The 132,295-nt window shown below is 41.1% G+C and overlaps 8 protein-coding genes, 2 long non-coding RNA genes and 2 other non-coding genes across 14 annotated transcripts; 5 read left to right on the top strand and 7 right to left on the bottom strand.

Annotated features, from left to right (window-relative positions):
* The first annotated feature begins 10,388 nt into the window (after nucleotides 1-10,388).
* Nucleotides 10,389-11,354, top strand: LOC118117594. The gene is made up of 4 exons (XR_004697814.2): nucleotides 10,389-10,675; nucleotides 10,847-10,876; nucleotides 11,102-11,155; nucleotides 11,253-11,354. It is a non-coding gene; the product is annotated as an uncharacterized LOC118117594 (long non-coding RNA).
* Nucleotides 10,712-10,778, top strand: LOC118118441. Its single transcript, XR_004697923.1, has one exon. It is a non-coding gene; the product is annotated as a small nucleolar RNA SNORD78 (small nucleolar RNA).
* Nucleotides 10,960-11,032, top strand: LOC118118437. The gene has a single exon (XR_004697919.1). It is a non-coding gene; the product is annotated as a small nucleolar RNA SNORD47 (small nucleolar RNA).
* An 11,733-nt stretch (nucleotides 11,355-23,087) lies between the features above and the next one.
* On the bottom strand, nucleotides 23,088-24,040 carry LOC118117592. Its single transcript, XR_007034703.1, has 3 exons — nucleotides 23,836-24,040; nucleotides 23,451-23,519; nucleotides 23,088-23,301 (listed from the first exon to the last, which is right to left on the bottom strand). It is a non-coding gene; the product is annotated as an uncharacterized LOC118117592 (long non-coding RNA).
* A 5,698-nt stretch (nucleotides 24,041-29,738) lies between these two features.
* On the top strand, nucleotides 29,739-54,187 carry myripa (myosin VIIA and Rab interacting protein a). Of its 2 annotated transcripts, XM_035171252.2 has the most exons (17): nucleotides 29,739-29,921; nucleotides 31,319-31,491; nucleotides 37,671-37,892; nucleotides 40,892-41,028; nucleotides 44,378-44,458; nucleotides 45,323-45,420; nucleotides 46,973-47,053; nucleotides 47,361-47,507; nucleotides 47,897-48,032; nucleotides 48,428-49,002; nucleotides 49,315-51,237; nucleotides 51,406-51,462; nucleotides 52,160-52,339; nucleotides 52,518-52,679; nucleotides 53,413-53,511; nucleotides 53,607-53,667; nucleotides 53,763-54,187. In XM_035171252.2, exons 2-17 carry the CDS (start codon nucleotides 31,382-31,384, stop codon nucleotides 53,777-53,779), a joined length of 4,086 nt encoding a protein of 1,361 aa, XP_035027143.2. In that variant the 5' UTR covers nucleotides 29,739-29,921; nucleotides 31,319-31,381; the 3' UTR covers nucleotides 53,780-54,187. The 2 variants fall into 2 exon arrangements, with proteins under 2 accessions (XP_035027143.2, XP_035027144.2); XM_035171253.2 differs by lacking the exon at nucleotides 51,406-51,462.
* Nucleotides 54,188-54,902: 715 nt separating this feature from the next.
* Nucleotides 54,903-63,434, bottom strand: plxdc2a (plexin domain containing 2a). Its single transcript, XM_047342006.1, has 14 exons — nucleotides 63,044-63,434; nucleotides 60,520-60,740; nucleotides 59,909-60,052; nucleotides 59,556-59,625; nucleotides 59,079-59,201; nucleotides 58,852-58,967; nucleotides 58,675-58,774; nucleotides 58,474-58,569; nucleotides 58,164-58,245; nucleotides 57,524-57,584; nucleotides 57,188-57,419; nucleotides 56,434-56,469; nucleotides 55,715-55,872; nucleotides 54,903-55,118 (listed from the first exon to the last, which is right to left on the bottom strand). Exons 1-14 carry the CDS (start codon nucleotides 63,138-63,140, stop codon nucleotides 54,903-54,905), a joined length of 1,752 nt encoding a protein of 583 aa, XP_047197962.1. The 5' UTR covers nucleotides 63,141-63,434.
* A 594-nt stretch (nucleotides 63,435-64,028) lies between these two features.
* LOC118118147 (peptidyl-prolyl cis-trans isomerase FKBP1A) lies at nucleotides 64,029-67,290 on the bottom strand. The gene is made up of 4 exons (XM_035171068.2): nucleotides 67,133-67,290; nucleotides 66,995-67,042; nucleotides 65,636-65,748; nucleotides 64,029-65,030 (listed from the first exon to the last, which is right to left on the bottom strand). The coding sequence occupies exons 1-4, from the start codon at nucleotides 67,167-67,169 to the stop codon at nucleotides 64,899-64,901; spliced, it is 330 nt and encodes a 109-aa protein (XP_035026959.1). The 5' UTR covers nucleotides 67,170-67,290; the 3' UTR covers nucleotides 64,029-64,898.
* A 906-nt stretch (nucleotides 67,291-68,196) lies between these two features.
* si:ch211-106h4.4 (MAM and LDL-receptor class A domain-containing protein 1) lies at nucleotides 68,197-84,524 on the bottom strand. Its single transcript, XM_035169588.2, has 40 exons — nucleotides 84,347-84,524; nucleotides 83,904-84,035; nucleotides 83,277-83,410; nucleotides 82,990-83,161; nucleotides 82,296-82,415; nucleotides 81,962-82,116; nucleotides 81,766-81,861; nucleotides 81,256-81,346; nucleotides 81,049-81,168; nucleotides 80,279-80,381; nucleotides 80,031-80,181; nucleotides 79,700-79,919; nucleotides 79,060-79,180; nucleotides 78,472-78,601; nucleotides 78,305-78,383; nucleotides 78,051-78,206; nucleotides 77,793-77,918; nucleotides 77,452-77,667; nucleotides 77,246-77,365; nucleotides 76,817-76,978; nucleotides 76,599-76,690; nucleotides 75,940-76,107; nucleotides 75,473-75,637; nucleotides 75,243-75,351; nucleotides 74,419-74,541; nucleotides 74,155-74,254; nucleotides 73,840-73,999; nucleotides 73,192-73,306; nucleotides 72,906-73,049; nucleotides 72,578-72,765; nucleotides 72,118-72,283; nucleotides 71,362-71,580; nucleotides 70,976-71,154; nucleotides 70,001-70,238; nucleotides 69,663-69,822; nucleotides 69,464-69,578; nucleotides 69,111-69,231; nucleotides 68,632-68,728; nucleotides 68,521-68,563; nucleotides 68,197-68,442 (listed from the first exon to the last, which is right to left on the bottom strand). Exons 1-40 carry the CDS (start codon nucleotides 84,522-84,524, stop codon nucleotides 68,341-68,343), a joined length of 5,586 nt encoding a protein of 1,861 aa, XP_035025479.2. The 3' UTR covers nucleotides 68,197-68,340.
* A 20-nt stretch (nucleotides 84,525-84,544) lies between these two features.
* On the bottom strand, nucleotides 84,545-87,800 carry LOC124854442 (MAM and LDL-receptor class A domain-containing protein 1-like). Its single transcript, XM_047341866.1, has 7 exons — nucleotides 87,693-87,800; nucleotides 87,144-87,357; nucleotides 86,730-86,858; nucleotides 86,429-86,553; nucleotides 85,770-85,998; nucleotides 85,057-85,325; nucleotides 84,545-84,677 (listed from the first exon to the last, which is right to left on the bottom strand). The coding sequence occupies exons 1-7, from the start codon at nucleotides 87,798-87,800 to the stop codon at nucleotides 84,582-84,584; spliced, it is 1,170 nt and encodes a 389-aa protein (XP_047197822.1). The 3' UTR covers nucleotides 84,545-84,581.
* Nucleotides 87,801-87,931: 131 nt separating this feature from the next.
* LOC118118146 (MAM and LDL-receptor class A domain-containing protein 1-like) lies at nucleotides 87,932-89,406 on the bottom strand. The gene is made up of 4 exons (XM_035171067.2): nucleotides 89,163-89,406; nucleotides 88,830-88,958; nucleotides 88,192-88,311; nucleotides 87,932-88,042 (listed from the first exon to the last, which is right to left on the bottom strand). The coding sequence occupies exons 1-4, from the start codon at nucleotides 89,317-89,319 to the stop codon at nucleotides 87,951-87,953; spliced, it is 498 nt and encodes a 165-aa protein (XP_035026958.2). The 5' UTR covers nucleotides 89,320-89,406; the 3' UTR covers nucleotides 87,932-87,950.
* Nucleotides 89,407-91,264: 1,858 nt separating this feature from the next.
* Nucleotides 91,265-103,575, top strand: mrc1b (mannose receptor, C type 1b). Its single transcript, XM_035170774.2, has 31 exons — nucleotides 91,265-91,440; nucleotides 91,809-92,165; nucleotides 92,537-92,707; nucleotides 92,943-93,098; nucleotides 93,572-93,682; nucleotides 94,022-94,159; nucleotides 94,283-94,459; nucleotides 94,613-94,767; nucleotides 95,176-95,289; nucleotides 95,577-95,692; nucleotides 95,803-95,951; nucleotides 96,044-96,243; nucleotides 96,370-96,485; nucleotides 97,037-97,109; nucleotides 97,235-97,388; nucleotides 98,033-98,071; nucleotides 98,462-98,625; nucleotides 98,732-98,793; nucleotides 98,998-99,098; nucleotides 99,249-99,391; nucleotides 99,514-99,616; nucleotides 99,937-100,064; nucleotides 100,363-100,407; nucleotides 100,496-100,598; nucleotides 100,841-101,073; nucleotides 101,353-101,518; nucleotides 101,810-101,971; nucleotides 102,080-102,196; nucleotides 102,457-102,612; nucleotides 102,807-102,836; nucleotides 102,941-103,575. Exons 1-31 carry the CDS (start codon nucleotides 91,338-91,340, stop codon nucleotides 103,186-103,188), a joined length of 4,290 nt encoding a protein of 1,429 aa, XP_035026665.1. The 5' UTR covers nucleotides 91,265-91,337; the 3' UTR covers nucleotides 103,189-103,575.
* A 962-nt stretch (nucleotides 103,576-104,537) lies between these two features.
* Nucleotides 104,538-124,318, bottom strand: cacnb2b (calcium channel, voltage-dependent, beta 2b). 2 transcript variants are annotated; one of them, XM_035169214.2, is made up of 14 exons: nucleotides 123,750-124,313; nucleotides 114,375-114,440; nucleotides 112,984-113,106; nucleotides 112,720-112,859; nucleotides 112,168-112,229; nucleotides 112,043-112,068; nucleotides 111,823-111,903; nucleotides 111,603-111,661; nucleotides 111,391-111,500; nucleotides 109,868-109,876; nucleotides 108,719-108,870; nucleotides 108,434-108,529; nucleotides 107,731-107,904; nucleotides 104,538-106,574 (listed from the first exon to the last, which is right to left on the bottom strand). In XM_035169214.2, the coding sequence occupies exons 1-14, from the start codon at nucleotides 123,765-123,767 to the stop codon at nucleotides 105,807-105,809; spliced, it is 1,884 nt and encodes a 627-aa protein (XP_035025105.1). In that variant the 5' UTR covers nucleotides 123,768-124,313; the 3' UTR covers nucleotides 104,538-105,806. The 2 variants fall into 2 exon arrangements, with proteins under 2 accessions (XP_035025105.1, XP_035025106.1); XM_035169215.2 differs by lacking the exon at nucleotides 109,868-109,876 and having other exon boundaries at nucleotides 123,750-124,318.
* Between the last annotated feature and the right edge of the window lie 7,977 nt (nucleotides 124,319-132,295).

Raw genomic sequence — 132,295 nt, 5'->3', positions numbered from 1 at the left:
AACAAAGACAAAGTTGGCAAAGATTTTTTCATCATGGCGCTCGAAACTTACTCCATTAATAATGTTGTTCGAAATCCTTGAAAAGTGACACAGATATTTCACCACATGTCAAGTTTCCAAGTTTAAAGGCAAAGTTGGCTTCTTTATCATTAAGCGTCAAAACTTGTTATATTCATTTTGTTTTTTTTAATTCTGAGTGGAAATCTTCTGAAACTTGACATGCAGACAGTGGAAGTCACCACAAAGAATGACATGAAATATATTTAGTAAATATGAACGTTTTAAATTATATTTAATGTAAAGATTAGTTATAGCTTTCATTTTATTACACTACTATTTGTACGCAGTGTCTGCCAATGCTTTTACTTATACATCTGAATTATGAAGTATTTTCAAATACACCTGATTAAAAAGTAAAACAAGCCTTGAAAGTATATAAATGAAGAAACATTAGGTGTTCTCTATGTTAAATCACAGTGTTCGTACAAGCAGGTATTTGAAGAGTTGGTGGGCGTAAGGAATCAAAAGCAGAGTTTAAAGCGAAGCTGAAACCAGCTGCAGGAAAGATGAAGCGAGCATGCATTGTCTGATTGATACTCACTGTGTTTCATTCCCTCTAGTCTGTGTCGACCGATGCTATGAATAAATACTTTGTTATGTGTCGACATTAGTTCTGGGCAGCAAATCGTCTGGTGTGAATCAGCTGAGTGGGTGGGAAATTGAGAAAACTGGCTTTATGCTTTGTCTGCCACAGTGGAAACACTGATTAATGCGATCAATACTTCATCAAGTACTTCACAGTTTTGAGGTCTAACATTCTAATTTAATATTTTCACTTTATGCCATTTATTACTTAATTTCAGAGAAATATTGTACTTTTTACTCACTTTATTTCATATCAATGAATAAAACCACATATAAAAATACATTCATTTCATATAAATATATAAAATAAAGCTATATCAAAGCTGTGTCTCCATCTTGTGGTCACATTTTTGCCAAGCTTGTGGAGAAACATTTATCTCTGAAGACTAAAATGTTTTGTTTTAATTAGATGATATCAAACTGTTTTAATTATTGATATCGAAACAAGTCAGACAGGAATAGAAAAAGTTCCCTACGTGTCATTTGTGTGTATAGTGTGAAATTTAGGATGTAGTTCAGTATTCTGGGACAGCTCCCTCTGTTGGTCTAAGTCTCCACTTAGAAAACACTTGTTGAAGAAGCTGAGAAATTCTTTTAACCTCAAATGAGTGTGTGTCAAACAGAAAACCACACATGTCAATATCTGATTCATTTATTTTTATTTTGCATTAATAGAAAAAAGTATTTGTTCTGTGAGACAGACGATTAGTAATATAGATTTTATATCATGGCGGTGCACTGCAAAGCTTGTTTGATGGACAGCTCAAGCGGTACTTCTGGTTCCATCACACTGATGTAAGTTTCTCTACCAGGGCGTGAGATCGTTTTAAGCTTCTCTTTTTAAGATTGCGATTGCTAAACAGCAGGAGAGAAAGAGATGCACAATTATTTATCAAACAACAAACCACTGCGTCAGTTATTATTAATCTTCTCATCAAAATTGCTTTCTGAATATATTGCTCAAAACACCAGGAGACGGAAAAACACAAACATATAACAAGTTTACCCTTGGTAAAATGCCCATCCTCCTGGATAGTCCCGACAATCTCTAGCTCTTCTCTGTAACAAAAGAAAATGACGAGCATTATTATTCTAGAAAATCATCTCCTAGACTGAGCTACATTTTTCATAACAAACATAGCAAGTTGCTTGGCTTTGGGAAGAGTTGTGTTCTGCTGAGTGACGTTTAAAAAAACTAAATCACAAGAATTTCAAACAGGATAGAAAAGTTTGCTCTCTCTCTCTCTCTCTCTCTCTCTCTCTCTCTCTCTCTCTCTCTCTCTCTCTCTGCACTCTAACAGTCTGATGAGAAAACGCCATATGAATCACTGGACCTTCTTACAAAACTAGAAGCTCTCGTCCATCATCTTACCTGATAAGGAGGCTGTCTGCGGTATGTGTCTCAGAGCGCTGCATCAAGTGAAGGTGGTGATGAGCAGGAAAACCTGCAGACACAACACGGCCAGCAGTAACTTTTTGACCATGACTGATAAACTGAAGGCGTCTGATGCAGCTGGGGAATGCACACACTCTTTATGATCTCCCACTTTGTCTTTGACTTTCATGTAGACAAAGAGCAATAGCAATGGGAATAACACAACATGATGTCATCAAGCAAGATTTCACAATTTATCAAATAAAGACTTTCCCTCAATCATATTAAAAAATATGTTAAATTAAAATATCTAAAACCACGGAAATGCAACACTTTGGTAATGACATTTAACCACATTAGTAGCACATTTAATGGTGATTAATTATATCCAGTAATTGATTTAACCCTTGTCGTTGTCTCTTCCCACCCCGGCTTTTGGCCCCCTCATAGCCCACCACATATTAGCACGCACACATAGGGCAATAGACAAGTGAGCAGCCCTTGCAGATGTATTTGTTCCACCGCGGCACGGTGTGAGTTTCTGATCCTTTTTCCATAGGCTCTTCCTCTTACTCACCGGCGGGGCCTGAGTGAGGGCCGGGCGCTCGGGTTGAGCGTCGCCGTCGTGGTCAAGATCGCTCCGTGCAGCGTGGTGGCTTTACAGCTTTCACAACCGCGGCGGATGCTTCTGTGCGAGATCACGCTCCTCGTGCGTGTCGAGCCTTTCCCAGCTGTTCGAGAACACCTCGCTTGTTCAGCTTTTTGACATCAATCGGGGGTTGATCTCTCTCCATATGCGAGCGTTGTAGAAAGGCGTCGATTATGTTGTGGAAGACAACCAGGGCCCAGCGCGCGGTCATCCTCCTGCAGCTGTGCGTTCGATCACCTTGTCTAGGTTGTCCGCCTCCTTTGTTGCGGTTGTAGTCCAGGACATTGGCCCGGTTTCCCGTCCTGTGATGCATGGTGCGGCCTCCGCGTGCCGCGTGCTCAGGAGCACCACGTTCCTGTTTTTCTTTGGGATGTAGGACACCCAGGTGGCGGTGGGCGTGGTCGGGCTTGGATGAGAACACCTCTCTTCCCTTGACCTTGAGCAGCTCGGGCTTGTTCTTCGAACCGTGCCGACCCGGTGATCTTCCTCTCCAGGAGCTGCGGCGGTTGGTGAGGTGGCCATGGCACCATGATGTTACGGCAGTGCAGTCCCTCAATTACATCGAGCGCTGCCGCAGCCCTGGTTCCGTTCTGGGCGTCCGCCGTTCGGCTTTCCGGTGTACGCCATCTTCCAGTAGCTGGTTTTGCATCGCAGGCCACCACGACTTGATCCGTATTTCGCCGGCTTGCTGGGCATGTACTGTCGGGAAAAGGACACGGCCTAGGGAGGAAGAAGAGATGAGAGGAGAGGAGATGAGGGCGAGGACTAGCAACCACTATCTAGCTATAATTACATAACATAATAACATAACATAATAATAACATTAAAAAAACGAAAAAAAAAGGAGCCCTAACCTCAGAGCGGAACCAGTTGCTCGTCCACGGTCGCCGGACCCGGGCTGTAGAGGCAGCGGCGCCACCCACCCCCGTCCCAGACCTCTCCACGGCAGCCAATTTGTCGTGGCTCATCTTGTGCGTCTCGTCACGGTCGTCGAAGCGCAGCGGTCTGGAGTACATGTGGAAGAGTTTTAGGGGCATCGTGGCACGAAATATCGCCCGGCCGCTCTCGGCGTCCCACAGGCTGACGCCGGCCTCGTCGAGGCTAGGTCACCGGCGCGGGACGTCGCATGCATCGTGGGGCCCGGGGGGACCCCGATGGGTGTAGCGGCTGCGCTTTGAGCCGCAGCAGAGGAGGAGGAGGAGGAGGAGGAGGAGGAGCAGCGGCCCTCCTCTCGGCCATACGCCCTCGAGGACCATGTTACTTCCCCGTTTCTTGACGGGAAGGTCTCTCTGTCCACGAGTCCGGTGGTGGTGGTGGTGGTGGTGCCGTGGTTTTGTCCTTCTTCTTCTTCTTCCAAGGATGACGAATCTGCAGCAGCCCACTGGGTCTTCGTCTTTGTCGTCTTTGTCGTCTTTGTCGTCTTTGTCTTTGTCTTTGTCTTCGTCTTCGTCTTCGTCTTCTCTGTCTTCTTCTCCATCTGCTTGTCCGTCCGCTTCTTGGTCTGGCTCTTTCGCGTCCTCTTCGGGTTCAGAGGATTGTGCTGGGAGAATAGCTGTTGGAGAACTTGTTCTCTGGTGAAACGCGCCTGACGTGACATTGTGACATGGTCAGGGAGGGTGGCATGGAGAATGGCACACTGCTTCTCTGTGGGTCCTGCCCACCGAGAAGTTACAATTTGGAATCAGGTGTGGGTCTAAATGACCCCCAGGAGAATCGAGAATGACAATCCTTTGGTCTCAATAGCCCCAGGAGGTGGATAATGACAAGTCCTTGAGTCACCTAACCTAACCTGACCGGCCAGGGCTTGTGGATATCACACGCCTTGCCTTGCATACGCACACACACACACACACACACACACACAGACACACACACACTCTGGGGTCAATCAGACCCAGGAACAACACGAGTTAAAAAATATTTTTAATTGTTCAACATTTTGTATAAATGGTTAAAATGCTAATATAATTATAAATATTGAATAGATCTCCTTTAGGGGATGAACATTGGAAATTAATAGATGCCACAAATTCAGTGATGCATTGCATCAGATAATTGCTGTGCAATTCTCTGTATTTTATTCGTTCCTATATTAAAATAGGTATATGAAAGAATACACATCATCTGTGAGCGTCAGTGTGTGGTGTTCAACAGAAGCACGTTATAGTGAAATTTATATCGAGATGTGAAATAATGAGTTTCTTAGACTGCAGAAGTCTGGCATCACTTGCCACAAAAAAGAATAGATCAAACCCGGGAACAGTTGCCCCCAGATAAAGGTCAAGAGGAAGTGAAATTACCAAGTAGACATGAACTTTAGGATGCATCCTCCAAGTGCACAGAAAATAGTCAAAACAGTAGTAAGACATTGATCAGTGGAATTTTCCATTACACCCCCACTTTTGATTATACAAGAATCCTGAGAAAATAGTCAAAAGAAACACCATAATAAACATCAAATCATAGAAAAATATTGAAGAGTCTTCAACCATGCCTTTACGTACGTAGAGGGTCAACATCCACCATGGAGAGGTTCTAGGAACATACGATGCATGGCGATGAGGACACAATAGGTAACCGCTGTTGTTTTTGTGCAAAGAAAAAAGTACTTTCCATAATTGGGCAAGCATATAAAGAAAAATGGAAGGTGTAGTAGGAAATCAGGTTACACAACATCATCATTATCACACAAGTCTGTGGACAGAATTGGAGAGGACGGAGGATCCATACCAGCTGTGGGGAGGGAGTTGCAAAGAGAATCTCTCATAAGGTGAAAAGGTGGAGCCTGGTTCGTTTCACTCATCCTCATGGACATCAGCACCAGAGGCAGGACCTTTGTCATGTGAGACCTGTGTCTTCAGAGCACTTTGGAAGCTTAGTTTTGAGTGTGCCGTTCTCTGTTCCACAACTCCACCACTGGCTGGATGATATGCACAGTGTGTTCCACATCCATGCCTAGATGAAAACCGAGTTGTTTGACAGCTTCGTTTACGAAGTGTCTGCCGTTGTCACTGGAAATTCTGCTAGGAATTCCCCATCGTGGAATAATGTCTCTTAACAATGCTTTGGTGACCACACTTTTGGTTTGTTTTGAGGCAGAAAGGCTTCAACAGATTTTGACCACATGTCGAAGCCATCACTAAGCAGTAAATTTACCTTCTGATGGTGATGGCTCTATGAAGTCCATCATCAGATGTTCAAAAAGGATGAGTTGGTGGTGGGTGTATGCCTGGCTGGTTACAGCCACTGGCCTGCTGACATTGTGTGTGAAGCAGACTACGAATGCCTGACATATTAGATGTGTGATCTTTGCAGTGAGCTAACTTAGCGTAATGAGGAAGAAATGTTTGAGCAAACATGGTTTGTTGTCAGGACCGCACCACACCAGTTCGAACATAGCACTAGAGGTCTTTCATAGGGAGATCTCAGGAGGAGTGACAGTGGACTGTACTGCAGAGAGAGGACATATCAGAAGTGATAAATACTGTCTGTGTATGAAAAGAGGATGTGACATGTCAGATGTGAGGTGACAGCTTGTGTGTTTGAAAGAGGAAGTGGTGGCGAGCACTTGGCTTTGCAGCAGCATCCTTTGTGTTCCCTGAGACACCACATCCGTGGCATGTGATATATGCTGTACATTTGCATACAGCAAAAGTCTTTGGGAGCAAAATGGCAGACAGAAAGTCTGTGATGAGACTGTGATGTACTTTATCATTGCCAGAAGATGTGAGGAAGTTTCTGTTTTGCCAAATGGTAGCGAAAATCATGAGTTACACGAATGCATATCTGGAGTCAGTGTAGACTGTAGAGTGTTTTACCAGTAGCCAATTTGCATGCTTCCGTGAGTGCAATAAGCTCTGCTGCACAGGCTGAGAGGTGATGAGGGAAGGGAACTCGAGAGGAGAACGTTGTTATCTGAACAAACAGAGAAACCAACACCAGTTAGTAAAAGAGACAGAAAGTCACGTGAGGCGGACCCATCTACATACATAGTCAAGTCAGAGTTAGAAGAGGTTCGTCAGAAAGGTCAAGTCGTAGAACACTGGACTTGAAGTTCAGAAACTGATTGCGTTCTTCCCCATCGTCAAAAATGACATTGGATAAGTCTACAGCAGCACGCTCGTCAGGCGGAATTTGGGAAAGCAGCGTGTATGTGTTGCGAACAATATCCGATAAGAAGCCGATTACAGCGTCATTCACAGCCTTCAAACCTGCACAAATCACCACTCAGTAGGTTGACCTTTGTCTTTGATTTTCTTAACTGAAACATTGGGTCGGACAGGCGAATTAGGGCAGAGCAGTGCACCAACCTGCAAAGGATTAAAAAACGAAATATCCTCACAGCTTCCTGTCTGATGGATATTATTGTTTTACATGGTGATAATCCAGATTTTGGACTGATTTTGACTGGGTCACAATTTCTGATGGCCCACATCGTGTTGTCTTTTGCCCACAGTGTTTCAGGTCGATCTGAAACTACAGGAGAAAACATCAGAGGGGCTGGACAACATGGCATAGAATGAAGGTTGGAGAAACTTTTAGATCAAATGCACACACACTGGTTGAATACATTACGTCAGGCGTAGTTGTGGGGATTTTTGCCATTCAGCAGCAGCCTGGCATGATCTAGCACAAATGGGCCTAAGTCGTGCCACTGGTCATCATGGGACTTGAAGCGAAATGAGGGCTGGAATTCGAGACGCGAAACTGTGCCAACTGCTGGTCGGTGGGTGAGACGGCAGCTGCACTTCTGGAACAAGTCCAAAACATATTGGACATTCAGAGAATCCTCAGGAAAAGGCAAAAACAGAGATTCATGAACGTGAGTCTGGTGTCTGTCACATGAGGGTGTAGTGCAATGAATCAGTGTGCATAAAATCTGAGGGTGACAGGGAAAAACAGCGCAGGCAGATCAGTTGAGGTATTTATAGGAAAATGCCACTGATACACAAACAGCTGCTCATGTGGGGTTTGTGACATGAGGAAGGAGGTGAAGAGGACTCAGCAAGCAGTCATCCATCCAGGAGGATACCAAATTGAGAAAACGCATTCATCAAATCTCTTCTAATAGATTAATTGGGCAACAGGAGACAACGAAATCATGTTCAAACCTTATGGGATGTTTTGTGAGGAAATTTTCCTTTCGTTTGCTGTTGGTGAGAGAGAAAATAAAGCGACCACTCATTTCAGGAGATATTGTAAATCAGACATCCTAACACAGAATAACACCATGAGATTGACCATGAAGTTGTGTTGCTGACCATTAACACACAGTTCGAGTTGAGCATTTTCTTGAGCATCATTATTGTATTTAACATTATGTGTGTGTGTGGTTAGTACAGCAAGCTGTTCTTCATTGCATGGCGCGTGTGTGTGTGTTTCACTTCCCTTTTCTGCTCCTCTGTGGGTAGGCAGAGTCATCTTCTCTCCGCCTGCTCCCCTCTTCCTGTATTTCAGTCAGCAGTGAAAGTTCTTGTCTCCCCCCCGTCCCCGTCCCTCTTGCCGCTGGGCGAGTCCCTTGCCAATGTCCTTTCTGTCTGCAGATGAAACACTCATCTCTGCCCAGTGGGAGAGCGTCGGGAAGCCTCATCCTGACACGGCCATAGCCATGGCCATGTCCGCGACCCTCTCTTCCTGGTACAGTGAAGTTGGCTCTGCTATCGCCTTCATCTTGCCTACGGGCCCCACCAGTGCTGACACAGCCTGCATCTTGATTTAGCTGTGCTTTCTGGAGCTGTTGATTTTTCTGTGGGTTTCAACCTGTTAATGCAACAAACTTCCTAATTATTGAATACTTTAAATTGTCTTGTTTGAGCGCTCTGGATTTGCCTTTTTATTGAAATAAATCTGTCCTGCCTTTACTAAAGTGACCGGACACTTTTCATCAACAACGTATATAAATTAAAGAAACAGTCGGTGTTCTCTATGTTAAATCACAGTGTTCGTACAAGCAGGTATTTGAAGAGTTGGTGGAGCATCAGGAATCAAAAGCAGAGTTTAAAACGAAGCTGAAACCAAACTGCAGGAAAGATGAAGCAGCACGTATTGTCTGATTATTCTCACTGTGTTTCATTCCCTCTCAGTCCTGTGTGTCGACCCGATACGCCAGACTAAATATACTTTGTTATGTGTCGACATTAGTTCTGTGCAGCAGAGGCTGCGTCTGGTGTGAATCAGCTGAGTGGGCGGGAGAATTGAGGAGAAACTGGCTTTATGCTTTTGTCTGCCACAGTGGAAACACTGATTAATGCCACGATCAACACTTCATCAAGTACTTCACAGTTTTGAGGGTCTAACATTCTACTTTAATGTTTTCACTTTATTCCGTTTATTACTTAATTTCAGAGGGAAATATTGTACTTTTTACTCCACTTTATTTCATATCAATAAATAAAACAACCTATAAAAATACGTTATTTTCATATAAATATATAAAGCTCCTGTAATTTATTAGGATGCATAACAAAGCACAACGTGTATTACTGCTGTTAAATAAGTATATCAAAGCTGTGCCTCCATCTTGTGGTCACTTTATGCCAAACATGGAGAATCAAATAATGAGATTCTTTTCATGAACTACAGCAGTAGCTGTATCTCTGAAGACTAAAATGTTTAGTTTTAATTAGATGATATCAAACTGTTTTAATTATTGATATAGAAACAAGTCAGACAGGAATAGAAAAAAGTTCCCTACGTGTCATTTACATGTGTATAGTGTGAAATTTAGGATGTAGTTCAGTATTCTACAGGACAGCTCCCTCTGTTGGTTAATGTTTAATTAGGGCCCGAGCACCTCCGGTGGGAGGCCCTATTGTATTTCGAAGGATTTGTATTTCCCTTTTGGGGCTTTTTCAGGGCCTAGACATGCTCAAATTGTTACCAAAATTTGCAGGGAATTCAAAACCCCAAAAAGTAATTGTATTCTGGAGTAATTTGAAATGGCCGTGGAAAAATGGCTCAACAGCGCCATCTAAGGAAAAGCCCCTCAGTTAGCTTTCACCGATCTTCACAAAAATCGTAGCCCAGGTGTATCATGACCAGACAAACAAAAAAGGTCAGAGGTGCAATTTGAAAAAAGCAACAGGAAGCCCGCCATTTTGACTTTAGTGGCCATTTTCCACATTTTCCACATTTTTACTTTGAAGTACTTGTCGTAGGGCTTTCATCAGATCAACTTCAAATTGAGATGAGTGTCATCTAAACAAGATGGAGATAAAAACTAACTCAAAGATCGATTTTTCGTCACACGGTGTGACCGTGGCATGGCGTCAAACCGTGTAAACATTGAGGTGTGGCGAAGGATCATCCTTCGCCAAAGGAGACGATGTTGTCATAACTACAGTGTGCATTGTCCTATCACTGCCAAACTTCTGTCTCATGATCAGAGATCAAGCCTGAACAGCTCTATGTGTCAATATTTCCTCAGTGTCATAGCGCCACCTACTGATTCACCATGAAACAGGAATTACTTTGTGAATCCACTCTGCATTATCCTACCGGACCCCAAATGCTGACCTATAATCACAATCCAGACCTGCACAGCTCCACATTTTTTCACTTTATATCAAATAAAAGGTATGTAGTTAGGCTAGAACTGCAGGATTTAATTGGGATACCTATTCATAATGTAAACTTATGTTGAGTGGAAATAAAAGTCAAATTGGAAAATGCATGAATTGGAGTAAATTCATTTACAACTGACACCAGCTCCATTTGCTGGTTGAACTCCACCTCATCTGGGTCTGAGCAAGCAGCTCTGGTTCATTAGTTGGGAACTTGGTTGGTTTTAGTGAACCTCATGATCCCTGTAGTCTGACCTTGTGATGACTAGATGACGACTGACTTGAAACCATGGAGTCTTGTTATATTAGCTCTATCTGATTTGGTCAACGTAGAAAGCTTCACCCCATGTATGTTGTGCATACTCATCTTATGCTGTTCTGTCGTCTGCAGGTTCTGATCGCTCTCTGAGATCCGACTGAACGGCCAAGACGAGGTTGACTGAGGTGAGAATTCAGAGAATTGCAAAATGGCTTTTGCTGGTTCAGTGATGTCTTTAACAAATGTCTGACCTGAACTTGTAATGTGGACAACATTGTTGCTGAGTAACCTGCAAACTTGAAGCTTAATAGACCAATCACTGACTTGTAATAAGGGTATTTCTGTCTCTTCTCCAGGAAAAGGCTGCATCTCTTGGGCTGACCTTGGTAAGTATTTCAAAGTCTATGACAAAGTGCCAATGTTGGTTTGATAGAAAATATTGACATGAAAATCTGCTTAAATGGACCACTACCTGTGATGACAAGATTCTGCCAAATGATATCTCTTGATTATACCTTACCGTTCCATATTTCTCTGAGGTTGTGGTCTAAAACAAATGTTTTGTTACTTGATACCTGGTTTTATTTTAAAAGACTTGTTTCTTTCCACAGAAAGCAGATGTAATGTCCTCTGGCCCTCAGACAGCCTGATGTTTTACTCTAAAGGTAAGTACAAGCTTGCCAGAGTACAATATCTGAGTCGTGATGATATCAAATAGACTTTATTGTTCTGGATATTAAAACAAAGCTGCCTCTTTTTCAGATTCTGTGGTATTATGGCGACCGGAGTTTGACCTGCAGACAATTTAATATCTCTTGGCAAATGTGTTTTCAACATTGTTGCAATAAAATACTCAAAACGAAATATTGATGTTGTTTTTTTGGAAAAATATGGAAATTGTGTTTTAAAGTATAATTGACTCAACTACAAAGCTGGTCAGTGATTGGAAGTCTTCATTGTGCCAGAAATCAATGATAAAATGCAATGTGATTGCAAAAATGTAAACAAGACTCATTTTAACTTAAGTAGGTTACTTAAGTCAGTTTGTAGGGATTATGCAAAACCTCAACTGATAGCCATGAAATAGTGTGGGGTCAGGCATGTCTCAAAGAACCTGTTACATTTGTGTGGATCTGGGGTATTTGATGTAACGTTAGGAAGTTTTTTTGCCTCTTACTGATCTCAAAAGAATTTGGCTATGGGGTAATTTGTCTGATGTGTGGGAAATGAGATTATTTTTTTTATATTGAATGTGCTTAGTTTTTAATCAGTTACAACCTAAGCCTTAAGCTCATCTATTGAATGGGCCTTGTTTTTCTGTTTAATTTTCATGTGCACTTTCAGGTTCCAGCTTTCAATTATAAAAATTGACATGGCAAGAAATCAACAGCATGAACAAATGCGTGATTCTTAAACTCTTCAAGCTAACAGCTACTCATAATGAACCCAACAATAAATCAATGTCAAATAAAGACAGTAGGCAAACTGATCCCTTTTTTTTTATTGCGGAGAACATTTCTTGAGCACGTGCTCGTCTCTAGACTTCTGAGGACACGCATTGACATGATTCATTCTCTAACCTTTACCATTGCAACTAAATACCTAACCTGAATCTACTTATAGCCCAAATCTACCTCTAACTCTAAAATCAAGTCTTAACCCTCAAACAACCCATTGACTGTGAGGACCAGGCAAAACCGCCCCACAATGATGAATTGAACCAAGATGGGCCATTATAACTAGATAGACATGCACACACACACACACACACAGAGCTATGCTTCAGACTTTACCTTGACTTCCATTCATAATGGACAGCCTAACGTAATCCTTCTACCTTAACCTGACAACAATCCACATCTGATCTTTAACCTTAACCAGGAACACAGAAATGAAGTTTGGCCTCATCAGGACTGAGCTTTGGTCCCGTCAGGTCTACTGGTCCTGACAAGGTCAATGTTTATACTGGAAAAGACCTACAAATTTGTACACACACAAAATCACATATTGATTAACAGACATTTTCTGAGATAAGATTGTATGTGTGTGGGTGTATTAGCTTAAAAAATGTGTTCCAGTAAAAAACATACAGGAGTGAGAACTACCATTAAGGCAGTTTTAGTATTTCAGCCGGTGTTTATGTGTCATTTCGCTGAGCAGTGTTTCACTTCGCCCACCCTTGTGGTCTATTTGCGGGTGGCAACCGACATCAAGGTGCATTAGCGCCATCTACTGTTTAAATCACGATGGTTGACAAAGATTAAAATAAAAGAATTGTGACGAAAAGAAGAAAGAAAATTCACATAAAAGAAAATAAATCACTACAAAGGCATGAAGTTGATTGTGTGGTTTTATTCTAATTAGACATCAAAGCCGTGTGAGAGGTATATAGGCCGTGTGAAAGGTATATAGGCACACACAGCTTCATCACTTCAGTCACATTAACCTATTGTGAGGAGCACTTGGCTAAAATCTTTGCGTGATTACAGAGATTAACACTTTGTTTCTAAAGATTTTAACATTTTGCCGAAACGGACATCAGCTTCCCTGGATCAAACCTAAGTAAGTTGAATTTTTTCCAGCTGACACTTGTTGAATTAAGCAGATTAAGTATGTTATTACAATGTTGTTACAATTTGAGCTTGATGGGAGTAAAACGTTGAGAAAAGATATTTTCATGTGTCATTAGTAGTTTTATCTTCTATATATTTTACTTAGTGTACAATGTGGGCATGATTTTGAATCGTGAACAATAAATATGTAGACATAGTGTTAGGAGTATAGTAATAGAAGAGAGAAATATTTATCGGCCTGTAATGAATCTTTGATTGAAGCAGTACTTTTAGTATTGGCTGATTTTCAAGATTAAAACGACTGAGGTTGATGAACTGGCTGTAAACATTTCTGCTACATACATGGGAACTGTCTGTTTGTGTGAGAGCATACGTGGCTTTGTGTCTAACTTCCTTCTTTTCTATTCTCCTGACAAGTGTGAAAAATCAACAGGAGAACTATTCTGTCACCATGTCTCAAAACAGTGAGTTAGAAATCAGTGTAGGAGACCTGATCCCCTCCCCCACTACACAGTACCAGGCACAGACAATCCTGGGCAATGGCGTCTATGGAGTGGTCATCCAATGCAGGAATGTGACCACCGATGAAACGGTGGCTTTAAAAATGATCAAAAGCATGGAAAACATTGACTGCGCCAAGGAAGAGGAGGTCACCCTTCAAGCCATGAAGGCGCTCCACTCAGACAGGTTCAACATCGTCAGATTCAACGAGTCATTCACCTACAAGGGACATTACTGTCTTGTGTTTGAGCACCTGGATATGGATCTGCAGAAATTCAAGCAGATCAGCCCGGGTCAACACCTTCAGCTGAAGCAGATCCGCCCCATTCTACAGCAGGTTTGTTTTTTAAACTCAAGCTCTTACACTAACTGCTTTGTAGGGTGAAGGGTAAACTTGGTCGCTAAAATGTGTCTGTTATAGTTGTTGTTGAGGAAATAACTCTGTAGCTCATGATTATTATTATGTTTTTCACGATTTCAGCTGGCTACATCCTTGGAATTTCTGAACAGTGCAGGGATCATTCATGCAGATTTGAAGCCAGATAACATCATGTTGGTGGATCATGTCAGGAAGCCACTCAAAGTTAAAGTCATTGACTTTGGTTTAGCCTTCGATGATCCTGAGGAACAGATCGGTGATCTCCTCCAGCCTTTGTGGTACAGGTAGGTAACTGACAGCACATCTGTATACCTGGGACAGCTGTGTTTGCTGTAATTAATTAGACAAGACCTGTACGCTGGCATGTCAGGTTTATGTCTCAGAAAGGGACAGTAACATATTGACAGTAACAAGGAGTTTAGTACATTTTAAAACCTCAGTAATATGTTTGTGTTTCTTATCCTAAGATCTCCTGAGGTTCTGTATAAAGAGCCTTTCAGGCGGCACCATCGATGTATGGTCTCTCGGCTGTATTGCTGCTGAGCTGTCTACGGGCAGACCACTGTTCCCAGCCTCTAATGAGAATGAATTGGTCAGTATCTGCACTTAAATCACAACAAACACGTACAGTTCTGCCGTGATGTTTGTGTATTTTTAAATCCACACACTTGATTATTATAGTGAGAGGGTTTCCAGTAGAAGTTCACTGATTTCTACTATTTTACTAATGAGACAAATCAGAGACACTTCATCCATATGTCTCAGTAATAGAAGTGCACCTGATGTACATGATCAACAATGTAAACTTGAAGTTAACTAACTCTCACAATGTTGTGTTTTCTCCACAGATGAGGCAATTTGCGTTTGCAATTAGAGATCCAGAGCATGAAGGAAACTTCCTACCTCATGCGTTCTGGCCAAGACGCTGGATGGAAGCCAGATTTATGGTAAGAAAGTAGTTTACAACCACTTAGCTGGCTCCACTAGCTCACTAATTATGGTGTCTTTCCTTCAGTCTGTGTTTCTTTCCCCTGTGCCATCCACTGCAAACTATCTCAATGAAACAATTCTTCATTTCAGTCAATAGTTTCAATTCTCGTTTGTGATCAACAGCCTGGATGAATTTATAACAGCACAACGTTTTCATAATCCAAACACGAGGACATGTAACAATGTTGGTTTTCCTCATCTTGTTAAAGGGGACTCATCCGCTCTGGGTAGAAGACGTCCAAGCTGAACACTGTGACCTGCAGTGCTTTTTGGACCTAATGACTCAGATGCTGATGATGAGTCAGTTAAGAAGAATTACCCCCAGCAGAATTCTGCAGCATCCTTTCATCACGATGAGCCACCTTCAGGGTTCATACAGAAACAGCCTCTAGTAAGTTTGTGCTTAGATGGTCTGTGTAAGTCTGTGCTGATAGACATGGGTACAAAATATCAGAGATATAAGGTGATTAAGGTGTTTGGCTCAGCAGTTTCATTTGTCTTCCAGTGCGAAGTCATGTAAGGATCTGATGGACATCTGTCAGGATCCGAGCTCTGACGATGGAGGACATGGAGACCAGGTGATCCTTCAAATGTCCCTGAATGAGGACGCCTCCAGCAGCACTGCCAGCCCAGCCAAGGAGCGCAGCCCTGCTGGGATGACAGATGAGAAGCATTCAAAAATGAATGCAAAGCGTGGCAACAGGTGAGTGTTTGAAATATCTTCCTGTCTTGATCATTTTATATTGTAGAAGAACAGTTCAACATTTTGGTAAATATTCTTGTTTTTTGCTCAGAGTTTAATGGGAAGAATGATAAAACTCTCATTAACTATGGATCTGCAGCCAAGTGCAGTTTAGAATGTGCACTTTTAGAAATGTCAAATCACTGCTTTAAGATCAAGAATTAAATTATTTTCTTATCCACATCACAGACCAGAAGACTCCCAAGCAATGGTGAGAAGGAGTGAACGACTGGCAGCCATTCGAGGCACAAGTGGGCAAACGGGACCAATCAGGTGCCAGAGGAGGAGAAAAAGACACAATCCCACAGCCAATGGCAACCCCTCGACGAAGAAGACAAACGTGAGCCTCAGAAACGGACGGACCTTGTGAGAGGCCACAAAATGTCAGAAGCTGAGGGACGAAGAGGAGGTGCCAGTGTTGGACAAAACGTGACGGACACAGGAAGTGAAGCGTTTGTCCTTGGCGCAGTGCGCAAAACGCATGCAACGTGGAGACGTGCACTTGTTCAATGATCGCTCTCTCCACTAACCGCAACAGGCTTCAAACTGCCTGTGCTCGGGCCCGTTAGTGCTACAACGTAGCCCTAGTTTACTGTTGTTTTTAAAGTGAGTTTGGATTATTCAAAGTCTCCACTTAGAAAGCACTTGTTAGAAGAAGCAAAAATTCTTTTAACCTCAAATGAGTGTGTGACAAACAGAAAACCACACATGTCAATATCTGATTCATTTTTTTTATTTTGCATTAATACAAAAAAAAGTATTTGTTCTGTGAGACAGACGATTAGTAATATAGATTTCATATCATGGCAGTTACTGCAAAGCTTGTTTGATGGACAGCTCAAGTGGTACTTCTGGTTTCCATCACACTGATCACTGAAGTTTCTCTGCAGGACGTGGGATCTTTTCAAGCTTCTCTTTTAAGATTGCGGTGCTAAACAGCAGGAGAGAAAGAGATGCACAATTATTTTTCAAACAACAAACCACTGCTAAGTTATTATTAATCTTCTCATCAAAAGGTAGTTTCTGAATATATTGCACAAAACACAGGAGACGGAAAACACAAACATAAAACAAGTTTACCCTTCCCAAAAAGTCAAATCTTCCTGGATATCTTCTATCCGGACATCTTTCACATCCTCTAGCTCTTCTCTGTAACAAAAAGAGAAAAGCATTATTATTCACAGAAAATCATCTCCCTGAACTGAGCTACATTTTTGCATAACAAACATGTAGGATTGCTTGGCTTTGGAAGAGTTGTGTGCTGAGTGACGTTTAAAAAAAAACTAAATCACTAAAATTTCAAACAGGATCAAAAGTTTTGCTCTCTCTCTCTCTCTCTCTCTCTCTCTCTCTCTCTCTCTCTCTCTCTCTCTCTCTCTCTCTCTCTGCACTCTAACAGTCTGATGAGAAAACACCATATGAATCATGGACCTTCTTACAAATCTAGAGAAGCTCCGCGTCCATCATCTTACCTGATGAGGAAGCTGTCTGCGATCATCTGTCTCCAGAGTGGCTGCATCAGAGGAAGTGAAGGTGGTGATGAGCAGGAAAACCTGCAGACACAACACGGCCAGCAGTAACTTTTTGTCCATGACTGATAAACTGAAGCGTCTGATGCAGCTGGGAATCACACACACTCTTTATAGTCACTGCCCAACAACGACTTCCATGTGAAAAAAGAGGAACCAGCAACGGAATAACACAACATTATGTCATCAGCAAGATTTCACTATTTATTAAGCTGAACTTTCACAATCATATTATGCAAAAAAATATGTTAAATTAAAATGTCTAAAAGCACGGCAACTTAACTTAGAAGTGATGACATTTAACAGCTCACATTAAGCAGCAAATTTAATGAGTGATTAATTATATCCAGTAATTGATTTAAAAACCTTTTGTGTAAATGGTTTAAATACAAATGTAATTATAAATATTGAATAGATCTCCTTCCAGGGATGAACATTGGAAATTAATAGATGCCACAAATTCAGTGATGCATTGCATCAGATAATTGCTGTGCAATTCTCTATGTATTTTATTCGTCCCTATATTAAAATAGGTAAAATGAAAGAATACATATCATCTGTTTAAGATCAGTTAACCAGAAATTTGATTGTAATTCAAAAATAGATGTAGCAATCTGTCTTACTTCATCTGTCTTACTAAATGATAACATTACTGAAAAACTGGTCCCCTCTGCCCCTTCACTTGCAAAACATTATACATGGATGGATTACTACATACATCTTACATGCAATGATTGCATATTGGTATTTAGTATATTGTGGTATTTAGCGTTGGGTATCATATGTGCAGAGTGTTAGTATCTGTCGTGATAGAAAAGCATGAGCCTGATAGCTTCTTTTCATCTACTGAAGGAAAACTGACCAGTAGCATAACACTAAAAATGACAAAGAACGGCTACAAGAGACACACAAAATGACAAAGAGGAACAACCGAACCGATAGTATTTGTATTTGCGTGATGTGAAGTCAGTGTGTGGTCTTCAACAGAAACACGTTGTAGTGGAAATTTATCTTGAGATGTGAAATAATGAGTTTCTCAGACCGGAGTTGTCTTTGAGTTTTAATTATTATCTCTGCAGAGGGTTACACAGTCAGCAACAAGGCTTCAGAGTGCAACCATGAGTAGTTAAAAAGGAAGGTTTTTATACAATTTGATGAACAGGAAACAAGACAGAAAGAAGACAGGAAATGTCTGCTGTGTGGCATCACTTGCTACAGAAAATTAAAGATCAAACCCAGGAACAGTTTGAATAAAGGTCAGAGGTGAAAATTTAAACCAAAGACATGAACTTTGAGATGGCATCCTTCAAGTGCACAGAAAATAGTCAAAACAGTAGTAGACATTAGTCAGTGATTCCACCATTCACGCCCACTTTTGATCATACAATGATCACAGAAAATAACCAAGAAACACCATAAACATCCAAATCATGAAAAATATCAAAGAGTCTACAACCCTTTGCACTTTACACGTACGTGAGGTCAACATCCACCATGGAGGTTCTGGTATCATTTTGTATGGCGATGAGGACACAATAGGTAACCGCTGCTGTTTTTGTGCAAAGAAAAAGTACTTTCCCATAATTCAGCAAGCATATAAAAAAATGGAAGGTGTAGGAGGAAATCAGGTACACAACATCATCATTATCACACAAGTCTGTGGACCCAGAGGTGGAGAGGACGGAGGATCACACCAATAATGAGGGATGAGTGCAAGAAAGAATCTCATAGGTGAAAGATTAGACCTGGTTCGTTTCTCATCCTCATGGACATCAGCACCAGGCAGGACGCTTTGTCCATGTGAGACCTGTATTCAAGCGACACTTTAGCTAGTTTAGAGTGTGCCGTTCTCTGGTTTACAGCTCCCACCACTGGCTGGATGATATGCACAGGTGTGTTGCACATCCATACCTAGATGAAAACCGAGTTGTTTGACAGCTTCGTTTACAGTGTCTGCCATTATCTGGAAATTCTGCTAGGAATTCCCCATCGTGGAATAATGTCTGTTAACAACCAGCCTTCAAGTGACCACACTTGCAGTTTGTTTGAGGCAGGAAAACTTCTTGGCTGACCACATGTCGACCATCACTACAAGCAGTGAGATTTACCTTCAGTGGTGATAGCTCTGTATGAAGTCCATCATCAGATATTCCCAAAAGTTTAAGTTGGTGGTGGGTGTGGTGCCTGGCTGGTTGTCACCTGGCCTACTGACATTGTGTGTGGCGCAGACTACACATATACCTGACATTTAGATGATCTTTACGTGAGCTAACTTAGCGTAATGAGGGTAGAAATGTTTAGGCAAGCATGGTTTGTTGTCAGGACCATACCACACACCAGTTGAACATAGCACTAGAGGTCTTTTCATAGGGAAATCTCAGGAGGTGACAGTGGACTGTACTGCAGAGAGAGAGGACATATCAGAAGTGATAAATACTGTCTGTGTATGAAAAAGAGGATGTAGCGTATCAGATATAGCGTGACAGCTTGTGTGTTTGAAGGAAGTGGTAATGAAACATAAGCTTTGCAGCAACATCTGCTTTGTCATTTCCCTAAAAGATTTTACATCAAAGTGGCACGTGTATATGTAACCCACATTTACGCTGGCAAAAGTCTTTGAGGAGCAAAATGGCAACCAGAAGATCTGTGATAGGGCTTTAGCAGTATTACTATCTTTACCAGAAAGATGTGAGAAGTTTCCTGTTTTGCCAAATAGCGCGAAAATCATGAGGATTACACAGATATATCTGCAGTCAGTGTAGACTGTGAGTGTTTTACCATTAGCTAGTTGCGTAACTTCCACGTGAGTGCAATAAACTGCTGCCTGAGCTGAGAGGTGATGAGGAAGAGAACTACGAGAGGAAAACGTGCTGTCTGAACAAACAGAAGAACCAGCGTTGCCAAAAGAGACAGGGTCACTGGGGTGGACCATCTGTACATAGTCAAGTCAGAGTTAGAAAGGAAGGTTCGTCAGAAAGGTCAAGTCGTGGAGAACACTGGACTTGAAGTTCAGAAACACAGTTGCGTTCTTTCCCATCGTCAAAAATGACATTGGATAAGTCTGGCGAAAAGCTTTGTGCGCTCGTCAGGCGGAATTTTGGAAAACAGCGGTGTGTGGGTTCTGTGAGCTAATATCCGATGGGGCGATTACAGCGTCATTCACAGCCTTCAAACCTGCACCATCACCACTCAGTAGGTTGACCTTTGTCTTTAGTTTTGCCTTAAACATTGGAGTGCGGACAGGCAGGTGGAGCAGGGAGGCAATTACCAGCACCAAAAGGATTAAAAACAGAGGCATATCCCTCCACCGCCCTGTATCTGGGTGGATATTGTTGTTTACATGGTCGATAATCAGATTTTGGACTGATTTTGGCTGATCCATTTCTGATAGGCCCACATCGTATTGTCTTTTGCCCACAGTGTTTTCGGTCGATCTGAAACTACAGGAGAAACATCAGAGAGGGGCTGGACAGCATGGCATAGAGAATGAAGGTTGGAGAAAACTTTTGAGTCAAATCTTTACACTGGTTGAATACATTACGTCGAAAGTAGTTGTAGGTTGCCATTCAGCGGCAGCCTGTGATCAGCAAATGGGCCTAAGTAGTGCCACTGATGTCATGGGACTTGAAGCGAAATGTGAGCTGGAATTAGAGGCCATGGCTTGCCAACTGCTGGTCGGTGGAGTTCAAACTGGCAGCTGCACTTCTGGAACAAGTCCCAAACATATTGGACACATTCAGAGAATCTCGGGAAAGGCAAGCAGAGATTCATGAAACGTGATCCTGGTGTGTCTGTCACGGCATGAGGTGTAGTGCAATGAATCAGTGTGCATAAAATCTGAAAAAGAGGTGACAAGAGAAGCGTGACATGAAGTAGATCGGTTGAGAAGGTATTTTATAGGAAAAATGCCACTGATACCACAAGCAGCTGCTCATATTGGGGTTTTTGTGACATGAGAAAAAAGAGGTAGAGAAGGACCATGTGTGCATTAACTCCATCAGGAGGATACCAAATTGAGAAACTTATTCATCAAATCTCTTCCTAATAGATTAATTGGGGCAACAGAGAACAGAAAATCATGTTCAAACCTTATGGGATGTTTTGTGAAATTTTCCTTTCGTTTGCTGTTGAACCTTGAGAGAAAATAAACCCTCATTTCAGGGGAATGTGTGTAAATCAGACATCTAACAAGGTAACCTGCCAGAGTTGACCATGGTTGTGTTTTGTGACCATTAACACACAGTTCGAAATTGAGCATTTCTTAAAAGAAAACTGTCATTATTGTATTTAACATTATGTGTGTGTGTGGTTAGTACAGCAAGCTGTTTCTTCATTGCATAGCGTGTGTGTGTGTTTCACTTGCCGCCCACTGCCTCTCTCTCAGCAGGGTAGGCAAGTCATCTTCTCTCCGCCTGCTCCCCCTCACTTCCTGTATTTCCAGTCAGCAGTGAAAGTTCTTGTCACCCGTCCCCCGTCCGTCCTCTTTGCCCGCTGGTAAGTCCCTTGCCCAATGCTGCTGTCTGCAGATGAAACACTCATCTCTGCCCAGTGGAGGGCGTCGGGGAAGCCTCATCACGGCCGCGGCCATAGCCATGGCCATGTCCGTCCTCTCTTCCTGGTAGTGAAGTTAGCTCTGCTATGCCACCATCTTGCCTACAGACTACCAGTGCTGGCCCACAGCCTGCATCTTGGTTAGCTAGTGCTTTCTGGAATATTGATTTTTCTGTGGAGTTTCAACCTGTTTAATGCAACAAACTTCCTAATTATTGAATACTTTAAATTGTCTTGTTTGAGCCTTTCTGGATTTGCCTTTTATTGAAATAATCTGTCCTGCAGCTTTACTAAAGTGACGGACACTTTTCATCAACTTAAGCGATATATAGAATTAAAAAGGCAGTCGATTGTTCTCTATGTTAAATCACAGTGTTCGTACAAGCAGGTATTTGAAGAGAGTTGGTGGAGCATCAGGAATCCAAAGCAGAGTTTAAGCGAGCTGAAACCAAACTGCAGGGAAGGGTAGGCCTTGCGTGTCTGATTGATACTCACTGTGTTTCATTCCCTCTCAGATCCTGTGTGTCGACCGATGCACAACAGACTAAATACATTGTTATGTGTCGACGTAGTTCACAATACCGGCGAGCTGCGTCTGGTGTGAATCAGCTGGTGGGCGGGAGGTGAGGAAAACTGGCTTCATGCTTTGTCTGCCACGGTGGAAACGCACGATTAATGACGATCAACACTTCATCAAGTACTTCAGTTTTGAGGGGTCTAACATTCTGCTTTAATGTTTTCTACTTATACCGTTTATTACTTAATTTCAGGGAAATATTGTGCCTCACTTTATTTCATATCTATTAGACAAAACCACATATAAAAATACATTATTTTCATATAAAATATATAAAATAAAACTCTGTAATTTATTAGGATGCATAACAAAGCACAACGATATTATTACTGCTGTTAAAATAAATATATCAAAACTAATACTACTCCATCTTGTGAATACTTTATGCCAAACATGGAGAATCAAATAATGAGATTCTTTTCACTGAACTACAACGATAGCTGTATCTCTGAGAACTAAAATGTTTGTTTTAATTAGATGATATCAAACTGTTTAGTATTGATATAAACAGAGTCAGACAGGAATAGAAAAAGGATTTCTCGTGTCATTTTACATGTGTATAGTGTGAAATTTAGGATGTAGTTCAGTATTCTACAGGACAGCTCCCTCTGTTGGTTAATGTTTAATTTACTGTTGTTTTTAAAGTGAGTTTGGATTATTCAAAGTCTCCACTTAGAAAGCACTTGTTAGAAGAAGCAAAAATTCTTTTAACCTCAAATGAGTGTGTGACAAACAGAAAACCACACATGTCAATATCTGATTCATTTTTTTTATTTTGCATTAATACAAAAAAAAGTATTTGTTCTGTGAGACAGACGATTAGTAATATAGATTTCATATCATGGCAGTTACTGCAAAGCTTGTTTGATGGACAGCTCAAGTGGTACTTCTGGTTTCCATCACACTGATCACTGAAGTTTCTCTGCAGGACGTGGGATCTTTTCAAGCTTCTCTTTTAAGATTGCGGTGCTAAACAGCAGGAGAGAAAGAGATGCACAATTATTTTTCAAACAACAAACCACTGCTAAGTTATTATTAATCTTCTCATCAAAAGGTAGTTTCTGAATATATTGCACAAAACACAGGAGACGGAAAACACAAACATAAAACAAGTTTACCCTTCCCAAAAAGTCAAATCTTCCTGGATATCTTCTATCCGGACATCTTTCACATCCTCTAGCTCTTCTCTGTAACAAAAAGAGAAAAGCATTATTATTCACAGAAAATCATCTCCCTGAACTGAGCTACATTTTTGCATAACAAACATGTAGGATTGCTTGGCTTTGGAAGAGTTGTGTGCTGAGTGACGTTTAAAAAAAAACTAAATCACTAAAATTTCAAACAGGATCAAAAGTTTTGCTCTTGCAGCTCTCTCTCTCTCTCTCTCTCTCTCTCTCTCTCTCTCTCTCTCTCTCTCTGCACTCTAACAGTCTGATGAGAAAACGCCATATGAATCATGGACCTTCTTACAAATCTAGAGAAGCTCCGCGTCCATCATCTTACCTGATGAGGAAGCTGTCTGCGATCATCTGTCTCCAGAGTGGCTGCATCAGAGGAAGTGAAGGTGGTGATGAGCAGGAAAACCTGCAGACACAACACGGCCAGCAGTAACTTTTTGTCCATGACTGATAAACTGAAGCGTCTGATGCAGCTGGGAATCACACACACTCTTTATAGTCACTGCCCAACAACGACTTCCATGTGAACAAAGAGGAACCAGCAACGGAATAACACAACATTATGTCATCAGCAAGATTTCACTATTTATTAAGGTGAAATTTTACAATCATATTATGCAAAAAAATATGTTAAATTAAAATGTCTAAAAGCACGGCAACTTAACTTATAAGTGTTGACATTAAGCAGCAAATTTAATGAGTGATTAATTATATCCAGTAATTGATTTAAAAACCTTTTGTGTAAATGGTTTAAATACAAATGTAATTATAAATATTGAATAGATCTCCTTCCAGGGATGAACATTGGAAATTAATAGATGCCACAAATTCAGTGATGCATTGCATCAGATAATTGCTGTGCAATTCTCTATGTATTTTATTCGTCCCTATATTAAAATAGGTAAAATGAAAGAATACATATCATCTGTTTAAGATCAGTTAACCAGAAATTTGATTGTAATTCAAAAATAGATGTAGCAATCTGTCTTACTTCATCTGTCTTACTAAATGATAACATTACTGAAAAACTGGTCCCCTCTGCCCCTTCACTTGCAAAACATTATACATGGATGGATTACTACATACATCTTACATGCAATGATTGCATATTGGTATTTAGTATATTGTGGTATTTAGCGTTGGGTATCATATGTGCAGAGTGTTAGTATCTGTCGTGATAGAAAAGCATGAGCCTGATAGCTTCATTTCATCTACTGAAGGAAAAACTGACGGCCAGTAGCATAACACTAAAAATGACAAAGAACGGCTACAAGAGACACACAAAATGACAAAGAGGAACAACCGAACCGATAGTATTTGTATTTGCGTGATGTGAAGTCAGTGTGTGGTCTTCAACAGAAACACGTTGTAGTGGAAATTTATCTTGAGATGTGAAATAATGAGTTTCTCAGACCGGAGTTGTCTTTGAGTTTTAATTATTATCTCTGCAGAGGGTTACACAGTCAGCAACAAGGCTTCAGAGTGCAACCATGAGTAGTTAAAAAGGAAGGTTTTTATACAATTTGATGAACAGGAAACAAGACAGAAAGAAGACAGGAAATGTCTGCTGTGTGGCATCACTTGCTACAGAAAGAGTGAATCAAACCCAGGAACAGTTGCACAGATAAAGGTCAAGAGGAGGTGAAATTACCAAGTAAGGGCATGAACTTTGAGATGGCATCCTTCAAGTGCACAGAAAATAGTCAAAACAGTAGTAAGACATTGATCAGTGGAATTTTCCATTACACTCCCCACTTTTGATCATACAATGATCACAAGAAAATAGTCAAGAAACACCATAATAAACATCAAATCATAGAAAAATATCAAAGAGTTCCAACCCATGCACTTTACGCACGTAGAGGGTCAACATCCACCATGGAGAGGTTCTAGAACATACGCTGCATGGCGCATGAGGACACACAGGTAACCGCTGCTGTTTTTGTGCAAAAGAAAAAGTACTTTCCCATAATTCAGCAAGCATATAAAAAGAAAATGGAAGGTGTAGGAGGAAATCAGGTTACACAACATCATCATTATCACAAGTCTGTGGACGGAATTGGAGAGGACTGGAGGATCCACACCAATGTGGGGGATGAGGCAAAGAGAATCTCATACAAGGTGAAAGATTAGACCTTGTCTGTTTCTCATCCTCATGGACATCAGCACCAGAGGCAGGACCTTGTCCATGTGAGACCTGTGTCTTCAGAGCACTTGCATTTGGGTTTTGAGTGTGCCGCTCTTCGCTCCACAGCTCCACCACTGGCTGGATGATATGCACAGTGTGTTCGCACATCCATACCTAGATGAAAACCGAGTTGTTTGACAGCTTGCTTACGAAGTGTCTGCCGTTGTCACTGGAAATTCTGCTAGAATTTCCCCATCAGGAATAATGTCTGTTAACAATGCTTTGGTGACCACACTTGCAGTTTGTTTTGAGGCAGGAAAGGCTTCAACCCATTTGACCACATGTCTAATTAATTACTAAGCAGTGAGATTTACCTTCTGATGGTGATAGCTCTAAGAAGTCCATCATCAGATGTTCAAAAGGTTGAGTTGGTGGTGGGGTGTGGTGCCTGGCTGGTTACAGCCACTGGCCTGCTGGACATTGTGTGTGGCGCAGACTACATGCCTGACATTTTAGATGTGTGATCTTTACCGTGAGCTAACTTAGCGAATAATGAGGAAGAAATGTTTAGGCAAACATGGTTTGTTGTCAGGACCATACCACACACCAGTTCGAACATAGCACTAGAGGTCTTTCTATAGGGAGATCTCAGGAGGAGTGACAGTGGACTGTACTGCAGAGAGAGAGGAGGACATATCAGAAGTGATAAATACTGTCTGTGTATGAAAAAGAGGATGTGACATGTCAGATGTGAGGGTGACAGCTTGTGTGTTTGAAAGAGGAAGTGGTAGGCGAGCTGCAGCTTTAGCAGCAGCATCTGCTTTGTCATTCCTGAGACACCACATCCGTGGCACGTGTATGTGCTGTACATTTGCATACAGCAAAAGTCTTTAGGAGCAAAATGGCAGACAGAAGATCTGTGATGAGACTGTGATGTGCTATCTTTTTACCAGAAGATGTGAGGAAGTTTGCTTTGCCAAATGGCGCGAAAATCATAGAGTTACACCGAATGCATATCTGCAGTCAGTGTGACTGGGGAGTGTTTTACCAGTAGCCACTCCATGCTTCCGTGAGTGAATAAACTGCTGCCTGGAGCTGAGAGGTGATGAGGAAGAGAACTCGGGAGAGGAGAACGTTGGTTATCTGAACAAACAGAAGAACCAACACAGTTAGTAAAAGAGACAGGGTCACGTGGAGGTGGACCCATCTACATACATAGTCAAGTCATTAGAAAGAGGTCACACAGAAAGGTCGTCGAGAGAGAACACTGGACTTGAAGTCAGAAACACAGTTGTGTTCTTCCCCATCGCCCAAAATGACATTGATAAGCTCCATAACCAAAAGCACGCTGCGTCAGGCGGAATTTGGGAAGCAGCTGGCGGTTGCTAACAATATCCGAGTAGAGCGATTACAGCGTCATTCAGCCTTCAAACCTGCACAAATCACCACCAGCAGGTTGACCTTGTCTTGATTTTCTTAACTGGAAACATTGGAGTGCGGACAGGCGAATTAGGGCAGGGGCAATTACACCAGCCTGCAAAGGATTAAAAACAGGGCGTATCCCCTCCACCGCTTCCCCGTCTGAGTGATATTGTTGTTTACATGGTCGATAATCAGATTCTTGGACTCTGATTTTGACTGGGTCAGCAGTTTCTGATGGAGGCCCACATCGTATTTGAGATCTTTTGTCTACAGTGTTTCAGGGTCGATCTGAAACTACAGGAGAAACATCAGAGGGGCTGACAACATGGTACAAGAATGAAGGTTGGAGAAACTTTTAGATCATGCACACACACTGGTTGAATACATTGGTCAGGCGTAGTTGTAGGTTGCCATTCAACGGCAGCCTGGCATGATCTGACAAATGGGCCTAAGTCGTGCCACTGGTCATGGGACTTGAAAGCGAAATGTAGAGGGCTGGAATTCGAGATCTAAACTGTGCCAACTGCTGGTCGGTGGGTGAGACGGCAGCTGCACTTCTGAACAAGTCCAAACATATTGGACACATTCAGAGAATCCTCAGGAAAAGGCAAAACAGAGATTCATGAACGTGATCTGGTGTCTGTCACATGTGAGGTGTAGCAAATGAATCAGTGTGCATAAATCTGAAAAAGGGGTGACAAGAGCGTGACATGGAGAGCAGATCAGTTGAGGTATTTATAGGAAAATGCCACTGATACACAAACAGCTGCTCATGTGGGGTTTGTGACATGAGGAAAGGAGGTGAAGAGGACTCATGTGTAATCATCACTCCATCAGGGGAGGATACCAAATTGAGGAAACGCATTCATCAAATCTTCCTAATAGACTAATTTGGGCAACAGGGAGACAAACAGAAAATCATGTTCAAACCTTATGGGATGTTTTGTGAAATTCTTCCTTTACGTTTGCTGTTGAGCCTTGAGAGAAAATAGCGACCACTCATTTCAGGAGATGTGTAAATCAGACATCCTAACCACAGAATAACCTTGCACCAGAGTCGACCATGAAGTTGTGTTTGTGACCATTAACACACAGTTCGAGGTTGAGGCATTTTCTTAAAGCATCATTATTGTATTTAACATTATGTGTGTGTGTGTGTGTGTGTGGTTAGTACAGCAAGCTTCATTGCATGAGCGTGTGTGTGTGTTTTACTCCTTTTTCTGCTCCTCTGTGGTAGGCAAGTCATCTTCTCTCCGCCTGCTCCCCTCACTTCCTGTATTTCAGTCAGCAGTGAAAGTTCTTGTCTCCCCTGTCCCCGTCCCCGTCCTCTTGCCGCTGGGTGAAGTCCCTTGCCCAATGTCCTTCTGTCTGCAGATGAAACACTCATCTCTCGCCCAGTGAGGCGTCGAGGAAGTTCACCCACGGCCGCGGCCAGTCCGCAACCGCGCCCCTCTTCCTGGTACAGTGAAGTTGGCTCTGCTGTCGCCATCTTGCTCATGGGGCCCCATCACCAGTGCTGACACAGCCTGCATCTCGTTAGCTGTGCTTTCTGGAGCTGTTGATTTTTTCTGTGGGTTTCAACCTGTTAATGCAACAAACTTCCTAATTATTGAATACTTTATATTGTCTTGTTTGAGCGCTCTGGATTTGCATTTTTATTGAAATAAATCTGTCCTGCCTTTACTAAAGTGACCGGACACTTTTCATCAACAACGTACATTTTCATTTCATGAAAAGGTGAACAACCAGAGGAAAGATCATGTTAGAGAAAGAGCATACAACTCTTACGAAGCAACAGCACCCTCTGCAGCTATAAATTAATCATAGTAGATAGTTGCCTGATGCTGTTGATGCAGCAGCATTCTCCCTGTTCCAAGTCATTGAACCATCAAACTAATTGCAGCTGTTGTTTTAAATTGAAAAGGTCAAAAACACTATTTCCTACTGGGGCCTGGCGAGGCCGGGACATGGACATGTCATCTCTGTCTTGTTGATGGTGACCCTTAATGTCTGCATGTCAAGTTTCAGAAGATTTTATTGTAGAACAAAGACAAATTTGGCAATTTTTCATCATGGCGCTCAAAACTTACTCACATTAAATATTATTTTGTTCAAATCCTTGAAAAGTGACAAAGATATTTCACCACATGTCAAGTTTCAGAAGATTAAAGGCAAAGAGTACTTTATCAATAGTGTCAAAACTTGCTCATTTGCAATTTTTTGTTTTTTAATTCTAGGGTAAAATCTTCTGAAACTTGACATGCAGACAGTGGAAGTCACCACGAAGAAGAATGACTTGACATATATTTACTAAAAGTGAATGTTTTTTTAAATTATATTTAATATGAGCCAGTTATGGCCTTTAATTTCATAAAAACATATCCGTAATATTCCGTTTCGTTATACTTGTTAATGTCACATGTGGAAATTAAATTAATCGTCCATAGTAAGTGTCATTAAGCTTAAACGTTTGTCTGCGGCCATGACATGTACCGTAAGACATGAAATAGACGCGCATCCAATTTCAAAGTGCGCTGGTGACTGTGTTTTCTACAAACCACGGACCTCATGGTTCTGGGATGTGTCCAGTGAGACAGTGAAGTTAATCAGGAACCAGCTTCATCATGAAGTTTTCTCAGGATGAGAAGCTGCTGCTGACACACACACACACACACACACACACACACACACACACACACACACACACACATTCTGCTGGAGAGGATCCTGACATCACATCTGTATTATTGGGCAGAGAATCACGAACAATCTACTCAAGGATTTAACGTGTTTCTCCTCCTCGGTGAAGGTGCAGCCGGGATCATGTTTTAAACCCGCAGGAGCAACGGAGGCAGAGATCAGTGAGTTTTACTACAATCTTATATAAAACTACTTTTAAAGAAAATACTGAGATGTAGGTTTCTGCAGCCTGGTGTTATTTAGCATATTGTGCGTGTGTGTGCGTGTGTTCGTTTTTGTTGCCTCTTGAGGAACTTTTCCAGTGTAAACACTTCATCGGGACCAAAGCCGGGTTAAGGTTATGCATGAACTGGTCATGGTCAGGGTTAGGTTATCCCAAATGAATGGATGGCTGCATGTGTGTGTGTGTGTGAATAATAATGGTCTTTTTCTGATTTTTGTTCTAGTCGTGATAGATGTTGATCCTTATTTAACATCCCAGTAAAATTACTCAGAACAACTGATGCATAAAAACTTATTGCACTTTTAAAACCTCTGGTCAATATTCTCACTATATTCCAGCAACACATTGATTAACACTGATAAACTGTCTTTTCAAATGTTGATTTTTTAAGTTGGATTCAACTTTGAGTCTGGCAGAAAAGACTGAGTTCCTGCTCAGGAATGCTATTACAGAAATCCCAAATCCTGCCTGGTGTTAATTCCCCTGCTCTACTTGTGTAAGGGGCTTGAGTTTGCAGAGCTCACATGGACACAGTTCAGGACTGTACAGTGGGTTTTGAATCTGAGCTGCACGGTGGTATCTGGGCTGATGCATGTGTCCTGTCGTAGATGCAATCAATAAGATATATATCACTGTATTTCTCTATAGCCTTAACACGCTATTTCTTGGATATTGATATTTCTTGGACATAGTTGTTTTATTATTCCAAGAAAATGTACCCAAACTTTCACAGAGAGGAACACAGCAGTGGCACGCCTGTGAACTTTTCATTTTTTATGTAATGACGCTTTTTGATTTAAATCTCATGTCAAAAGAAAGTTATACTGGTTATTAAATGATTTAGTGCAGGTGAATGATAAGTTAATTTATGTAACATTTTATTTCTGTCTTAAAATGCTTTATCAGAGCATATCGGTCACCTACATGCATCAGTCTATACAAACATTATGTAATGATCCCTGACTGTAACTGTATCACATAATCAGATGCTTTTAAGAGGTAAAAGTATCAATTAAACTATGTCCAGACACTGAATACTCCTGCACACTAATATCTAAGTCCTTAATATTTCATAATATGTTGTATTTTATAACCTGATCATATTTTTAAATGTCCTAATCTGAAAATAGTAATTATATCTGCTAGATAAATGTAATTTAATGGAGTAAAGATATTTTTCTCTGAAATGTGGTGGAACTAAAGTATCAAGAAGCATAAAATGAAATAGTCTCGTCAAGTATAGGTATTATAAATAATACTATATGAATATTTGTCACAATAATCTTAGTTTCGTGTTGTTTTTCTTGACAAACTGTGTAATTTCCTGTTCATCAGATGACAACAGCGAGCTCACTGATTGGTCACAGGGCCTGAGTGACAGCCAGACGTTTGCCAGCAATGGGTCGGAAGTTGGATTTGTCGGGTCTGACGGACAATGAGGCGGAGCATGTGCTGCAGGTGGTGCAGAGGGACATGACGTTACGCAAGAAGGAGGAGAAGCGACTCAGGTGAGTTCAGACCACCATGGTGAACGTGTCACAGGGTTGAGCCCCAGATGAGCTGGCTGGTGACACCCAGACTGATTTTTTTTTTTTTTTTACACTCACTAATCCTTACAATGTAACCCTCTGAGGACTGTCCTCTAAACACTGGACAGGAAGGGAACAGCCCTTTCCTGTTGTATTCACACGAGCTTCCTCAGAACCAATCATGCCTTTAGAGCCCAAACACAATACACATGAACAGAAATACCAGAATGAGATGCTAATTACGTGGGTTTGAGTCTGGGCAGAGAGTGAGAGGTGCATAATAGACGGAAAGGATTTGTTTTCAGACGTTAAGAATAACACAGTTAGGTAATTTCCTCCTGGCGCTCTTACAACGTTAATCCTCCCCAATGCTTTCATCGATCAGACCATCCAGGCAAATGATGAGTTGTTTTTTTAAGGTCAAATGTTCAAGATAAAATTAATTGCTGTAATTTCCTGCAGCCTCTAATGCATGAGGCTTTAATGTGGAAATGTGTCTTAAGCTCCATTTTCTGTATTTTGACCCACAGGACAACTCTGGGAACTTTAATATAATATAATATAATATAATATAATATAAGTAGGCCTGTCTGTGTTCTGTATTTCAAGCAGTAGATCATGAACACAGACACTAGTTTAATCTCATAATGGAGTCATTTAGCTGCCTGTGCGGGAACTGTTGGGTTTCTCAGGAAGTTCTTGACCTCATTCTGTGAAGTGTCTTGAGATGATGTATAGTGTAATTCGGCAGCAGACAAATTAAAATTGAATTGAATAATATGTCTAGAAGTAGAATAATTTCAGTCGGCCGTTAATGGACAGTGTTTGAGTGTTCAGGTCGATCTTGTGACAGGCCAATGTAAAAAAAAAGTTTTCAAAAAAGTGTGGAGAAATAATATTATGGTATTTTCACAATGCTGTTTATGTTTCTTCAGACAGATACATACTAAATGCTTTACTGTTAAAAATGGTGCACTCTAGTGGACAAATTATGTCACAGGGGTATTTTCCAAATCCCCTCAGTTCTACTAATGAGAGGACGGTAAAATGACCAAGCTGATATGTACTTGTCAACAGTTGCTTATTGCAGTTCACTCAGTTGTTAGTTTATTAGTTTGTTGTACGTAATAAACTACCACCTGAGTGTATCTACAGTAAGTGATTATCGACCAGTACTTCTGCCTGGTCAGTTTATTTTCCTCGGATTAAAATCCTGCATCATGTGGTATTAGCCTTGATCAGCTGTATTTTCAGGGGCGTTTCAAGGGACTTTGGGGGCCCCTTGGAAAAAGGGACCTGGGGGGGTCCTGCATTGTTTTTGGGGAGTAGCCGTTCTTAGGGTTCGCCTCAGTTCTGGGCTCCAGGCTATTGTCTGCTTTGCCTACCCTGTTGCAACGCCTCTGAGTAGAGGCCTAAAATCCTGCAGCCTCACACAACATGCAATAGCTAATGTAAACTCATTTCACAACACATTTAGTTGATGATGGTGTGTGCATCTTGATGGAGGGACCTTTAAAACAACTTGGACTAAAGTCTCTAACCATCTGCTGACAGACACCAATGAAACCATGACTGAAGTTATTCTACTGGAATCATTGCAACCACAAGGTTTTTCCTGTGATACGACCGAGAGGGATTAAGTGGCGAGTGTTTCCATTTTCTCTAATTTCAACAAGTAAGGTGCTTATGAGCAGCTAATCTGTTTACAAGGCATGAGGTGACACATGCTGACATTTCTCTGATGCTTCAAACCTGTTTCTGTTTAGGAAGAAGCCAGGAAGATAATTCCTCAGAGCTTGGATCTATTTTTCTATGATAATGTTTGTCTCAACAGCTACAATTACTAAAAGCTGTCTTTGTTAGCAGAGGTATATAGACACATAGGGACACGTACAGTTTTCTAATATCACATCTATAAGGTAAATCCCTTGTGTCACGCAGGCTGTGCTCCCTCGAGTTGTTAAGTGGGCTCCGACTTTATGAATCTCGCTTCTCACTTTCTGCAGCGACTCCCCCTGAGATGAAACTCAGCAGCCTCACAGAATGACAAACAGCGGTGACTGATAGAGGGGAGCGTATTTATAGGAAAGCAATCAGTATCTACAGCTGAAGTCAGCGAAGGAATATAGACGAGCGTGTGAAATGTAATGTTGAATTTTGCTTTTGCACAAGATGGGCTCCCCTGTTTCTCATGCAGAGGAACTCAGAGCTGATCTGGGACTGAATCTCGTGTCACTGCTCGTAACCTTGTGCAGACGTTTGTGACATATCTGACCCGTCTTTTCCACACAATGATATCCAAACTAATATCATGCCAGTTAAAGTTTGCCCTGCCTTATTCTTCTGCTTCAGTTTCATTCTCGACAAAGGAAAATAACTCAGGATGAGATTAGCAGGATTTTTGTTGGGGTTGAGCAGTGAAAAGGCTTTAAAACCCTGCAGCAAACAGTATCTTAGCACTTTATTCAGGTTATTTAAACAGCCAGGCTCAACTAATGGCAATATATAATCTTGATTATATATTTAGTGTATTTACTGTTTAATGTAATAATCGAAGTTCTGATAATCTCTGAAATTAGGCAGAGTTTAGTAGGTGCATGTAAAGCAATGTTAATGCATTTACTTTGATTTTGTTAACACACACGTGCACAAACACACATTTTGTATCCAGTTCCTCCAGACGCACAATGAAAATATAAATATAAATATAAAAAATCCAAGCAAATAACACTTCATGCTTTGTATTTCTGATAAACTATTCTGTATATTTGTGCATTCAAATAAATCTTTAATAGACCGGGAGACAGACGGTGCACAAATACTAGTTATACATATTTATACAGAATCAAATCGTGGAGTATGTTTGTTTATTGGTTTGTTTGTTTGTTTGTTTGTTTATTTGTTTGTAAGCAAGTTTACAGAAAAACTACTGGATGGATTCCCATAAAGCAGTCTGGGTCAGGAAAGGGCCCATTAAATGTTGTTGTGCATCTGGATAAGGGAACATCTTTTCTTTACATTGCTGGATAGGGCTTTTTTTGACAGCTGATATTTATGTGTGTGTGACATTTGGTGCAGCTTGATTGAATTTAAAGAGACTGTTGGGCCTTGATGGAGGAATGTGCTCGACTGTGTGTTATTCAAGTTTTAATTGATTCAAAAGCCAAATAAAATGTGGCATAAAATACATTTTGCCACTACTGTTACTACTTTCACTACTACTACACCTAACGTAACTTTAGCTCATGATGCTTACTTTTTGTTTTTATTATTAACTTTCTTGTGAAGCCTATAAACGAGGCGGGTGGGTGGCCGCCCACAGTCTCATGCTCCACTGCTGAAGAGAGGTGCCGCTGGTATATTTCACATTACTCATAATAAACAACCGGACTGTATCTTCCTAAACAGAAATAGAACTGATCCCCATCTACACCAGAAAATAAATAATGTGAGTACACATTAGCAGATGTCACAGAGGCTTATCACCAAGAACCAGACTTTTTGTGAGGATTATTGCTTCTGACGCAGCTCGAACCTGTTTGTTCAGTTTTTCCGCCCGGAGCTAGAAAGCTCCTTTAGACGAGGGAGTGTGAGGACAGAGCTGCTCTACAGATGCTGTGTGAGCTGCTGAACCTGGACTGTTTCATGTGTCATCACACGCTTTTAAATGAAAGAAAAATGACTGTTGCTGCTGCTGCTGCTGTTCGTGTTTGCTCTGTCACAGGTGTGTTTACACCTGTGTGGTTGTTGTGTGCATGTGTAACTCTGCATGTAACTTCACTCTCTTGTATTTGTGTGTGTGTCTGTGTGTGTATGTGTGCTATGTTTCAGAGTTATTTATACCGTCCATTGAGTCTGAGTAATGGAGTGTGCTGCTGTGGTGAGAGAGCAGCCGTCTCTCTCCGTCAGACAGGCACGTTAGGGACACTGTTACATTTTTATAGTTTGAGAGTCAGAGAAAATGTGACCTGGAGGTTAGGGCTGTTTGAATCGCCTGCGTTAATGTTCAAGGACATGTGGCTTTTATAAGAGAATTTCACAGTTGTATGGTGTGTATAATAGAGCTGAAATCATTATGGAAAACTTTTGGTAATTGATCCATATTGACGGGAGATTCTACTTTCTCAAATGTTGATTTCTTACTTGACTTTATTGGACTAAATATTTGTAGAATTTAAACCACATTTGGACAAAATCAAACATTTGAAAATGTTGAGCTGTTGAGAAAGAAATTCATCATGGTAACAGGATTGTAACTCAGCATAGCTCATGCATCCGCTGAACACAGGTTGTCTTCTTTTTTAAGTAGCAATTTAAAAGTAAAAATGGATCCGCCGCTTAATCTGCATCTGCACCACGTCTACTGGGTTCCTCTCAGGTCAAGGCATCGTCCCTCCACCACAACATAAACAAACACAATCTATACAAAAGCTCCACATTTTCTTTCCTTCACATTTTGAACTTGATTCATTTAAACCTGAAATGAAACCGACCTGGAAGCTCAGAGTGTGTTTGTCCCTGCCTCTCTCCTCATGATGTCAGACTCCATGAGTCTCCAGCAACGATCACCTATAAATGATTCAGTCGTGGCTGATGCCGGTGCAGCCTAAAATAATGGATGTTTTTCTTTTTACCCAGACCTACACCACTTTCTTGTTTTCTGCCTCAATCATTCACCCATTTGTCAATCTTGTTTTCCTACTGTAATTTACCATCCCTTTGCTTTCGCCTGGTGTGTCTGCACATGTTTAAAAATATTGTGTGATTAACTATTCATGTGCTGCTGTGTGTGGATCAGTGCTCCTCAGGAGTATTAAATAAACTGTATGAGATATTTTAGAGAAAGAGAGATTTCCTTTCCTCCAGCATGGAACTGGTGCCTCAACTCACAACTATGCAGCTGTAAAATATAATAAAAACCCGGCTCTCGGCATGTTTTTATAAGGCGGCTGTTTTCAGAAGGAAAAGGCCCTAAAAATCTTTTAATATCACAAAGTTAGCAACTAGCTGTTAAACACAGTGGTGCATTTAGCAGCTCAGAAGACAGATAATTCTCTCAACAGGTGGTGGAGCTAAAAAGCATGAGTCAAAGTTATGATATTGTCGCTCTATAACTGTTGGCTGTATAATTAGACTACGGTTTCTCATCATATCAATTAAAATGCTTGTTTTGTTCTCAGATTGCTTTTGCTGTCCTCAAGTGGCGAGAAAATCTGATGTTTCAAGTTTCAAATGAAACGTGCCAAAAGTATTAAAGCATCTACATTTCCATGGACACTTACAAACACACAACCTGGCAAACTCCAAAGATCATGTTATATGACATAAAAGCTCCGAACCTCTAAAGCTAAGAACCTAATTGTGAGGTTGCTTTCTCAAACAACACTGTTTATTTTCCTTGAGCATCCGGAGCCGTACAGACAGAAAAGCTCCTGCTGCTGTCGAGGGAACTCACTGATGAAGTATTCAGCTCAGCCGCCTCCTTTAACCTTTACAAGAGCTCGGCAGACAACAGTTATTATGAATATGGAAAGATGCAATGTGCTGATTAAATATTCAGACGTTGTTGGATGATTATTTCTCTTGACACTTGGAATTCAAATTGTACATTAGAGGTAGATACTGTGTCGCTCCTTTTTTTAATCATTTAGAAAATGATGAAATGATGAAATGTTTTAAAACCACTTTAATTTGTGATTCATCTTTATTAGAGGGAGGCAGAGGATTTATGTATGTATGTGCTCGTGTGTGTGTGTGTGTGTGTGTGTGTGTGTGTGTGTGTGTGTGTGTGTGTGTGTGTGTGTGTGTGTGATTGTCATTGTGATAATCATTCTATTTGACACAGTAAACCCTCAACAGAGATGAACTGTCTTCCCAATCTCATTTTACACACACACACACACACACACACACACACACACACACACACACACACACACACACACACACACACACACACACACACACACACACAAACCCACAAGCACACACACACACACATATTCTGACTTAATATGCATTATTTTAATAGATTCATCATTAGTCTCTCTCTCTCTTACACAGACACATTCCTGGTTCCAGTCTGTTCTCCCTCTAACCATCCTCTCTCCCTCGCTCTCATCCCTCCCTCCCTCCCTCCCTCCCTCTCCTCCCCACAGTGAACTGAAGCAGGAGCTGGATGAGGAGGGCAGTCGCTGCCTCCTGCTGTCACGGCAGAGTTGCTTCAACCAGCGCTGCTGCATCCGCTGCTGCTTGCCCTTCACCTTCCTGCTCAACCCCAAACGCCAGTGCTGCGACTGCCGCTACAACGTCTGCAAGGCCTGCAGGGTCTACGTTAAGCAGGACAAAGCCTGGCTCTGCTCCGCCTGCCAGAAGAGCAGGTAAGGTCAGCAGTGGTAGCAGTGCTGGTGCTGCAGTCACTAAGTATGTGTGTGCATGTGCCTCCTGCAAGGAGGCCAAGTTCAGGATGAGAGTCTGACGATGACGTCAAAGGTTATTAAGTTCTAACTCTGCTGCTGCTGCTGCTGGAGAGATGGATTTAGAACATAATACGCAAAACATGAAGTCGACCACTGGCTGGAATGTTTTTACACATCCTGACAACACACCATGACAGAGGGAACAGGACTCACCTGTTTGTGGGGCTGGAGTCTCCATTTCTTCTATAAAGAGCGCAAAAGTTTTGAATGCAAGTTCTATTCACTGTATTTCAAGTATAGTTGAATTTAGAATATTTTCTAGTTTCATTACAAAAACTTTTGTGATATTTGTATGAGTGGAGAAGTAAGTTAATATGTGTGTTATATGCGCTGCTTAACAGTTCAGTTATTAATACACGGTAATGCCAGAATGCAGGTGAGGTCCATGTTTTGACTTATCTTTAGGTCCTGCAGTGGATGCCATGTATTCAATACACAGTTTACATTTCACTATTATTCTGCAATATAAGTTTCTTCCTGAAAGTCCAAAAATCTATTTTCATCAATGCACAAAACACTGTCTTTCTATGTAAAGCAACTGTGCAGAGGTTGTTGTTCCAGGCTGAGCAGCGTGAAGTCTGATAAATTGCCTCGAGTGACATCACTTGCGTCAGCTTTGATTGGGGCTGAAGAGCAGAAGTTTCTGGAGGGTATTTGTTCCAAAAGAAGTGAGCTCACCAGACCTCCTCATCTCCGCTGGAGGCGAGGAGCTGGAAGGGACATTAGTCACCACGAGCATAACTGTTCTACAACATATGGGAGTGCAAAGCTTAATATTTTAACCACACTGTAGTAAACACAGAGCAGAGACATAGAATTTTAGTATTAGATGTTGTAGAATATCGACTGTAATCTGGGGTTTTGCAGATTCATTCAATATTTCAGCATTCGTGTCTGATGATGGGAGTTCCTGCAGACCAGGGTGTCTACAGATCTCACCCAAATGAGCTAAAAGTAATGATTTAGCACTTAAAAACAATCCTGTAATCGAAATCTCCTCTGCACTAAACTCAAAGTTCTTACTTCATCTAACCTATCATCGTAATGAGTCGGCTTGTGGGGGGGAACACCATCCTGCTGACTGTAGAAGTTTCCTGGAGACGAGTGACACTTTGACACTTGGGAGACTTTCTGTGTCACTTTCACACCTCCCCCCCCCCCTCGTCAACACACCTACTGCACCCACTCCCACTCAGACCCCGTCACATGGAGCTCAGTGACACAGTGAGCAGATGGTAACTCATTAAACATGCTGACACAGGTTTCTCTGCTGCGTCCCTCAGCTGCCACTCCTCGACATTCAATTAAATCCAAGTTCATTTCCATCTCAGACAGGAAACATGAAGGCGAGGAGTGAAAACCGTTATTGTAATTGTATCATAGGAAATTTAGACTGAAATCAAAGTCCACTCTGACGGTGACTGTGTTTTAATAATTAATAATACATGACAATGTTCTAGATACAGCAAACAAGGACTACAACATTATGTAACTTGTTTTAAAATGCTCTGGCATAGAAATCAAATGAATTTTCTCTGATGTTCTGATTTGATTCAAAGAAAATAACCTTCTTTTTGACTGTAGCATGTTACAAATAGTTTTTATAGTTTTTATTACATGTTTTCAGCTTGTTCATCTGTTGGTGGTGTTTGTTGTTGTCTGTCATACTGTTTGTTATGATGCTGTCACTGGCAGTAATCATAAGTATGTACTATCTATTTTACAAAGATTTTAAATTTCACATTTGCCAAATTAAAACTCAATTAAAGATGTCACAACATTAAATACTAGTTTAATTTTATCTCAGGCAAATTTTGTAGAAGGAAAATCTAACAACTAAAAGCTGAATTAAAACGTCTCATGACAAAATATGATTGTTGCACTTCACTGAGACTTTTCACAAATATTTAATTCTCTCTTTGTGTTGTTATTTGTCAGCTGCCTCTGTTACGCTTGCACATAGTTGTCGTTTGTGTAGATGGCCATACAACGGTTAGTGGGTGGTACTTCCATTTGTTTGACACTTTCTATATGCAAATCAAATGGCTTTATTCTGGATGTACTTGTCATTTGGTAAAACAGTAAAACAGAAACGCTGCCAAACTGCATTTTCCAACTCTATCATGGACATAAATGACCCGACTCTCAAACTCATGTTCTGTTGATTAACCTTTAACTTTAAGGTGGTTTGAATTTATGCACAAACACTCACACACACGCAAACAGATGAACAAGGTCTCACACGTTTCTCGGAGCGGCTCCTCAGGCTACCTGAGTTTCCTGTTAACAGGCTTCACCCTGCAGCTCCAGTGAAGCTGCAGGGTGGAGTGGATGGGTTCATCTGGCCTGTGAGACAAACTGTACACACGACATCCACTTTGTGAAGGTGCAGTTGGCAGAAGAGAACACAAATCTGGATCAAAATACATTTTTGGATGCGTGCTGCCTTTACCTGTGATGGGTCACAGATTATCTTCTGTATCTCTGTGTGTTTCTAGAGGCTTCTTGTCTCCTCAAAACTAAATATGTGGTGGATTTGTCTGATTAGTCACAGTGTAAGATGCAAAGCCTGTTTTTATATATGTAAAATCAATGCAGTGGTGAGATTTGTCACCTCTTCTGTGTACAAACTGTCTGTTAATGCTGCTGTTTTATTTGTACTTCTGATGATGTCTGTGTTTCCTTTTCTCCTGCAGATGTGTTCCACTGTGAACCTCTGTCCGTTCTAGTTTTTATTGTGACTTAATGATAATAACTTTTTTATTGTGTCACGTGACTGAAACATGCTAATATACCTTTTTTCTGCACATTTGATATGAAGGTTAATAGTTGTATTTCCAAATGTTTATGATAAGATACAAAAATAAAATCTTAAATGTCAGTTTTTTTGTCTTTCTCAGGCTGTTGAAGACACAGTCACTGGAATGGTTCTACACTAATGTGAAGAGGCGCTACAAGAGATTTGGCAGCGCCAAAGTGCTGAAGACTCTCTACAGGAAGCACTTGGCTCAGCACAGTGCGCTCTCAGAGCTGACTGGTAATCTATCACATTGTATTTGTGTGTAGCCTAACAGGGGAGAAAAACGTAGAAACCTCAGAGAGAACCAACATCTACTCTGTCCATTATGTGTTGTCAGGAATTGTATTTTTTAACTTAAAGGCTCAGTTAGAATTTAGGGTCAACTGTAAAGAAAGAAACTGAAAACAAAAAAACTAAATAATTGACCCTCAGATTACTGAAAAGGTTAAATCCTCTATATGAGCAGTTCAGATCTTCATCACAAACCTATTCCTTCATTGAATGCTCTGAACAGATCCCTGTAGGGAGAATTTACTCTCATGTGTGTGAAACTGTGTCCACTTGATTTTGCTTTGAATTTGTCTGAGTTCTGACGTTTCACATGTCAAACCAGTGGAGAACAGGACGTCAGGCTGAAACAGGATTAATCTCTTGCTTGGCTTTCATCTCACATAACTTCAGCAGATTAGTGCGACCGCTGCCAGACTCCAAACTGTTTGTGTGCCTCCTCTGCATCGTCACTCAGAAGAGAGACACGGGATCCGACCTGCTGGATCTCAGTTTTATTAGACTGTTTAAAAAACTTTTGTATAAACTGCACAGGTGCTGTTATAAAAACATGTTTTATTATAACTTGAATGGAGCTGAAATGTTTAGTTTCTTGATCAAATAGTTGATTGACAGAAAATCAAAGAAAGAAAAACAAAGTATATAAACTTGTTCACTAATCAAATAATAGCTTAACTAATTGTTAAAGCAAAAATGACAAAAATGTAATGTTTCTTGTTTATTAAATGTAAATATTCATTGAGTTAACTTATGTTTCTATTAGAGTAAACTTAATATCTTTGGATTTTGTGATGCTGCACACAACATTTTTAAAGGTCACAATGGGATCGAGGGACTTGAGGGCCACTTGCTGACAAAAGAGCAAAACATAACCTATCTTTTAAACTTTTCTCAGTTTCACCAATCATTCACTTTAATTTTAAAGTTTTTAAAGTTTAAGTGATAGTTCATTCTTGATCTTTAATAAAAGCAGATTGTGAATATACCGTGTCTTTTCAGGGGTTTTTCCCTGCGAGGTTTACAATTGAATTTATCTGGTTTCCTACATTCGACCACATGTGGCAAACTCCTTATTAAGAAGAGCGCTGTCTCAGTCTTATTCCCTCTCCACTGTGTCAGTAGCATATTTTTTTACGCAGCTCCAAAGCTTAAGGTGAATCTTGTGACACAAACAGGGTAAGGAAGATATATTTGCTCTCCTATGACTGAGCAGCACGTGCTCCTCCATGTACACAGAACAAGAGGAGGAGGAGTTAATCTCCAGGCCATTGGTTCGAAGCTTCTAGCTGTGATTGAACAGAAGAGGGGTTTTAGAGAATGGTGTTTTGTGGAGGTCGCTGGCTGCAGATGATGCAGAGCTGTGACCCTGGTGGGAGGAGGCCTGATGTGGGCCGGCATCAGGACGCCGCTCTGCGTCTCATTCTGATTCAGGAAGCTCTTTTTTGCATTTTACACTTGGCACACAACATATCATGCATTTTAATTTGTTTATGACAGACCCGCACCGCTTCAGCCGTATGAATTCAGCTGCCAAATCCCATCTGCCTAGTCTGACTCATACTAATGTTGCTTTGCATGAGACAAATGTGATGCTGCATGAAAGCACCAGAAATAATGGAGTTGACATTTGGGAGCTGAGAGCTGTGGGGTATAGGCATCATCGTGTGTGAGCTTTATGTGGCTGTGGAACATTTTCCACCACAGCCCGGTGACTCAACAGCGCTCACAGATATCCTCCTGTAAAGAGTAACGCAAAAAGAGCAAAGTGACCCCGAGGAGCAGAGGGAGTGGGGGAGAGAACAAACGTAGACGTAGTAAAAGTCTGATCTTCTTATGCGTCGTAAGTCAAAACGTCATAGTTTTAAACATACAGGCATTTTGAAACCACATTTAAATTTACTAGATGCAGGTTTTTACTTGGATCTGCACCAATCCGCACACACTCATAAATAAATCATCTAATTATGCTTCTTTTTTTTCATTAACATCCATTAATTGTTCTCTGAGAAATCGACAAAAATGTCAGAAAACGCCCTGTATCGCAATGTTTAGAACATGAAAAAGAAATCCGCCCCTGATTTAGATCGGAACCAAATGTTTAATGGGTTCTTTCATGACCCTTCCACCAAGTTTCTTTATAATCCATCCTCAAAGTTTTGCATAATCTTGCTAATTGACGGACGGACAAAAACATGAACTCCTTTTCGGATCTCAAACGGATTTAAAAGATATAGAAAAGAATCCGATTTTTTACGCTTAACCTCTTAAAACAACACAATGCAACTTTTTGACCTGACAATTGCAGCTTTAATACTAATTTAATGGTTCATTTAACAACCCACATGTCAATGTTTTTTTTAACAATCTTTGGTTAAAACTGAATTCACAGGATTGTGAATGAGTTTAACTACTGTGAGTTAACCTGCTGTCATTCACTGTACATTCATGGTAATACTGATCACTGTAGTGACACATATACAGAGGCAACATGTATGTTACTGTCAGTTCATCATGTTCGCACGGTGCCTTCAGGGAAACCGTGGCCTTTAACTGCTGTGAAAGAGACAACTGTGTCGGTCATGACTCTGCTGCACGTCCCTGTTCTGGGGCTAAATGTGTCCTGAGTCATTACAGCACAGAGAAGTCACCAGAGGGTCACAGGAACAAACTCCAGCCTCTGAAATACAAATAAATATCCTGAGTTAGTTTTGATTTACAGGACGTCTCACACCAGTGAACTCGTAGCCTGCCCGTAGTTTTTAGTCTCCAAGAATCAGAGCAGAGTGCTCTCTGCCTTTTAAAAATAATCTGCAGTTTAGTAAAATGATTGGAAGTGACCCTGTGTTCTCTAGTTCTGAACCAGCGCCTGCAGAGCAGATCAGGTTGCCTGGTAATGCCACACACGGGTCCACGCTAATGCACTTACATAACCTCCAATGGCTGCATTGTTGCATGAATATTTACATAACGTGACAAGGACTCAAGACTCAGAATTAGAGGGGGGCACTATTGACATAACGACGGGTTTACAGAACTTTAAAATGTCAAACTTCATATTAAAAGACTGATGCTGCCAGGCTCAATGGGTTTTAAAATTATTTATTTTTACAATGTGGATATTATCAACCAGTGCATTTTTTAATTTTTTTTATTTAGTCTATAAATAAACACATTGACGTTATGTCTTTTTATATCCATGTGTGTGTGTGTGTGTGTGTGTGTGTGTGTGTGTGTGTGTGTGTGTGTGTGTGTGTGTGTGTGTGTGTGTGTGTGTGTGTGTGTGTGTGTGTGTGTACAGAGGGCAGTGCCTACGAGGAGAGCGTCTGCAATGAGGGCAGCGTCTGTGGGAGCGACTCGACCTTCTACAGACAAAGTGAAGGTACAGACGTGTTTGATTTGTACATAAAAACATTGTTTGACAATATTAAACATTAAAAATAAGATGGTTAAAAATTGTTGTGATGATTTTATTATATTTATAGTATATTCATATAATATTTATTATATTTTAAAGTTATTACCATTGTATATTTACTAAATCATACTTTCAAATAACATTTGACAATGGCACTTGATAAAACTTTGTCTTTTGCCTTGATGTCAGATGGTAGTGATGACAGTGTCTTTCCTTGTCAGTTTCTATTAAATCAGTTGATTAAATTAGCTCAAACTATTTACCTCACAGTGAACCTGGCACCTTTAGGGACCCGGGGCAGTTGCCTGACTGTTAATCCAGCTTCCTGCAGTGATCCCTGAATTTAATTTCCATAAGAAATGTATCACAACTGACCTTCTGAGGCCCTGTTATCCACTTCGAGGTTAAATGAACAATCCAGTCAGGAAGCCATAAACTCAGATATTTATCCCCAATTGTGCTGACACCCTCCTTGTACCTCACAGCCCATAACACAGTGGAGAATGAATAGTTTGATTACTTTGGTGCAGGTTGCATTAAAATACATGTGTTGGCCTGATGTCCCACTGAGTTCTCACTTCTCAGTTCACTGCACCAACAGGATGAGTGACTGCAAACATGAATGAAAAGCTGCAGCAGCCCGACGGTCTCACCTCTGTCTGCAGTGGCTCAGAAACACGACTGAGGCTGGGACACATCAGTAATGCAGAGCTCGAGAGCAAAAATGAAACAGAAGAGGATTCACTCCCTCCCTCCTGTTCAATGTTATAACACTGAGTGACTGATGTTTTTGACCAAACTGTGAGTCTGGTATTTGTCTGTCTGCAGAGCACAGCATGGCGGAGACGCTCACTGTGGCCTTGCGGGTGGCAGAGGAAGCCATAGACGAGGCCATTTCCGAGGCGGAGTTCGACACTGCCAGTCAGGTTATTGATGTTACTCATGTCTTATCAATAGTGTTATTATAAATAGAAAATTTTCTGGTAAATTGCTATACACACTGTCTTTCCCTTTCACCAACTTAGAAGTTGCTTTTCTCTCTATAAACAGCAATGTACGAGAGGGGATTTTCAGACTGTACTCAGCATTGTCATGTTAATGTTTCAGTCTGTAATATTTATTCGTCTGTAATATATTCCCTTTGGTAAATATCCTCTACATTCTTTTTTTCATCAGGTTTCCTCTTAATCTGACCTTGGTTTAGCCCTTTGAGTCCGATTATAGGGACCATAAGGATTATCCTACAGTCCATATGACACTTTAATATGACAATATGATACATAACGTAATATAGAATATAGAATAAAATTACATAAATCATAGGCCGACAATACTTAACTCAAAGTAGTGATCTTTCAGAACATGAGGTTCTATGTCACAAGTGCACAAACCTTTTGTCTACAAAGAGACAAATGATTTGTAGATGCTAAATTACCACAAAGAAACAAAACTGCTCCACAGATGCCAACACCCACCAATAGAATTTAAATACCCAGCAACAGAAGCAAAAACTCCATGAAGCAACAAAGACCTACAAAGAGACAAAGAACAACCACAAAGACACACTGTGCTGCCTTTACGTTTCAAAAAGTAGATATTTCAAATGATGTGAATCATTGACATACTTGGCATTGTTGTTATACAATACATCCACTAGAGGGCAGTGCAGAATCAAGAGTTTCCATCCCGAAACTCAAAATGTCCGACACTGTTGGAATTTCTTCCTTGAGTCCGCTGGTCGTCTGCTGGAATTGTTTGCTACATGATTTCCGGCGATCCTGTTCTGTTTTTTCTGTTTCGTAACAAAATGATGGACGTGATCACAGAAAACGGACAGAAGACTCTGTCTGTCACCATTGACACATGTAATGTTGAGCATGAATGAGCCTGAACAACCAAGTGACACAACAGGATGATAGAGATACAAAACAACTACAAAGAAAATCAGAACTACAACTACATACTTTATACATGCTTGTCTATGGCCCTGGGCCCCATTGTCTAATAATCTATTCCTTGTTTGACATTCAAAGTTTTCCAACACTTCATCCTTCATTAGACATGTACATTAATATCAGTTAATCTCAGGTCATTGGCTCATATCTCATAATGTTTTTAATGAGCATCCACAACTTTACTAAATTCCTTAATCATTTTATGACACCAGAAACTCAATCTGTAAGATAAATCTGAAGTACAGTAGCCTACACTGAGAACTACTAGTATACGTTCGAAGATATTTACTAATCTGTTAAAGTACCCCAAAGCTTTTGAACATAGTACATCAAATATGTATATTCAGAGTGTATACTTAGAGAAGTAATCAGCTTATAGTGTGTGTGTGTGTGTGTGTGTGTGTGTGTGTGTGTGTGTGTGTGTGTGTGTGTTGTGTGTGTGTGTGTGTGTGTGTGTGTGTGTGTGTGTGTGGTGCTTAAAAGCTTTCTTATTTGTGTGTGTGTGTGTTTGTTTGTTTACCAGGAGAAGCAGGATGAGGCCTACTATCTGCGGGAGCACAGAGGAGAGCTCATAGATGAACTGGCTAAAACTATTGTGCAAAAAGTAAGAAGGAAAAAAAACAACGGGATTTAATGTTGCATGTCTGAGCTGCTGCAGAGTCACTTTGCAGAGACAGATGTTTTATAGTTTGTAATTAGGCTGATTTACTGTGTGGGAATCTGTTACGTAACAGTCCAATGTAAGTCAGCGAGTGAAGCTTTCACAGCTGTTCTGCTGCAAACATATTCCTCCTGCACATAGAACAACAAATCCCTTAATATGCGTTTGATGAAGAATATACTTTATATTGTGTATTCTGATTTGGTATCAGAGCTGCATGAAGTATTAATAACGTGTATGTGTATTGAAGATCATTAACAGGAGGAAGTCTTTGGCTGAGATGAGGACAGAGTACGACCAGGACTGGCCCAACACTGACCCTCATCACCCTCATCATCATCATCAGTCAACCTGTGATGAAGCCTCCTGCTCACTCACACACCAACCAGGCCTCTGGGTAACAGAACACACACACACACACACACACACACACACACACACACACACACACACACACACACACACACACACCTGGAGGGTCATGGAGGGACACACACAAATTCTTGTACTAGTGAGGACACTCGCTGCCATAATGTATTCCTCAGCCCCCTCACAATAAGTATCACAACTAAATGCCCGACCCTAATCCTAATCTAACAAACCCCAAACTAAGTCTTAACCCTCAAAGAGCCTTTCGAAAAAGTGAGGAGTGGCCAAAATGTGCCAATGGTGTGTGGGGTGTGGTGATAAATGCTGACCTCTGCTGGTAAAACTGTTAAACACACAGTGGAGATTTTTATTATCATCTTTTAACACCCTTTAAATTTGTCCTCTCTCTCTCCTCAGAGGTCACACTCTGCCTTCTCCCTGTTGTCCACCGACGCTCCAGGTCTGATACAAGAATCTCTGCAAACGTTGAAGAAAGAAGGCATCGGCTCGACCATCTCTGCCTGGAAGAGTGTGGACCGCCTCGACAACGCTGGTATGCTCATTGCTGTGACCTCTGTAACCTCAGCTGTGACCTCTGTCCGAGAGCTGAGAACAAGCCCAGAATTATCAAACCCACAGAAACCTTATTTCAAATTCGAGCTGAAATCTCAAAATTTAAATTTTTCTGATGTTGAAAATTGCTTCCCATTAATAGTTGATTTTTGTGCTAGAATATAGTATAAATGTTGTATAGAGTCAATAAAGATTTTTCCAAAAGGGGATAACAATTAAAAAGAAAAGAGGTGTGATGTGGACACGGGTTCAAGTCTGTCAGCTAATAACTACCCCCTCTTTGTTTTGTTGCTGTACGTTTTTGGTTTGTTTGTGTATTTGACATATGTCCTCTTCCTCTGCTCGTCTGCATGATATCTGTGCTTGCACGCAAAGGTGTGTCCTCAGTCCTGAAGAGCCCAGACGGGAACTGGATCGCCCTGCAGAGCACCCAGCTGTCTCGCCCCACCCTGCTGACCCAAAGGAAGAGCCTGGTCTACAGTGCCTTGGAGAGGGAGTCCGGGCTGGTGTCCGCCTACAAAGACATGGACTCTGACGACGAGACCAAGCCTGAGCCCGACAGCTCCTGGGGCGCTGCCCTCCAGCAGATCCACAGGAAGATGACGGACTGTAACCTGAACCTGCAGGACGCTCAGGACAGTGTTGCGTCCCCGCTGATGAGCCGCAGAGGCAGCAGAGATGGTCTGTTTTCAGACTCTGAGGGGAACTGGAAACCTCATAAACCTCTGGTCGCTCTTTTTCAGAGGAAGGTGCCTGCGGAGATCAGGCGACCTTCAGCATTACAAAGGACGAGTATCATTGATGTGAACTTCAACGTAGAAGGAGCCACGGAGGAGGAGGAGGAGGAGGAGGAGAGGAGCGGTGTGGCTGCTAAGCCAGAGGGGGGGAAAGTCAGGAGATCGCGGAGGAAAAGGAAGAGTAAAAAAGTAGCTGCTTCTTCTTCTGTGTCGGTAAGAAATAAATCACATTAATTTACAAACTGATGAGATGTGAGATTGGAGACATTTAATTATTTTAAGAGGCAAATACTAACAGCAGAAGATCATTTAATGTAGAATAGTGATATATGGTCAAGCAGCATTGTGAACTTGAGCTGCAAAATAACCACGACAGCTCTGTAAAACAGTTTCACATGAAGGCAGGAGTAATAACAGTACTGCTGAATGAGATTTAATAGTTGACGATTGGTTTACTAATAAACATGTTAAATGTGCTTAATTCACCACAGAAATACATTTAACTCTGTCTTCTTGTATCCTCAGGATTTAAACAAGAAAGACAATGAGTCCCAACCTAATTCTGATGCCCTGACGTCCGACACTTTGACCTGTGAAGCCACGACCCCTGAACCCTTTGACCTCGAGAGCGACACCACTGGACATGCAGCGAATCAGACGGACGAGGAGCTTGAATTAGAATTACAAAAGCGTGCAGGCCGAGTTTCAGCAGCCTCCGATCAAGAGAAGGTGCTCGAGGAAGACAGAGTCTCTGGAGATGATGGACTGAGAGAGGAAAGGAGACAAGAAAGTGAGGATGGAGATGACGAAGAGGAGAGGTTGTGGAAGATGAAAGTCGACTTGGATGAAGGAAGAATGGAGAATGAGAGGGCGGAGGATGAGAAAGATTATGAAGTAGATGATGAAGAGATGAAGCACAGATTGTACAGACTCGTGGCACAGTCCAAACTCACTTACTTTTCCTCTACCGATGAGGAGTTGGACAGAGTTGGCCCAAGTGAGGGAGAATGGGATGAAGACAATAACGAGGAAGAGGAGGAGAAGACGGAGAGACTCACTTATAAACTCTGTCGACTGGAAAAAGAAGTGAGAGCGACGCAGTTCTCCTCCACAGAAGACGAGCTGGACAGAGTTGGCATCGACGAGAGGAAGACAGAGGAGGAGAGTGGGAGCCACGAGGAGCTGGCTGTGAAAGTGTGCAGATTAGCAAACCAAGTCCAGGCCGTCCAGTTTTCCTCCACAGAGGACGAGCTGGACCGAGCGGGCCGAGGCGGAGACGGGGAGCAAGGGATAGACGAGGAGACGCTGTGGACGTTACAGGCAGAAAAGGCAGTTCAGGCCGCTCAGCTTCGAGATCTGGCCAGTCTAGTCAGCGCCTCGCAGTTTTCATCCACCGAGGACGAGCTGGATAGAGTTGAACAGGACGAGGGGGAGAGAGAGCAGGAGGTAAATGAAGGAGAGATGGAGAGCAGCTTCGAGACGGAGGAGGTTTGGGGAGGAGCAGAGGACAGGAGAGAATCATTCGAAGATCTGGATGTGAACATGTTTGATTTGAGGGATGAAAGTGAGGAAACGAAGAGTGAGGATGAGAAAGCAACAGATGAGGATGTTTTGGACGATGAGAGACAGAGAGAAAATGCTGAAACAAGCGAGATCGAGATAAGAGAGAGGGTTGAGGATGAAATAACAGCCGTAGAGACGCTGGTACGTGAAGATGCAGCTGAAACCGCAAAAGAGACACGAGAAAGAGACGAGAGGAAATCAGTGGTTGAAGCTGAGAAAACAGAAGAGATCATCGACTCAAATGAGACACGAGTGGAACGAGACAATCAGCCAGAGGCAAAGACGCCAGACAACAGCAAAGACTGGAAGTTTAAAGAAAGCGAAGAGGGTCAGGAGAGCTGGGAAGCGTCAGCGGACAGTGAGGAGGAAGACGCAGAATTTGACAGAATCATCAGCAGCATGTTGATGATGACTTTAGAGGACATGCAGGCGGAAACAGCTGCAGAAAACGAGAGAGTAAATATAGAGCCGCCGGCCACAGAGGGAGACGGAAGCATTAAAATAAAAGAGGAGAGCAGTGTCACAGAAAAGGTCGTTGAGGCACAAGGTAGATACGATTCAGAGGAGACAGGAAGTGTGGAGAAAGTAGAAAATGCAACTGAGAAAAACGAGCAGGAAGAAAAAGATGCAGATCCACGAGAAAGAATAAGTTTGGATCTTGAGACAAACGAGGCCCAACAGACATGTAGGAAAAAAGAAGAGGATGATAAGGAACAAGAGGAAGGAGGTGGAAAAATAGCGATGGAGCAGAAAATGATGGAGGAAGCTGCTGCAGAGTGTGAAAGTAAAGAAAAGGATGAGAAACTGGAGGAAACACAAGAAAAGAGGGAGGAAGACAGCTCTTCTCTTCAGGAGGGTTTTCTGTCCCCAGAGGAGATTCAACATGTAAGCACCGCTGCTCAGTTTCCAATAACACGTCGTCTCTGTTGGAGCAACTGACAACACTCAAATATTCTCTGCACTGCTACTGACAACCTCACTAACCTCTCGGCTAACTACCGCCTCCATGTCTGTGCTGTTTCTTCTTCTCTGTCTTTTCTCTGTGCCGTGCAGGGTAGTGACGCCGAGCTTTACAAAACTATACAGTTAATATCAACTCTTCTGCAGCAGGTGAGAACAAACTGTAGGAAGCTGGAGAAATGAATGTGAAGCACAACTTCTTTTTCACTTTTTCTCCTCACAATTTCCTTTCATGGTATCTTTTTACCAAAGTTTATTTTCTATATGCTGTTGATGCTCTTCTATTAAGCTGTTAAATAACATCCAGTTATCCACTGTGGATATAAAGAGAATCCTCGCCCATATAACTTAAAATATACATTTCAATATTTTTGTTTCGACTCCATTTAAAGCAGTGATGTGCTTTAGAGTTTTTCCTTTTTATTGGAACAGTGCTGAGCTGGTTCTAACACACAGTCTGTTTGCTCGGCCTGTGGTGACGCTGGTTGCAGCTTTTCTTTCAGAAACTGTAAAAGTGACCTGCAGTAATTGATATTGAATGTATTGCACGTCCAAATTGGCCAAATTCAACACTGACAGCCAGGGAGAGATATCTGAAGTTATTAGATTATTTTATTATGATCACAATGCTGCAGGATTTGTATATTGACGAGTCCACATCCTGACAAAGTAGTAGATGTGCAAGTCTTTGTTCAAGTTTCATCAGGCATCAAAAAGCAGTTCAGAAGAAGTGAACATTTAATTATACTTTTTATCACACTGCAAATCATCAGGTTTTACAAAGAGTCCGTTTTAAGAAAATGTGTGTGTGTGTGTGTGCGTGTGTGTGTGTGTGTGTGTGTTGTAGAGGTATTCAGCGGTGTCCCTGTGCAGCATCACCACTCAGGTGCTGAAGGTGCTGAACGCCACAGAGGAGCTGCTTCACGGATTCGAGGGAGGAGACGAAGCCCAACTCTCCTCCACCTCCCTGCCCCCAAACACCGACGCCAAGAAGCTGGACCAACAGTTCTCCCGACTGGAGGAAAACGTAAGTTTGACTCTCTTATCATTCAGCGTTTGTTTAGGAGCTCTTGGGCTGAAAGCGTCAGCAGTGCAACAACACGGCGTAAAAGCAGGTTCATGTTACGTCATCTGGGTTCGTCTTGTTTGCCTATAAAATACCTGGTTGTGAAGTAAAGCCTGTGTTGTTGTGGTTCGTGCTGCAGGTGTATGTGGCGGCTGGTTCAGTGTTCGGTCTGGAGGCGGAGCTGAGTGACCTGGAGGAGTGTGCCAGGGGAATCTGCAGCTCCACCTCCGACATGGAGCTGTCCTTCCTGGAGGAGCAGGTGGCGTCAGCTGCTGCCAAGGTCCAACAGTCTGAACTACAGGTGGGTGGAAACTGCACCAATGGTCAGAGACGTAAGTGGAATATTTAGAGATCCTAAATTCTTTCAACTGCTCATGTTGAATACCTCGGGGAGTTTAACCCGTTGGTTTGTGAGTTGTTATTTTGATGCCTCAAGTTTGGCATCATGACCGGCGCCATCTTTGTTTTTTGAAACCAGAAGTAACAATACTTGGGGATTCGGGGGGTGGAGTCTGACTGAGAGCTCGAGGGCACTACAGGCCCACCTACACCTGTTACATGCACCCATTGGATGGTGCTAGCTGTCAATCACACAGTATCCACCTCCCCAACTATTTGACTTTAAATTGGATCATAATTTACAAGATGAACATCATGTTGTATTGAAGAAGACTTGAAACTACAGATTGAGAACATGAACTCCTATAAATGTTCACTGATGTTATAAATCAAGTGAAAAGTAGATTCACTTTTTTCGTGGACTTCTACAGAAACAAACATCTTTTTGCAACCAGTGGAGTCGCCCTCTTCTGGTCATTAGAGAGAATGCAGGTTTCAGGCACTTCAGCACTCTGGAGTCTACGTCCATTTTTAAACACAGTCTACGATTATAACAGACGGTCGATCAGTTTAAAAGTGCTGTAACGACTACAACATCAGTCTGATGAGGATGAGTGTTGTTCACTCCAAGCTGTGCTGCCCCCTCTTGGTATAAACATGTACTGCATAAGCTGTTTGTGTCCCTGCTGCTGCAGATCGGCGACATCTCGACGAGAATCGCCGCGTTGAAGAGTGCCGGCCTCAACGTGGACACACAGTCACGCTTCACTAAGGCCAGATCCATTCCAGTTATGGTGAAATACCTGTTAATATTGATCATTTATCATAAGAGTGAACAGCGTAACTGTCCAAACTTTATGTCAAACACATTCTACATGAATCCTCACAGCCGGTCACCCTCGACTCAACCAGACAACTGAGGAGGCGATTACCTGCTCCACCAGTGAAAGGTTCGAGTGTCTTTTCATTTTGAACATTTTGAAAAAAGTGTTTTTATGTATTTATTCAAATATTCACTTTTGAATTTCACTCTTTATTCCCTCAGAGGACAAAGAAACCTAAATCACAGACCCAGGACCGTTGCAGTACCTCCAACACAGCAGTGCCTTGACCTTTGACCCTGCAGCCTACAAGCCAGTCTTAAATTATCCAGTCGGGTTTTATTTTTGCCTTAATTTTATCTTAAACATACCTCAATCAATATGGGACACTAGTGCTCTACGTAGATCATGTGTCGATGTGCAGGAAATCATTGATTCTGGTGTCGTCTTCAGAAATGTACAGTAGATGAAATTACTTTATTTTCGGATTTGAGACAAAACAGTTTTGAAATTGTATCCATATTGATCCAACTGTAAGAGACAGTGCAGCTGAACCCAGGACAAGAAAATCACAAACATTTGAGTTTTGACTTTTTAGATAAAAAAAATAAGTAGATAAGTCCTGTGAAATGATTCTGTAACACAGTCAGTGTAAAAATAATATTTTTTATAGAGGTCATTTCAATGCCATGAGTTGGACATTTAACTTTCTGATAATTAAAGTTTTACAAATGATGTGTAGTGACAGAAAAGACACAGTATCAGCAGTTTTACTGTATACCATGAATATACAGTTCAACAATTACAACATGTTAGAAAAATGTTGAAGGACTGTCTAACAGTGATATTATGGATGATATAAACCTGTATTTTCCATCTTGTAGTGAAAGTATTTGTACAGAAAAACAATCAGTAACTGTTGTTTTCCGCCTTTATTCTTAAGAACAGAAAATAAAAAAAAAATCTGAAAAGTGGCTCCCCGGGGGCAGGGGGGTGTAAAGGTGAGGACTTGACACCCGAATACGACATTCCTGCGTGTGAAGTAGGTGTGGGAACCAGAAAGGAACTCAAAACAAACATAGCAGTAAACATGAGTGCGTGACCTGAGTAAAGTAAAAACAAGGTTTTATCCAGTTTCCTTCATGAAATAAAAACTTTCTGTGGCTCAACAAGTAAACACGAAAGCCAAAGTGTTGTATAAACACATCTGAAGTTAACTTTTCCTCTCTGGGCTCAAATTCTGTCCTTAACGTGAACTTGAGCAGCAGCTAAATTGAGAAATATTTCAGCATTGGAGCACATAACGCTAACTCACATAGAGAACCAGCTCTGTCCCCAAAGCCTTGTGGGATGTGTAGTGTTGGTCAGGAGCTCTCTGAGACCAGGAAGCGCTCCCTCTGATCAGGGACTATGAATCCTTCCTTCTGTTCGCTCTCTCTTCTGTCCGACATCACAAACGACTGTTTGGGGTCGATGACCACCGAGCCCTCTTTGTCCTGACCGGGCGCCTCCACCTCGGCGTAGGACGGGTGACCAGACCCTCGTCTGAACTTCATGATGGGCCAGCGGGTCGGCCGCCGCTGTGTGAGGGAGAGGAAAACGGATAATACAAGAATCTGGTCTCAAATCAATAGAAATGATTGATTTTAGTTGTATTTTGGAAAGTTGTTACAAGTCATTACTGCTCCTTCCCAGATGTCACTCTGTTAGGTACACTTGAACAAGCCAATACCACTGTTATAATAAAGAGATAAACACCACAAATAGGTAACTGAATTTAGTATTAAGAAGATCAATGGGAATCTGTCTGAAAATATTTCTGTGTAAATTAATTTAACTACACAGAGCTTTGGTGAAGTCCTGGGACTCAAATAAAAATGTGCAGAACATGCAAAAAATAAGATTTGATCTTGGAGCTGATGTCAGAGAATCTTTGAAATCATTACAAAATGTATCTTCTGTAAATGATGTAGATGTTAAAGGGAAGATCTGAAACAGCCACGGTGATACATTATAGTGATGGATTTTATTTGAACAAATTTTCAAGTCTGTTTGTGACCTTAAATGCAGACGGACTAATAAACGCAGAGCAGGAAGGTTAAAGATGATAATTAAACATTTGAGGACGTCACTTGCTCGACATGGCACAGAAGTAAAAACAGCAGCTGTGTGTCACCTCCATGAAGAAGAGGCTGGCACTGGAAGTGGGGTGACTGTACACGTACAGCGACAGGAGGACGGCTGCTGCCATGACGACCATCATCAGGACGATGCCCGCCAGGAGGCCCATCTGCAGCCGCTCGTCTCCCTCTCCCGTGTCCTCCTCCTCGTCTGCTGCTGCACAGAGGTGAGGGGGGAAACTCACTGAGTCACATTCACATGGAATCTGACGGAAATATTTTACACTCAGGAAAACACATGTAAATACAAAAATACTGCAAGTTGCACATAAGTAACAAGTTAAAAATCAATGTTGAGTTTATCCATAACTTGGTGGGATGCAAAAATGTTGGGGTGTACACAGATAACTGCAAAACACTGTAAATCATGCAATCATCATTTCTAAATATGGTTGTTTTTAAAATATTTGAAAAGCAGTGGATTCAGTCCCATGTTTTCATAATGACGTCATTCATACAATGTGATAAAGACCGATTGTTTAAATACGCTGCAGATCGTGTCTCTCTCATTCTACACAATCACAGTTTTATTTATTTATTTGTACAAGCTTTAGGTCTGTAGTTCTATAAGATGCAGATAAACCTTACCTATATTTTGAAATCGATATAAGCTTTAGATTTTTTCTCTGTTTGCAGTAAAATGTTGAAAAAATTGTTTTTCCCAAGTAATCTTCCCACCAAGTTTTGTGAAAGTGCATTAAATTAAATAACTTACGCGCTTCACTGATGTGTAACGAGATCTTTGTGTCATCTGTAGAAACAGAAACACATCATGACATTTAGTATATTAGTTTGTTTGTAGGGAATCTTAGAATCTCACTAGAGAAATAAAATCTCACTATGACACTAGAATGTCATTTAAGTTTTGTGAGTCAAGCTGACGACACAAGGAACGCCAGAGATTTAGTCATTTGAAGTATATTTTAATTATATTATTTTTTACATTATATCTGCCATCAATACATTTTTAAAGAACTTTGTTATACATTGTAATAAATAAATTAAATTATACATTTACTTTTCTTTTCCTTCCTCCCAAGTGAAATAAGGGGGTGTACTGTAGTTGGAGTTGGACATTAACGTCTTTGAATACAAACATTAGTCACTACAGCCAAATAAAACAGCCCCCCCCCCCCCTGTATACTGTGACCCAACCAGAGCACAGAGTGATGCACACATACTGAGTCATCCTCCCGTAGCTGAGGATACTATGCAGTATTTAACATGGCGCTGTATACGCTCGGCTATGATCTAGCAGAGGCCTGGGAAATAGCTGACCACTTGACCCTCACACTGTCGGAGCTTACAGAACACAGTGGGCATGGACGCTGTGCGACAACAACAAACATTCATCCATGATGACGCCCGTCCCCTGAGCTGGGATCCAATCTTAAATCAGATAAACAACAATTTTCAGAAGTAGTGTTGCTTTATCTCCACACTGTGTCTCAGAAAATGATCAAGTTTACCGTCTGCAGGTTTGCTGGTGGGAGGCTGTGGTGTGGACATTATTCTTCTGCTGGTGGTGCTACGGCGCGTTGAGGGGCTGGTGAGGGAGGACGTCCTGCTGAGGGGGTCGGGGGTCACAGCGGACGTCCTCTGCTCCTCTGCAATAGCTGTAACCGGGGTGGTCGTGTGCGTCAGGTGGGGAGATGTGGCGTTTGTGACGTCTGCTATCCGGAGACACCGGGGATCTCGCCTCTGGAAAGAGAAGCATCAGTGACGTCATTCGTGCAGAACCAAAGAGAAATGTGATAAAGTCATAATTGTAATAAAGTGTTTTTTAATGTAAACACAAGGAGAACCTCCTCTGGGCAGCCGAGGTCGACCCAGTCCTGCCGGTTCCGATCGAACCCACTGGAGCATCTGAGGAAGCAAGGATATATTATTCATTGATCCAAATATAGTATTATAATATTAATATTTTTGAGTTTGAATTAAGCCTCAAAGGATTTTTCACAAATTATTAAGAAGAAGGCTTCTGATATCATCATATCATCTTAATAATACTAATAATCATGATCAAACAATAATCATTTATACTGTAAATACTATAATGCTCCAATACAAGAAGGCAGCATGTAGTAAAAAAAAATATTAAAACTTTCGTCAAATATTACAAATGCAGAAACCTTTACTGAATAATGTATTAAAAGACTAATGTTAATGCAGTCGATTCTATAAATTCTGAGAACGCTTCAATCATCTTATTCAGTATTTTTTTTTATTTAAGTTTTACTGTGGTAAATACATTTTTGGGGGGTATTTTTTGTTTTTAATGTAAATATTTCTGCACGTACAATGGCCAAATATTCTTCATGCCTTGAGCCATGATTTATTCATATTTATATTTCAACAGTTGCAGATTTGTACTTTATGAAATGACATTTTGAGGAATGCGCAGCCTCCTCACTGGTATTTGCTCTGTGTGCTTTTCCAGTTTACCTTTGTAGCCGACTGCACCAGCTGCAGTTGAAGCCAATCTGAGAAGTGACACATGGAGCACAGCTGGAGAACTGGAGACACGCTGGCAATAAGGAAAACAGTGAAGAGGAAGAAACACCATTTTAATGCCTGAAAATAAAACCTGAATGTATTTTTCACTGAAAGTTTTGCAGTGTAGAGCTAAACTGCCTTTTCAGTTTCTGTTTCCAGTTTTATAAAATTGACTCTTGATTCTAGAAAGTAAAATCAAAAAACTTTAAAATAAACCTAATAATGAATGAGATAAGTTATTTCTTCTCTAGAAACTTACTCGGGAGCGGCACCATCTCCACTGATGTAGAGTTGCAGATTTTGGACTTGAGGATATCGACCTTGTGATACTCGTAGATGGTTCTCCGCCGAACATCTGGAACGTGTCAGAAAGGACATTATGTCGTTTATTCCTGGTGATATCTGACATTTAGTTTGATAAGTTGAAATAAAGGATTTTAGGAACAAATGGGCCACTCACTGGGAATCTGCTCTATTTCATGAAGCACCACAAAAGCATCTGATAATCCCACTTTCACAGGATGATTCTCGGTGCTGATGTCGCTGATGTCAACAGGAATCTATGAAAGAAAAATAACGAACGTATAAAACTAAATCTGTAAAGGAAGACCACGAAGAAGAAGATAAGGAAAGTCACCTCTTTGTATACGAAGACAATCCGCCCGTCGCTGTGCAGAGCGGCCTGGAAGGTGAACGTCCCCAGACCCAAGTCACGGAGGGGAATCCGGTTCCACTGAACCACCAGTGCAGTTCCTGAAGAGTCGACATGAACCCACATGCACAACACAGTCAAACCTCTGCAGCAGATCCACAACAGAAAAACTGCAATTAACAGTAGAATGACGATGGTTCTGTCGTTCTCACCGTTATCAAAGTAAAAGACGGATGAGTTTTTGGAAAGACTCGGGTCAAAGTTGGCCATCAGGGGAGCGATGTACTGAGTCGCTGTGAGCATCCGGTGGATTAGATCTCCTGTGTAAATGAAACCTGGAGGAGACGGACATGCAGAGGTTGCATCAAATGTTCATCTGTATTCATTTCAACGTGGTTCACTTGTGAGGAGGATGTATTGTGGCTCAGAGAAGGGGACAATTGGGCCTCGGTGAAGGTTTGTGCTCTTTTGACTGTCGTTCTACGCTTCTGCTGCAAAATATATTTAAATTGATTTACACACTTGAATCTTGATTTTGTGATGTAACTGCACGGTGCAACTTTACTTTGAAAGGAAGACAATAAAAAAATCTAAATTCATATAATTTATCTGTACTACAATATACTCAAATTAAGACAACATCTCAGAGTTCGTCTTGTAACAGTGAGGAAAGACATCATGCGACTCACCTCCAGTTGTCACGGTGATTTCTTTGAGTATATGTCCGTAGAAAGGGAAGTCGAAGGAAAGATTCACCCTCTGGCAGCAAACAAAGTGAAGGCATCACAAGAAACACTGGACATACATCAGCCATGGAACATGCAAAATAAAACTTTACTGCAGCTAAATGAGAATTCACTCATTTTTGTTCTTATGTGATGCATTAAAGTTCCTCCATCCTGATTTGAACAACTGAGGGTCAATTCTGATCCAAGCAAGTCCACGTTTTCCTCTAAATGTTTCTACAGCTCCTCTTTCATTTTGATAAAACACGGATTTCTCCAGTTTATCCACGCAGAGGGTTTTTCTTTTTCTTTTTTACCTCCGTCTGTCTGTGGGTGTTGGACAGGAAACCATGGACCTTCCACTCGTCCTCCTCCATCTCATCGATGTTCACCCACAGCTCTTTACCTGCCGCGTCTCCAGGGCCGTAGATTTTCGACGTGTAGTAGGCGTGATCAGTGTCCTGTTGAGGAACATGGGTATTCAAATCCTTGCATCCCATCTGTCTTTCTTATTTACCTTGTGTGCGAAGCCTGGATCACAGTAGATTCCAAATTTCCATCTGTTCGTCCATATGTTTCCAGCAATCTCATTACCTTTCAAAACTATGCTTTCAGCTGATGGTGTTCGTAGCATCACATTAATGAGAATTATTTTTGCTGAGTTAAAAAGAATATTTCACTATATAATTGTACAATTCAGGAACAATTTTGGGGTGAATATAATGATTAAAATCCCCTTTTCCTTCTCTTTAAAAAGACATAATACACAGATGCTCCATCAAAACTCCCAGCATGCATTGATTCTCCTTCTGTTACAGTTAAACTCTCTTTTTCAAACAACTGTTCCCCAAATGATGTTCTGAACTACCATCGTGTTTTTGTTTTTCACCATTTGATTTCTACGTTTCTTGGGTGGAGAGTTATGTACCACGATCTGTGTAGAGTTCTCGTGTCTCTCCTCCATCATCAGGTCGAGATCTGACTCCTCTGGTTGGTGCTGGTCTCTGTAGTGGCCCCTCTTGTCTGCAGCCCAGCCAGGGGCCCCTGACCTGGGCCTGGACGCCCACTTCCTCTCCCTGTGACTCCCGATGTTCACATGCAGCCGTCCCTCTGGAGCAGGCAGCCCCTGCGTGTCACTGCGGTAGACCCCTTACAGACGAGGGAGAGGGAGATCAATTAGCGCTGTGATCATATCATTGTTTTAATGCATCTTTTTTAACTATCAAAAATAAATTATCAATAAAATTAAAATACCAGATATATTAATACATTATTGAGGTATTTTATAGATCTCAACATTCTCTGTGTCACAAATTACTTTCTACACGACTAAACATCCACCATTAAAACCACAAGACAATTCATACAATTCTCATGACTGCAGCTTTTCCAATTACAGAAAACAGCAAACCTTACAACAAAAATATAATTTAAGTGATTTGTGAGGCAACTACACTGGAACTCAGTACAGCGCATAACTGTCCCCTCATGAAACCACATTTACATTTACTAGATCCAGATTTTTATTTGAATCTGCACCGAATTGCACAAACTCATTTCGGTCCCCTAAACATGTCAGATTTTTTTCCCCGTCAAGATCCATGAATTATTCCCTGAGAAATAAATACAAATGTTGTGAAACGTCCTGTTTCACAATGGTAAAGAAAGTGAAAAAATAATAATAATTGCTGGATCCACCCTAAGATCCAGATCTACACAAAGATGAATTGCTTCTTTCCTGACACATAAAACATCCTTCCAACCTTTTTTCATGCTAATCCGTCCAGTAGTTTCATGTGTAATCTTACAATCAAACCAACAAACAAATTGACAGAGGTAATAACACAATCTCCTTGACAGAGGTAAAAGAAAACAGCAAATCATGTGACCAAAATATATATAAATCTTTTCTGAAGCAGCATTTTGTTATTCAGGCTACTTAAATATGTAATATAATATATCCATTTAATATAATTATAAATATGATAGAGAGACTGCAAACACTTTCTGCTGTGCAATGCTTGAAAAACCTGGCACATATATATTCTTATTCTGTGATATCAACACTATTTTAATCTTAAATCTACTTAGGGGCAAATAACAGGTCAACCTGTGTGAGGGAATATCAGCTGTGCAGACAGAATGTGTCCTCAATCACATGCAGCAGGACATAAACAACTCCAGAGCGGGGGCCATGTGGAAAACGTGCGGGCGTCCCGTCGTCCTGCCCCCGCCAGTGACAACAGAGCATCCTGACCTCCCTCTTCACAGCGGAGGGTGAAAGCATGCTTCACATTCTTCACACCAGCAGCTCCAGGACCAGGCATGTGAGGCCGGGCAGGGCAGCAGTCAGGGGCTGTTGTGTCTGTGTTTACTGTCGCAGCGCGCACAGCCCTGTGGCTCCAGGGGCCTCACAACAAGCCTCGCTACATAAGGTCTTATTCGTGCAGAGGTGGAGAAGACAGAGCAGATGATGCCAATCAATCAATCAGAAAGAATGAAAAAAAAGAATGAATCATTAATAGAAAGAAAAATTATAGTCATGAAAAAGAATAACAGGAAGGAAAGATGGGGGGGGAATAATAAAGAAAGAAATAGTAAAGAAAAAAATGAACAGAAAAATAGAAACAAAGAAAGGCAAAAAGAAGTAAAGAATGAAAAAGACCTGGTGAAGGAGTCAAGTTTTCTCTCCGGAGAATAATGATGCCGATCAATCAATCGAACTGTATTTGTATAGCCTGTATTCACAAATCTAAATGGTCAACATCCTCTGCCCTTAACCCTGAACTGGAGCGAAGAAAAACTACCAAACTAAAAAAGCTTTTAGCAGGTAAAGGAACTTCGGAGTGAGGGATCCCTGTCCCAGGACAAACCCTATCCCAGGACAAACCCTGTCCCGGGACAAACCCTGTCCCGGGACAAACAGAAGAGCATTAGAGGCCTAAACAGCAGCTTTTAAGATTTATTTCCTTGGTGTCATAAGTTAAAGTGATTATTTAGTTATTTCACAGTTATTTCCCACTGTGTCACTCGGCCTAGAATAAAGTGACAACGGTGAAATGAACATTAACAAATTCAGGATATTTCTGTGATTCCTTAAAGCCATTATCATAATGTATAATATAATAATATACAGTAATTATATCCACATAATCCACATTACTTGTATAACAAGTGAAAACAAGATGGTCAAAGCTATGAAATGTCATGAGAATTACTAGAAACACTTTACTGAAAATAAAATGATTATTTATTATTGATCATTTTTGTTGCTTTAGTAGGTTGTAGTTGGTGCATTGATTAAGATCAACACGTTTCATTTGAATTATTTAAAGTGATAAATAAAAAACGTGGCTTTAATTATATTTTTCTTCCACAACACTTGGATATATTTTCCAGCGTTAGTCAAACAAACCATTCACACATTCTCAGATAGAGATTAAATAACTTACCAGTGGCAGATTTGATCTTATGGAAGCTGAACTGAAACTGGAAGACGAGGATGAGTCCTGTGATGAGATGAAGAGTCTTCTTCACGCTCATCATCATCCTCCCTCTCACTTATAAAGAAGTTAAACAAAAGCGCAACAGCGTTTGTGTCCTGACGTGAAATTTCTCCTCACGTTAACGTCCATGTTAAGGTTTTCAAATGTCCGCAGCTCATCTGTGCGACTCTTGACTTTCTGCAGAAAGAGACGAGTCTGCAGCCACAGGGAGGAGGCGTTCACTGGGCGTGGGAACTCTCAGCATCAGATTACTGCACATCACAACAGCAATCTTTCTTTCCATATTTTTCCTTTCTTTTTCCATCCTTTCTTTCTATTTTCATTATTTCTTTCGTATTCTGTCACGTTTTATTTTTATGGCCATCTTTCTTTCTTTAAGAAAGAAAAAACGAAAGAATCAATTATAGTCAGGAATAGAAAGAATGAAAGAGGAAGGGAAAGATGGAGAAAATACAAAAAGAAAGAAATAGTAAAGAAAAAACTGAACAGAGAAGAGAAAGAATGAATCAATAATAGAAAGAAAGAAATTAGAGTCAGGAAACAGAATGAAAGAGGAAGGAAAGATGGGGGATATATAAGACAGAATAAAACTATAATAGAAGAGGGTTAAAGAAAGAAAGTTTGGTCCATGTTCCATCCACTAACATGGAGGTGGGATTTATGACCGACACCACAGGCAGCCACCAGGGAACGATGGAGACGCATTGATGTCTGCCTCCCCCTTGTTAGCAGATGGGACATTGGCAAAATTTAAGTCATAAGTTTCACATTTATTCAATTGTTAGCTCTTCTGGTTTTAAAATGTTCTTAATATTGTAGATATCACAAAATGTTAAGTTTTCACTGTTTCCAGTCAGAATAAATGTTCCATTCCGTCGAGCTTTTATGCTTCAAAATCAATTCATCTACTCAAAGCAAAAATTCTTGCAGGTAAAAACAAATAAGCTTTTTATTAAAAGGTGTGACATTAGCATTTTGACATTACAAATCATTACAATTTTTAAGACATTGTAATAAATACTTAGGAACAGATAAGATACCCGCTAAGAAGACTTGAATCTGCCAACATGTGTTAAGTGCCACTGGATCAGTGATTCTGAAGCTCATTTAATTTTTTGCTCTCAAGTACATTTGTTCTACAGGAAATACAAGAATGAAGGCCAAATAAATCCTGTAAGTTTAAAAACATTGGACGTTTTACAGGAATAATTCAACATTGTGGGAGACATTTTCCTGTCAGAAGGCACAGGAGATGACTAATGATACTAATGTCTGTTTGGTAAATATGAAGCCACAGACAGCAGGCAGGTTTGCTGAGCTGCACGCAGTCAAGGAGTCACGTGTCACAAAACTCCCCTGAACACCACTTTGGTTTTCGGATGCTTTAAGAAAGATATGTGTTCATGATTGAGCTTTAGAAATGATATTGAGAGGACGATTATCTGTTCACATAACTTCCTTTGGTTTATTAGCGAGTGGCAACTAATGTCCAGGTGCACCACCGCCACCTCTCATTACCTCACTGCAGGAACATAAAGAAGAATGTTTCCCATAATGGATTACTCCTTTAATCTTAACAACCATTAGCATGAACATGATCTTTTTGTCCATCAATTGTCTCAATTATCGAGGATATGAAAATTACTTTTAGACAATATTTATCCATTAATGTAAATGCGACTCACAGCACCTTTAATTAAGCAGTTATTTGTGTCAGAGATGTGGGTGGAATGCAAAAAAAATAAAAAAAAATAAAAAACATCAATAAAACAAACTGACAACAAACCACCATCTTAAACATTTAAAATCCAAATCTCAGAAGCTCCACTTCAAAGATTAGACAAGAATTTGGTGGGATAACGGGAGGGTATCCACTGCTGCCATACGCGTAGTCCGGTGAGCAGGTCAACCTTGACAGTTCGCCAATACTCATCTGTGGAGGAGGCCAAGAAAAAAAGTTACAAAAATGGAAACCGTGCAAGTTTTGAATCCAATAATTTGTATTTAAAAAACATAAAACTGCAGCAGAGGTGGGGATGCACCGACTAAAACATCAGCCCAGAAACACAGGGTTCTAAATATTCCATCATGCAACAACAGCATTCGCTCCTGCTTGTCCTACCAGTTGCCTGCGCCTAGGAAAGGATTTAAGAGGATGCTACTATTGATCCTTTGCTGAGGAAGTTATGTTTATCAGTTTAAGACACAGGAGCAAATTAATCCCTTAGTTGACCTCTGCTCCGTCTGTATGGAGACTGATTTAAAGCCTGTGGTGCACAGACCAGAGCTTTATGCATCATATTATTTTCTAATATCCATAACTATGAGAGGGCTTTCAGGTGGAGCAGGTATCTCGCTCAGAAGTCTTGCACAGGAAGTACATTGCTTCAACCATGTCTTAACTCAGACACAGTCATTTCAGGTCACCCAGTGCAATTGCATAGGCGGAGAAGTAATCCCACTGTAAAGTAAACTAATCTTGGTGTGCGGGAAATTCAACAATTCAGTGAAATGTAATTTTAAAGTTCATCTCATTACCCTAGCTACACCTTCATCCCAAGCACGAATGACCTCTCCCATTCCCAGTCTGAAAATAAAGGGATTTGCCCGATCCCTGGAGGAGTCAAACTTCTTTCCATTTGTGAGCGTGCCTGTGAAACGACAAGAAAAAAAGTGTGGTGATTAGGAAATGAAAAAGAAAAACATTTAAATGATTAGATAGTAAACCACAGTTGAGGGACCAATGGTATAATAATGAGATTAAAAAAGGCATATTTATGAGATAATAAATATTTCTAAGATACATGTAATGGTAAGTATAATGAGAGAACTTATGATTGTGAAATTGAAGACACAAACACGACTGGACGGATCAGCAGAGGATGTTGTATGGAGGAACGGAAGGAAGAACTCATTTAGTTTGCAATGCGCATCAGGACCCAGGATTTGTATTCCCTTTCTTAAATCTGCGAGATAGGGCTCTTTTAAAATTTCACCGATTTCAAAAGGAAATCATTTATGGATCTTGATTTAAAAATAAATAAATAAAAAGGGAAAGATCCCAGCTGGGCCCCAGGCTCCCAGGGACATGCACCCAGGTCTGATCAACCTGTGGTGGGCCCGTCTTAGAAGAAGGTGCCTTGTGATTCAAAAGGCAGAAACACCTGAGGACACTAAGGTACACAACTGAAGACATGTCGCCAACATCTGCTGGTAGTTGGCACAAAACCATCAAACCTACAAGGAACATTCACCATCTTGTCCCATATTGTTGGGAAAAAAAATAGGGGCCTAATATCTCAGTGTGTGAAGTTTGGTGCAGCTTGGTGAGATTTCCTGTTGTAGCTGAGCGGCTTCACTTCAGATTTCAAGTTTCGATTACTAGTTATTGATCCGATGAGTCAGAGACTGAACATCTTTCCCGCAAGAATGAATAATTGAGACACGAGAGGGCCGTTAGCATCGCCGTAGCTAGGACCGTTAGCATCGCCGAAGCTAGGACCGTTAGCATCGCGGAAGCTAGGACCGTTAGCATCGCAGAAGCTAGGACCGTTAGCATCGCCGTAGCCGGGAGCAGTGAGTGGAATGTGGGCGAGCTGCTCCACTTTAACCGCAAAGGAAACGTGTCGTGTGACCCAGTGAGCTTCACGAGAGCCGGTTAGCGGAATTTTAAAAAACACCACCACCGTGCCCCCTTCGTTTCCGGCGTCCGTGCCAAGCCAAGCTAACGTTAGCTAACCCGAAGCTACACCCACCCACACACACACACACACACACAGATCCCCTCGCCTCAGCCCACGGGAGAATTAAAAACCACATACATCAGTGTCAGATTCAACGTGAACATGTTGTTTATAGATATGAATGGAAAGTGAGGAACCTCGGATCGTCTCTTACCAACGTAGTGCACTTCCACCTGGTGTCCTTTCTGCGGGTAACTCCTCCCTACAGGAGCAGAGCGCGGGGTTGCAATGGTCAGATCCATAACGACAATAAAACATATGGATTAATTGAACAGTTGTGAACAACCCTCACCGTCGCCAGGTCGGATTATCTCGACGTTGACTCCCATTGTTCTTCTCAGTGATGTGGATGTGACCGAGCAGCTGGACTCGTTCGCCGCTTGTGAGCGCTCACTGCAGGACGGGGCGATCACGTGACCCGCGTGGTTCACAGTGTGTGTGTGTGTGTGTGACAGAGCGAGAGAGAGAGAGTTTGGAACGAGCCCCATTTCCGCCTTACTGTCGATTATTACAAGAAAAAAAATGGATCCTATTCACGTGAAATCAAAAATTATGATTTAAAAGTCATAATAAAAAACCAAAATAGAATCATTATGATATGGTAAAGGGATTAAAATTCGAGGTTTCCACCGTCTGTGATTTCTCTGCTGTGCCTCGTCCAGTTGTTTCCACTTCAGACCTTTTCCTGTTTGGATGTTATATTTTGACATCACTAATATAACCAAGAAACACACACACACACACACACACACACACACACACACACACACACACACACGGTTTATTCAACTCCAACTGTAGACACTAAAGTACCTTTGCTCAAATAATGTTAAGTTCAAATTTCTCCACTAAAACCCACAGTTAGTGGTTATATAACAGATTCAGATTGTACAACAAAACATATGAATTAGTTATTATAAAAAAAGGTTTTGCTTGTTTAACATGAAACAATCACAATCCAAATAAGTTGTATAGTGTAGTTTTTTAAGGTCTGTTCAGCAGGTCCAGTAACATTCTTATGTTTTCCGCAGGTGGTAGAAGTATGTATGTTGCACAATGTTGGAAATTAAAGTGCACCCATCCTTAAATTACCTTGTAATTTCAGCTCTGTCACAACACGTTGGGCAGAACAGACGTGACACAATCTCTTTACAATGTTCAGTATCTTCGGGCAAACAACACAACAAGATTTTTTGAGCATTCATGTTTCCACTTGCTCTACAGCAAAGATAACATGAGCAATTTAAGACAAGTTATCACAAGACGTTGCATTTCGAACAAATTATATATGTTTTTTCAAATTATTCCTCATTGAGTTGTTTATGATTGGCTGTATTTGCAAATATTGAAAACTACTCCAGTTGAACAGTCGTTTATTTTGCTCAGCACAATACCATGTGATGGTTTCATCTTGTACATAGTTTTAGTGGAATTAGAAGTTCACAGGAATAATTGACATACTTTATGGTGGATTTGTTCTATTATAATTATGAATCTGGTCTAAGTGTCAGATGAGCCCACACAGGTGTCGGTTAAGTTCGGCGACATATTGTACAGCCTGTTCTCAAAGGAAAGGTCCGATTCAGTTCCATGTTGTGTGCCCTGAAAAGAAAAAAACATCTTTTATCATCTGAGTTGCGTCAAGACAAGATGCTTTGCTCTCAGACACTGTGCACTTACACCTGTTTTGCAGTCAAAGAAGTCCAACACTGAGTTCTGGTTCCTGAGACACACAAACAGAAAAGTCAGCCAACAACACACATGAGTATTCCTCATTATTGATGTATTTACATTGTGCAGCGTCTCTTGTTCAGCCTGAAGAGGAAGACGGTGATGACAACTCCAGCCAACAGAGTCAGACCCACTGCGAGGCCTAAGGACAACATATCTGCAGACGAAGAAACATCACAAGAGGTCAGCATTTCACATCAGCACATTCCCTGCATGTATTTCTGTGAACAATGCAGTTACCTCTTGGAATAAGGCTTTAAATTCACTTCAATTTAAGAATTGTTTCAAGGATTGCCAATAATTTTCCAATTTCTAAAAAATCCAATAGAACCTAATTTATTCTACCAACAAGTGAATTGCTGATGGGTTAAAAGCACATTTGTCACAAATACTTTATGCAAGTACTTTTTGAGAGAAGGACATTTCTGGGTTTTTATTTTATCAAATTATAAGGTAAATGCATCTCGATATACACTCATTGCATCTGAGTTAATATGAAAGATGCTCAGTCGAAGTAGTTGAGGAGGAGTTCCAGTTACCATAGTGTTCATCAGGAGGGTCGATGGGGGGGTCTGTGTAACAGCTGCCAGGGAAGATGGTGATGTCATCGAGAGCGACGTCCCCACCTTTATTCTCCCCCCTCTGATACACAAACACGAACTGTGACATAAAATACAAAGTTAGTCAAAATCGGGACATATTCTGCATATTCCTCAGAGAATTCTGAAGAGAATAAGTAATTTTACTGGTTAATCTGTTCAGTTTTCCTGTGCTTCATGATCAGATGACACATTTTGCTCTTGACCAAACATCAGCTGTATTTTTAAAGTTTATTTTTACAAACTTATGACTGAATTATCTCTGATGAAAACCACCATAATCCAATAGTTACCCAGAATGCATCTTCATGTTTAATAGGCACTTGAGCCATCTGCCACTTATCTCCCTTGTTTCCCGACTCAATCCACTTCAGATTTCCTTCTTCACTGCCACCTGATTGCATTTTTCTACGGGACAGGACAACACTCATTTAATTTCGAAGTTAATAAGACATTAATGTTTCTCCACTTTCGACATGAACAGTTAGTTACCTGTCATTTATGAAAACTCTGAGAGTCCCAACATGGCTGCCATACATGTGGTACCAGAAGATGAGACAGTGCCCTCTAATGGACGGCTGGAACACATCACTGATCAGGAAGGACCTGTCTCCCCACTCTCCCACTAAGCTGTCCACATACAGATAATAACCTGTGGGAAACAGTTAGGAAAGACAGGATCAGCTCTTATATTCTTTTTGCAGACATTGCCAATATCACTTCGAACAATAATGTGCAGATGGTCTAACCTGCATTCGGATTACAGCCCAGTCAGACTTTGTGTTTTATAGTTACCTAGAATAAGATGTGTATACTATGTAAATTATCACCATGTGTTGAGTTGGTGGTGTGATCCAAACTGGGTCCGGTGTTCGGGTTTGGAGAGTCCCCCCTACCGCGGAGCCAGTTCCCCTGGTCAACGTCTCCACCCAGGTTGCTCCAGCTGCACATGTTGATCTCAAAGTCACAGAATCCATGAGGAGGACACTGAGCCTCCGTCAGATGTACGTCATCAAAAGCCATGTCTCCCTCCTGAGTGGAGCCTGACTTTACACCTTCCACCACAATCTGAAACACAGCGTGTGATGATGGAAACTGCTGGATAAACTATATATGAGACAAGTTTTAGACGTCATCTCAGTCTTATTAGATAACATTGTGGTTTCATTTTTCAGACTCCATCAGTTTATTGTATATCGTATGATTTGTCAACAATTAGATTTGAGATAAAAAAGTATTTGATTTTAACTTTCTCATCCAATTAAGTGGTAAATGTCTGTAAAGGCCCAAATGTCAGTGCAGAGAACCAATCCACTTTAAAATACTTTTTAGAGAAGAAGTATCTCAGTAATTCAGGTGACCTGACACATTTGGTGGAAGAGGTACTCAGATCTTTGACTTAAGTTAAATTACAAATACTTTGTTGAAACTAACAGGGCCCAAGTTAAACTTTAGTTAAAAAAAAAAGCTAAACTACTTACATGTAGGCAAAATGGTCCATTGCCAGAGTTATATTATTACTGTGGATTCAATTATATGTCTAAATATAATTTTGGTAGTTTTATTTATAGCACAACAATGCATAGTATATGAGCTTAATCTGTAAAGTCAATAGCAACTAGAGCTGCCAAGTAATTATAGTGAGGGGCAATATTTATTGGAAATAGTCAAGTAAGGTACTAAGGTAAATTTACTAAAATGCAGAACCTTAGTAAGTGTAGTTAGTGACCTCTCACCAGTGTCTATCTCTTTCCCACAGTGACTGTGTGTCACCAGCCTGTTGTGGGCGGGTCTTTGTGACTCACCCTGTAAGGCTGACCACGAGGCAGAAGTGAAGCCTGAGCGAACCTCCACAGCCAGCCCTGGTCTCCTGTCTGAGAGAAAATCAGAGCTTCCTTCCCGTCTTCACTCTGCTGGTAAACATTCAGCGTCCCCACGCCTTTTCCATACATGTGGAACCACAGCTGCACACAAGCTCCTTTTCCTGAACGGCCATAGGAAGGAAAACCTTATTAAATGTCATTTCATCAGAGATATTACACTGAATATCAACATCAGCTCAATATCGTCACTGTTCATCTTTTACCTCTGTAAAAATTTAGAATGCTTCGATGTCAAGTTATTAGTGTTTTCTTAAAGAGAAAAATAGAATTGCCAAGCAGATCTGTCCGGTCATTGTGGCGACTCTGACCTGCAGGGTACAGGGGTGAAGACATTGCAGCTTTCTGGTCGGTGCTGTCGGCAGCAGACGAGGGTAGGTAGTAGTAGTGGCCTGTGGGCGTGTTGGTGGTGTGGTCGGTGTCTGGTCCTGTGTTGGGGTTGGTAGTGGAGCCCGAGTCTCTGACCCAATCAAAGTCATCAGTGGTCTTCTGCTGCCAGTTACAGCTCCCCTCCTCAAAGTCACACAAATCTACAAGATAACAATAATAATAATAATATATAAATAATAATATTTTGGAATGCATTATAAAACTAGAAATACGGCTCTGCAATTGTATGCCTCTGTCAGCCAGTGCAGTTTCAATCTACATACATTTCTTTCAAGACACATATGAGGTCAACGTGACCTTTGACCTTTAAAATCTAATCAGTTCATCTTTGAGTCCAAGTGACAACTGGTCAACATTTTAAGAAATTCCCTGATGTTTTGTAAAGCTGCCGTAACCTCGACCTTTTTTACAACTCAAATCTAATCAGTTAATCTGCGAGTCTAACTGAACATTCAAGTAAATGTTTGTATTTTATTGACCATTTTTTTATTGAAAGACCCATTAACTTTAGTAATGGATCCACACATTTTTTTCCACTTTCTTTACATTTAAAGATGGTGTGTTTTTGACATTTTCAAGGATTTCTCAGGGAAAAATTCACAGATATCGATGAAAAAAACAAACCCTAATAAATCCACATATTAAAAAGTAGTGTTCTGCAGCTTTAGCCCAATTACCAGAGGCAGGACACGGTCCACTGATGAGGGAGATGTCATCAATGGCGATATCTCCCGCCTCTCCTCCAACTGTAGCCTCCAGAATAACTTGGTGGACTTTCTGCAGCATCACATGGGTCTGCACCAGCAGCCACTCATCCCCTTGATTTCTCGATTTCTGCCACACCTACAGGAAAGACGGAGGGTGATTCACTTACAATGAGGATGTGGGGAGGGTTTTGCAACACCGCACTATGCAAACTGTGCAACTTGCACCCCATATACCATGGATTTATGTTATTTTGCAATCAGAATTTCACAATTATGTGAAAAGTATGATAACGGAGAGAAAATGCTGTGGAAGCAAATATTTCTCAATCAGCTTCAGAGCAAAAATCCTCCCATATTTTTCACGCAGCGACTTTGATTTAAAAAATAACAACACAAAGTAAGAAAACTATTATTTTTATTTATGTTTTACCAGTTTTTTCTTCAAGGGATCAGCTGAGTGTAGAAACATCTTCAAAGATCCCACAGTAGCTCCAAACATGTGGTACCAAAATGTGAGACAGTATCCCCTTTCTCCAGCAGGTGGCAGCAGTGCAGACTTCATCTGAGCCATGTTCCCCTTCACACTTGGTGTTGAACTCTTAATATAAAGGTATTTCCCTGATAAGGAACACAGAAGACTTTAAATCATCCGTAGGTGTGAGTGTGAATGACAAAGTCAGTGAGGATCTTTTGATCCTGCTTGTAATACTGTATGTTTTCAGAAATAGCTTGTAAATATATTTTGTAATGGTTGTGACCTTTGCCAGTAGTGTGGTCTCCTGCAGGTCCCGTGTTGGGGGTTTCGGTGGGACCAGATGTGCTGAGCCAGTCAAGCTCACCCTCAGCCCCCTGCACCCAAAGACACAGGCCATCTTCAAAAGGGCAGCTGTATGCAGACAGAGCTGAGGAGGGAAAACACAATATTAAATAATAAGCCGTTAGTTGTCCATTTAAACATGGTAGAGATATGGATGTAGAATCACATAACACCCAATACCACGACTACATATTCTAAATAAACTCACATGTTGAAATCATATTTACCTGGTGGTTGGTAGGATTTTTCACAGTTTAAAAAAGAGATGTCATCCACAGCAAAAATACAACCTCCAGTGGCTGTGGCCTCCTGAGTGACTGTGTTCATACCACTGAACAAAACCTGAAAATAGACAGGTTCAACAAAGATGCAATGTGTGGGCATAATTGTAAAATACACAACTGACACTATTTTGGTTTACTAAATTGAAAGTTGCTTGTTGTTGGCCTCATATACCAGGTAATGACAGATGCATATGAGAAGTACTGCACATTTGGGTACCTTTGCATACATATTTAGAAGACTAGTACATACAAATAAATATGTGGTAATATAATTGCACATGATTGTTTTTTTGTACACCACATTCAGATCCATTACGTTTTTCAAAAATAATTTGCACAACTATTTATTAGATCGCATGCATTAAAAATATGAAGATGGGTGGTTTATTTGAGACAAAAACCCAATTAAATACTTTTAAGGTTTTGGGATTCTACGGATTCATGTAAAATCTCCCTAAATAAGATTTTCATCTGGGAAGAGACCTGGCGACAGGATTTGTTATTTCTTTCTGCACTCGTTTATTCGGGTTAATTAAACTGCACATTTCCGTGTCCCCTGCATAAAGATTCAAAGACAAAATGAGCATACACCTTATAAGGCTGCTGTTGCAGGCCGAGAAGCAGAGTCTCTGCAGTCCAATGGGAGACGGTGTTGTGACTACGTGACCACAGGATTGCTTCACTCCCCTCAGCTTGCTGCATAAGCACTCTGAGTGACCCAGCACTCACAGCACTGATGTGGAAGTGAAACCTGGGTTGAGGAAAGAAGGAAGGAAGGAGGGGAGAGTGTTGGAATGGGAAGACAGTTGAGTGGCAGAGAGATGGGGGAGGTGTGGAGCATTGAGCAATTCATACGACTTGGAATCAAAAACAAATGTGACGATCAATGCCGCGGTTGTCACTCACAGAATCTGGCAGTAGTGGGATGACAGGGGGAGTGAGGGACTCTGGAGCCGGGACTCGCTCTGTGTGGACCCCTGACTGAAATTCACTCTCATGTAGAAGCCTGAGAAAACAAGGGAGAACATCCTGAATCAACAACATTTACTCCTATTGATTCAATTGCTGTACTGGGATCAGTTCAGAGCTTCGGCACGTTATCAATTGATTTATCTTCCTGTGGATCCATAAAATCAACCAATGAATCAGTAACTTATCCACTAAGGTCACCTGTGTCTGTGGTATGATCAGTGGGCGGCTCGGTGTAGTTGCTGGCTTTCTGTCTCTGCCACGTGCTCTGTCCTTCACTGGAGTCAGACCATTTGCATTGATCCCTCTCAAATGAGCATGGACCTGCATTGACATTAAAAAAGCATGAGTAATACTGCTGGGAAAAGAGGGGTGGAGAACAGTGGTTCATGATTCACTGTTTATTTTCTTTATATAATTTGCTTTTGTGACACTTTTTGCTTTGATCATAAATTATGAAAGAACTTGGTCATGTTGTCCGGCAGGCTGATGTCTCAATGACACAAAGTCAATGACACAATTTCCACAAGTTGTATCAGCATGCAGGAAAATATTATTTACGTCTCTCTTTCAAGGATCATATTTCAACAAAAGCCAACACTACTTTTGCCTTTATAAGAATTTCTGTATTAATTAGCATGGGTTTTTTAGTTATGGCCTTTGGGATTGTTTGTGCCTTTTTAAGAATTTCCCTCCAAACCCCTGCTATGTCAGCTGTCTCCACATGGAGGCTTTTAACACTGTGAGATTTAGCTAATCATTTGCTGCTTTTACAACTTACATGCACCAAATCTTGCTCAAATGTTAAGAAGTTTTGTTCTTTAATGACCAGTGACATATAAAAATAAAATTATTATTATTATTTTTACCCCAAAACTCCATTTGTCTTTTTCCCTCAGTTGAAAAGAATGAGAAAGTCACCACACTGCTCTATTTGCCATCTAGTAGCCGACTAATGACCACTTGTCAAATTTACTGCAGGTTTCTCCGGCCTGTTAAAGATCCATGCAAAATGCAGCTCTCACCACAGCCGTCCTCGTCCTCCCCCTGGGGACAGTCTAGATGATAATCACACAGTAAGGTGGCCGGAATACAAACTTTTCCAGCTGACCTCCAACAGAAAAATGTATTATCCTGCAGCACCAAAGACAGGAAACACAAATCATGATGTATTTTCATGTAATATTACAGGACTTGTTGTGTGGAACATTTGAAAGCTTCAGAGAATGGACTGTAGATGTGTCAAGTTGTTTACCGGACAGGGGTTGATTGGTGCCGTTGAGGTAGGTGGGGGGGAGGTGGGTGACGTGTCAGGGAGCTCGTTGTTGTCAGGGTCAAATTCACACTCTTTGGAAAAAGATACGTCATCCAGTGCAACCTTCCCTCTGCGACCATCACCATGCTCATATCTGAAGACGATCTGAGATATAAAATCAAATATTCTCAAATTCTTTCTATTATTCCTACTATGAAACGTCATTGATAAAGAAAACAAGAGCCATGGTACAGTCAAGGCCAAGTATTGCGCAGTTAACTATCAGTACAGTGCATTAATCTACTTTATCTGAGGGCCTGCACAGTCTGATTGTTCTACACGTTTTAAAAAACTTTTAAAACTAATTGCTGCAACTTTTATTTCTTGCTCATGGGACAGGATCAACAATCTGCGAACACGGTTAGAAATGAGCATTCAGCTGTCAATCTAATTGTGTCCTCGCTGACCTTGCTGCTGGCTGATGAGGAGAACGTGACCTCTGCTCTCTGCCAGCTGTAGCTCTGTGAGTTTTCCCTGAGCCATAACAGGCTGTCGTCTCTACCGGACCCTCGTGTCCTGGACTGGGCTGTCAGTGTGGCTGTAGAATTGTCCAGGCTGAAGTAGAAGAACCTCATCTACATAGAAAAGGTAAGTATTGCAACAAACAGTGAGAGGAACATAGAAAAGAAGGTGAGATAAGCATGAGATAGATAATAAAAGCTCATAAAATATTCACACATATGCAGCAAGGTGTTACTGATATAGTATCAGACACTTTCAAACGTTTTTGGAGCTGTGCTTGGTTAGTACAGGAGAAAATGTGTGTTGACGGACATTCAATACACAAATCTAACATACTTTAAAGCAGTTAAACAAGGCCTGGACATTCTCTAAAGTTCCAAAACCTTTCTCCTTTATGATATGAATAGTTTATGAAGAATTATTTAGATTTTTTTATTTAACTAATCATGGTGGGGTTTTTTTCTGCTTTTCTGTTTTTGTTTCCTGGTTACACTCACCAATAATGAGAAATGAATTAAGATGACCTGTGAGGACCCTTTGAAAAACAAGATGGCTCATCTCAAGGGCGTAACCAATCCATTTGATCGACATACGGTAAACTCACAGTACAGTTCGAGATGGGTAGTAAAGTTTTGGAGAGAATCTCTGATGTCTGTCCCTTCTTCTTGAGGGAAGTCCCAGGTATCACATAGTGGCCTGTATAATAACAATAAAATGGAAACCATAAGTATAGATTTATTGATAACAGAATGATTAAATATTGTATATTAACCATGCACTGAGTCAAGACCCCTTTGCCAGGAGTCTCAGGAAGTGTAATACCTGCAGCAGAGTTGTGGGTGTGATCCCTGTGAGGCCCATGGACGGGCCAGGCTTCCTGTCCTTTCCGAAGCAGCCACTCATCTCCAGGTGTGTCCACGTCACTCTCTGCCCAGGAGCACAAGCCCTGTTCGAAGCTGCAGCGCTCCATCAAACCTTGTTCTACTACATCATTTTGTATCATCATATAAAGGGGGAGTGAAAGGAAGACAATTACCACAACTATAAACTGGTACTCAAGAACATTCACCAGTGAACACATTTGACTGTACATACGGAATCATATCCAAATTTTACAAGTCAAGAATGGCACAAAAGATATTTACAGCACATCTACGGTATATACTGTATATACTATAATGTACAAGCACTATATATGAATTCTCTGTAAGAGTGCTCAATCTACCATTCACTATCATGATGATATCTCACCACAGTTGCTCTCATCGGACCGGTCCCCACAGTCATCGCTGAAGTCACACACTTGGTTGTTGTCAACACACACACTGTTGTTGCAGGGAAACTTGCTCTCTGGACACACGGGCTGGGGCTCTGAGAAGAAAAACAATATTGAATGATTGTAAAATCAGCATAAGAAAGTGCTAGCTGAAAATAAATTAAAAAAGTTGTAAATTTACCAGGCAGGGTGCAGTTTGTGAAGTGTATGTCATCAATGGCAATGTGTCCGGGCTTGTTGAAGGTTCTGGAGGCTTGAAACAGGATGGTGAAGTCCTGAGGAATTCTACCAACCGTCACCTCCCCACGTTGCCACAGATTTCCATGGCTGCCTGATAACCACCACAGCGTAGTGGACCTGGGGCCCTCCAGCAGTGACACATTCAGCTGTTCTATATCTGAAACAGGGTACAGAATACAAGACTGCATGCGCAAATACAAAAGGTGACTCAAATATGAAGAGGACATGCATAAAAAACAGTTTGAATGGCTGCACACGTACGTGTGCATCTGCCAAACATACCCTCTCCAAAAAGGTTGTAGTAGAAGTGGAGCGTGCAGGTGGCACCGGCCTGTTTCATGGTGGGACTCTGCAGGGCAGCAGGGCTTATCTGTTCACCTCTGTCCGACTCCACCGCCATGTACCAACCTGGAAGGAATATTTTGTTTTGGGTGAAAGCAACTGATTTAACAGTATAATCAAGTTGTTAATTGGAATATAAGAAGTATAAACCCAAGTCAGAGTAAAACAAATTTAGGTTGGGTTAGAGTGTGGTCCTACCCAGTTCAGTGCCCAGTGTGTTGTCCACAGCTGGTCCAATGTTTCGTGTAGCGTTCCTTCCTCTCACCCACTGAAACTGGCCCATGCTGGTGTCCACCCAATCGCATGTGCCATTTTCAAATGAGCAACCCACAAATCCCCAACTCGTTTCATTCGCTACATTAAAAAGAAGAGTTACATTTATAATAATCATCTATTCAAATATCATTGCACATATTTCAGTAAATAACTACAGGAATAAACAGAATCAGTACCTTGACAAGGCCCTGATGTTAAAGTGATGTCGTCAATGGCAATGAATCCTCTATTGTGAGCCTCTGCTTCAATCCACAGCTGAGTGTGATGTTGTTCAGGGAGTCGGTGAATAACATTGATAAAATAACTGTTCTCTTTATTATTTTACTGCTGTATGTGTGAGTACCTGGAAAGGCTTCGTATTCTCTACAGATTGGGAAAACCTGCTCCATCTGCGGCCACTGCTGTTACTACGGAACATCAGGTCCTCCTCTGATGGCCCGGATCGCTTGTACACCTGCAGTGTCCCTGAGTCACTGACAGACAACAGACATATTTCACATGTGAAAGCTGCTTTAGTTATGTCCGTTTAACTAAAATAAACCTATTGTTTACTTCCCAAAACTCAACAAACAAAATATTTTTTGCCCCTGATCCTTGGAGAAGTTCAACTTCTATTAATACTGCAAAAAGCACAGCCCTGAACATTTCTCTTTAATTCTTCTGACCTAAGACATTTTTTGCTGTCATTGGGTTGAAACAATTATTTTAAATATTAAGTCTTGTCTCAAGACTGAACTCTGCCACAGAATATTCGTACTCTTGCACAAAGTGGAGCAGATGATTCATGTCTAAATGGCATTTGTCCACACTTCCTCAGGAAGTCCATGAGGAAACTAAACAGAGTAAACAGGATGAAGTGCATCCTCTGCATTGTCACATACTGTAGGATGTGAGAATGGTGGTGGATCTGGGATGTTTTGTTTTTGCTTACCTGTTTTCCATATAGTACCACAAGGTGAGACAGGTAGTTTCCTTCAGTTGGATCCACTCTGACACTACCTGGGCGCGACTGCTGTGGTTTAGGTGAAGTGATGAGCTCAACAAAAACCAACCTACACATAAAAGAAAACAAACACACCTTCTTGCAGTACTAGATTATTGTATTTTAATTGGTCTATAAGTTAAATATTTGATGATGGATCAACTCGTGTCTCATTTTTAGTACAAACTATCAATGCCTCTTCTGTTTAAACTATTGAAGCGGAAGTTTGAAAAAAATACGTCAATACATTTCTCGGTAACAAGTTTCTGCTCGACAAAGGACGTAACAAAACTTTACTTGAGAAAGGAGGAGGTAATTACAGTAAAAGGAAATAAGTCAGCGCTAAAAAAAAAAGTGGTTAATGAGTAACAGACTGTGACTATGAGCAGACTGTGACTATGAGCAGCTGATAATGTTGATCATTGCAAGATTGGAACTTGCACTTAAATAAACTTACAAACGTAATCTCAAAATGAATGAAAAATAACAAAATCACCTCCTAGATTTTAAATAAAAGCATTTTTTTTCTCACTGCGGTGATAAAGATACATAATACCGCGGTTTGGCGGTAGTACATCTGAGGTCATACCCTCTGGGGTCTGAATGGTGTGGTCTGTCGGTGGACCATGGAAGCCCCCATTGGCCATCACCCAATCATGTCCATCTTCTTTAGGGATGTTGATCCAGCTGCACTGCCCGGACTCAAAGTCACAGCTGCCTGGAGGATTGCAGGCTCCATCTCTCACAGAAATATCATCTAGTTTTGCCACAGAGTCAGTGTCTGGCAGTCGGACAGCCCTAAACCCCACCTGGTGAGGTACATGGACTGTTTTAGGTGGCATCTTACAGGAATGATAAATACAGATAGCAGTTTGTTCATGGTTTGATTGTCAGGGAGCAAAAAGGTAAACACAGCATACACGTTTTTTCCCCGGGGAGGACACGGTGACTTCTGCCACCTCCCAGCCTGTAGAGGGCTCTCCAGACCGTTGCCAAAGGGCATTACTCTGCTGCCCGCTGTGCAGCACATGGACAGCCAGGCTGTTGGAGGAACCAGTGGGTAACCAGTACCTGAAGACATACAGTCAATGTGCAAACATATTAAAATCTGATCATCAGATGACAAGTGTGATGTGCGAAATGTGTGCTGCGACAGCAAAAGACTTACCAGAAGCGCATACACATCTCTGTAGCTGAAGTGAACTCTAGTGTGAGCAGCTGAGCCACTTCAGTTTGTGTGGCATTTGTTTCCATCACAGTCACATAGAAACCTACCAAAGTGTGACAGTCATGCTTCATCTCTGAGGTTAGCATTGTGTTGCGCTAAATGCAAATATCATAAAGATAAACAGGCTGATCTTTAGTACATATATCTTTACTGTGTTCACCATTTTAATGAGGGTGTTGCTCTAAACATAAAAGTACAGCTGAGGCTGATGGGAATGTCTTTAGATTTCCAGGTATATGGTCATAAACCAAAATACTGGGAAAAATAAATGTTTTATCTCATGGTGAAAAACCAGATGATCACCAAAGTCAGGAAGATTCGAACTCTGGAAACAATGAGTATTCGGTGTGGACCAAAGTGGTGATGAGCGATGTCACTAGCAGTGTTAACTTTTGATTAAAAGCTTTCAGCGTACACTACATACTCTAAAAGAGCGATTCCCAACCAAGTGCTTGTGACACTTAGAAGTGAAGCAACATCAGTATGTCACAAAGTCATGAGTTGATAGAACATTCAAAGACTAATCGCTGATTTACCATATATTGCAACATGACCCTTGTTATTGTGGAGTCACAGGTTACCAGGTTGGGAACCACTGCTCAACACAATTCATTAAAGCCTCCATCTTGTTGTGGTGAGACTGTGATTGCTCTACTCTTTCAGTCACAGATTTGCAGTGTGTTGCTTGGTGCCACAGTTTTTCCGCTCACCATTTTCAGTTCCATAGGTGTGATCCACATGATGTTGTGTTCCCCTTTTGCGACCCCATTGACCTCTATGATTGACATCGTTCTCAAAGCCACACAAGTTGGATTCAAACCCACACATTTCTAGAATTTAAAGGAAAAGTTAAATAAGTTTTAGGTATATTGTCACTTCCTGTTAACATCAGACAGTGCTGGGTCTGCGTTACACACTCTGATTAGTGCAGGCCCCCTCCCTCACTGTGACGTCGTCAACAGCGATGAAGCCTCGGCTGTTTGTGTTTCTATGGCCAGAAAACACCATCTGTGGACAAAGGATATTTTGTGACTGTGTGAATACTGTATTTATGTTAGCATCAATTTTTTTATTCTAAACTAATAGGATGCAAATAATAAAGTACATGAAATCAAATAAAAATTGACGCCGATAATAGCATATTGAATATATTTGGCACAGTACAGTGTATTACTAAACACACAAGAAATTGCAGAGCAGAGAGGCCGAAATGACAGTGTCCATACAAGAGAATAGTAAAGTGATGTGCTTCATAAAAATACTGTCACAGTTGATTTAAAAACAAATATAAGGGTTCCTTATATGTATACAAATAGAAATACAGACAGAAATACATTTATCAGATTTGGAAAATAAAAATATCAATATCACAAGCCTTAAAAACAAATCAGTGTTTGGTCAGGCTGTGCAAACTGGATCAAATATACCTGTGTTGTGTCGTTCTTGCTGATGGTTACTTGTGCATTCAACCACTCTGGATTCTGGGTCCCTCTGCGAGTCCAGACTAACAGCTCAGAGGATTTCTAGAAAAAACAAGTTATTGTCATTGTAGTTCCCTGGTAAAGATGCTGCAAGCAAAACCTGCTACAGAAGGTTTGCTGAAGAACTAACTGGGCTACATACAGTTCGAACGAGCAGATCCAGGGTGGACACAGAAGGTCCAAGCATGTAATACCAGAAACCAACACAGATATGTGATGAAGGACTGATGAGAGGAAGAGACAGGGCCGCTCTCTCTCCATTCTTGGAACTGGATCCATTCAACAGCAAAAAGGAACCTTGATAAACAAAGAAAACAAATAGAGGTTTTCCCAATGACATGTAAATAATTCTATATGCCATTCTGAATTCTGTGTCTAACTATGTTCATGAATGTATACAGTGGTTAGAAAGAGGTCTGATGGTCACTACAGCCTCACCGTGGCTGCACATTTGTGACTGTCAATTTTTTTTGTACCTTGATTATTTCCAACAGTATGATCATACTGAGGTCCATCCCACGGTTGTGCCACTTGAAGTCCACTACTGACAGTCCAGTTAAATTCATCACTGTCCTCTTGGACCCAATTACACAGACCTGTTATCAAAGAGCATTTTGAAATCTTAGAATATGGTATTTGTTATATAGGTAATAGGACAACTCCTGAATATTCAGCATACAAATACTTTATATCTGGACACAAGACAAATTCTAATATTTATGGATGTAATTCAGTTTTAAGTCAGTAATGGTGTCTACATTATGCTTCTGTAGTAAAAAAGCTCACTGCTTCTGTTCGTGGAGTTACTGAGTCTTAGCTGAATTAATTATGATGCTTTAAAATGTTGATCTTGACAGTTGTATAAATTACGCAACTGTACATTTATAATACTTCAAACACATAGATGGTCACAAAACAAAACAGTGGTTTAGTATGAGCCTTTAAATCGATTAAATATCTGGAAAGTCGAACATCGCAGTCAGTTATTTGATTATTTAAAATAATTTACAAGGGAGCCATTTACAGTAATCATGCCTGCAATTGATTGATTAACGTCAACAGGTTGGTGGAGGTTTCATTTTGTGATTGTACTCAAGCATTTTAGGGAGAGCAAAATACATTTTTTGACTTATCACACACTTTACTGAAACTCGAATTTCCCAGCATCACCTTGTTCAAAGGTGCAGTCCATGGGAGAGGCAGGAGCAGTGGTGGTAACGGTGGCAGGGGCCGAGGTGGTGGTAGGGATCATGTCATCACAGGACTTGTCCCTGATGATGTGGACATCGTCCAGGGAAAAGCTTCCTCCCAGTGTGTTGTTACAACTGGCTTGTAAAATAATCTGTGATAAATGTTGAAGGTGATTTAAAGATTGCTCTTATTTCTAATTCATAGCGACAGTATTTTCTCAAGTGATGACCTCAGTGTAGATCATCAAATTATAAATGTTACTCTACCTGGTGAGGCTCTGATGCATTGTAATCCACCCTGTCCAGGATCCACGTTCCATTCATGTATCCATTTGTATTCCACACGGGGCGCATTCCTGCACTCTCATTCACAAACACTGTCAGTGTAATCTTTGAAGGACCTGGATGATGCAATGGGACATAAATATATGTCATTGATAATTTGTGAAGGACAATTAGATCTGAATGCACCAAATGAGAAAAGCCCTTTCAATGGTAAAACCCCATGCTGTCTTTTTCATCTTTTTTTATTCCATTTTTGTGTGTATATATCCTGTACTATGTGATGTATATACTGTACATGTCTGAATAATTTAACTGCAAATAGGAGAATAATCATCATGTTCAAATTCTATTGAAGCTATGTAGTGTTTACATTGAGTAAAATACTCTTTATCATCAATCTTATTATGTGTTTTAAGATTTTAGTAATATATTTCATACATTATTATCATCATGGCACACAGTATAATATCATTATTTCATATAATCACTCTGAATTGGTTGATACTGTCATAATCTACATTTTATATTCTATGCAGTTGTGATATCTTGACCAGGACCCAAAATAGCTTCATTTTAAAAGGTAGAGATAAGACTGTAGATTTTACTCACTATTTGATGACCACCCATCTGAGAAGTGCCAGAGCTCCAGGCAAGCTCGGTCCACAGCTGCCATCGACTCGCTCTCCAGTCGAGCAATTTCTTGTAATTCCGAATCAGAGAACAGGAAGAACGCAAAGTGGCCTATAGAGAGAAAAAAAAGACATAATATGCAGGTGAGTTGTTTTCAAAAAGTGACCTGTGCATGCACAGAGATGCATAATTACAAATTCCAATAATGGCTGCATTAAAAATAAAAAGAATACCTCCGTGAATAAAAAGGAGAATCTCAGTTAAGATTATCCACTGATATATATGCCAGTCTTCGAAGTTAAAGTATGTGGTGTCCCACTTTTGTCTCAAGCAGAGGATCCTTGTTGTGCTACCAATTCTTTTAAACTGAAAAACACAACTCTGAATATGGCGCTGGTTGTTGTGCGTATGTGGTGACTCACCAAAAGAAGAATGTGTGGTGTGGTCCATCACTGGCTTCAGACTACTTTCACTTTTGCCCGAGAGCCAGTCCCAGTCCACTCCGAACTCTGTCGGAGGGCTGTTCACCCAACCACACAAGTCCATCTCAAAGTCACAAAAACCTGAAAGGAATAAGAGATGCACAGACACGCACAGCATGCAGCCATATAAAAAAGCTCAAACACCCCCGTCCCACTCCCACTATTTCCTTGGTCACTAACCTGCCGGGGGACAGGCACCATTCAAGACAGTGAGGTCGTCAATAGCGATATCTCTCCTTGGTCCGTCCCCAGCTATCGCCTCAAAAATCACCTGTCACTCAGAAATACGATTACAAATTACTTTTATTAAAATTTAACATATGAGATGAGTGGAGTTATTGCCACATATTTCGTTTACGAGTATGAAGTTAGAGAAATTTCTCAACATATACTTTAAAACATGATAAAAAAGCATGAGTGTCCCCTGATCACCCCCCTTATTGAGAAGTATTACCTAATATCTACATCTGCACTATACATATTACCAGTCAAGAGTGTCAGAACTCCTGACCTTTTAAAACAAAAGTTTCATTCCCTAAGTGTGTCAATATAAGAAAGAAAGCCAACACAAGTGCTTTTTTAAAGATGTGAAGTGATTTTGATGTAATCTATTCATCTGATAAATTTGCTCCTGGTGGGTGTAAACCTACTTGATACGGGGTGTCGGGGCTGAAAAGCGTCACTCTCCCATGTCTCCAGTGCTTCCCCTGATCTCCACTTCTGTCCCAGAGCTTCTGGGATTTTCTGTGGCCGTCAGGGCTCTGGAGGTGCACACTGAGGTTCCCCACTCCCCTTCCCTCCATGTAGTACCAGAACATTAGACATTCCCCATCAGGAGGGGTGGGCTCCATCGTAGCAGTTATCATTGCTCCTCTGGACCCCACAGGGTGACTCCACAACTGGGCACTTAGGTAATAACCTGCATGTAAGGTGGAGTTATGGACATGATTGTTTGTATTTGAGAGTGTTTGTAGAAAAGTGGCTTTATTCAGCATAGGATCACATACAATGATATATGATGACTCAAGCCATACACCTGTAAGAAACATATCAGGCAATCACAAACAACAAGCACCTTCTTGAAAATTAGATTCACTTTTCAGACACACTTTAGAGGAATTGTTGCAAAGAATTAAAAAATACAACTTTCAATTCAAGCCAAATTGAGGCTCGTGGTGCCTGATGTTATAGTCAATATATGGACCAACATAGTCTGATGCACGAGTCAACCTCATCCCTTCCCAGTTTCAACAAATGTGTAAAACATTCAACGCAAACAAGAGATAAATAAAATACAATAACATTTTCTGATTTATTTTTGTCAGTGCTATTAGCCAGATGAGAATCTCAAGGAGCTGCAAACCTTGTTCTGTCCCCAGAGTGTGATCTACGGTAGGGCCTGAAGAGTTAAGTGGTTGGGACGTCCCGGTGATCCGGTTCCATCCGAAGTGTGCAGACGGCTGCAGACCACAGAGGGAACCCTGGAAGGTGCACTCTCTCTCAGGCGCACAAGAACCGTTTGTGCGGGACACTGCTATGTCATCGAAGGCTATGCTCCCCTGAGTACCACCCACAACAGCCTCTATAATAAACTGGAGGACATTTCGAATGAATTTGAGTGCAGAACTCAAGAGAATAAGAGTTTAAACTTAGTAGCCTAAAACAAATATATATTTGATTTCAAAGTCAAACAGCTGAATGGATTTCAACAGGGCACCAGGCCGCAACTTTCGAAAATGCTTTAAAGCTAAAACATTGGTACAGAGGAAAAAGATTAAGGTAATATTATCTGTGGATAAACAATAAGAGAGAAACAGAAATAAGTTTGGTGTTTGTGGTTGGAAGTGCAGACACACTGACATGAGGATACCAGAAGTCTTGCCTAGCTTCTGAACAATCTTAATCAACCTGTTCTTCACAGGAAATAAAATGTTTTATCTTCTCAGTGGTGCTCTAAAAACATTCGTCAAAATGATCTTGTCAGGACAAGACATTCACACAAAAAAAGAACAATAAGAAGACCTGTATTGGCTTGTCACTGTTGAAGGTAAGATCGGCAAATCGCCATTTGTTTCCCTGTGTGCCACTCCTCATCCACACAAGCGTCTCTGGTTCACCAGGATGCTTAGCAATAAACTTCAGTGTACCTGCAAATAGGAACACACAAATAGAACTTGTCCATTATGGGGAATAGGCTGAGAAAAACAGACCTATTAAATATGCATCTTAGAAAATGCTGGAAATATTGTTTTGGCTTTTTATTTGCATGTACATTAGGATTTAATTTTGTCTGGAAGGGCTATATGGACAATGAGGCACATACCTATGCTGTTGCCAAATATGTGGTACCAGAAGCTCACACATATTTGACCTGCAGGTTGAGGGAAGCTGACGAGTCTGGCTGCTGAGGAGATGTTTAGCTTGTATGTAGCTTCTATGAGCATGTAGTAGCCTGTGGAAGACAAAAAAAGAATTTGCAACTACAGAAGCTAACGGAATCCAGTAAAATAAGAATAAACACAGAATCCTAATATGGGTGAATATGAACATGGACAGTAAATGCTGCAGAGGCTGAAACTGGTAACTGCCCTGAACCCACATAACTTTGAGTCTTATAGAGTGACTACGAATTAAAATAGAGTTTTAAAGCCTTTATTGGTTCAGTTTTTATTGTGCTTACCCCAATATAACTGTTTCCACAAAGTAAAACTAAATTCCTAGATTTAAAAACACTCACCCTTCCTAGTGGGGTCTAGCTCGATCCTCTTAGTCCTTTCCCAAGAAATGCTTGCAGTCTTGTCATGGTACCATGAGCAGCTGTCATTTTCAAAATCACACGAGAGTTGGTCCGATCCTGTGGGGACATCGGCCTCGCCACAGTTTTCAAAGCTGACATCATCCAGCATAATTTCATTGGGTCCATGATAAGACGGTTTGAATGAAAAGAGCAGCTGTAGAAACAAAAGTGTTTTACTCTCCATTTGTTCTGAAAGTGATTTTGTGTTTTTTTTATCACTAAAGGAGCAGATTGCTGTAACAAGAGGAAAGAAACTTTTTCTTGAGAATAATGGTTTGCGATGACTTTTAACTTATGGACAGAAAACCCCGAAAACATTGTGGCTCCATGCCGCCACTGGCTATCTCCAGCGCAGAGGCATAGAAACATAAGAACAACACCATCAATCTAAAAGTTATAAATGGATATAAAATTGTTTAAGTATTAAAATGTGTTTAAAAAGTGTAGCCTGACCTTAAATTGTGAAATCATACAGGATGTTTTACTAACCTTGTATCCCCCTGGCTGATTACCAATGAAAGCTGTGGCATTCTCCCAACTGTTTGCTTTCCTTATATGCGGCTCCAGCAGCTCCACCTCGGCACCGCCTCGGACCATTTTTACTTTTAAGCGTGATGATGATGAAGGCTTGCCATCAAAAGTATAGAACCAGAAACTGAAAAACATTAACAGAACAATCACACAGATCTGTCCACTGCTGCAATGAGGGTATATGACAACTTCAACACCACTGATATTTATTTATTGTCAGTACCTGATCTGACATCCTAGGGCTGTCCCGTTGACAACAGCAAACTCCAAACTCGCCACTTGAAAACCACTTACATGCATGACGTGTCCTGTAATCAGCAGACAAAGGTTATATCTCTTAAACCAATAAAACACTTCTACCTCGTGTGACTTCAATTAGCACTTAGCCAATGCACCTCTTAAAAATTAGTTACAAAGTAATGGGACAAATGGATCCTGACAGGAAGTTAATAATCACCCCAAGGGGTTACTGTGGTGTGGTCCTGTCCAGGTATTGAAGTCATGTTTGCCATCTGCCGTTTCCAGCGTTGGGAGGTGTCATTCCAGCCACAGGTGTGATGCTCAAAGTTACACGAACCTTAAGGTAAAGGAGGGCAGCAGAGAAAAAAAATATTATTTCAAAGATTATGTGAATCTGAGAGCTTCCCAGTAGTTATTTGATAAATATATTGTGTTTGTATTTTCAGTTGTTGAATTATATTTAAAACCTTCCTGGCCTTCCTCTATCAATTGGTGAATATGCTCAGCATCTTATATTTGTCCATAGACAATAAAAATTTAGGAGCTGACATGTCCCCTGGCACCTAATAACCTGAAGTCATAATGTTTTCCTCAGGGATATAGATAGAACAGATGATTGTTTAGTATTTTTAAAATAACTGAACTCAGAAGAATTTCTGAGTTCAGTTCTGTTCTGGAAACAAACATTTTTTTGTATACTTGGACGGACCAGCAAACCGATCATAATACCCCAGCACATAATGCCATAGCTAAAAGACTTTGCTCAGATGAACCAATATCAAATGTTGGTATTCTAAACACAGGGACCGTGTGTGGTTTGGTAACATAGGCTTAGGAAAAGTTGAGACTTCATACCAGAAAATTCGTCCTCAGAGCCTCCTTTACAATCCTCCTTAAAATCACAGACAAGTTCTGGAGGAAGACATTCTCCAGATGTGCAGGTGAACTCCCCATCAGGACAAGAAGACACAGAGACCAACAATACTGTAAAGAGAGTTTTTCTTTAGATTAAAAGAAGAGAACCTGGGGAAGAAATGTGACCATAACCTTCAATGTACATATTAGTTTATATGAGTGAAAGCTCTGGTGACAACATTTGACCAGTATGGACATGAAAGGATGAACACTACATATAAGACAAAAAGTGATACAGAAATGTGTGTGCTATTTAGATTTGAAGACTCTTACCTGACAGAATAAACAGCTGCTTCATATCCAAAGTCCAGAGAAAATCTGCAATCCTTAATGCATTACCGTTAATCCAGTTTGCCCTCCTATCAACAGTTTGTGTCCCATTAATTGAGAGTGAAAGTGTTTCAACATTTGAGCTACAGCCAGGAGTCATTATCGGTCGAGATCAGCTTAAAGTCCAGTGTGAACTGCATTACATTTCCGCTGCTTGTCTTTATGGCACCGCTTTAGATAACAAGAATGACCTAATGTCAAAGAAATGTCCCAGCTGTTGGTACAGATCCAGAATTTTATCGACTCCTGTTGTAAATACGAGCACGTGAAAACTGTGAGGAGATGGTCAAGTGAAAAATGAGGTTTACAGAGGGGAGTTAGTTTAGATTGTATTTTTTCAGAAAGACACAATCAAACATAAGCCACTTAGTCCATTAGAAATATAAAAGGTGGAAAAGCTCTCATTTCAGATGCAAAGTCTGTCTGTGTATCACATATACACACTTAACTGCATCTTATCTGACGTTCCAGCTCTAGAATAGAAATACAAGGAAAATTCAGTCTCAGCTCATGGTGTAAATGTTTGCCAGGCACAGGGTTCAAAAGGGTGGTACTTACACTTTGAACTAATCATGCCTGTGTTTTATGTGTAACATGCAACAGAGCAATCTCACCTCTCATTCACTATAAAGGATAACCAATCCTATTCACCACCTGTCCTCTAGATGGAGGATGAACTCACTCACACTCTCTGTAGTTGTGAGGAAACTCATTGGCTTAAAGCATTCCCTAACCCCTTACCTTAACCTTAACCATTACAATAAAATGCCTGACCCTAACGCTAAACTGAACCCAATTCTAACCCTAACCCCAAAATCAAGTCTTAACCCTCAAACAGCCCATTGAATTTGTGAAGGAGCGGCAAAAAGTTCTCACAATACGGGTATTGAACAAATATTGGCCTTCATAACTATAGATAGACATGCGCACACACACAAACAAACCAACACCAACAATGCTATATCATTGTGTACTAGTCGCCACTCTTCCTGTGTAAGAGCAGTCTTTGCAGTCGCTAATTTTTATATTTCAGCACAGACCTCTTAAGCAAAAAGGAGAATAACCAAAGAGGAAGTGAGAATACAAAATGCTATGATAGATGTTAAGGAAGAGTTGGAGAACAAACCTCAACATCTGAAAGCCTCTGCCCCAAAACAGGATATTGTGTTGCTACACTCAGGATGCACAAAATGTTCCTAATCAGCAACAATGCAATATCACTCTAATAACCTGGTCTCATAACCCCACAAGTAACCAGTGAATGCTTACACCTACAATAGAACATTTACATGTTAACAGTCACACTTTCTGTCTCTTTTTGTGATTGTAGTTCCTCCACAAGGACACATTTGTATTACAGTTTCGATCATGTTTTGAAATATAATTTAGTTCTGGACACAAACTCACACAGGGTTACAAAAACAGAAAATATGTTTTTTTTGCAATAAAGGGGTTTTATGAAGAAAAAGAAAAATACAAAGTAGAAAAGAGATCTTGACAAAAGAATTTCTTCTTCTTTGTTCGGTTTATTGGCAGGTGCACCAACGTCAAGGTGCATTACCGCCATCTACTGTGTCTTCTTCTTCAGATATTTCTTGATTGTCCTACTTTTACAGCATAAAATTCGAGGAGTAGAAAACGTGTATTTCCACAGACTGTGTGGCTCAACAGTCGTTAGAGCTCATAATCACGCAACGGTAGATTCAATGAGACAAGACAACCAAGACAAACAATTCAGTGCAGTTGTAGTATTCGCCGTAAGCTTTAAGTAATAAAAGTCTGTACAGACGTTGGTCTGGACCACTAAATCTGAAGAGTCATGCTTACGACGGATCTCTTCAAAACGTCTTTCTTCCTTCTCCACTGGACAGGAAGTGAATGGGGCCACTTCTTGTCCTTTCTGGAGTGTGACATCTGTGCAAGAGAAAAAAAGTGAATGTGTGTATGTTGCCCCTACTTCCCTCCCAAACCCCCCACCCCCTTTTTTTTTACTAGTAGCAAAATGTTGAAATGTGCCAATCAGAAACATGACTCTTACTCAATGAAAAGGGTGTGCTATTAAGATTCCCTCCTTTTCATGGTCACGCTCATTAGTCCTCTGCTTGCAACGCGTGGACGATGTCTGCTGCTGTGAGACTTACCAGAAGAATGCTCACCCCAAGGATAACGCTAGGAGCCTTTGTACTCTTCGTCCTAATATCTCACTGTTCAACAGCAAACGGTAGAGTATGAACCCAAGATTGATTATGTATTCTGTATTTCGGGCGGAAACATTCAAAAACAAAAACGGGTTGATTATAAATTGTTATCTTCTATTAGACCTTTGGTTTAATTTGTATTTAGGAATGCGAAAACTGCAGTGATAGACTGGTTTGTTTCAAGGATGCTGTGAATGCAACTCTAGTCTGTCAAAGTTGAACAGGAAGCATGTTTTTAAAGAGAGAAGCTTCACTATCTATCTATCTATCGTCAGAAATTAGAAGTCTTTTAGATTTATTACAAGGCCAGTTTGAAATACAAACAGCGTATAAACCTATGCATGTGATATAACAGATTTTATTCAACTTTATAAGTGTATACTCTCCGCAGATGCCCAATTCTCCCTCACCAACAAGGCCACTGGGTTTTGCCTGTTGAAAAAATTTAACCGTTGCCTTGACATCCGCTGGACGACCGGTAATCGGCTTTACGCTGTCACGACCAAAAAGTGCCTGGGAGCGCAGGGTACAAGTGTGGGGAGCGAAGTGAGCCTCTACGACTGTGATGACAAAACTGACCTCCAGAAGTGGGAATGCAAGAATAACACACTGATCGCCCTTAAAGGCAAAGAGCTCTACATTGAAGTCAAAGCTGACGAATCAATTGCTCTCTCCAAATCGGTTGGGCCAAATAACCACCTCACAATCCCGGGGACATCCAGTGGTGCTTGCACAAGAACACACAGAGGTATAGTATGAAAACCACTGCTTTGGAGGGCACTAGTATTGTATAGCCATGACAGTGAAGACCACAGTTTAAATTTGCTCATATGATTCTAACCCTAACACTATTATTACTGGACTTATCAAATAACTAATAACAAAACGTATTGATTCAAACAGAACAGTTTAAATTTAATCAAGCACAACAATATATCAAGCTTCTTGACATTAAACTTTGTCTGTGCATGTCTGGAGTAAATCAATAGTGAATACAACAAGCAAATGAATTAAGTATGCCCTCAAAAATTGGCTAAACAATACACCCATGCAGAAACATTTGTCACAGTGCAATTTAAGCAGATGTTATTTGACCAAACTCAAATTTTTCTCTTTTAGAACTTTATACCATTGACGGAAATGCGTTTGGCAAGATCTGCATGTTTCCCTTCCTGTACAAAGACCGGTGGTTTGGGGAGTGCACTACGTACGACTCCTCACAAAAGCGACTTTGGTGTTCAGTTGAAACTAAATATGAACACGAACAGTGGGGATACTGCCCAACTTCTGGTGAGTACTGTTTTCAGGACCGAAATCTTGCGACAGTGAGTAGGAAGGAATGAATGAATCTTGTATATGCAAGCATTATATGCATCTTTAGGAAGACTACTTTTAACTCCCCACTTTGTCAGACCCCTAATGCAAAGCAATTATATATACATTTTTTGGTTGCTTTTGGATGATTCATTTAAATGTTAGACTAACTCTAGCTTGTCGTTTGCCATATTTCTGTATCAATGATCAGTCACGGACCACTGGGCGAAAAACCTCGTAACAGGATCATACTACCAGCTCAACACTCAGTCAGCACTAACATGGCCACAGGCTGAAGTCAGCTGCAAACAACAGGGCGCCACCCTGGTCAGTGTCGCAGATCCCAACGAACAGGCTTTCATCTCAGGTAAGGTGCCACCCGGTGGATTTTTACTGTTACTGAAACAGATATTGAGGGGTTTGTTCGCAAATGATTGAGAATTGGTTATATCACAATGGGCTCAAGTTTAATTATCTTTAAATCTATTCCTGTTAATTTAAAGAACCCTTAATCATCACATTGTGTTGGAAACACTTTACCTTTCACTTGAATGGAGAGAACAGCATAACAAAGAAAAAACATAAATATTAAAGTTTGCCGTGTTTCAGGACACATTTTACTGCACTGACACAAAGATCATGTCTCTTGATTTCTAAAGCCTGAAACACACAAAATGATAAAAGAGACAAGATTCGCAGGCCTGTGATCGTTTGACTCTGATTTCGGTCTTTTTGTGGATTTGTTATTTTACGCAACAAAAAAAGGAACAGTGTGAAAAAGAGGAACAATTTCTTTACCCTGTCCATTTCCTTTTTGCCGTCCCTCTCTACCACACACAGCACTGGTAGGATCTGGGAAACATAAACTCTGGATCGGGGTGGTTCTGGACCCAGAGCATGGCTGGCAGTGGTCCAATGGGAAGCCTTTCCGCTACTTGAGATGGAATCAAGGTAAGTCTTCCCTCCAGTTAGAAAAAAAAGATTTAAAATGCTCAGCTGGAGTTTCCTTAATGACCGTGGATCATTCAAAATGCATAAAATCCGTTTTTTCAGCAAGGCAAACCCATATGGATAACGTGTTGTCCACATTTTATTTCCATATCATCATCTTATAACTCAGTTAATATCTATTGGATACATTGGAAATTACATGAAATGACGTATCTAATAACCTATTTCAGATTGGATACAAGCAAAGCAATAGTGATACGATACAATGTATGTGAATCTCCACTACTCTACAGAAGCAAACTCAAGTTAAACCATCATCTCTTTTTTTTCCTTCTGAAGGAAACCCACTTCCGAATCCAGGACACAACTGTGGATTTCTGGAAACTACCGGGCAGCATATGTGGCAAAGTTCATCCTGTGCGAAGAGACTGGGCTATGTCTGCTACAAAGACATGGTCCCACCCACTCCACCGCAAAGTACACAAGAATATTCATCCCTCCTCTGGCTACTGGAATTGTGTTGTGACAAGCTCACTGTACAAGATCAGTCATTCAATCCCTCATATTTGTATTCTATCTATGTTCTTTTTTAATCATCAGTTGAGCAAGGATTTTGTTCAAGCCCATGGATTCCCTACAGTGGTCATTGCTTCCACCTTCAGCGTTCTTTACAAACATGGTCAGATGCACAGAGGGAGTGCCGCAAAGAGCGAGGGGACTTGGTCAGCATCCGCAATGTGGAGGACCAAAGCTTTGTCATCTCTCAACTTGGATATGGTAAGTGAGGAGGCCACGGGTATGAAGACAGTCCAATGTTCTCAAACAATCAAAATTGTGCTGGTCCATTTTTTGCTGTGGGATGATTTAAACCAATAATTATCAATTACGATGTAAAAAGCATATACAACTCTTCGATGTCCATGTCTGTAGCATCCAACGATGAGCTTTGGATTGGACTGAATGACAGGAAGACAGAGGGGCTGTTTGACTGGGGTGACCACTCTACAGTCAGCTTCACCAGCTGGCAGTATGGGAAACCTACGGTGTCTTCTGAGACAGAAGACTGTGTTCTCATCACGGGGGAGGTAAAAAGCATTATGTGGGTATAATGGTGCATATAAATCCTTCTATTCATAAATGTGTATCTGAACACATCATACATGGGGGAAGTGTCAGCTCACATCATGGCTGTAAGAAAAGTTTCTAAACACAGTACCAACCAAGAGAAAATAAAATCATTCATGAAACAGTTTCACGCAGACATGATCTTGATTTGTGCATAAGAACAAATTTACTACTTTTGTTGAATTCATCAATGTTTTCTGATTTCCAAATTGCTGGAAGAATAAATTAAGTGGTCCCCACTTCTTGTAAATACCAACAGATTTGCACCAAAAACATCTAAACATTAATGTATGAGGTTTAAATGTGTGTAGATTATCTACCCAGTAAATCAAAACAATATATGTTTTAATGGTGCTTTCTTCTTTCAGAAAGGGAACTGGGCCGATCGCTCGTGTGATGAGAAACACGGTTTTTTCTGTATGAAGCAGAGTGAAACTGAACCCACTGGAAAAGAAGTAGATCTGGACATTGGCTGCAAAGCGGTGAGTGAAGTTTACATGCTATATGCAAAAGTATGTGGCTAAAGAGGGTGTGTTTAAAACTCAAATTAAAATATAAGAAGTAACTGGTTGATTCAGTCATCATCTGTAAATTCTGCATAATTTACAGATCTACAGATAACATAGGAGATTAAAATAAAACAAATCTTGAAACAACTTTATCATTGTTTTAAAAAACCTTCACTGGTGAACTGCAGATCAATGTCTTTAACAACAGAATGGATATTCAGCCCTTAAACGCAGTTTAATCCAAGCTTGATTTCCAACAGGGTTGGAAAAGACACGGTTCCTACTGCTACTTTGTAGGAGCTGAGACAAAGACCTTTGATGAAGCCAAAGATGGCTGCAAGAGCTCAGACTCCTACTTAGCTGATGTTTCAAATGGGTAGGACATTTTCTTGTTTTTATGAGTCATGTGATGCTAGTGCCATCAAGTGTTTGTTTCATACAATTCAATCCCACAAGAAACCTATAAACTTGTGTAAATATTTCCAGGGTGGATAATGCCTTCCTTGTCAGCTTGGTGGGGTTGAGACCAGAGAAATACTTCTGGCTTGGGCTCTCGAACCAGAAAGACCTTGATGAGTTTGTGTGGACCAACAGAAACTCTGTGACGTTTACACACTGGAACGCCGAGATGCCAGGTATGAACAAATATGAAATCCATCTTTAGTCAGTAGAGATTTACGGCAACGCCATAATTGACATTAGATCATTTTTCAATCAAACGCTCAAGGTAACCGACAGGGTTGTGTTGCCATGACAACTGGAATTTTTGCTGGACTCTGGGATCTGCTGCCCTGCACCAACCAGGAAAAATACATCTGCAAACACCTGGCCGAGGGGGCAGTTTTAACCGCTCCACCACCCACTCAAACTGCTCCTCAGTGTGCTGAAGGTTGGATGCGAGTGGGCACAAGAAACATGTGCTCTAAGGTACATCAACAGCTAAATACAAAAGTTAGGCTACTGTAGACAAGTCTTAAATCGATTTAAATCCTCCACTATACTACTGTCCTTATCTGGCGGACTTAATTTCAACCTGCCCTTCTTGTCTTGAAGTTTTTTACAGGGTCCCAATCATTTGAGAAGACATGGTTTGAGGCCAGGGATTACTGTCAGGCCATTGGAGGAGATCTGCTGAGCATCCACAGCCCTGCGGAGCTACTAGTGGGACGGTATGAGTTGATTAAAAACAATTCTAACTCGATGATGAACACAACGCTGATATCTAAAGCAGGGGTCTTCAACGTTTTTCAGGCCAAGGATCCCCCAACTGATGGAGAGATGGAGCAGGGACCCCCTACTATATATATTGTATAAAATTGTGTTTTATATTAAACTGGGCCGAGTGCCATGTATAAACATAGCTACCCTGTTATTGTGCATTCAATACTAAGCTATTCAAATAATACACAGAAAGATAACGTCTTCTGCCTCCATTTATCTGTTCGCTACAATATGTTGGATTCATGTTAATGTCTATTCAAAGACATTTAAATTTGTGGAAAAAAAATTGGGTGTACATTTTTTTTTTTTAAATATAAAAAATTGTCTAATCAACAAAAAATTCCGCAACCCCCTGCAGTACCTCCGCGGACCCCCTAGGGGTCGCGGACCCCCTGTTGAAGACCTCTGATCTAAAGCATTATTTCAGCAGTGAATGTCACACTTTTTCAAATGTTAGATGGTCAAATTATTGATGTGTGTTTTTTTTATCGTACTGTAGCCATGGAAAGGCCTGGATTGGGCTTAATGTTCCGGATTCAAGCACCGGTTATACATGGAGCGATGGATCTCCGGTTAGTTGTGTTTTATGCTTTTTAAATCTAATTTCATAACTCAAACATATCTCAGCATTTTTTCTGTATATGCATTTTATTCTTATTTACTATGACTATGTATTTTTTGTTTGTTTTGTTCACAGTTAAACTTCCAGCACTGGCAGGAAGGAGAGCCTAACAACTTTAATAATGCAGAATCATGTGCTGAATTCAGAATATATCACTGGGATGAGTCCGGGTCCTGGAATGATGTGAACTGTGAGAGTTACAATGACTGGCTGTGCCAGATCCGCACAGGTACAGTTGAGAAATAATATGAACTGAATGCTTATATTTTGTCTCTTCTGAAGGGAAATGAATTGTAAACTTTGTGCCTTCTCCCATTCTACTAAGCTTCCCACATGCTACATATTTCATGAACTCAAACATGTTGAAGAAAGGAAACAACAACCCCAAAAATAAACATACAATTAACCTAATATCTCTCTGACAGTGTGGATCAAAAGAAAACATTATTATCTTTGTTGAATTTATGGCAGAGCTGTTGTATTGGATTGCACTAAATTTTACTGGTGTAACTAGTAAATCTACTGAGTATAAGCACTTAAATTTCAAATATATATTCAGTTGAAGGTCAGCACCTTGACTTTTAGTATGTTTTCTACAATGCTTAAGAATGTTGTAATTCTACAGTGCACAAATATTTACTTAAAAAGCAAATACTTTTTTTTTTACTACTGCTATACTAAACCAGATACTGTTATCCATAGTAACTCAAACCATGGGGGACCAAACTGACAATCAAATCCCCAATTCCTGCTAATGCTCAGCAAGTGTCATATTGAATATTAATAAGTGCTGTAGTAATAAGAATGGTAGCTTTGTTAGCTTTGTTTTAGCTTTATTTTGATTGACATTGACAGCTGTTTGTGTCTGTGCAGGACTGATTCCAAAACCCCCTCCAAATAGCACTTTAAAGGGTAAGTTGACATTGCAAAGCCACAGACCCACAAAACATCTTGCATGAACACTTTTAAAAATAATTCTGGCTAGTAGCACAACATTTCCTACAGTGGACTGTAGGTCTTAGTATTCATTCATAAAACTATTTTAAAAATAGATTACTTAAAGCGATACTGTACGTGGCTTGCATTTTGAATTGCTGCAATGTTTCCTGTCAATAGCAGGCGGTTTAGATGGTTGGTTTTAGATTGGACAGAAAACTTTTTCTGTCTCTAGTTTTTAATAACATTAGAAATATGCATTTTTATGTTGTCTACATACAGTAGGAAGGTTACTTATTTATTATAGAGTGAGGAAAAAACAGATTTTAAAACTTAAATTATCAATGTTTTTTTAAATCTTTGCAGATTACAACACCACTTCAGATGGATGGCTTGTGTGGAAAGGGAGTCAGTATTTCATCAACAGAATGCCAATGCCCATGGAAGATGCTCGTCACTACTGTCAGCAGAGGCATGGCGACTTGGTTTCTATCAGCAGTAAAGAGGAAAACGTCTTCTTATGGAAACAGGTCAGTATTTTGTTGGTTTGGTAAACAGCACTTTCAAATTTGGCATTTTAATAACAAGCATTTTTTTTATTAAAGCTTCTGTGTATTTCTGTGTGTGTTTTCACAGATATCCAGAGGCTATGGGCAATATTATATTGGTATGTCTGTGGATCTTGACGGGTCATTTTGGTGAGTATTAATTAAACCCAGAGAAAACTCTTGGGCCTCCATATAATTTTCAAGGATTAAAGTCACAGTAACATTAAAGCATGTGCATCCTTAGCTTCAGTAAGGTGACGTGATATTTACATGAATGGGGTTTGTGGATAAAAAGATCTGGTGTCAAGTGATTGTTTACATGAGTACAGAATACATTTTTGTGTGTGCTTAAAGGTGGATGGATGGTACTTCCTTGTCAGTGCAACAATGGGACGAAAATCAACCTAATGTTGAAGCCTTTGATGAGAACTGTGTATCTATGACTTATTTTATGGGTGAGCAATCTAAAGAGAGCTTCAGAGCAAATAACAAATACAAGAAAGTCAAATTTAAGGTATCATAGTATATAAATGAAATAAATAAATAACAAGTAAAATGCTACTGAGAGTGAAATGTGTCTCATTGTATCTCTGCTGTGCTCACAGGTTTCTGGCGTTCTAACAATTGTGGCCAAGAGTACCAGTCCATTTGTAAACGAGGAGGCTCAGCACCTGCCAACACGACCGTGGCCCCCACAGTTCCTCCTGTAGGCGGCTGCCCACCTAAGTGGACGAAATTTGACTCGAAGGTTAGAAATCACTGTCAGCCTTAATAGAGTTTGATGGTGGAAAAAAAATGCAGACGCTTAATCAAAAAAGCATAGCGATTGGTTGTAGAGTGACAAATAATTACTTCATTTGTTGTCTGCAGTGTTATAGTGTCAATAGCCGGAGGATCAACTGGGAAGAAGCAAGAAAACTGTGCATAACCATTGGAGGAAATTTGGTCTCTATTCCTACAAGACGTGTGCAAGGTTTGGTCCATTTCTGCTATATATATTTGTGATGATCACAATCATATACAATCAAGTGTACAATGTAGAGTGAAAGTTCATTCTCGACCTTTGGGAAACACCTGAGAAAATAACTCATTGGGGGGGAAAAGTCTACACTAGAAAAAGGATCTTGACTTATGCTGTTAATTAATCATATTCCTGCAAAATTGTTATTGTACCCTTCTATTAGGTTTGCTAACCCTAACCCCATTGTCAGCTAACCGGAACCTGGCCTCTAACTCTGACTGGAAAACAGATACAAAAAACCTTACCTAACTTCTACCTTTGACATTTTTCAGCATTTCTAATCCCTATAATGGCTACAGTAGCAACTGCAGATCTGTGGATAGGTTTGAATAGTAAAAAACATGAGGGATTTTTCTGGACGGATGGAAAGCCAAGGCGATACACGAACTGGGGATATGCTGTAAGTATATGTAAAACTGTCATGTACATTACCAGCTATAAATCCTGTTTTCTCTTAACTACAGTGGCTTAAATTCTCATGTTGCTGCAATGATGAAGAAATGTGCTTCAGGGTGTGTCAGTGCATCATTACAGGTTGTGTGTGTGTTTAAGGTGAACAATTGAAGAAGAAGCACATTTTTAACCAGAGATGGCATTGAAACACTAGTTTTTAGTTTAGTATTGATGTACTTGAAAAATTAGAAAAGTATTTTTAACAGCATGGTGATGTATTCACTTAAAAAAAATGTCTCCTGTAGAAACATCGACGTCGTCCTGGGACCTTTTATCAGAGATGGAATGAGGTAACATTTCAAGGACAAAAAACGCTAATTTGAAATTTTCATGTTGGAGTAAAATTTAAATTTGTAACACTCATCTGTACTTTACCAGGAAGACTGCGTTGTGATGAACCACAATTCTGCCATTGGGACAGGGACATGGGTGATGAAGTCTTGCAATGACTCCAATGGTTATGTCTGTCATCGAAATCTTGGTGAGTTCGTCCCGTCTGTGTTTTAAAAGTGATGATGGCTTAAAAACTGATCATGCAACATTTTGTTTTAGTATAGTACGTCTTACATTGAGGCCCCAAGTGCAAATGGTATACAGAACCTTTCGTCCCCAAAAGTCAAGGTTTACTTTATTACTTAGTAATATAAAGTTTTGTAAATAATTGGCAAAATTCTTATATGAAAACATAAGCTAATCGCTTAATTTCTGTCTTGCTCTCTACAGACCCAAATATCCCGTCTCAACCAGAACCAGTAGTTCCTAACTTCTACGTAGCTCTGGGAAACGACAGCATCAAGGCTGTGACTAAAAATCTGACCTGGGACGATGCCAAGAAACATTGTGAAGGTGAAAAAGCCAAGCTGGTTAACCTGCGAAATGAATGGACACAGGCCTATGTTGAACTGCTGGCTATGAATCTCAAAGCTCCTCTTTGGATTGGACTGAACAAGCAGCAGGTACAAGGCTGCAAACATCTGAAATTACTGTACTATTGCACAAAAACTCTCAGTTCCAGTAAAATCATTGCAGATTTGATTAAGCAAGATTTTTAGCTTCATGACAGTCGGCATAAAACCTCCACAAGACATATGACTATTCTGCTACAACAATAATACAAAACTGTACATTTGTTTAACCTGTTGCTAGTGCTTTATAGAAGTGTATTTCAAACAGCAGTAAAAACGTTGTTGAATGTTAGCAGCATGCTGAATAATTTGATCCACACCTGCTTCCAGACTGGGGGTTATTTTAGGTATATTGATGGCTGGCACTTGAACTTCGCCCACTGGGCTGAAGATGAACCAATAAGGGACCAACCTTGTGTGTACATGGACTTGGATGGAAAATGGAAGACTGCTTTATGCAATCGGACCATGAATAGTGTGTGTATTCAGTCTACAGGTACGTAGTGACAAGAAACATTAATTAATGCAGTCCACCAGTCATACGAAGTCTCAAACTGTGCAGGATTACATTGTAAATTCTGAATTACAAACTGTATAGATAAGAATGATGTTTGCTTGTTCACCTATCCCTTAACTGTGACTGTCATGAGGTATTATACTCATGTTGTTCTATGACAATGATCAAGAGTTCCAGTATATGAAGCTTTTTATGTTCACAACATTGAATGTCACTGTAAGAAATCGCGTTATATGTTGATCTCATCATCACTGTCTCTGTTCCTCACAGATGTGGCACCAACAGATTCAACCATATTCCCCGGAGTTTGCCCTGAAGACGGTGGAGAGTACCAATCGAGCGTTTCCTGGCTGCCATTCAGGGGTTACTGTTATTTGTTTGTCTCGGAGGAAAGTGAATGGGCAGATGCAGCTAGCAGTTGTGTAAGGCATGGTAAGAGACACTCAATTCAGAGAGAATGTCACTCTCACCAGTATAGACTGAGAAAAAGCTGCAATATTTACTCAGTAATTGTTGGAATCTGACTCTTTTTTTGTGAAGGTGGAATCCTGGCTAGCATTGAAGATCCCTCTGAGCAACAATTCCTCCAAAGCAACATGGAAATATTTGCCAACAGCCACAGCTCGTTCTGGATCGGCCTGTATAAAACTCATAAAGGTATTAACACACTCAGAAAAAGATCATTTCAAACGATTCTACTAACTAAAATCAGTTTAGGCAAAATAAATTAGACAAACCAATCATAAAATCCGTTCTGCTGATCAAAGTGAGCTAAACCAGGAAGTCTCCAAAATAACAGAATTGTAGCTCAAATTCATTATTTTCTAAAAAGCCATTTACCTCTTTTATTTGTGTTGCCTTGTGTAGCTAGCAGATACAGCTACATAATGATATGGATATGTTTGTGTTGCGCACAGGGACATGGATGTGGTTGGATAAAACCGTCTTGGACTACACCAACTGGGCTGAAGGTGAGCCCGATGCTGACTTTGGAAGTATCGGATCCTCAGATGGGACTTGGCGATCGGGTCGCAGATGGCATGATCGACCATACATCTGTAAAACTCCTAAAGGTATGATCATCACACCCACACAGTTTAAAATACTATATTTTCATAAGCACATTTTACACAATCTAATGCAGTAAGACAACACAATACAAAACACTAGCAAAAAACTAATAAAAATGTAGGGGTGGAACAGATAAAATTACAAATATTCCGTGAGAGATTCATTATGTACTCATTCCTTTCCTCTTCCCCGTCAGTGATGCCCACTGATCCAGGCACAAAACCTGGTAAGTTACACATGTTTCCCCTTAATTTGTGTAGTGAGATAAATTGAAAGTAAAACGTTGTCTTGAATTGTTCGGACTGATCACTTTGGACTGAATCTGTGCAGAACCACACGGAGGTCCGGATCCTCGCAGTCGTGTCCACACGAGCTTGGTAGTGGTGCTGATCATTGCCATCGCGTCTTCACTGATAGCCATTGGATTTTTCATCTACAAGAAGTCCCCTCGTTCGTTACCCGCCTTTGACAATCCACTGTACTTCAACAGGGAACGATCTCAGCCCGATGTGGTGGACACCAATAAACTGATAGAGAAGGCAGAGGAGGAAAACCCTGAGCCTATTATATCTCTGTGATTTATCAAGTAGCATAATCTAGTGGGACATGCACTGTACTGTATATCGCCGACTGATGTATTACACATTGATGCTTCATTTATGTTTTTGCTATAATTTTTTTTTTTTTACTTTATACAGTCTATATTCAGTTATTTAACAGTTTGTCACTAAATGTGAGTTTCAGCTGAGTTGGCGATGTCTAACCTCATGGAACAGAATTTAGGCTCTAGGATGTCTCAATGGGAATAATTAGTATTTGACTTTATCTTTTTTGATGTATGACTGAATGTATAGGAATGTCACGTTATGCTTATGCCCACTAGATGCAGGTCATTGCTTTTAATTTGAAATCTCTAAGCCTGTCACTGTTAAAATGAACATTAAACTTGGCAAAAAAACAATAAATCTTCACTTGTTGCGTTATTTCTTATTCATTTCTTATCAGGTGACCAATGAATTCACTTTGGCTAATGGTAACTGACTGGTAGTTACTCGCATTTCAATAAGACCTCAGCTAGCTCAGGTGTAAAGTCAAAGTCTATCCTCTCCTTCCTCCATTTGGCCTCCATGTCACAGAAGCTCCTGATGCAATTCAAGCTGTGTTGTTGACAAATCTCCCGTCAGACTCCATCATTAGCATCACAGCGAGCTAAGCTGACGTTAACTCTCCCGGTAATTTAGCCTGATGTGAGTTGTTAACTTTCTAAACTAAGACGCCATTGAAGAGTTTAGAGTTTAGGTTCCACTGACTTCACAGTTATCGCTAATTGAACCGATATCGACATCACCTGCATTTCCTTCTGGTTTCCTGCCATCGACAGTCGTTGGTAAAGGTGCAGTACCGTTTTTGTCCACACAGGCTGGCTGCGTGCGGTTATTTCCCCGGGGGCGCTGTTTCACCCGTTTACATGAAAGGGCTGTTATATTGTTTTCTGTCTTTGGTTTGTTTTATTTTAATTTTTTTCTAACACTATCAAACGTCCTTGGTTTCCGTAATGTCAGCTTTATACATCTGAATTATTATTATTATATTTATTTTATTTTTATGATTATTATTATACTACAAAATTAGGGCTGTGAATAGTAATAATCGAGGCAGGTGCTGTTATCGTCAAATAAAATGTCATTATGGTCTGAATAATAAGTGACATAGGTGCAATTATCTTCAAATAAAATATCAATAAATACATTGTCTTTTAATACTTATTTATGTTTCATTTGTCTAACTCTGTCAAGCAGCCGTGGGTCTGTTGGAAGGTGCGACGTAAATCCTACTTATTATTATTATTATTCAAAATGTGTGGTCTGAATACTATTGAGTGTGGCAGGTGCTATTATCTTAAAATAAAATAAAACTTAACACATTCTTTGTTTACACATTTTTAATGATTTTCACCAACAGAATGCATATTTGTCAAAATCAAGTTCTGAATGCTGTACAAAACACACAAACAAACAAAACAAAACGATTGTACTGAAATGAACTCGTCGACTCGAAGCAATCATACACATTAGGTCAAGTCGAGACCAGACAGTGCAGCCAGCTCTCTGCTTCTCCCTATATTTACCTAACAAGGCAATAATGAAGTATGTACAAATGCATAGAGATTGTATTCAAGCACTATATTTTATCACAATTAGATGCATAGAGGATCCAGCATATAACACAGGTCAGTGTCACCAAAAGACTATTCATGCTTCCAGACACAGCAAATGCAAGTCAATAAATATGATTGAACACCAGTTTTAAAAAGTAGGAAGCAAAGAATGACTTCCCTTTGGAATCAAGTAGAAAAATAGTTGGACTTTCAGTACCAATGTTTAACATAAACAATTCACTTCTGAAGATATGCATCTGGTAATAAATACACATGTAAGTTGATCCCACATATGTGACTTTCTAGAGAGAAAAATCATAAAATCAACGTACGAAAGCCAAGAACAGACTGAATGATTTAACTTTATCATGGTATCTCAAGATTATGATTTAATTATTTGATGACCTATTCTGGGCTGCAACTAATGATAATAACATAAATGATAGAAAATGTCAAAAATTCGGAAACGGTACACATTGCATGATTTGTGTGACCAACAGTCCTAAAACAAAGTTACAAAATGTTATAATGTTCTGCATTTGTGCTCGAAAAAAATCTATGTGAGGCAATTATTTTTATTATTATAGTATTATTTTATTTTACTAAATCAAAATCTCCAATATAACTACTACTACTATAACCAACAAGAAAATCAACTTGTAATCTGCAATAGTCGGTAAAATTCAGGATTCATTGATAGTGGAAATAATTGTTAAATGCAGCCCTTTTTTAAACCAGAATACTTCATGAGCTAACAGATGCAGCTTAATTTTGAATAATGTTTGTGCAAAAATACACACACAGACAAATGGATTCGATGAAAACAATTCAGACCAAACTGTACCCTACAAGTGCTAAAATTCGTATTAGCAAAGAAAATGAAAAAGGGACAAAGTGTGCGTGTGTGTGTGTGTGTGTGTGGCAAACAACATCAGGAAAAACGTTTTCTACAAAGATGACACATTCTGCCCTGTCCATTAGTGCATTATAACTTGAGCAGCATAAAACCATGCACCGATTAGCAGTCGAGACAAACAGTCATGAGTGTGTGTAAGAATCTTTGTGCCATTGTCTTGCGTCTCTGTCTCTGTCTCTACCTCGATCCCTATCTCTGTCTCTTTCCCTGTCCTTGTGCCTTTCTCTATCTCTCTCTTTGTCTCTATCTCTATCTCTGTCTTTCTCTCTGTCTCTGTCTCTCTCTCTTTCTCTGTCTCTGCCGTGGTGATGATGGTAGTTGTGTTGATTGTGTACGGGATAGTGCTCCGCGTGGTGTGTCCGCGGTGGAATGTGCTGGTGATGCCTGTGCTGCCGATTGCGTTCATTGTGCTCCTGCTCATAGTCCTCTTCGACGTGTGGCTGACTGTTGCCACGGTGATGCTGATGGTGGTGGTGGTGATGCTGGTGGTTGCTGTTATGATGGTGGTGGTTGTTGCCCCGGTGGTTGTAGCGAGCCTCCTCCTTGTCCTCCTCCACCAGATCCTCCGCCTCCTCCTCCCTCTCCTCGGGCAGGGGCCTGCGGGGAGGCCTCTGGCTGTAATCCCTGCTCGACTGTACTTCCATGCCACCGGGTGTCTGGCTGTGCTGGGTGTTACTGTGGTTCTCCATCCGGCGGTGGTGGTGATGGTGATGGTGGTGGGTGTGCTGGGGTCTCTTTGGTTCATTCTTAAGGAGCCGCTCCTCCTCCTCTTTTTGGCCCACCTCCGCCCTCTGCTCCTGGGCCTGGGCTGAAGGGGGGTCGGGGTCTAGGTGGTTCTCACGGGAACCCTTCCTCTTGGGGGCTGCTGACTTTTTGTTCTTCTGCTCATCCTGGAAGAAAACAATGCAACATATCATCCGACTATAGTCACACCACATACGTACTATACATGTTTTCACATTCAAGCTGTCACACATTTGTATTTTCAAGTCCATACACACAAAGTCAGATATACACACACAGCGGCTGTTATGGAGGCAGCTGGCCCACATGTGCTTATTGGCAGCCTCACCAGAGGCAATTAGGATATTCTTGGATGATAATACTCAGATTTATCAAGGGACCTTGGAACGCACAGTGCAGCCTTTCTGCAACCGACTCATTAGCTGCCTCAGGCTTCTCTGGAACAACTGTTTATTCTTTTTCTATTTCACTATATAATCAATATAGTTTTTTGCTATATTGATAGATTATTCGATTTTTTGATGACTTAACGAAATGAAGATAAATGTTAGTAACTTCGCCAAAAGGTATTTAAGGTTATAGAGGACGATAAGAAAATAAGACAAGCTAACATTAAAGCAACACTATGCAACTTGTACTGAGCAACAGCGCCCTCTGCAGCCACAAATGGTGATTGATTGTTATGGGTTCCATGTCAGAGCGAACAAGTGTTTTTCATGTACAGAAAAAACAACAACGTGTTGAGTGGAGCTTTGACTGCGTCGTCCTGCTCTCTGAACTGAAACACAACTGAGTGGTGGATATTACCCATGATCCCCGGCTTCCTGAACCAGAAGAGCTGCTGCTGTTACATATGCATTAAACTATGTTCAGAATTCTTAATTTTTTTAGAGTTTCCTCACTGTATATCAGCCATACGCTGGTTTTTAATGACTTCTAAGTCTTTTTTTAACTGATCTGCGTTACTGCAGTGAATGGTGGAAATGCAGCTACAGTAGGATTTGAAGGTATCTCACTCACCAGAGGTAGATCTATCTCATTTCAGCGACTTTCCAGTGGAGTAGGATGAGGAGAAATGAAATGAAAATGTTAGATGAAAGAATGAAAACAAATACAGACGCAGCACACTGCGATTTTCTTTCGTTACTATTCAAGTTTATCCATATTCAGCAGATTCTGATACAGATGATGTGAATGGGATGAGATGAGATGACAGTATGAATGATATTATATTCTATAACTTTTATTGTGCACGTAGTTTTTCCCCTGCATGTGTACAGCATGTTTCTGTGTTTGATCTACCGGCTTTCCTGTAGGATTGGTGGGCAGTGTATTCTCGGCCAGCTTGGCCACCAGTGAGTTGGCAGCCTCCATTTCTGGTGGATGAGTGGCTCTCCAGTAAGACTCCAGATAATCAGCAATGTGCTCACAGGCGTCTGTTAGCTGGTTTTCATCTAAGATGACGTCAAACATTTCCTTTAGAGAAACACAAACAAAGAAAAGAAAATAAGTAAAAGACCAACAACGAACACCCCTGTAACTGGCACAGTATTTTAAAATCAAACGTTCTTGCAGTGAGGTTCAGACAAAGAGATGTAAGGAAATGAGGTCATGATAAAAAGGGGAGACCCAGATGAACAGTGACATGAACATTCAGTGAAGACTTTGAATTTGGCATCAAAGAGAAATATGCTGAATTCAAATAGACTGTGACTAAAAATACTGAAATCAGCTTATACAACCATGAATCATGTAAAGCTGCAACATCCTCTAAATTACCAGGAAAGAAAACTACTGTGTTGTCATTGTTTCGTCAATAGTAGCTACGGCTCTTCGCAAACGTTTCAACTTTAATTGAAGAAACAAATCCAAATGTATACTTCTAGACATGAAGTGAGACATCAAACATATGAACCACTATCGTTCCATCCATCTATTCATTCATTCAGCCTTCATTAACTCCCACTGCACCAATTTTATGCAGGGGCCACTAGATGGCACTCACAGGCGGACACTGGGCGAGCTTGTCTGCTGCCACCATCTGAACGTTAAGATGTTTGGTCTGAGACTTCCCTCTCGTCTTGATCAGTCTGGTCAACACCTACACAACAGGAGTGGAGACAATGAAATGAAAGAAGGACAGAGTAACTCTTCGTATTTTACAGGAACGTAGGATACATAATACTGTTCATAGAACTGAGGAACCAAATCAGTCCAAAAGAAGGTGGTCGCTCACATTTTGGAAAAACGTTTTCCATCTAATTCTACAGAGCTCTCAAGTTAAGCTTACTTTCGGTGAGGAGATCTTGACGTAGACGAGGATTGGAGCCAGGGAGGTCTTAGCCACCTGGAGAGGGTGATTGACTGTGTCTGCATCCAGAATCACCAGCTGCAGGCTGCGTGCCAGCTCAAAGATACGCTCCACCTCGCCCTGGATCTGAGCTAAACAAGCACACAGTCAAAGAAGGACGTGAACATCAGGAAATCCGTCAGTTGTGCATCTTTCATTTCCTTGTTTACATGTAAAACAGGACGACACATCACGTATGAGCATGTATTGATAACACACACATTGTGCAACTGCATGTCATTTTTAACTACTGTACAAACACCTTTATACATGTCTGCATTAGAGAGTTGATGGTGTTTTCAATTTTTTTTTGTTTGAATCAAGATCCAGAGATGTGAATTAAAACTAAAATACTTTGCATATTTCATTTTTTTAAAGTTTAACTGCCAAACAAGGTATTTGGTTGGAGATTTAAAAAAAAAAAGTCATATGTTGAGAAATGTCAATCTCAATTTATTCGATTTTCTGGAACTTTCAAGCACATTTTACGATGTTCTTCAACAGAAGGAGGAGCTTGTGATGAAACTGTGTTGTCAACAATGTCACATGTTGGTCTCTTCAACATAAAGGACACTTGGGACTTCATGCTGCATTGTTTCTATGTATGAATTTAAGAAAAGTTTGTGATATTCATGTTTCTGCTGAAAAATAACTAAAATAACAAGCAAAAAGTAGAGCAACTCATATGACACAGGATGAATAGCTCATACAAATAAGCAGTGCCTCATTAATGAGAGTAACAAATTAAATGGTGTGTATTTATGTGTTGCTGTGTAACTAATCCAAAAGAGACAGCAGGATGTTACACTCATAGGGTGAGTAATTCACAGATAGGCCACTAGAGGGATTTCAGCGAGGATGGGCACAGAGGAGTTTCTTTATTCTGGTGTTTAAGAAATATAACAGACAATTATATCTGAAATATTTGTAAACCCACTACAACAAATAATCTGGATCAAAGACAACAAGTCAAAACAGTGGCATGACAGTGGATTCTGGTGCTGATATGAGGTGACGAGAGGAGGAACAGGGAGGAAGGTGAGGATACTCAAACACACATGGGCTACCAGAGCGTTCAGTCATACATACCGGCAGCATCTGGGATCAGAGAGCAATGAGAAAGACAAGAGTAGAGAAAACCAAGTAAATCTTTTCCCCTTTCATTCTGTCTCCCTCTAACCAAGAGGACCAGTTACGACTATACTACTGTACAAAGTCACTGTGGCAAAGACATTCTTCAATTAAGTCTATAGCTGCTGTCAGACATGAGGACTGAAGTCTAAACTCTGGATATTCTCCTGAAGTCATCCGGAAGGGCCGTACGTGAGATTTCAAATGTACGAGTTAGTTGCTCCGGACTTTCTCCAGAGTTTTTTCTGCCAGCACCCGAATAAAAACTCCAGAGAATGTCCGAGTGAGCTCATGTGAGACTAAAATCTCTGTAGAATTCACCGTGAGCTAGTGGGCACGTTGATGAAGTTTCTATCACGCAACAGACATAAAACTGATAAAAAACAAAAACAATACAAAGATCTCAGGACTAATAACAAAGTCATGCACACACAGACAAAAATGTCAACTTCATTTTCTGCAGCAGGATTTATACGTCATGCCCTGACTGATGATATCATTTTACGGAGTCCATCCGGACAACATCTTTGCAGTGTTCATGTAAAAAGAAAAATCTTGTCAACCTAAACAGTGTTTCAATAAGATTAAGAAAAAGTCTGACACATTCATTTATTTCAGTCAGATTAAGTTGTTTGTTTCGGCCTTATTAGAGTTAGAAGTGGGTGATGTTTGCCACAGGGGACAGTAGAACGAGTACTAGACAATTAAAGTTATTTTGCAGTAAAGTCCGACCATCTGGAATCTGTATACTGATAAAAGATTATTTGCCACAGCTGCAGGCTGCAGGTTAGGATGAATTAAGCCATCATACATCATTGTGCACTTTAGGATCTGGTTTCCTGTCTGAAACTGCCTTCAACTATTATTCAATTTTTTAAATCTAGCTCAGCATGATCTCACCACGTATTTAAATGATTTTATATATTTTAATATTTTTTTTTTTTTTACAATTTCTCATCTGTAACATTTCTATTCTTGTATCTGTGCTTTAATCATGTGTAATCTTCAAGTAACTTTTGTTTCCTATTTGTTTGCTTTTCCTCCGCAGTGGAGGTTCTATTTGTTTGTCTATTAGTTAGTATGATTATGATTATGATTATTATTGTTGTTATTATTATCTCTTGCTTCCTGCTGCTGATGTTTTCCCTCCACTAGACGACTGCTCTACCAGAGTTGGCTCAGAGCGCAGTAGAGCCGCTTTCTCCTACTTTGTTCCCTGGTCATGAAATAACCTGCGGAAATCTCTTCAGCTTAATGATTGTGTCTCCCAAGGAGAAATCAAAGCTCTGATAAAAACTGCAGAGTGCAAAAGCTTTCTCTAAGATGTCTCATTTATCGTTTGTCTCTTATCTGTTTTTTAAAATGCTCTATTTTCCTTAATTGTTCCTTGTCTGATTAGATATCTTGAAATAGTGTGTTATCTCGGGAATTCCTGGTTAAATAAAAACTAAAAGTGAAATAAAAAGTGAAATCAAACGCACCTAAATGGGAGCGGGTGTTGGACCGGTCCATTAAGGCCTTTTTGCCGGGGTTGTTGAGGATGGAGCGTTTAGCCAGAGAGATGTCTGCTGTGACTCGTGTGATACTGATTCTGGAGAGGAGACACAGTGAATAGCATTATAACTGTCAGGCTTTCCATCAAGTTCTATTTTATTATAAAGGTGCGACACTGAAGAATGCAATGAGAACTTACCTGCCTTCAAATCGATGTTTTAAAAAGTCAAATAGAGCTTTTTGCATCATATCTGTAACCTGGAATTAGACAGAAAACATGGAGTTTAAATGCAAAGTCCCTTTCACACAGAAATTCCAATATTTCTTTGAAAACTGGAATCGGGTCTCTCAGATTTGACAGCATCTTCATGAATCAAAGAGGATTAGGAGCGAAGATAGAGTGTGTGAGGGAGACTCACCTCTAAGCCCTTCAGTGATGGTCCCATTAGAACCACAGGACGCATTGTAGGCACTACATCATACATAGCCACCTGCTCCCCCTACAGCCACAGGAACACAGGATTCATTCACTATATTAGATGAAGTATCTATATGTATAAGCACTGCAAGCAACACATCACTAATAGTCCTCATACTTGGTGTTTCTGAGAATATCTACACACAATAAAAGTCACTTACCGGTTTCTTTTTCACTTGCTGATTGGCTGTGCATAGAGAAAGGTAACAGAGGAGCCTGATGTTAACTCACCAATCATACAAACTGACAACAAGCTGTCTCATCAAACAGTTCAGCTCCCACTGACCTTGTGAGGGAGGAGTGTATTTCTTTGAGTTCATATCTTGAGCGGGTTGAGCAGCTGCTTTACTGAAGTTTTGAGAGAAAAGTCCAGAATTACTGTAGCTCACGTTTAATCTTTTCCCACTCAAACAAAAAAACATGACTGTCTTTATAATTCCAACCCTTCAGTTATGATTAATAAAGATCACTTTCGCTCTGTGCTTTCAGTATCTCTTTAAATCGACTCATGAGACACAGCTGTATAAAGAGTCCAGAGTAAATCCCTTGAAGTGAGGCCGTTTTACATAATGCTGAAATTAATAGAAACCAAAGGGAAATGCATTAAAAACACCAGGACCTGTAAAATCACTGGTGTGGTCCCATCATCTTTTGAATCTTTAATTAAAACTGATGTTTCTTTTGATCGAGATAATGCAACAGTGAGATGATAAGGTTATAGCCGGCCTGTACGGATTATGACTATTTTTTTGATTTGTTTAAATATTCTACGAACGTTTTCAAAAAACGTCAGCTGAATACTTAAATAACATACAGTATAATCCTACATGCTACATACTTGGCTAAGGCCTTGGCAGCCTTCCTCGCCTGCACTTCTCTTCTGATGAGGATGGTTTCCAGGTTGACTGGACTGGGGACGAAGCCCACCACACCATCCTCCTTCACCGGCCGTCCGATCCACCATTCATTGTTAAACTTCTGGAAGTTAAAAACAAAAAGATCTGAATGTAAATGATGCCCTTCATATCTTCATTATTGCATTTTATGTCTTTGTTATCTACTTTTTTCTCTTTTATCAACGTTGTGTGTGTTTGTTTCAAACCTCTTTGACGTGCAGGAAGTCTCTGGACTCGAAGGTGACGGCCTGGCCCGGTACGGGGACGTTGTCGTCGTCTGCTGGAGTGTAAGAGAAGTTGCAGCGAACGGCGAATGCAACAGGCTTGTACTGGATACATGGGACAGGTGTTCAGAACAAAATGTTACTACTAATGACACCATCATCTTAATCCATAAACTTCACCAACACACACGTGCTCACTCAAATTCTAATTAATAAAAGAAAATGTAATGATTTGTTTTTCTCAGAGGTAATCTCAACTAATAATGAACTAATAATAACGTGTGCACAGTATTTTCCAGATGATTTATCCATTGGCTGATAAAAATCAGCTGACTAATAAATAATAAAAATATGGACTTTGTTGATCAGTTTCAGTTACAGGATGCTGGTATTAAACTTTGCTGACACACTCTCATGTCTTTGTCTTGAATCTAACAGAGACACTGTTAAAGTTGTCTCTAAACCCCTGTGCTTTTTATGACACGTCAAAAAGTCTGCTGTGAAAAACGAAAACTGCATCGTCCTCTTTGTCGCTCAGCAGCTTCCTCCCGACTGAACGCCTGTTGGTGCTGTAATCCTATCACAGTCAAATGTCAGCGGCGTGCGGATGAGGCTGCTAATTACTCCACTTTGAAAAGATGAGGCGGAGGAGGAGGCTGCAGGGTTGGGGGGGACGGACGGACGGGCAGAGGGTGTTTGCCGCCTAATTACGAAGCACCAGCGGGAGCACATTAAATCTGTGGGGGAGGATTTAATTCAATATTCAATGGGACGTGTGTCAGCAGAGTTTGATATGAGCTGTGACGTTTGGATGTTTCTGTGTGTAATGTTTTTTCGTGGTCATTATATCTATAACAACTGATTACATTTACCCAATGAGAACCTGCAGTCAACTTGAAGTGGCCTGAAATGAACCCTCCACCACGGCTCCCTCATTGTTGTACTTATCATCATTACTATGTCTATTTTATTTTCTTATTAAATTTTATTCTTGCCCCGATAAATTGTGTCCAAAAAATTTAATTTAATGATTAATCAGGAAATCTGAGAAAAATGGGTTTCTTATAGTAAAAACAGTACAAACTAAGTAAAAAAAATCTAGTTAAGTATTTAACACATCAGAGCAATTATCCATATCCTTTATTATTATCCTTCTCCAGTTGTTGAGCACATAAAAAGATGAAAAGGATAAAGACCCCAATAACTAATTTTAACGGCCGAATATTGCTCTGCTAATCCAATGTCCTGATGTCTGTGTTTGCTGTCTGTGATGTAATCACGTCCTTGAGAGCAGCCTCTCTGAAAAATGAGTCTGCGCTGGCAGCGGCGGGTCGGGTCGGCTGAGACCGCGATGCAGTGAAGTGAAGAAGTACCTTGGCCTTCTCCAGCTGCACCTGAGCATTTCTCTCCTCGACGAAGTCCAAATCGTGACGCTCTCCCTGCAGAGGAGACACAGTGATGACAGTTAGATCCCTTCATTGCAGTGTGTTACAGACTGATTCAGCAACGTAGTCTATTTGTACTACTCTGATAATAATCAATTGTTAAATCAATAATTAAATCCAAAATTCAAGTGGAGATTTGCTGCTTTTCTTTATCATATAATAATAATAATCATCATCATCATATTATCACAATATACAATAATCATTAGTTGCAGCACCAGGACAGCTTTCAGAAGACGTCTTTCTTCTTAAGACTGGCTTGATAAATAAGACAGTATCAGTGTTTTACCTATAGGACGTAAAAAAAAACGCTAATTACAATTAGTTTGTCGCATCAATTCCGCAAAATGTCTTTCAACCGCCGCCCTAATTCAAACTGACTGAGCACCATCACCACTGAGCTTATGGCCTGTTACTCATGCCTCCTCGTTCTCTGTTTCTTTTCTCAGAGCCCTCCTGTCATTAACTGTCAAGACATGTTGCAGCAGATCCCTCCAGGGATGCTCAGGTTTATGTGCCATGTGTCCCAGAGATTAGATTGTCCCCTCAAAGACATGGTAATTAATGCCCTCTGTGTCGTAGCCAGGAGGTGGCACAGCCCTCTGCGTCAATCTGGAACTCCTGATACACACTTGCATCCCAAAGTCACAAATCAGCCCTCTCTGTTGTAGACAGGCTGCTCAGTCTGATCAGGCATCCTGCATCCTTCAATATTCTCAAACCAAATCAATTGTTAGCACACAAAGGAATATATTATATTTTGTGCATATTAATGACATAGAACTTATTAGCTTTACTATTTCATAATATATCTTACTTATATTTCAATCTTTTTGTTCTACCTATTCACACCTTTGTTACTTTACACTTCCTTCGACACCTGTATCCAAAGCATCTTTCTGTCTGTTGTGATAAAACACTGCACGACAGAAAACGATTCCTTTAGTTCTGTGTAATTTTGGTTCAGAGTGCAGACCAGAGTCACACTGACTGACAGATAACTTCTGAATAAACATATTTTGGTTTATTCTAACATCCTGTAATGTTGTACTTTGGCAACCAGAGGATATCAGAGTAAAATGTATTGTATTTCATTCACAAAACAAGAACTTGCACACTCCCTGCTTCCTAAAAGTTATGTTCAGATAAACCTGCTTTGCATAAGAAAATATGTTTTGTAAGACATGTCCTGCTTTTTGATCGAGCATCTCTATCTACCAACCAACCAAACAAATCAATCAATCAACCAGACTTTATCAAACAAAGTGCTTCACACTATTAAAACCCTATTAAAAAAGTCAGAGTGGGTTTCTGTTCTGAGGTTGACTTTCACTTGAAACACCTGAGGGTTCCAGAGGTTCATAGGTTAAAGGTAAATCTGATAAATAGGTGAGACCAAGACCATTAAGAGCTTTACAAACCAATTATAACAGGTCGCCAGTGCAGAGACTTTGAAATTGGTGTAATGTGTGCGTTACTTTGACTCTGCCTTTGACAATGATGGATTATGCAGTTTGGAATTATCCTAGGCCAAATAGCTGTGATGGAACTATCTTCAACTCCATGAAAACTCGGCTTTAATCGCTTGTATGAAAAAAGTAAAGTGAGAAAAGTGAGGGAGAGAGGTGTAGGAAGGGAGGTCGAGAGTGGGTGTGAAGGAGGCGAGAGAGAAAAGAAGAGAAGAGTCGACAAGTGAGGTGAGGACACTTGTTGAATGGAAGGAAGAAGAAAGAAGACTAACTGTGTTTCCAGACTGACCCTGGAGCACATTTTGGAGGTGGTATGACAAAGGCAATGGGAAAATATGTTTAAAAGTGAATTTGTTCACTGTGATGTGAACTGACACCAGGGACATGTTTGTTTGAGTTTGAAAAGTTTCACTTTGAGGGTTTTCAGGCTGGATAATGAATTTTAGAATCAAAAACAGTATAAGTGGCTTGTCTCTATTCTTTCCCGCCGTACGCGAGGAGGATCTGTAATAGTTCTGTTATTTGAAGTTACAGAATACCCATGGGTCTGAAGCATACACTGTATATAAAGATGGACGACGCGTCTCCACTTCCTCCTACTATTAAGCCCAAATACCTGCACAGTAGAGTCTGCACAGTAGTGATCACGGGATGGAGCCATGATATTTCTACAGCATCAAGTAACACATCTAAACTAAACTTACCATACAAATGAACACTTGAGTGTGATAAAATAACAGAAACCATCTTTGAGAAACATTTATTTGATATGTCCTTGACTTTTTAGTTTGACTCGTGTCCCATCAACTAACCAGGAGGAGGTGGGGTTTATGACCCATACTGCAGCCAGGCAGCAGGGGGCGATCGAGACACTCTGGAGAACAATGATGTCGCCCATCTTTAAATACTGTCTATGGTTGCAGTGATTGACATGGGTCCTAAAATGCTTTGCACAGCATCACAAGAAAATAAAGCTTTCAAATAATAAAAACATTTTTGGGGAAAAAGCAAAATAGAAACGATAAATTACTCAGAAAGATAAACTGAAATAAACTGAAAACGTCCGCAACATAGGAGAGAAAGAATTAATTAATTAAATTACTATATTAACGTTAAATGTAATACATTCTCAAGGAGGATGAGGACATGATGTGTTAACCAGGTCGGCCAGTGTTGGTGACTGAAGCAGAAAAGCAGGAGGATGCAGTGGAGACAATGTGACGACAGAGAATTCAACATGACGGCAACGGAAAAAGAGGAGGAGGAGGAAGTAAATCTCCCTGGGGCAGAATTATGCCCAGGCATGGCTTTTTGTTTACCCATGACTGGTGTAGACATCTGTTCGCACAGCAACCGCCTCTCCTGCAGGCCAATGTCACCGGGCCAACAGGACAAAACGCCCTCGCTGAATTATTAAACAGTAATGAGCTCAATACTGCAGGTGACTTAAAGATGTCTACTGTCTGAGAGGAGGGAAGCAAAACGTAGGCAGTTACGTGAATTATTGATATGATTTCTTTACCCAAGATAAAAAGTCATTCTTTAGATTCGTGTATAGTGTGAAAATGTCAATATTTACCATCTTATCTTTAACTTTATGTGCAGGTGTGAGGAGCGTGGATGATGAAAAACCTAGTGTGACGATGTCATGGAGCAGAATGGGATCATGGGAGTGGGAGATCATCCGTTACCTTGAACAAAATTGTCAATTTCTCTGAGCTTGAAAATCGTTGGAAACATTTTGGATAATTTAAGAACACAATTCAATAAAATATACAACATATATCCAGTCTTTTTTAGAAATTTAAATAAAGAGTTGTTATACTCCATATACTCTTTAAGAGTCTCCTGGAGGTTGAATTTTTTGTTTCAGTCTTTTCTTCAAACTCTTAACCTCCCTCATCCCATCTCCACATCTTCACCTCCCGCTCCTTCGCCAATGCCCCGCCCCTTCCCGTCGGAGAGCCATCCCAGCCCATTAGCGTGATTACGTGGCTTCGAGAGGTGGGCGGAGGAGGGCGGAGGACAAGGATGATGTGAACGAGCGAAGCCACGCGCTCTCCTGTGCAACCTGAAGGTGACTCCTCTCCCTCGCAAAAAAGCGTCTACACAGCTCTATCAGCACATGCCAGAGGAGTACATTAGGAAAGCAGCGTCTGATTGGGGAGATTGACTGCATCTCTAAAGTAAAATAATCAGCGCCATCGAGTCGCCAGGAGCCAGCTGGCGGCCCTGGACTGCTGCGCTTCCCCCAGAGAACAAACTGTTCTCTGCACGAGGACTCAAAGAAAGGCTGAGATAAAACTAATTTAAAGCACTTCATCCAAAATCTTCATATCCCGTTTTATTGCTGATTTTATTTATGTAGTTTATGGCCTTAAATGAAAAAACACTGAAAATGAAACGTATAAGAAACAACCTGTAGCAGAGGCCCAGATGCTTTCAGTCACCTTTATGTAAAACACTTAAGAACACTCACATTACAGTGACACTAAACACTCCCACCGCTCAGTCTCAGTTAGACACAGTATCCACTGCTGCTGTGCTTTATTGGAGCCGTTAAATTACCTGACGTACAATAGTCAGACGCAGCAGTTAGTCCTCACCCTTTATCTCTTTTTCTCTCGTAAAACCAAACGTAGTGTTAAAAATAATATTTATAATAAAGTATAAATCTCATTCGATTGGCTGGACCAAGGTTGTTTGTCAAGTGAGGAATGGACGATGGAGGTGAGGAAAGAAACCACTGTCACTTACCAGCTCGGAAAACAACCGCTCAGGAAAGATTTATTTTTGTATCTACAGTGTTTTAGTGTTATAGAAAGCTACTGAACAAGCTGGTTGGTTTTACAAATTCACGCCTGGGAAACTACTCCCCTGAGAGACTGTCTCCCACATAGTGGATGAGAGAGTCCCGAACAAGACGGAATATAAGCAACACAAGTTTTAACACTATTACACAGAATGCAAACAAAGTCAGATTTTAGACAAAAACCCTACACCTGGTGTACTTCACAGCCGTTAAGTTGGTGAATAAAATGTCATAAGTATTGAAAAGGAATGAAAGGTAAAATTATGCTTTGATGTACTTTTGTGACATTATTTGGAGCTTTAAAGGGTTTTTAATGCAAAGTTGAAAGCTGCGACAGTGATGAATCAAATGTCTCCGCACTAGGGTAGAAATAGTCTCTGAGCGGAAATCCATCAATCCATCAATCCATCAATCCATCAATCCATCAATCCATCAATCATCAATTCATCAATTCATCAATTCATCAATCCATCCATCACCTCCAGGTTTGGCAGCAGATACTATGTTATACACTTATACCATCTATCCTGATGCACAATCCCTCAACAAATGGGGAGTCGTTTCCTTGGCAACCATTGAGCGAAATATGCAACCCCAGCATAAATGACTCCCACTGATGAAAATACTTTAATTTATATGCTGTGATCCTTAGAGAAATACACAAATAAAGAAAAACTCTGACTCTACATCCCCATGGACTGATTAAAGCCGCTGTAATTGAGCAGTACATGTAAATCTGTGGGAGATCCATCGCCGGGCTGTGGAATTGACAGATCTCCACAGAGAACGTCTGTATAATTGGGTCAGCTGGGCAGCATTCAACTGCGCTGCTGGTGTACTTCTCACATGTGAATGTCAAACATCACTCTCGTTCAGGACGGCAACACGCTAGTGAACAAATACACACAAAAACAATGTGTTTTCTCATTGACAAGTAGACTGATACACACACACACACACTAAAAGTGATAAATAAGCATTTTAACCTGTCCTAGAGGAACAGGAAGGAATCCAATCTAATGATGTAATCAGTAACATCATATTTTCTTCTTACCCTGCATAGTATGTGCATCTTTCTCACACAGCTCAGACTGATCCAGCTTCACATCAGAGTCCACATGGACGCAGCAGTAAACTACGTGAACCGACTGAGGGTTCATCCCAGTGCCTGATGAAGAGTGGGTGGGCACTGGGCAGACCACAGGAGGTGGAGGTGTGTGTGTGTGATGTGATGTGAGATGCAGTGTGCATGTGTGCTCTTGCGTCCTGCACCTTGCTGGCTGCTCCCCAGGTGCAGACGTCATCTATGTCTCATTTGCAGCCACGAAAAGACGACTAGGCTGAAGAGTTTCCACTTCAGTGCACAGCGGCTCCAGTGGGAACAGATCTGAGATGCCTCTCGCCCAGAGTCTCTTGTAACGTAAGGTGAATTGAAAAGTTTGTGGAAGACAGTGAGCTCTGAAGTTTGCAGTGTGGAGTGATCATGAGCAGAGCCATCCAGGAGCAGTTAGGTTTATCATGCTGGATTTTAATTTGGTGCATCTCAACTAGTGAGCGGGGAGGATTAGCTTCTGTGAACACGCGTGTAAATGTACATGCTCGGTCATGTGAACATGTTTGTAAAATTACATTTTCAAAACTTCAGTCTGAAACCAGGGTGGAAATAAATACTCCGGTGGAAGATGAGCGATATGATCTAAAATCATCGTATCATAACACAAATCAACAGTCCCTTCAAAATTCCCATGTCACAAATCTTCCACTAAGTTTTGATGGAAATCATTTAAGTCGTTTTTTGCAGATCCTGCAGATAACAAGCCAACAAGCCAACAAACAAACAAACAGATGGAAAGAGGTGATGGCTAAACTTCCCTGGCGTAGGAAAATATCTTGGACAGGAACATTTGCTAATTGACCATTTATTCAGCCTGATAATTGGGTTAGAAATGTTCACCTGATGACCACAGACTGTTGAGGTTGACGTGCGGATACATTCCTGGACAGAAGACTAATAACCTTCATTAAAACCTTGCTGCTGAGCCTAAGTGGATAAATCCCTGCATTAGAAAGGACAAAAACCGTGTCTGCTTACCAAACACCCTTTACTACAGTTTGTTGTCTGTAGAGCAGGTCACTGATCTAATTGTGACTAATTTCCTGACGGCCCTCCAATGAGCTGCTGGCACTGAGCCCAGCTGTTTGCCTCCGTCTGTAGCCGAAGATCAGCGAAATTGTTTCTGATAACTCTGATCCTCTCGCTGCTAGTTTACTTCTGTTGTGTTATTCTGTTCATGACTCTGTCTCTTAGTAATTACCAGCCCGTTCATTTGCATGCACTGCGTTCCAGCCCCGGTCTTCTGCCTGATCAGCTGCTCAGCATCATCTGTCAGAAGGAGACTGGCCCTGCGCCCTCGGCCTGATGCTACCACAGAGCAGATATATCCAGTCTGGCACTGCCACCTTTACTTTGGCATGAGCCGCCGTCTTTGGCATTAAAGGCTACATCAGGACACTTTACTCCAATTATTTTTGATTTTACGATTCTTAAAAATCCACTCCTCCGCTATAGGGGAGGCGGGATTTATGAACTACACTGCAGCCGGCCACCAGGGGGCAGTTGAGATGATTTGGCTTCACTTTTGGGGAGCTGTCATGTCATCCATTCAGTCTTAAAGTTAGCCATGCATGCTAATGTTTGTGAAAGGCTGTAGAACTCCTTCTCGCTGAGATGTGATTGGACAGATAACAGTTTGTGGGAGGGGCTCAGCAAACAGTCAATACCTTTTTGGGTCATTTCTTGTAGTGTAGTGTGTTCAGGCCATAGAGTGTGAATACAGATGGACGACATGACCGCTACCCAAAAGTGAAGCCAAAGCATCTTGATGGCCTCCTGGTGGCTGGCTGCAATATATGTCATAAACCCTGCCTCCTCCATGTTCGTGAATGGGGTATGGATCAAACTAAAAAGTTAGACCAAAACAATAAGCGGTCAGATCTGGGATATATTAGATTAATTTCTGGAGAGTGGGAGGAAGACCTGTGCTCCATCTTTATTTACAATGGTTCAGGCCTTTTACCTTGAACAAAAAGGTGATGATGCCAGAGTAACATAACATTATCTACAATTTCTACATCAATGTACATTGACTCCTCGCCCCTGCAGAGAAAATCTGCACATTTAAAGAACCATAAAAAGAAAAAAAAGATTTGTCTCAAAGAAAAGAAGCAGCCGAGACTAAATTAGAAAAATCTGGAGAATTACAGGGGAAAAGGAAATGTGTATGTTCTCTCTCTCTCTCTCTCTCTCTCTCTCTCTGGGTCATGATTGTCTCTGAGTAAGGAGATTAAGATAGCATGCGTCAATCTAGGATTTAGAGAGAGAGAGACAAATGCAAACTCCTCACAGACGGCCAACACTGCTGCTCGGTCTGCGTGTGCTCAGCCGCCCTGGCGCTCATCAGATAGAGACACAATAGCTGCATTAATATCATCGATACCACTTAATTCCTGGCTTGCACGGCTCCTGTAAGAGATATGTTTCATCCACGTTTCCGAGATGGCAAGTCCCCCTGCTCCTCTGCACTGCGCAGCATTGTGATGCAACATGATTAGGGTTGGTTGAGGACGTGTGTGTGTGTGTGTGTGCGTGTGTGAGGATTATAAAAAACATTTTGCCAACCGCTCCGTTATGATTTTGCAGCGTGGCTCCTATTGAACCACCACCACCACTGTCACCTCTGTCTCTCTTCTGCAATATGCAAAAGTTTCTGCATCTGATTTTTTGTCATGTTAGACGCAAACAATTAGATTTACAGTAGATGGGGAAATTAAAAACAATACAAGTGTAGATTTGGAAATAGTCCTAATCCCAACGGAAAGATCTTTACGTAAGTATTCCTCTGGAACTTTCCACACAGCTCCAGTGCCTCATTGCTCCACTTCCTGCCTGGAAGAGGAGCATGTATGTGGATGTAATGCCCCACTAACAGCTACTAAGAGGCTTTTCCTATTCTGGGTAACACGTAGTGGGCCGGCACTAACCACCCCACTGAAATCCAAGACAGTAGGCCATCTACAGGTTTCCTCAAGCCCCACTTTGTGCCTGCTATTCCTCTAAAGTGTGAACACTCTGGTTATTTCCACATCCTGCAGATTCTAAACATTCATTTGGAGTCTTGTTTCTGGCCACCTGGTGAATGAAGCCCCTGTGTTCACCATCCCTCAGCGGTGATTTGTTCTCCACCACATCCTGAAGGAAATATCAGGCTCTTTCGCTGCTAACTGCTCCACTGTGTTCATTATGTTCTTTGGATTTTAGGAAATAAGAATTGCAGCTCAGGAAATCTAAAACTGTGCACTGGTCAGAATATGTTTTCATCCAGACGGTTAAAACAGTCTTTAAAGGATTCTGTAAATAACCCCCCCAGCAGCAGTAAATGGTGTTCAACAATCCAGTGACTTGAATGTTAATGGTAATACATGAGAAGCATAAACGAACTGGAAAATACATAATTTGACTCATAAAATGTGAGGTAATCATATGGAAGTAAACCCTCAATGCACTTCCTACACCTATAACTTAAAACCTCCTTCATACATGAAGGGAATATAATTCCAAATGTGCCAAGTTTCATTTCCTGTACCTTGAACACACCATCACACAAAGTTGAACAAACGGGCAAGAAAAGCGATTTAATCCACCTGATCTTTACAGGCCACCGGTTATGCAACCTTCCCTGTGAAGCCTGGTGCTCTTCACTTGGACACATGGTATAATACATGCATGTGGATATGCATCGCTCTCTGCCCCTGCGCATTGTGAGTGCAATGATGTGGAAAGGCCTCACACTAGGATTAACGCCCTGTGCAACAGATGGTGCATTCTCCTATCCTTCCTGTTCACACACACACACACTCACACTCACAAACGCGCACGCAAGGAGGCACACACACACACACACACACACACACACACACACACACACACATGAAAAAAAAAACACAAGACCTCGTATATTTTACCTTTTTCTTGGGTGGCATGATGAGTAAAGCAGTCCGCGCGTGTTATTCCACCCACAAATTACCGTTCACCTGGCTCCATGAAGTGTTCCATGGACGAGTGTGCCATGAGCCTGGATCTACCTCTGGGACAGGTGAATGTGGCCGAGGATAAAATGTCACCAAGCCCGCCTTTCTTTACGCGCAGTTTCGTGCGTAAAGGTGAGAGACGTCCCGAGCAGCCGAGACGCACAGAACACCGCCGGAGACGAGTTGCGTGAGGGGTTTCACTTTAAGTCCTTATTGTGTGTTGAGTGATGTTACCCTCTCCCGAGTCCTGGGGTATTAAAGGCTTATTTCTCTGCGCGGCATCTGTTGCGCCGCACACCGCTCACTCTGACCTCAAGCACCGAGGAAGGTGTCCGACCGCTCCGCGCTGCCCGGGACTGCTAAACACTGCAAAGTGAGGGATGTCCCATTAGTGGTGCTGACCACAGTTAGGTTGGCTCCCTCCTCTGCGCGTGTGAGGTCTGATTAGTGCGTGCATGTGTGAGTGCATGCGTGTGCCTGTGTGTGTGTGTGTGCATCCAAAGTTTCCGGGGTTTGGCTGCACAAATGTGAGTATCACCACTGCCAGGCATCAGAATAGGACGATGAAATTGGAAAGCAATGCATTATTCCTCTGGGTGCCACATTACAGTAAATCACAACAGACAAACACAGTCTTCATCATCCACTGAGGAAGCATGATACTCTCTCAGCCCATTGGCTCACTGTCATTATGTCACTACTTAAAACTTTGCCAAGTATCAGTCACACTCACACAGAAGCTGCTTACTCAGATACTGTATTTCAGTTGAGATTGATGTAGTTTTACTCCAATTACCAGATATTTACACTTTGGACTAATTCACCTGAAGCTGCAATCTCTTAAAACCAAGTATCGTAAAATGTGTAACAAGGAGATGGACTTTGCAATTAATTGTTTTTATCACTGAGTGGTAAGGAGTTTATTTTGTTTTTATATTTTCAGAAAATAAGGAGAAAAGATTCCTGGTGAAAAGTGGAAACGACAAGATCAGCAGACTGATATCTCAATACCCAAAGAAAAGAAATACGTGTGGCTATAGTTTCCTAACCAACTAAATGTGTAAGAAAGAAAACATGTTTTTGTGCCTGTGTTTACATTACTGAAGTTTCGCATACAAGAATTTTCCCTTAATGCATCCCTGACTACTTCCTCCATCACTGTTTAAAGTTAAGCAACACTGCATGTCCATTAATCAGTGCGGCCTTTGACCCGGGCAGCCAGGCAGAGGACGTCAGCAGACGGTCAAGCACCAGAGTCACCAGGGAGATCAGTGTTACATAAGGGAGAATGAAAAAGAAATGCAAAGCTGTAATCAGCTGGTCCGGGCTGTGACACTGACTTCTGGGTGAGACACACATCTGGACCACTACACTCACATGCAGGCAACAGATCCACACACACACACACATCACTGTCCTTATCGATATCTGTGCCGCTTCAGAAAGAAAATAAATAATTCTTCTTGCCAGGTCCCAACATTTAGCCCATGACCTGGGATTGAACCAGACTCGGGGGCTTTGCTCAATCTGCTCCCTGACACCTCAAATCTCCTCCAGCAGGAGCCAGCTCTCCTCATGTGCCAACACAACACTCCAGCAGAGTCCAGAGCACAACTGTGGAGATGTTACATAAGGCCGTCTGATTACTCTACACATGAAATACATTAAAAAGCTGAAATATTCTCAGTAATCCAAACCCACTGAACCAGTTGTATGGCCTGTTTCCATTGAAACACCATGACGCCCCGTGCAAAGTATGTGAACGCGAGTCTCTTAACCCAACAGATGTTAAATGATGCATATTCAGTCTCTGTGAGAGTTTTGAATATAATCACTGCCGATATCAACTGTTGAGAAAACAAATTCACCTCAAGGATCATTTAGTAGGTGTTTGGAAGCTTTCGATCATGCGGCATGATCTTCATCATCAGATGTGCCTGAACAGAAGTTTACATTTTCATTTTACTTCCACGATGGAATCCTTAAAAATTCTTGGAAGAAAGACAGTGGAAAGCAATAGTTTAAAAGTGCTCGAAAACTAAATGAAATTCCCTGATGTGGAGGTTACACCTGACATTCTATTGGTTGGGGAATATTGTCAGACTGCACAGGAAAAAAAATCCAAGCGCAGCAGCAAAAAAATCCAATGGCAGAGGAGAAATCCGAGCGCAGACGTTTTACGCAAATGTTTCTGAACCTGGAGCGCAGGAAATCGCAGAGTTTGAGCGCAAGCAGAGCAAATCCAAGCACAAGCAGAAGCTATGTGAGAGTGTACACAGGGATTTGAGTGAAAGCATTACAAAATCTGAATGTGAAATTAATAAGTCCTGCTCTCAAACTGAAAAAACCTAGAAAAAAAACATGCATGACAGCTCAGTTGAGTGATAAAAATCGTGTGATATGATTAAACATTCGATCATTGTTATCTGAACTGCTGAAGTTCATTTTGTTGAACTTTCTTAACGATAGAAAAGGTGGTTGACAGAACTATTTAACTCCAGGTCCGTTTATGTGCTTGTTCTGGAACTTTTGACAGTATCACACGCGCCTAATCAGCAGAATGTGTTTGCTCAGTCCTCATCCAAGTGTAGATGTCAAAAGTTTCTCAGCAGAATCACAAAATGTTTTACCCACAAGTGAGCAAACTGCATGTGGTGACGAGGCCTGTGTGGAGACGCTGAAAGCTCCAGAACAGGCGACTGAGTGAACCTTGAGTCCAGATTGTTTTTCGTCAAATTCAGTTTCAGTTTTCGTCCACGGAGCCACTGACACAGAATCTCATAAAGCTCAAGCCTCTCATCTCAGCCCCCTTGTGCACATCACACATGTTCATGTGCACACGTAGATAAACAAACATCTGTCCCTAAGCTTATGTGTGTTTATATATAGATATGCAGATATGTATGTACTGTATGTGTCAAGCTGGGGCAAGTGGTGCAGGGTGGAGATGGATGTCGTGCAAGATTTCAGGCAAAGCTTTAGAGCTCAGACTCCCAGAGAAATCACACACATGCTCTGATCTAAAAAAAAATATTACTATTGGTAGCAAATGGACAGAACAGATCTCAATCATAGCATCATAGCTAATACGTATCGATTAGAGGATTAAGATCGCTACTTGGTGTGAATCTCTTTGGATTTTGTTCTTGAGCTTTCGACTGCACAGCTGTTGGACACATCAAGTCATGAAAAACAATGTTATTCATTTTTCTGTTTTCTACCTGGAATCCTGAATTACTCTGATGAAATATGCTTCATCTGTGGTCATGACGCAGATCTTTGTTTTGGTAAAGTCCAAACTGCTGCATGTGAAATTCCTGACCGTGTTTATAGCAATCAGGAGAGTAAAATACAGCCAAATATATCAAATTCCAAAGCAGATAAAGCTGACAGAAATGAAAAAAGCACTCAAACTGAACTAATATAATCCATCAACAGCCCTCCCCCAACCGACCAGGCACAGAGGCAAAGTACTCACCCAGGAGACATTTTTGTTCTTGGGCCCTTTTGACATGGCTTGCAGGCGGAGGAGGCCGAGGGCCCAACTCCTCCCGATGCACTCAGCGTCCTCACACACACATGCACACACACCGCAGACGCCAGTCCCCCTTCAGCAGCAGAAGCAGCAGCCTGCCCAGCGATGGAGACGCGCTTTTCATTTGACGTCCTCCACCGTTTCCCCCGTGCCAACAAACCTCACCAGATTTACATCTGCCTGGACCATCGCCCTCCAATCACACCACGGATAAACACGATCCAAAACTGACTCCAGAAGGAGGAGGAGGAGGAGTGGGAGCGAGAGAGGAACAAAGACAAGATAACTCCACAAAGTGTCCGTTAGAGGCAGGAATAGAACACGCAGAAAAGTTTCTTCAGTATTCCCTCTGAATCCTCCTCTTTCTCCTCCTTGTCAGTGGCCGACTGCTCCCTTCAAATTCATAAACCCTGTATGAATATGCCACCAGACATCTGGCTGATGCCCCTCCTCCCGTGGCCGGAGGCTGGGGCCAGCAAACGGCCAATCCTGCCCTCCTGACATCTGGGAGAGGCGAGATTGAGAAGTCATGGATGGAAGGGAAAGACGTCGGGAATGAAAGAATGGGGCGACAAAATGATGAATTTGAGAAGAGAGAGCTTTGGGAACGCAAAAGCAAAGAGACAGAGAGATAGAGATGGAGGGATAGTGAGTGAGGAAGCAGCAGCAGGTGATGGAGTGGAGGAGGGTGGACAGACAACTGGAGAGGGCTGGTCCGTTCAGGGCAGGACAGATTGGACAGGTTACTGATCCCAAACATGAGATTAAAGAAAATGTAAAAAAAAGCATGTTAGAGTGTATTGGTTGTTTTGGAAACTAGTGCTGACATTTCTGGCTCATTGATTCCCCACAGAGACAGAAGAAAGGCAGCGACAGGCGACATGGACATTTAAACATTTTGTGCGATTGTGTTCCTTGACATGTGTGCGTCTGCTTGTCATCACGCTGCTGAGCTCAGTGAGCGGTGGGTGAGAGCAAGAGAAGGATTGACAGAATCAGAGCTTGATGGTATTACAGATAAACTCCGGTTTAACACGCTCCCTTCTAGAGACCCAACGACAAACATATACAGCTCTGTCAGCAAGCTTGCCACTCAGGGTTTAAAGGAATAGTTCAGTGTTTTAAGAAAATATTTTAGAGAGTAAACTGGAATATTGATACAATTGTCTTGTCTACAGAGCTGAAACCGCATTAAACAATAAAAAAAGAAGCGAAAGCAGCTACAGTCTTCACCCCCAACGATATAATGTTAAAACCATGAAGACGTTCACTTGGTGCATTTAAACTAGCGTGGAGCACTGAGCCTGAAGTTGGTGATACTGGCTGTAAAACCATAATGATATTACAGTGGCACCAAAATGAACAAACATTCATTTTCTCCATTCATACAGAAAGACTAATACCCACCGAAATTAGAAGATCAACATCACATGCACAGCCGCCTAAAAAAACGTTCATAGCCAATTTGTGTATTTATGTATCCCCCCCCCCTTTCCTCCTCTTACCTGGACCTATGAATAAATAAAAAGTAGCTGAGGCTCAGCAGCCTTTCGGTGCTACACAGATTCACGTCTGCATGTGATGCACAATCCATCGCCTCGGGTGAAGTAGGAAATAGCCGTGTGAGTGTGGAAACAAGTCAATACCGAGCGCAGTTACAAGCGTGTTTTGATTCCACCTCTATAATCAATGTTCTCTCCTGCACTGTGAGAAGGCTTCAGAAAGAGAGGAATAACGATCACCTCTGCGATACAAAAAAGATGCTGCACATGAACTGAACCTGGAGGCAGAAATATTCTGACAAAATCAAACAAAAGCAAAAAAATGAAACCAAAAAACGTAGAAAAACTAAAGCTATGAACTGGATTGTTAAGAGTGTTTTCAATAAATTGATGGGAAAGTGGTGTAAAAGTCGTAAACATCTTTTGGCTAAATCATCTATCAGCTGAATTCTCTTTACTAAATCCGACACACACTGAAGCAAAGCTGAAAGCTGATATGCATTAATGATAGAAAGACAATATTTTCATCGATATTAACCCGAATAAGTCAGTAGTCTCAACAGGACACTGCCATGTAAACATCTTTTTCTTTTCAGGCTCAGAATAAGCAATCATTTAATTTAAACACTAGAGTATTCTACTGAGCCCCTTCAGTCCAACATGGAGCTTGACTCAGTGTCATTCTAGTTACACCTGTGATTTTACAGTGATTCTACCTTGGACATTACGTTTCACATTTTCGGTTCAATTACTGTGAATTTATTATTGTTGCAGTTACTGTTGTAGTTTCACTTTTTCCCTTATTTACTTTTTTCCTAACTGAGCGTACAGCAGTAGTAACGAAGCGTAATTTCCCTGCACGGATCATTAAAGGTTGTTTTCTGATTCTGCGAATAAGGAGCGATGTTCCCTCCTCACACAGTTTCATCGGAGTTGTTTTTAGAAGCATGATCAGAGAAAACTACCCAGTGTTCCAGAATAAAGATTAGAGAAAAATCTAGAAAGGAAACATGAATCGTCCATTAAAATGTTTATCTTGTTATTTTCCAGTCTAATTAGTCACCTCATGACCTTCACATTTATTCTCACTTGGGGCTCACAGCCTCCACGATGGGACCACTGTGCTAAAACAAGTGGTGACTTACCGTGATGGATTAATCCGTTCTAATCTCATTGATGACAACGTGGAGTTAACAGCACAACACAAAGTATTTCAGCAAATGGAAATAACCAATGACTGATGTACTTTAAATGCATTTGCACAGCTTGAGGGTTTTTAAACTGGTGTAAGCACAGAAAATCAATGACACTACCCTGGATGTGGGCACCGGGTCCCACTTGAAGTCTCCCGGCTCTTAGCCGTCTGTGGCTTTTTGATTCTGTAAGCTTCTTTCCCTGGCTTGTTGCTGAGGTGGGCACACATCGCATGCAGAAGTACAGTACGTGGTAATCTGCGAGGCTCTGCGCTGACAGCCTATTGAGTGTCGAGGGCTGACACTAAGCCTATTTCATGTAGGAATGTGGTTATACGATACGGGTCCTCTGCAGTCAGCGCCATCACACAATGCACAGCTCTGTGACTGTGAACAATCGGCTGCACCAGAGGTTGGGTAGACACACACACACACACACACACACACACACACACACACACACACACACACAGAAGAGAAAAGAGCAAGAGACATAGTGATGAAGCAGCAAACGCAAGTGGAAGAAAGTGACAGAGGAGGGAGTGAAGAAAGGAGGAGAGAGTTAGAGGGGAGAAAACAAAGAGAAACAGGTGGAGGAGAGGAGTGAGAGAGTCCCCCCTGCTCCTGTCTGTCATTGAGAAGACAGTAAAACCTGGCCTGTAATGAGATAACTGCACCTGTCTGAAGGAGTGGAGGAGCGAGGGAGGACAGATGACGTGAGGGAGAACAGCTCCTCCAAGCAGCTGTCATGTATTTAAAAAAAAAAAAACACTATATCTTCAGGGTGCAAAATATTATAAATATATCCATAAATAGTTCAAACTATGAGGGGTAAAAGACTAACCGGAGAGGAAAGCGTCAATGATGTGTAAAAAGTCATGTTTTTATGAAGTCATGTACACTGGGATCAATGCAGAGAGCTGTTTGACAACGCCACTGTCCGTCCTGATAAACTGCAGCGCGGCTGAAAACTCACACAGTCCGTCACCGAGGAGCGAACACCTCAGCCGCAAAATCAGGTTGTAGGAGTCACACTCACAGCTGGTGTTACTGTGCATGCCTCCATACTGCAGAAGCCTGGATATATGAATGAATCACCAACAGTATTTGTTGAAGTATTGCAGAGTTATTGCCTGCACATTCAAATAATCTGCGCTGACTCATGCATTTTTATAGTTAATCTGAGACAGATTATACCCCCCGCAACACAACAACTCCACTGTTGCTATGCAATCAAAAAAAGATGGGGATGGATGCTGCAAGTGATGCTGCAAGTGATGCTGCGATGGTCACTTACATAGGTGGACTGCACTCTCCGCCAGTGTCCCAGCCCACAGCAATACATCAAGACATCCAGTTGGGGGGTGAGGAGGGGACAGGCCGGTTGAGCCTCCGGGGATGGGTGCTGGGGGTCGTTTCAGGGCAGGCTCACACACAGGATCCTCATGGCACAGGTGATCCACCTGATCTCCAGCTCTTCAGGGAGTTTAAAGACAAAGACTCCAATTTCCTGCTGCGTCCACAGGTTGTCGCAGGGCAGGATCACCTGGGGGTCGGGGGGGGAGAGGGTTGAGAAACAGCTCCCCTAAGTTCTTGAGTCCAGGCGACACTGAACGTCTTCACAGCATCTTCAAAGTCCTGTGGTCCGGACTTCCAGCGGCTGTCCCAGAGACTCAGCCTGACGTGGCGAGGTGTGTGAGGTATGTCTTGTGGGAAGTTGTAAGTATGCTCACCTCATCCCAGAAGGACAGGTGGCCACCATGGGTTTATTTACCCGACTGCACCTCACCCCCTCTCTCTCTGTCCCGGCTCCCCTTCAGCCTCCCATGCAGCTTAAGCCCCCACGAATAGTCTTGCAACAAAAACTAAATGTCATTTTCCCCGTGTGTGTGTCTGTGTGTGTGTCTCAGTGCTCGGTCGTCTGTCAGATTTATCCAATCAGAGCCCCTGCATCACTCCACGGCAGTCTTTCCTGTATCCCCGTCTCCTCCTCCCTCCTAAACCCACCCTGGGAGTCCAGATTTGGAATTTTCCTCTTTTCCTCTTGCTCAAAAAAATCCCAGCTCTGTGGCTCCTCCTCCAGTATCTCTGCCTCTCACTTCACCATGCTGCTTCCCTCTCTCAGGGGTCCTCTCTCATCAGGGGCGTTCCTGCTTACCTGAGTCACTCTTTGCACCCCTGTTGTGACTGTGCATGTGTGTGTGTGTGAGTGTGTGTGAGTGTGTGTGTGTGTGTGCAGGCTGCAGCTGA

Source organism: Hippoglossus stenolepis, chromosome 11 (genome assembly GCF_022539355.2).
Source record: "Hippoglossus stenolepis isolate QCI-W04-F060 chromosome 11, HSTE1.2, whole genome shotgun sequence".
Classification (NCBI taxonomy): Eukaryota; Metazoa; Chordata; class Actinopteri; order Pleuronectiformes; family Pleuronectidae; genus Hippoglossus; species Hippoglossus stenolepis.
This window is presented reverse-complemented; position numbering and strand designations above follow the sequence as displayed.

What these genes read in the sequence shown, in the direction of transcription:
- myripa (XM_035171252.2), top strand. Translation starts at nt 31,382, where the DNA reads ATGGGTCGGAAGTTGGATTTGTCGGGTCTGACGGACAATGAGGCGGAG. An exon ending in CACACCAACCAGGCCTCTGG is followed by an intron (nt 47,508 to 47,896) that starts GTAACAGAACAC and finishes CTCTCTCCTCAG; the next exon opens with AGGTCACACTCTGCCTTCTC. An exon ending in TCCAACAGTCTGAACTACAG is followed by an intron (nt 52,680 to 53,412) that starts GTGGGTGGAAAC and finishes CTGCTGCTGCAG; the next exon opens with ATCGGCGACATCTCGACGAG.
- plxdc2a (XM_047342006.1), bottom strand. Translation starts at nt 63,140, where the DNA reads ATGATGATGAGCGTGAAGAAGACTCTTCATCTCATCACAGGACTCATC. An exon ending in TAAGATCAAATCTGCCACTG is followed by an intron (nt 60,741 to 63,043) that starts GTAAGTTATTTA and finishes CTCGTCTGTAAG; the next exon opens with GGGTCTACCGCAGTGACACG. An exon ending in AGAACTCTACACAGATCGTG is followed by an intron (nt 60,053 to 60,519) that starts GTACATAACTCT and finishes GTTCCTCAACAG; the next exon opens with GACACTGATCACGCCTACTA.
- LOC118118147 (XM_035171068.2), bottom strand. Translation starts at nt 67,169, where the DNA reads ATGGGAGTCAACGTCGAGATAATCCGACCTGGCGACG. An exon ending in GATAATCCGACCTGGCGACG is followed by an intron (nt 67,043 to 67,132) that starts GTGAGGGTTGTT and finishes CTGCTCCTGTAG; the next exon opens with GGAGGAGTTACCCGCAGAAA. An exon ending in GGGATGAAGGTGTAGCTAGG is followed by an intron (nt 65,031 to 65,635) that starts GTAATGAGATGA and finishes CCTCCTCCACAG; the next exon opens with ATGAGTATTGGCGAACTGTC.
- si:ch211-106h4.4 (XM_035169588.2), bottom strand. Translation starts at nt 84,524, where the DNA reads ATGCTGTGCGTGTCTGTGCATCTCTTATTCCTTTCAGGTTTTTGTGAC. An exon ending in AGACCACACTACTGGCAAAG is followed by an intron (nt 72,766 to 72,905) that starts GTCACAACCATT and finishes GTTCCTTATCAG; the next exon opens with GGAAATACCTTTATATTAAG. An exon ending in AGAGTTTTCATAAATGACAG is followed by an intron (nt 69,579 to 69,662) that starts GTAACTAACTGT and finishes CCTGTCCCGTAG; the next exon opens with AAAAATGCAATCAGGTGGCA.
- LOC124854442 (XM_047341866.1), bottom strand. Translation starts at nt 87,800, where the DNA reads ATGGTCCGAGGCGGTGCCGAGGTGGAGCTGCTGGAGCCGCATATAAGG. An exon ending in GCTAGACCCCACTAGGAAGG is followed by an intron (nt 86,859 to 87,143) that starts GTGAGTGTTTTT and finishes TGTCTTCCACAG; the next exon opens with GCTACTACATGCTCATAGAA. An exon ending in CATATTTGGCAACAGCATAG is followed by an intron (nt 86,554 to 86,729) that starts GTATGTGCCTCA and finishes TCCTATTTGCAG; the next exon opens with GTACACTGAAGTTTATTGCT.
- LOC118118146 (XM_035171067.2), bottom strand. Translation starts at nt 89,319, where the DNA reads ATGACTCCTGGCTGTAGCTCAAATGTTGAAACACTTTCACTCTCAATT. An exon ending in GCAGCTGTTTATTCTGTCAG is followed by an intron (nt 88,959 to 89,162) that starts GTAAGAGTCTTC and finishes CTCTCTTTACAG; the next exon opens with TATTGTTGGTCTCTGTGTCT. An exon ending in CTCTGAGGACGAATTTTCTG is followed by an intron (nt 88,312 to 88,829) that starts GTATGAAGTCTC and finishes CTTTACCTTAAG; the next exon opens with GTTCGTGTAACTTTGAGCAT.
- mrc1b (XM_035170774.2), top strand. Translation starts at nt 91,338, where the DNA reads ATGTCTGCTGCTGTGAGACTTACCAGAAGAATGCTCACCCCAAGGATA. An exon ending in CATCTCTCAACTTGGATATG is followed by an intron (nt 94,460 to 94,612) that starts GTAAGTGAGGAG and finishes CCATGTCTGTAG; the next exon opens with CATCCAACGATGAGCTTTGG. An exon ending in TCCAAATAGCACTTTAAAGG is followed by an intron (nt 98,072 to 98,461) that starts GTAAGTTGACAT and finishes AAATCTTTGCAG; the next exon opens with ATTACAACACCACTTCAGAT.
- cacnb2b (XM_035169214.2), bottom strand. An exon ending in TGCAGCTGGAGAAGGCCAAG is followed by an intron (nt 113,107 to 114,374) that starts GTACTTCTTCAC and finishes CCATGTATCCAG; the next exon opens with TACAAGCCTGTTGCATTCGC. An exon ending in GCTGCCAAGGCCTTAGCCAA is followed by an intron (nt 112,230 to 112,719) that starts GTATGTAGCATG and finishes TCAAAACTTCAG; the next exon opens with TAAAGCAGCTGCTCAACCCG.